The following is a 130,698-nucleotide window of genomic DNA, read 5'->3' as shown; positions in this document are numbered from 1 at the left end:
TCGGAGCCAACTCACCACCAGGTGGTGATCAGTTGACAGCTCCGCCTGTCTCTTCACCCGAGTGTCCAAGACATGTGGCCGCAAGTCCGACGACACGACCACAAAGTCGATCATCAAACTGAGGCCTAGGGTGTCCTGGTGCCAAGTGCACATATGAACACCCCTATGCTTGAACATGGTGTTCGTTATGGACAATCTGTGACGACCACAGAAGTCCAATAACAAAACACCGCTCGGGTTCAGATCGGGGGGGCCATTCCTCCCAATCACGCCCTTCCAGGTCTCACTGTCATTGCCCACGTGAGCATTGAAGTCTCCCAGCAGTACGAGGGAATCCCCAGAAGGTATGCCCTCCTGCACCCCCTCCAGGGACTCCAAAAAGGTGGGTACTCCGAACTACTGTTCGGTGCATACGCACAAACAAACAGTTAGGACCTGTCCCCCACCCAAGGTGGGGAGGCTACCCTCTCGTCCACGGGGTAAACCCCAATGTACAGGCTCCAAGTCGGGGGGCAATAAGTATGCCCACACCCGCCCGGCGCCTCTCACCGGGGGCAACTCCAGAGTGGTAGAGAGTCCAGCCCCTCTCAAGGAGATTGGTTCCAGAGTCCAAGCTGTGCGTCGAGGTGAGCCCGACTATATCTAACCGGAACCTCTCGACCTCGCGCACTAGCTCAGGCTCCTTCCCCTTCAGAGAGGTGACATTCCACGTCCCAAGACCCAGCTTCTGTAGCCGAGGATCGGACCGCCAAGGTCCCTGCCTTCGGCACCACCCAACTCACACTGCACCCGACCTCCTTGGCCCCTCCCATAGGTGGTGAGCCCATGGGAAAGGGGACCCACGTTGCCTCTTCGGGCTGTGCACGGCCGAGCCCCATGGGTGCAAGCCCAGCCACCAGGCACTCGCCATCGAGCCCCACCTCTAGGCCTGGCTCCAGAGGAGGGCCCCGGTGACCGCATCGGGGCGAGGGAAAACGCTAGTAGGGAAAAATGGAAGAAACCTCCGGAAAGGCAGTTCAAAGAGAGACCCCTTTCCAGGTAGGTTGGGTGTGCAGTGGGTGTCAAAAGAAGGGGGTCAATACAATACAATACACAAAACAGAACAAATCCTCAATACAGTATAAAAATAAAAAAATTTAGAATTACGGAGCAGAATTTAACAGTAGACGATATCCCATAATATGATTTGGATATGTTTACAGTCCTGGAGACCTCATCCATCAAGCTGCTCCCCGATTTGGCCATTCCACGGCTGAGTCAGTGTTGGGCCAGCCAATCTGATGAAAGGACCCCTCTTTTCCACGATTCCTGCGATCCTTCATCAGGGATGACTTTACCTTAGGCAGGCAAAACAACTTGGCAGGTGGGCAGTGGCACCAAGTGCCACATTTGAGTACCGAAAAGAGAAACAGAATAGGTGAGGGTTAGTAACAAATGATAACTATCATGTTACTTATGTTTTAGTGCTAATGACTACAACAGAGATGCAGTCTGTACACTGAGCACTAGATCAGCAGCTCAAGTCAGGGTGTGCTAAACTGAAGTTGTGAGTCTTCAGCGGGATTTAAAAGCTGAGACCGAAGGGGCATCTCTTATAGTAGCAGGCAGACCATTCCACAGTTTAGGGGCCCTGTAACTAAAAGCTCGACCTCCCACTGTTATTTTATTAATTCTTGGAACCATAAACAGACCGGCATCTTGAGATCTTAATGTGCGCTCAGGTTTGTAAGTCATGATAAGTTCAGACAAGTAAGCCGGACCTCGGCCATTTAATGCTTTATATGTTAAAAGGAGGATTTTGAAATCTGCCCTAAACTTAACCGGGAGCCAGTGTAAGAATTTAAGAACTGGAGTTATGTGTTTATTTTCTTCTGTAATAATTCTTGCAGCAGCTTTTTGTATTAACTGGAGGCTGTATAAAGAACAGTTTGAACACCCACTGAACACTGCATTGCAGTAGTCAATCCTACTAGAGATAAATGCATGAATTCATTTCTCAATCCTGTTTATTTAGAAAGCACCTTAATTTCCTAACATTTTTAAGATGGAAGAAACATGTTTTGGACAACTTTGTAATATGCGCTTTAAATGACATGCTAGACTCAAAAATAACTCCTAGATTGCGGGCTGATTCAGTAAAATTAATTGGCATTCCAACTGAGTTAAATGATGACAAAATATTGTTGTGATCAGCATCATTCCCTCCAACAATTAACATCTCTGTTTTATTGGTGTTTAACGACAAGTAGTTCTCATCCATCCACTCCTTTTATTTACTAACACAACTAATTAAAGACAACATCGGAGAAACTTCATTTGATCTAAAAGAAAAGCATAACTGGGTGTCATCTGCATACGAGTGAAAATTAACAAGATGTCTTCTAATGATAGAGGCAGAGGCAGGACCCGTTAAAGCCCATTGCAACACTTCCTGTGTGATTTTGGGCTACACAAAAAATAAACTGTATTGTATTGTATTGTAAATAAGAACTAAACCAAGTGAGAACGGCGCCTGTAAGCCCAACATCATTTTCTAGCCTGTGCAGTAAAATCGAATGGTCGATGATGTCAAATGAATGCACTTAAGTCCAACAACATAATTACAGTGGACTTTCCTTCATCGGAGGATATCAGAATGTCGTTTACAACCGGCGTTAGTGCCGTTTCTGTACTATGACTAGTGCGGAAACCAGACTGGAATTTCTCAAATAAATTTTAATGCGTAAGGTGTGTTTGAAACTGACTGGCGACTACTTTTTCTAGTATTTTAGAGAGAAACGGTAAATTTGAAATAGGCCTATAATTATTTACTACTCAGTTTACTTTGAATTTATATTTAGCCCAGAATTTAAAAGGCAAATTTATGATTTATATTTGTATTAATACTTCTGTCCATTCCTTTATGTGTAGATACAACACTGGCCTGTCCTAAATTCCCTGTCCTAATACTGGAGTGAGCTACTCATACACTGGGGACCCTCAGATTATAACCTGTTAAGGAAGTACATATCTATTCTGTTCCAGAAGGAGACACAATGTCTTCTAAATATATGCCTCTTCTGCTTCTTCTCTTCTTCTTCTCCTCAGCTTGGCACCCAACTCTTTAAATTTGGATTGCAGAACTGATGTCCAGCATGTCCTTATGCATGTCATGTGTGCACATATATAATTCATATGCACACATATTAGTTATAACGCTGACGAAAATAAAACCCAGTGTAGGCCACGTGGAATGAAGCTCACAGGAAAGAACACCACAAACCTGAAGAAGCATCTATAGAGTCACCCATCCCGAGATTCATACCAAGGCTTTTGACCTTATCTAGGAGGCAACCTGCCTGACGCCAATACCATTACCGGTGTCTCTCATTCACCCTGCTAATACTAATGTGACAAGTGCAACTGCAGTAAATGTGCTTATTGATGGGAGTAAAAAGCCAACACACAGACACACTCAGGATGGTGTTACGTTCCAGATTTATCCCTTTATGAGATACTTAAGAAACACACTTGTGCAGCTTTGAGAGAGCAATCAGATGCATTTAGCCTCAGATGTGAGTTGTAACTGTTTAGCTTGTAGTGTCACACATTTGTTACAGCAGATGAAATGATGGGAGGATTAATCGCTTTGAATACAGTGTCACACACACTCCTGATAAAGGAACGGAAGCTCTGTGTTTGAACTTTGACTGGAATAAGCAGGACATCGGCGCACATTCATCCAACGCATCCATCCATTTTGTAACTGGTGGATACCGTAATGTTTATGAGCATAACCTCCAAAATGTGAAGAATGCAGTAAAAGCACTCCGGTCGTATATTACAATGGTACATCAGTGAATGTCCTGTGGTCTCTCAGTTACGATTAATCGAATACAGGGAGCTCAATCTCAGCAAAAACAAAGTCTCATCACTCATTGGAGACACTTTGGAAATGGAGCAGCAAAGGCTTTTACAAGAGTTCAGAAATATTAATGTAAAAAACTGTACAAGCTAATAATGTAAATATAAATCTTATAAGAGCAAATGTTGCAAACCTAACAGACTGATTCTCTGACAAACCAGATTTTAAAATACAGTACATGACTGTGAAAAGCCATCACTTGTGTATAAAGTGCACCCTGTGACACGAACGTGTTATTGCTCAGGTCTTCAGTTCTGATGTAAGTAACTGAATGTACAAACACACATTTAATCCACTAAATCTCAGTTTGTATTAGTCCATGTTCAGAATATTCCAAATATAAATGTATTAACCTCAGAATGTGCTGGTTGTCCTGTAAGAGATGTGGATTTATCAGACACATTGAGTTTAATGGGTTAAAGAGCAACAGATATAAGGACTCTTTTATTCCTAGAGGTATGCACATTTTGAATTGTGTGACTTGTAGGGATGCTGTTAAATGCTGAATTCGGAATTATGATTTTATGTACTTTAAAAGGTAATTATTTTCCTTTGTACAGATATTTGTGTTAATACTGGTTGTCAGTTGTTGTGTCGCTTATTTTAATTTATTGTGTTTACAGTTCTTTATGCTGTTGTACATTTCTTGCTACAAACAAAATTCCCTCTGTGTGCCTGCCTACATACCCCAAGGGAGCAGGCCCGTGTTGTCCAAGGCTGATGGATGAATGACTGTTAGTGTCCTCTGTGACCACTGATGGCATAACCGCAGTATGAAACTGAAAACAACACTCATGCTCTTGACTTTTGAGTTTTTGCCAAAATATATTATCTTAAAAGTAATTAATATAGAAAGTACTGTAAGGTAATACAAGTAATGTTGACTACAAACAGCTAGTAGGAATATTCTGAGCACCTCTAGTCAATAAATTACAATAGTTATTGGCTGAGAATGTAATTTGTGTATTGCATTTCTTATATAGATATACTATGTGTCCCATGAGGACATTTGGCTTTATATGTTACATTAAACTTTATGTTGTAAATTTAAAAGGACAGACAGATAAAAGTTTGGTGCTCTGTCCGGGTGTGCACCGTTTAATGAGAGAAGCAACAAGAAAACTACTAAATCACAGAACATATATAATAATAATAATTCATTACATTTATATAGCACTTTTCTCAGTACTCAAAGCGCTATCCACACAGGGAGGAACCGGGAAGCGGACATAAATCGACAGCACTTTTTGCTCCATTAAAGTCTAGAGAAATGGTGCCCCCTTATGGGAATGTTAAAGAAAAGTTTATCTTTTTGGTCTGTCAGACTCTTCTGGTCAGATGATGACCTGCTTACGGGCCTATTTGTTTTTAGCCTTGTCAAGAGGAAGAGGAGGGGCTTGAGGATGAGGAATCTTCTGTCTGCTCTTGTGAGGAAAATTGCTGACCCATCTGGTAGACCCCCGTGTTACCCTGATAAAGGTCTGCATAGGAAGCTCCTGATACCTGTGTGGGAGACAATTTATATTTTTTAAAAGTGATTCTGTATTTGTTTTCTGCTAGTTATGTTCTTTGTTCAACATTACATTATTCCTCCTTTAATGCGTTTTTGAAGTAAATCACTTCATTGTCTTCCTTCTCATTAAAAATACTCTTGTGTCCTGCTTGTTATTCTTCCATTAGTTAATAACAAATTATATAGATAGATAGATAGATAGATGATAGATAGAAAGATAGATAGATAGATAGATGATAGATAGATAGATAGATAGATAGATAGATAGATAGATAGATAGATAGATAGATAGATAGATAGATAGATAGATAGATAGATAGATAGATAGATAGATAGATACTGGAGTATGTGAATTTCCCCTTGGGATTAATAAAGAAAATATTAAATTAAAGAGTCATAACAAAGCAGGTATAACAGACAATAACTTTGTATAATGTTAACGTTTACCCCCCCCGGGTGGAATTGAAGAGTCGCATAGTGTGGTGGAGGAAAGTTCTCCTCAGTCTGTCAGTGGAGCAGGACTGGGACAGCAGTCTGTCGCTGAAGCTGCTCCTCTGTCTGGTGATGATCCTGTTCAGTGGATGCAATGGATTCTCCATGATTGACAGGAGTGCTGCTCAGCGCCCGTCGCTCCGCCACAGATGTCAAACTGTCCAGCTCCATGCCAACAATAGAGCTGCCTTCCTCATCAGTTTGTCCAGGTTTGAGGCGTCCTCTTCTTAATGCTGCCTCCCCAGCACACCACTGCGTAGAAGAGGTGCGCTCGCCACAACCGTCTGATAGAACATCTGCAGCATCTTTATTGCAGATGTTGAAGGACGCCAGCCCTTTTAAGGAAGTATAACCGGCTCTGTCCTTTCTTACACAGAGCATCAGTATTGCAGTTCCCAGTCCCAACTTTATCATCAGCTACACTCCCAGGTATTTATAGGTCTGCACCATCTGCACACAGTCACTCTGATGATCACGGGGTCCATGAGGGGCCTGGTCCTCCTAAAATCCACCACCAGCTCCTTGGTTTTGCTGGTGTTCAGGTGTAGGTGGTTTGAGTCACACCATTTAACAAAGTCCTATGTATATATCCATCTGTCTCAAGCAAGCAATTCCCTGGATTTTGAGTAATTTTCAGAATTCACAGTAAGTTGTTGGAGTTCATTTATATCAAGTCAGTCTCTTATAGTGTCACATATATCAGAGCGGCGTTAGCGTTAGTGCTGCTGATACATCGATGCTGATCTCAAATGTCTGACTCCTCTTTCTGTTTTCAATGTGTCTGCAGAGTTCAGTCCATCCCATCTTTTACGTTTGTCACAAACCTTAGCTTGCAGATTATCAGTTTGGAAAAGGAGCCTGTGCAGACCCTCGACCTAAGAAAAGAATAGAAATTATAATAATAAAAGTAATGCAGTTTATTTATACAGTACCTTGCCATCTTGCCTTTGAATGCTGGGGTGAGTGTTGCTGACACAGTAATTTGTGTTGTTTATGTCTGCACCCTTTTTCTGTTACCTTTTTGGTATGTTGTACGTAATCACATTTTCAGTCTTTGATATTTTTAATTTGATAATTGCACAATCATTAATCAGTATTGAATTAGTGTGGTAGAGTCGCTGATTTTTATATTGGTATTACTGAAAAAACTCAAAGGAAACCTCAAGTTTTGGTTGTCTTCCCATAATGTCTCTGTTTTCTGTGCAGTTCTATTTATTTTTTCATTTCTCTAACAATCAATTGCATTTACCGTTGAAAATAAAAAAAAAACCTACAGAAACCCCCAACAGTATCTGAGATGTTGATCTTTGAGTATGTTTAAGTCTATCCAGGTGGTAGTGTAGGCTTAACTGGGTCTTTCATTTTGACACATTTTGTTACTTTAATGGCTACAGGACTTCATTTTGAGAATCAGAATAATCAGAATATCTTTATTGTGATTGAACAAATACAACGAAATTAGGTGGCAGGTCCCTGCGGGTGTCAAAATATAAATAAATATCTTTAAAAAAGGATAAGAAAGGATTAGAAGAAATAAGGTAGAACAGTTCATCAGATATTAATTGCACATGAAACACTATTGCACAAGAGAAGGTGAGATAAATAGGAATAACTGAACTGTGGAAGATGAACTGGCCCGCTTTTGTTAAAACTTTTTCTGTTTGTTTATTGCCCTATGAAATACTTGGTGAAGAGTGAGATATGAGAAAGCGCAATATAGATGTAATGAATTATTAATCCTGATATTCCTGCGCAAGGCTTAAAACACATGAATACAGCGAAAATCCTCGACACCCAGTGCTAAAGATCATAAAAACAATTGTCAGCCCTGTGTGTTGAGCTGCGGTCTCTCCAGCTCTGTGTAATTTGTGGCAGTGGAGTGTACAGCTGAAGCAGCAGCTAACAAACATGTCTCAGGACAGGTTTGCTAATTTTAAATGTGTTTCTGTCTCTTCAGGTCATAACTCTGTGCCAGTTGTTTATGGACCACCTTCAGGGTCCAAAGACCGAGAAGCAAATTCACCTGCAATCCGTTTTGGGGGGGTGCGGGCCCGCCCTGAGCCAAATGTCTGCTGGTCAGTGAATGATGAGCCACTTCAAGAATGAACAGAGACAACGTGAGCAGCGTCCTGACGTGAAGGTGACAGAAGAATGAGAGGCTGAGGGAGAACACGACAGCAGCTGACAATGAGAGGAAGTCCACCTTGTATGTAAGTACAGAAGCAGACAGTCAGAAATCTGCAGAGACGCAGAGCTGTAGCACACACATGAAGGATGTCCGTTTTTATTGTGAGGTCCTTCAAGTGCAGTCAAAAGTAGACATCTGTGAGTTCAAAATGACACAAACATGCATTTGTTTTGGAAGCTTACATTTACAGGTGGAAAACGAAGGCTGAACAAACTTCTTCTGTGTAGAGCAGCACGTGTTTGGTTATAATCAATGTTAACAAAGGGGATCTTCTAGAAGCAGGAATATCAAATTACAAATCTGCCTTTTTCACAAATTCTAGTTACCTGTGACACAGCCATGTCTGCATGCCACTTTTGGCCATAGAAAAAATAATAAACATTGCTCCTTATCAGAACTGAATAAATATAAAGTACAAATTAAAGTCCATGGAGTGAAGAGCAATGGGGAAAAATAACAAAATGAAAACAGAAAACACAACCCCCTAAAAGTCATGTAGGTGTCACTCCAGTGCAGTTGTAGTTCTTGTTTGCTGTGTTTTGGCCATCCCCAGTACTAAACGCTGCGCCTAAAGCACCAAATGTCTCTGCTGCTTTTGTCCCAAACTCTCACATTCTTCATTCTTTTTCATGGAAATCCACAAAAATAAATCATTTGCAGAGTCAGGTGTACATCACATAAAGTTCTCAGGTCTGTCCCACCTGAGCTCCCTCTGGATATCCCAAGTCCCTTCTGCACTCTTTGGTAAACCTGGTGCTCCAGGTGCTTGATGACATTATTCTCCAGCAGCACTTCTGGGTGTGGCAGAAAGAGTGCTCTGTTAGGGGTTTAGCAGCAGATACAGCACCACCTGGCTGCGCTGATAGATCTCAGAGGGCTGCACCAAACTCCCATCAAGCCTTGCGGGAGTCCTAGGCACCGCTGCATCCTAGGGGGCTGCCATCTAGCGCTCCGTTTGCCACATGTATTACATGTTTGTGGTACAAATGTCAAGGAGGGTCTTTTAGTCTGCCTAGTACTGTATTTGTAGGTGACCTGCAGGTGTAGGTTTTTGTTTAAGCAGACAAACATGGGAGATGTTAAACTGTTGTAAAGATTCTTGGTTATTAGCTTTGTTGCTCCATCTTTTGTTTCAGTTTGTTCTTCATGTAGAAGCGCATTAGCTGTTGTGTTGAAGTCATCCAATTTAGTCCAACTTGTCCTGTGCTCTTTATTCCTGCCACAGCTAACTGTGTTTACTTTATAATGACTGACTGAATGCATTATGGGGCATGAGTGCAATTCTGCATTGTCAAATTATTCTATAGATTTGTGTTTTATTTATTTATTCTTTTATGTGGTACGGCACGCCATTATTCACTCTTGCTGTATGTAATGTGGTAATGGAGATGATTTCCACATCTGTTTCCTTAAGAGGCACTAGCTCTTTGGAAATATGTTCTTTTTAAATTGCGGTGTTTTAAGTAACCAGAAACTATATAGATATAATACAAAAGGTGATATCCCTCCCATAGTGTTATGTTGGAAACAGAATCACATAAGAGACAAAGAATATACCTTAGCTTTCTTTACTGACGGTTTTATGCGGCATTACAGATGAAAGGAAGCCATGACAACATTTTATGTATAGTTTGTCATTTTCGTTACTGCACTGAAAGGATTTTTCCGGACGGATGACATATTCTTCCGTCCATTAGCTTCAAAGTGTATTGGCAACAGTTCCAAGCGTTATATACTGGTTTCTCCATGTGAAGGCTCTCTTTCTGGTCTCCAAACAAGGACAGGAAAGGACTCAACCCCACCTCCAAAAATACAAGAATAGCACAATGCCTACATGCAGTTGTCTCATTCTCCAAACTGCTAGGCTAACAGTTTCTAAATGCAGCCTAGCCCCTGTGTACCATACTTGGTCTGCCTGAATGAATGGATCCATAACGGTGTGCACAGAGACAGTGACATTAAACTTAATATTATAAACAAACCTATTATAACAACATCCAAGTAAGAATTTCACTGACCTCTGCACGCATGATAACAAGGACCCTATAAATCTATATTGTGCTGTTACATGTATTTTCTTTTTGTTATGTCTATGAATGTTAGTTACAAGTACACACACCCTTCTTCTTTAAGTACCCAAGGCTCCAGGCCACACTACTTTACTCACAATTCAAACTGAAATAAATGACATCTTTCAAAGTTTGCTGCTTTACAGTATTAAACTGCATTGCCAGCTCATATTCTACATAAAAAATGACTGAACTAAAGGCTGCCAGGGCACTTCATTGATTTCAGGTTTACAGTTTTATAGGGTCCTTATTGTCACATCACAGAGTGCAGAGAAATTCTTGTCCCTATTCTCCAGGGCCATAATCGGTGACTAGAACGTCTTCCTTCACCTTGAAACTTCTGTCTCCCTTAGCCGTATCTGGGTCACAGGCCACACAGTTTCTTTAAACAGAATACACAAAGATTTCCACTGCCACAGAAGGGTGACAAGTGGGCCGAGTCTGGAAGTGGACCCCATCACTGCCACTATCAGTTAAAGCGCAGAAGGCCTGACCTTATTTCCTTATTTGTTCATTTATCCGACTGTGGCTGTTGAGCTGTCAGTGATCACTCGGCTCTCACATGTGAACACACACGAGAGAAAATAAAACTGTTTTTTTTTGTTTTCTTAATCTAAGCTACTCTACATACATACGTACTGTGAAAAGAATACACAAAACAGGATAAGGGTTGGGGTTTTCAGCCTTTCTAAGGAAGTAAGGAGACAAGGATTAGTACACTGCCGTAGCACCCTCGTGGGACGTTTTACGCAACAAACCAGGTCGATCAACTGCTTCCCAAGCCCTCGTGCGTGACAGTACACATTTGCTTTACATACTTGTTTGTGTGTCACTCGTTTAAACTAGACAAATATTTTGCAAATATACAAACCCAAAAATTAACTGAACCATCAAAGATTTGCAGCACATATTAGAATATTGTAGTTGTATTAATAAACTGACCTGTATTTTCTGTAGTGTTTTTCTTAATCATTATTAGGCCAGTGTGCCAAAACAAAACAAGAGGTCATCACCCTAGAAATCCCCATCCTTCTCTGCTGCTTGTAATTGCTTAGCCAAAGAACTCAGAGTTACCTGGATGAGGTCCCCACGCAGTCTCAGTGTTACCTGGATAAGGTCCTCACGAGTCCCCTCTGCTCAGACTAAACAGTTTAATTCTCAGAGTCTTCCACAGTTTGACATCTCCTGAAGTCCCATGATGCACCTGGTTGTTCTCCTCTGCTCAGCTTCAAGTGATGTTATGTCTTTTATGTGGTGTGGTGACACAATACTCCAGATATGGTCTTACTGGTGTATTATGACATCCCTTGATGATTTATATTCAGCAGGTTTTTATTATTTAATTTTTTATTTTCCTTTTCAATTGCTTCTGCACTGATGGAAATGCTATGTGTCACCATAAACCACTAAGTACTGCTCAGAGGTTGCTTCCTGTAGGACTGTGTCTCCCCTCTTGTGTTTGTAGCTGATGTTGCCCATTTGTAGCACTTTAATACTTTAAATTGGGTGAAATTTGTGAAGGTTTTGAAGATTGTTTTACATATTCTTTAACTATTTTTGCTGTCTCCTCAGTATCTGCTATTCTTTAAATTTTAGTATCATCTGAGAGTTTCACACATTTACTAACTACACAAGAATCTGCAGTATTGTACAAAAGTGTTAATAAGTTGTGTAAAGCAGAAATTCCTTCCAAACGAATGCCATGAATAGTTTTTGTTAATTAAATATAAAATGTATTAAACAGGAAAAGAAATCCATGAAATCCAAGTTTGTTGTGACCACCTTTATATTTAAAACAGCAGGTCCGCTTGCAGGCCGTTTCTGAGGGTCCTCGTGTGGTTGGTTGCTCACATGCCACAGTTCCATTGCAGACTTTAGGTGTCTTCAGTGTGGAGAAGTTAAAATGCAAATAAACATTTTGTTAAAAGATTCAGAAATGTGTAACTGCTTATATGGACATGTCAACTTATTAAAGTCAAATGACAGTAACTGAACGTAGGCAGACTGCATGTTCCCTTATGTTTGACTAATTCAGCTAAGCACTGCAATATCGTACTTGGCTAGCATGACCCCAACGTCCTGCACTATAAAGCATGTTTTACACGGCTGTAGGTGGTCGATGCTCGTATGTTGGGTCCTGGGGTTTCAGTTGTGCATGCAGCATCTGTTCTCCTGTCCTTGCCCTCTCACTGTGTCTTCTCTCTCTCACACTGTGCCATAGCAGACACAGCTTGTCATAGGCAGTTGATCCTGCCTTTTTATGTTTGCTTTTAGCCTTCAGTGAGTGAAAAGGGAAATAAAAAGGTGAATTTGAACAGTGGGCAGGGTAACTTTGTTCAGCTAGATAAGACCTGATTACCCAACACATAATACAGCAGTTCTTAGTATGTATTCATGTCTGCTCACCTTCCATACAGCAACTGGCAAAAAGTGAGCCATGTAAAGAAGGACTACACTTGCAAATCTTGATCATTCCTGTGCTGAGGGATTCTATGTCCTCTGAATTGAAAGGGCACTCCTGCGCTCTACTAAAACACATTTAAAACAGCAGTGACTGCAGTCACATTAAGTCACTAGAATATAAAAGTGAACATTCAAATTACTCTACGAAAGAAAACCAAAATACTGGAACAACATGAGAAGCACTTGTGGCTTTGGGTGATTACAGTTGGAAAGCCACAACCCAATAGGAACAAAGACAGAGAGAATTGTTTTCTTTTACAAGAATTCAAATATTGAACAACATGCCGCTGTGCACACCACCAGCCTACCAACATGTCTGTAAGCAGAAAAGGATGCATATTGTGAGTCTCAAAACATGACAAATAGGTGTGAGGCCTCCAACAGAATCTAAGTGAGCAGGCCAGGACCTTTACTGACAAGCCCAGGGGAGGCTCACCCAGGTTAGCTTACTGCCAGCTACCAACAGCAGCCTTCAGCATGACTTGGCTCAAAAGTGTTGTGACCAAAAGACAGACGATGATCCTTCAGTGTGTGATAGAAGAGACGAGTGAGGGTGTAATAAGAATATAAGTTTAATGTCACTGTGCTCTGTACAATAATTATTTTATAAATCCACTCAAATGTACAGGCCAGGCCAAAGTTAACACACAGGGGCTCTCAGCATTGAGAACTGCTAGGCAAGCATTTGAAGAGAGAAGGTACAGCTACGAAAATGGGCATTGTACTATTTCTGTATGTTAGAGATGAAATGGAATCCTCTCCTATCCTTGTTTGGAACCTAAGTAAGGGCCTGCACATGGACAAGACAGTATAAAAAGACTTGGACAGCAGAAAAGATATGGTGGACGCCTCATATAATAACATAAAAACATAGTAGTAGTGGATCATATCCAAATTTAATTGTATTAGTATCTAAAAATTCTATAGCAAGTAAAATCAAAAGAGATCATAAGAATAAAAGAATTGGTATTGGTAATGCATCCTGTGCCTAGTCGGTGAGCCTGGAACGTCTTTGAAGTCTACAAACAGATGTAGTGTTAAATAAAACTGACCTATGACCTTGCAAGACAGAAGGACAGCCTGTAGCGTGGTCAATTAAAGAGTTAAGAATTTAAAAATCTGAATTTCAATACAAGCATTATAAGCATAAAAGATATGTAACTTCAAAACTATAGATGTTCTTTTTCTCCAGATTCAGCAAACACTGGGACCAATGGATGAAACACACAAACTATTTTTCTATACAAAGCTGCAAGAAATAGTTTAACAGCAAGTTTGGGCAGAGAAATTAGATATAATCTGATCAAGGGGTGGTGACTGTTTGCTTATAAATCATAGATTAATGAACAGCAATTATTAGAATTATTTCCTTGCATGCTGATTAATTGTGCAAGTTTAAGGGTATAACATCCTGTATAATACAAATGTTTAAATGATAATAATAATTGTAAAATACAAGCAGGCTAAATGTAGTGCTACATTAAACTAGACTAATGTCTTTCTCTAGTCTTCATATCAAATACAGTGAAGAGGATTTACATATTTCGATGTATGGCAAATGATTATTGTTATCACTTCAGTAATTATGAAATGTATTAGAACTGAATACATGAATTCATTTGTATCTGTTAGTGATTAATTTTATGAAGATTTATTATTGCATCAATGTATTAAGGTTAGTGCTCAGTGATAATGCACATAGCTGAATGGATTGTTAAGTCAGTTATACATTAAGACACCTGTGTTTATTTTGTTTAGCGTATTATCCTACTGAAGAAACATTTTCACTAGTCTGGTTTAAGTGTATTAATTTATCTCTAACTGTTATTTTTGATATGAGACTGAGAACTGAGAGTCTAGGATTGTCATTAATAGTGCTGTATTGTATTATACATATATGATTGATAAAGCATTGTTTTATGTGATGTATTTTTTCTGCCCTTCACCCTTCTTTATTTAGCCTAGCAAGTATTTTAGTTTGGCCACTCAATTTCGTGGCTGTTGAGGCCTCTCCAACTCAGTGGTGGTGCTTTATCAATGAAGAAAAGGTGGTGATCTACAAACGAAGATTTAAAGTGACTGTACTGCACTAATGACTCTTGGTCTGCTGCACATACCTGATAATAGCTGGAGAAGAAAAAAATCACTTTTCCAAAGTGGAAGGAGTGCAGAATCAAAGAAAGATTGTAAGTCCAGCTAAGTAAATCTGAAGCCATGATATGGTTGTGCAGACATTTGCTGCAGAAACAAAGTTTAATGGACTTTAATAGAAACAGGCTGTGAAATGCCACTGAAGTGAGATGACAGCTGTTGAATGCGAAGGGTTCCCTTGATTGACTGCTGTATCCAGTGCAGGACAAGTGAAGTGTTCCTCTGCTAAAAAGGACAGTCATCAAGTGTGCATCTCATGAGCTCTCTAATGGCAATCAGACTGTTTAGTTTCTGTTCCAGAACTGGCAAAGACTAAGTCCTGTACCAGCCACCCGTTTGTTCTGAGGGATCTGCAAAGCCACCAAGCAAAAGACTTTGTCTACAAACCACTGGGTCGGACAAGGCATGTAAGTAGAAAGCTTAGGAATATACTTGAAAAATGTTATAAGAGGGGCTCAAAGGTATGAGGATCTGCATAATTTACCACCAATGATGTTAACTTGTAAACTGAAAGTGAATAGAACATTCCATAGTGAAGTTGGGGAGGATACAAATAACGTACAATTATGCAATAATACTATTTAAAAACAATTATTAATCATAGCAATAGATCTAGAATAGCATCTGATTTATGTTACAACTATTGTAACTCATATTAAGGGATCAGACACCAAAGGGTGGGGCACATATATCAACATACTGTAGCTAGAAATGTTATGAGTGCCAAAGAATAGTGAAGTCTATCAAGATGCTATATAGATTTATAATGTAATCTGATAGTTACAACACTGACTATGTAAGACATAACAGGAGATCTCCACCTACACCACTGGTGGGATACAATGATCACTACTTAGTAACACCATGTTAAATGTAACTGTTCGTCCGAGTGTACTGTAAATTATCATTGTTAATATTTATTTACTCTGGTATATTAGATGAAGGAAACAGGAGCCATAGTGGCACTACACTTCACCTTTCCAGAAATGTTCCTGAGGAACTGTCTACACTGTGAAGAGGGATCGAGTACCTTTTGCTTTGTGGATAAGACCTTCAAGTATTATTTTTGTCACAGATCCAGTGACAAAGGGTGGTTTGTAATAAGAATGTAAGTTTAATGTCACTGTGCTCTGTACAATAATTATTTTATGAATCCATTCACATGTACAGGCCAGGCCAAAGTTAGCACACAGGGGCTGTCAGCATTTAGAACTGCTAGGCAAGCATTTGAAGAGAGAAGGTACAACTACGAAAATAGGCATTGTACTATTTCTGTATATTAGAGATGAAATGGAATCCTCTCCTATCCTTGTTTGGAACCTAAGTAAGGGCCTGCACGTGGAGAAACCAGTATATAAGACTTGGACAGCAGCCAAATACTTTGAAGCCGATGAACGGATGGGTGATATCATCATCTGTCCGGAAAAGCCTTCCAGCGCAGCAACAAAAAATGGAAGACTGTATAGATCAAGATCCCACCTTGGTATTTGCCTTGCTATGGCTTCCCGTCTGTAATGCCGTGTAGATCGTTAGTAAAGAAAGTTATTTTCTCTTATGTGATTTTTACGTCCGTATCACTATGGGAGGGATATCGCCTTTTAATATCATATCTATACAGTTTTCGGTTACTTCAAATGCCACAGTTACAAAAGAACTTATTCCAACTAGGGAGCTATCGCCTCCTAAAAGGAACAGAGGGGGAGATGGCCTGAAGGATATGTGATTGGACAGGGTCAAGTGGAGAGATAGTGGGTTGATTGGAGAGGACGTCAGAAACATCAGTGGCAGAGAGTGGAGAGAAAGTGGAGAATGGTGGGTGATGCTTGAAAGAAAGCATAATGGCTGGCAGCGAGGGAGAGAACTGACTGCTGATGGCAGCCACCCTGTCCTGAACAAAGGTGGCAAAGTCATCAGCAGATAAGGAGTTTGGGGGGAGAACAGAGAGCGTGTGTTGGTGGTGCTGTTAACTCTAGTCTGATAGAACTTTATCTTAGCGTTGATGGTGGATTGATACTTAGCCAGGTCCGTCTGAGCCTTTGACTTCCTCCATTTCCTCTCAACTGTTCTGAACCCAGTCCATTGGTTGGTGAGTGCTTTGGAAATCCTGGGGCATGAGGGTCTTTCGCCATGCAGGCCTGAAAGAGAAAAGACAAACATTGTCAAGGCAGGAGGACCAAGTCAAACATTGGCTGTCTGTGGCTGTGTTGGTGTCGAGAGGGAAGTGGTCAGGAGACCAAATGAGACAATGGAAGAGAAATGGAAGGGGCAGAAAGAGTGGAGGTGTTGGTGGAACGGTACAGTGGGGGGGAGAGGAGAAGAGAGAGGCAGAGGAGAAAACTGAAAGAAATAACAGTCAGATGTGTGTAGAGGAGTGACAGTTGCATTTGTGGGAGTGCAATCTCATGAGAGAATGAGGTCAAGCAGATTGGCAGCCTTGTGAGTGAATGGGGAGTAGAGACAAGTGATGCTGAAGGAGGAAAGAAGAGCGAGGAAGTGAGCAGCAGGAGAGCCGTCCAGGTAGATATGCAGGTCCCTGAGAATTAGAAGAGGGCTGCCGTCATCTGGGAGGGAATGGAGCGGCCCACCCAGCTCATCAAGAAAGATCCTGAGCAAACCTGGAGGGCGATAAACAACAATGATGGTCATGTTAATTGGAAAGGAGACAGTAATAGCTTGGTATTCAGCAGTAGTAAAGTTGCATACATTACGCAGAGGGGTGAATTTCCAGCTCTTAGATGTAAGAATACCTGAGCACCAGTGGAGCGGCAGGACTGGGAGAAGTTGAAAGCAGAGGAAAGTGCTGTCGGCGTCACTGTGTTTCTGGCTGAATCCAAATCCCTGTCAGAGCCACCGCCATGGAGACCCCTTTGGATGGTGAAAGCTGTAATAAAGTCTGCTTTGTTGATGGCAGACTGGCAGGTCCACAACCCAAAGGAGAAGAGAGGATCAGAAGTGGTGGCTCGTCGCAGCAGACGAAGGTGGTCTGGATTTCTAACCCTCCTGCTAAAGGGGCGAGAGCAGCGTCTTGAGTTAATAACAGGAGTGAATTGTTGGCACATGATGAAGATGGGATTGACTAGAAACAGAAGAACAGTACCTTGGTCAAGTAGTGTGTGAGACCACAGTGTGTCTGTGTGTTTAATTAATCTCATACAACAAACATGAAAAAACTTTGCACACAATGCGGCCGTAAATGGTAACAGGAAAACGGAGATCAAATATAGTTATGTAAAAGATTAAGTCCACCTAATGTTTTTTCTCTTTTACAATATTGAATTATTAATATTATCATGAATTTAACTTGACATCTGTCAAAACGGAACAAGCTAATGTTCAATATAAAGAGACAGGTTACCTGAAACTGTTAGCATTCTGGCATAAGATAGTTAACAGACTTAGCTTAGGGATTAGAAGAGAATTCCTCCACTGAAGGTTTACCATCTTGATCCAGTGTTGATGCTTTTGTCATGTCGTGCCTTTCAGTGATATTTCTGACATTGAAGAAATCGATTATTAGGAAGACTGCATCGCTTGTGAATCTTGTGAAAGCAGCTAATCCTTCCTGATAACACAAGCTGTTCAAACTGTTTCATAGATTGCTAATGTTTTCATTCAGTCATGGCAGTTCATTTTTTATAGTTAAGATTTCTCCTTTCTGAGAATGTAACCAACATGATTTATTAACAGATTAGTAATTCTCAGGACTTCTTGGACATTTCTTGACAGAACACACCACAGATGTAAATGGGACCAAGTTAGGTGCTGAACGAACTGTCTTTTGTAATTGGTAACTACTTACGAAAACAAGAAGCAATTTTAAAAAACTGTGAAAGGACGTTTAAGAATAAAACAGCTTAAAATTGCTCTTTGCGCAATACTGGGCCTCTCTGGCAGTAACTGGCTTCTAATTAAAAGCATTGATTTTGACCAAAAACCAGCGGCTATTCTGGCCTAGCAGGACTTGAGCTTCAGCACCTCTGAATTGTGATGTTAACACAATATTCCCCAGAAAAATGAACTTTTAGAACGTGTTGCTCATCCTGTGTTGTTTGTAGATATGGGTGAGAAAAATCTCTTGTTTTCATGGGGAATGGAGAGGACAGCATTTTTGATACAACGACCTAGAATGGGGGTCCATTGGGGTCTGACTAAAGAACGGCAAATACCATTGAGTCATCCATGACAAGAAAAACTCTCAAGTTTCTTTTGCCTGTCACACACTCCACATGTCCTGCCGCTGAGAGTCACCCTGTTTAGCCAGTAACCTAAACTGACTGGATGGTGGGCTCACTTTCTTAGTTACTTAACTCATTATGAAGCTGATTTGTTCTCTGAAACAACCCAATGCTTTCACTGACCATCATGTAATGATAAGAACGAACTGAAACCGATAGCATCGTCTGCAAACATGGGCAAAAGAAAACACCTTAAATTATATTTGTATAAGGGCCAATAATGTTGCACAATTAAAGTTGAAAACAATGTGGCCCTGCTGCTGAAGCTGGTTAAGATCTCAATGAAACTATCCAGTGGCAATAATGTAACGTGAAATAACTGTGACTTTCTAAAACATTAGTGGTCAGTTGTGTTTGTGGCAAAGCACTCCAACTGAAATTGGGTTATTAATATTGGTTACTGGCATTGTAATTATTATTATTAAACATAAACCTTTTCTATTCTTTTTTCTTGTTTAACAGATCCTTACACTTACGACACACCAGAAGAAGTAGTCTGTGTTTCCATTATGCATATTAATTTTATTATCTTAAAGTAGCCTGTCAAAGATAATTATTACAAAACATTTAGAAGTTTTTGATATCACTTGCCTCACTGTCAGTATGTATCGTAGGCCTTTCCTCAGTATGCTCAGGTGTCTCAACAACAACAACAACATTTATTTGTAGAGCACATTTTCATACAAATAATGTAGCTCAAAGTGCTTTACATGATGAAGAAAGAGAAAAAAGACAAAGTAAATAATTAAAATTAGGGAACACTAATTAACATAGAATAATAGCAAGGTCCGATGGCCAGAGAGGACAGAAGAAACAAAACAAAACTCCAGGCGGCTGGAGAAAAAAATAAAATCTGCAGGGGGTCTGAGGCCACGAGACCACCCAGCCCCCTCTAGGCATTCTACCTAACATCAATGACCCCTATCAGTCCTCATTGTATTCAGGGTTCTCATGGAAGAATTTAGAGGATGACAGTCATGGGGACTTTTGGCCTTTAATCCATCAATGTACGGACATCACGGTGCTTTGATTAGGTGGTGGTGGAGCAGATGGCCACCACAGAAAACCGGAAAAAGAACATAAGAGAAAGTAGGGGTTAGTACGGATTTTGGAGCCACCATGAATAATAATGATAATTAATTGAATATACAGAGCATTAGGATTTAACTAAGATGAAGCTATGAGAAAGCCATGTTAAAGTAATGTGTCTCGGCCGGTGTTTGCTCTCTTGAGTGTGTCCCCGTAAAGCCTGCTTCTCAGACTCTGCCATTTGCTTGCCTCCTGCTGCTTTTTGACTGCCACCAGTGGTAGAGCCACCCGCTGTGAAAACATCATTTGTATTCTTGCTAATACTTCTCTTGTCTGAAGGTGACTCTCAGCGCTCCTCCTACTCCTCTCCATGGTATCCTCATGTGTGTCAACCTCTCTTGCTCAGTACTTCCTATCTTGATAGTGTTTTATTGAGCAACCAAAGGGAAACTGACCTATCAGACCAAAGCCAAACTGATTACTTGGAGGGGCCATACACACACCCACACACACACACACACACACTGTAGCGTTTCATTATAAGGTGGATAGATAGATTTCAACATTTTCACAGAATCAGATTTGGTAAATCTCTGTCCTTCCAGATGCAGTCTCTCAGGTGTTTTTTATTTTTTATGTTATGTGATCTTTCAATCAGTGGACACCTCGCCTCAGCTACACTACCCACCTGTCTGTTTTAAACCTGCATTGGCTGTTTGGCAATGACTCTAACACCGAGTGTGACAATGTTTAGTTTCACTTTGGAAATGTTAATGTTTCGTTATATTTCTTATTGGAGTGGTGCAATGGTATCATCACTGCCTCATAACAAGCAGGTCTCGGGTGCTAACTGTGTGCAGTTTGCATATTCTCCCCACGTCAATACGAGTCTCCCCCGGGTGCCCCCCTTTCCTCAAACAGTCCAAAGATATGCAGGTTAGATGGATTGCTGTTTGTAAAGTGGCCCAAGTTTGCATTTGTGTGTGTTCAGCTTATGATGGACTGGTAACCTACCCAGGTGTTGTTCCCGCACAGGGTGTTTAGGACTTGGTGCTGGATTTCTTCTCAATTAACCCCCTCCAGCAGGATTTTCTTTGGTTCCCTTCGCATCCAGCATCTGATCTTCTGCATACTCCCCTGCCTTCTGGTCAGAATAATGAGGTTAATGGGTGATCTTAAATTGGCTTAGTGTCGTGTGTGAGTTTGTGTGTGACTTGCCCTGACAATTGACCGTTACCTTTGTGAAATAAACAGACTCGACACACTCAAAAAAGTTTAGGGAAGCCTCCCGTATAATATCCCTGGCTGTGAAAGGGTATGTTGTTGGACTTAAGTGCAGCATTTGACACCATTGACCATTCTATTTTACTACACGGGCTAGAAAATGATGTTGGGCTTACAGGCACCGTGCTCGCTTGGTTTAGTTCTTATTTATCAAATCGATTCTAATATGTACAGAAATGTGCTGACAGGACTCCATCATTATACACAGAAGTTCAATATGGTGTCCCGCAGGGCTCAGTACTGGGACCTTTACTGTTTTCACTTTACATGCTTCCACTGGGATCTCTCATTAGGAAACATCATGTTCATTTTCACTCGTATGCAGATGACACCCAGTTATACCTGTCATTTAAATCAAATGAAGTTTCTCCGATGTTGTCTTTAATTAGTTGTGTTAGTGAATTAAAGGAGTGGATGGATGAGAACTACTTGTCTTTAAATACAGATAAAACAGAGATGTTAATTGTTAGAGGGAATGACGCTGATCACAACAATATTTTGTCATCATTTAACTCTTTTGGAATTTCCATTAATTTCAGCGAATCAGCCTGCAATCTTGGAGTTCTCTTTGTCTCTAGCATGTCATTCAAAGCACACCTTACAAAGTTGTCCAAATCAGGTTTCTTCCATCTTAAAATTGTTAGGAAATTAAGGTGCTTTCTAAATAAACAGGATTCTGAGAAAATAATTCATGCATTTATCTCTAGTAGGATTGACTACTGCAATGTGGTGTTCACTGGATGTTCAAACTGTTCTCTATACAGCCTCCAGTTAATCCAAAATGCGGCTGCAAGAATTATTACAAGAACAAGAAAATACGAACACATAACTCCAGTTCTTAAATCTTTACAGTGGTTCCCGGTTAAGTTTAGGGCAGATTTCAAAATCCTCCTTTTAACATATAAACCATTAAATGGCCGAGGTCCGGCTTACTTGTCTGAACTTATCATGACTTACAAACCAGAGCGCACATTAAGATCTCAAGATGCCGGTCTGCTTATGATTCCAAGAATTAATAAAATAACAGTGGGAGGTTGAGCTTTTAGTTACAGGACCTCTAAACTGTGGAATGGTCTTCCTGCTACTATAAGAGATGCCCCTTTGGTCTCAGCTTTTAAATCCTGGCTGATGACTCACTACTTCAGTTTAGCACACCCTGACTAGAGCTGCTGATTAACTGTACAGACTGCATCTCTGTTGTTAGTCATTAGAACTAAAGCGTAAGTAACATGATAGTTAGAACTGGATACTAACCCTCACCTATTCTGTTTCTGTTCTCGGTACTCTAATAGATAGATAGATAGATAGATAGATGTGCCACTTGGTGCCACAGCCCATCTGCCAAGTTGTTTTACCTGCCTAAGGTAAAGTCATCCCTGATGGAGGATTGCAGGAATCGTCTGGAAGAGGGGTTATTTCATCTGATTGGCTGGCCCAGCACTGTTTCAGCCGTGGAATGGCCAAATGGGGGAGGAAGCTTGATGGCTGAGGTCTCCAGGACTTTAAACATATCCAAATCATATTATGGGATATCGTCTACTGTTAAATTCTGCTACGTACTTGTAAAATTTTTATTTTTATACTGTATTGAGGATTTGTTCTGTTCTGTGTATTGTTTTGTATTGTATTGATGCCCTTCTTTTTGACACCCACTGCATGTCCAACCTACCTGGAAAGGGGTCTGTCTTTGAACTGCCTTTCCTGAGGTTTCTTCCATTTTTTTCCTACAAGGTTTTTTTTTTTTTTGGGGAGTTTTTCCTTGTCTTCTTAGAGAGTCAAGGCTGGGGGGCTGTCAAGAGGCAGGGCCTGTTAAAGCCCATTGCGGCACTTTCTGTGTGATTTTGGGCTATACAAAAAATAAATTGTATTGTATTGTATTGTATTGTATGAAAATGGCACTGATGACTATAGGTTGGAGTCCACAACTAAATTAATGTCTTAGTGAAAATATGGCGGTTTTAAAGGCCAGAACCGGAGGTGATGTCATCAAGGGTGACTCAGGCAGGTTTTCCCATGTTTGGAACTGCAGAGGCAACAGAAGAAGGTTTAGTGCACCCCGCCACCCCCTGGCCTGGCATGGAATTACCTTTGCTTGGTCCATACAGCTCCTTCCTACTCACAAGTGTGTGACACCTTGTTCGGGATCCTTCCCCTGCTTCCCTGACACTACTGTATACCAGTCCAGAAGCTTCAGTTTGTATTAACAACTTGAATTCATACTTCTTTAAACTAGAACTTGGTACCAGACAAGGATGCCCCCTGTCACCACTGCTTTTTGCAATCTCCATTGAGCCACTGGCAGTTCACTGCCGAAATGCTTATGAGATAAAGAGGATTATCAGAGAAGGACTTGAACAGACCATTTCTCTATATGCAGATGATATGGTACAGTATATGTCACACCCACAGAATACTGTGCCTGCAGTCCTAACAGCGCTTACAGAATTTCAAGAGATTTCTGGTCTCAGAATTAATTTGAATAAAAGTGTGCTCTTTTCAGTGAATTCTCAAGCACACAATATTAGATTGGACACCTTCCCTTTTATCATTGCAGATCAGTTTAAACACCTTGGGGTAAACATCACAAGTAAACATATCTCCAGTTTAAACACCTTGGGGTAAACATCACAAGTAAACATATCTCTTTATGAAAAAAATGTTGCCGTCTATGGAAAAAATTAAGCAAGTCTTGCATAGATGGTTTCACCGTTTCACTTGCATCTCACTTTAGCTGGAAGAATTAACATTGTCAAGATGAATATCCTTCCTAAGCTTCTTTTTCTATTTTAGAGTATTTCAATATACATCAATGATTTTTAAGAAGTTAGATTCAACCTTAACCTCATTTATTTGGCATTCAAAACATCCACGTATCCAAAGAGCGACCCTAAGACCTAAGGCAGAAGGTGGCATGGCACTACCTAACTTTCAGTTTTATTACTGGGCGGCAAACATACAAACTATTAAAACCTGAACCTGGACACAAATAGATGAACATACACAGGCTTGGTCCACAATAGAAATAAAATCCTGCAGTACTTCTCTATATTCTTTGGTTTGTACCCCAATAAGTACAAGTCATCGCCAATATACTAACAACCCAATTGTGCTTCACTCACTCAGAATATGAAACCAATGTTGGAAGTATTTTAAGACAGAGAAGCTTTTATCTGTGGCACCTCTGCTCCTTTTTCCACCTTCTCAAACGTATGCAGTTTTCAATGTCTGGAAAACATTTGGGATTAAATCGCTTAGAGATCTGTACATCGACAACGTCTTTGCATCCTACGAACAATTACATAACAAATTTAACTCTCCAGCAACACATTTCTTTCACTACCTTCAAATCAGAAACAGAATCTGCCCGATTTCCCTCATCTCCCACCTACCTCTACGCCGGAAAAAATATTGATCAGTCTTGAGGACTCAGACAGCATTTCTGCAATATATAAAACCATTTTACAGTCCCTCCCTTTCAAAGATCCAAGAGGACAGTGGGAAAAGGATCTCTCAATCAACATCTCAGAAAAGGAGTGGAAGGTGCAGAGAATTCACTCAAGCTCCATATGTGCAAAGCATACAATTATTCAACTCAAAATCATCTACCGAGCACATCTGTCTCATTTAAAATTGTCCAAAATGTTTGCAGTGTAAATCCAAACCTGTAAATGCTGCAAACAAGTTCCAACCTCACTAGGTCACATGTTTTGGGCCTGCGCCACATTAACATCATTCTGGACCAAAATCTTTAAATGCCTCTCAGACAGCCTTGGGGTCCCAATCCCACCTAATCCACTAAACAGCTGTGTTTGGTGGGCTCACAGAGGGGCTTAAAGTGGAGAAGGACAAACAAACTGTGATTGCCTTTACTTCACTATTGACATGCAGACGTATCTCGCTCAACTGCAAGAATCCTAACTCTTTTAAGTCAGTGGGTAACTGATGTTTTATACCCTTTGAAACTGGAAAAAATCAAATTCTCACTTAGAGGATCTGCGCAAAAAACTTTTTCCAAACCTGGCAGGATCTAATCAAGAACAATTTAGAATAAACATTTAAACTGAGGAAGCAAATTCTCTTCCCTTATTTATTTAAATTATTTATTTTCACTTATTTATGTATCCATTTGCTTATTTTTACTAGCTTAAAGTTTTACTCCGGTCACCTGGCTCTCTGGGGGTTGATTTGTTTTAAACCAATTTTTGTAAAACTTGGTTTATTTGTATGGAATGTTATTTGATTTTAATAAAATCAATAAAATAAAATAAAATTTTATGTCATGCTATTTTTACTTTCTATATAAAAAATAAAATTGATTATGTACTTTTGCCTAAAAAGCACAAAAATCCCGTTTTGAATCATGGTCCAAACCAATCAAATTATTTGTGCACATTTCGTAGGATAAACTACCGAACCAGATTAGTTGGTTGCAGTGTGCTGTTTGTATACATCACTGAAGCAAATTCAAACTGGGCTGTGGCTGAAAAGAGATGCAGGCAGCACTAGGGATGAGTAAAAAAACTGTATAAGCTTTTCATGAAACAAAGATTTGACAGGCTTAAATACTAGGGTGGTGAGTTCAGACATTCTGAGTTGTTCTTCTTCATGAGGATCACAGCTGCAACCCAATCTGCAGCTCCAGTGGAATTGTGTGACCAAAGTCCCAAAGTCATGTAGGGCTGACACAGTGACCTGATGGAAAACATGAACAGAATGATGGCTGCTCTGTAAGACCTGCGTCTGAGCCTTCAGTGACAGCACAATGAAAACATGACAAGTATTATCAGGAAAGCCCATCTAAGAATGTTTTTTTCTGCACCAGCTGAGGACATGCGACCTCCCCAAAGCAGCATTGGTCTTGTTTTACGCGGCCATCATTGGATCCATTGTGACCTCACCTGTAACTGTCTGCTTTGGCGCTGCTTCTGTTCAGGCTCAAGACAAATTCCTAGGACACATTACTGTACGTGGCCAGTAAAGGGAATTCTGATTCTGACTCTCGTTTAATGTCCAAGTTCAAATTCATTCTGCCAAGTTAAAACAGAAATAAAACTATAAGCAGTGCTAGAATGAGCGAATGTATTGGTTCTTGTTAAAAATACCGAGACTCTGTGCTGTAATGCACTTACTGCCAGAATAGTTTTGTGTAAGTAATTGCAGAAGTCTTCAAGAAGCTGATACATGGTTTGTCCTCATGACGTGAAAGGGATATACTGAAAGTGTAAAAATCCAACCGCTTAGCCTCCCATTCTTCAGCAGCTTATTACATGAAGGGTCTCCTGGCAATGCTGTGTATTAGCAGAGAACTTCCACTGGATGGGGCGACAGTCCATTGCAGGGCAGGCCCTACATACACACCCAGACTCAGACATACAGGACCAGTTTAGAAGTCATGAAGTATAAAGTTTATAGGATTGTTAGTGTCACGTGTACAAAGTACAATGAACATCTTCTTTGCATGTCCTCATCAACATGCAATACTTTGGCACTCTCTGGCGCCATGATTAGTGAGTATAACAACCTTACTCAGACAACCTGGCTCAAAAGTAATAATACAACAAGAATTGTGTGTTTGCTGTGACCCTGAGCTGGATTAACAGGGTTTGATAAGAAATGGATGACTAGACTAATAAAGTCATGTAGTAATTGACGCTTAGACGCAGAGAGCAGAAGGGACTTTTCCTATTACAGCGGGCTTCTCCAAATCAACTCGAGTTTATCCCACAGAGAAAGTGACACAACAAGGAAGTTGAAACCACAATAAAAATATTCATGTTAACACCAAATCCCTCAGTACTGAAATAAAGAAAGTGAAGTATTCTTTTTTTTATTTGGGTTCATATCACTTCAGGCTGAAGCATCAATAAATGATATAAAAGTGTAATTGAATTAAAACGGGCTGGTCATCATAACTGTGTTTTTGACCATGGCAACTTTTAATATATATAGATTTACCAATGTTTATCGCTGCTGGGATAAGCTCGGGCTCCCCACCACAACAAACTGACTGAGTTTAACTTCTTTTTGTTTGTTTTTATTCCTCGTGGAGGATCACAGAATAACGGTCATTGTAAAGCAGAACAGTACACTCCACATCTACATTGTGTTAGACACATCGGGCCGTGTTCAAGACGAGTCTGAAAAATCCAAAGAGAGTGTCATGGATTTGATGGACAAGGTAATCGGCTGCTTGAACTTCTGCATAGCTTTTCTGTGAAGCAGAGGCAAACAACTCCTCAGCTCACTCAGTCGTTTCTATGTTTCTAAAGAGATCAGGGCTTGTGACGTTTCCCCAAGATATACGATTTCATCCTTTGCCTCAGATACAATCAATAACTGTCGTTGACGTTGCGGACAAACGTATGGGTCCTGCTCAAGCCAGAGAAAAGTTGGAAGAGTTGAAATCATCAGGTAATTTTCTGTTTCTGATTCTGCTGTTGGTGACATTATAACCACAATCAGTATGCTATGGCTTATCCACTGGTCAAAAGGATTTATTTTCAGACTTTAAATATTCTTCTCTGCACTTGTACAAAAATAAAAACTGTACTCGGTAGTAAACAAGACGAAACTCCTATGTCTGCTGCTACTGCATCCTTTTATTTTATGAAGCTGTTTTATGTCGTGAAGGCCCCGAGGCCCACATAAACACAGGTGTTGGGATTTACTTCAGTGGGAATTACAACACCACAAACATTACAACTAAAAACAGATTGCCAATAAATATTTAGATGTTTACTGAGTGATACTTAATTCAACAAATACCGCAGAATAATTCAGCAAGATGAGCAAGGAACAGTGGCATATCACTTGAGCCACTTTCATTTGTTCTTTTTCCTTCAGATAATTTTCTGTGTTGTGGGCTCTTGGACGTTTGGACACATCAGATAATGTGAATTTGTAAATGTTTTGTGTTAATATTTTAACAATAAGTAGAGAAACAGAATTATTTTTTGTGTTTGCCTTGACACTGTTTTGTAAGTTTCACAATTTTGTGGATGTGCCATCAAGATGAATTGTGCTGTTGCTGGATGTCTTGGGGTCTTGATGCCCCACATCACTGATGCTATTCTTTATATTTCCACGTCACCCGCTGTACCAGAAATTTATTATGAGTAAGTACGTTTAAATAATAATAATAACAAAAAAACAGATCAAAAACCCCCAACTCTGACCCAAAATCAAATTGAAAGTACAGAGCAAAAGTCTTAATGCCAAAGTTACACAAAAAAATAAAAAATTGTTCAATAAATTCAATCTCGGATGAACTAGAGCTGCTAGAGGTGACCTTTATATAGTCCCACTAAGGATGACATCCTTACACCGTCTCACTGTATTGTGGGATGTGTTACCATGGTGATGAGCCTCGCAAAACTCTCTAAATGGTGGCGCCCATTGGAAAAGAAAAATGGAATTGAAAAATAACCTTAAAAAATGATAAACTTTTAAAGTTTTCCCCAATTGAAAAGCAGATGTCTGACACAGATTCTCTGGGCCTGGAAACCCCTTAAAGATCGATCATTTGATATTAAAGCTTCAGGAAAGCCCCCAAAAATCAAACGTACATGTGAATTCCAACACATACAGTGCAACATCCAGACTGAAACACAAAGCAAGTTCAGTGTGAGTTCTTAGCGGAGAATACATTTCGACTAGCAATACCCCTGTGAACCGTCTGGCATCTCGTTTTTGGTGACGTTACGCCTTTGAATGTTGACATGAGGTGCTACACCTTACGACTTTGGTGGTGGTTTAATGTTTAGTTTTCTGGAGACGGTAACATCTTCTGTTGACAGAGATTTGGACTTCCTCGGTGGTTTGGCATCAGGGTTTTGTCATAACAAGTCTTTTGGTAGTCGAATTCTGGTTTGTTCACCTTTCGGCCTATGATCAATGGTGCTACAGGTCCTCTGACTCTTCATATCAATGCTCAATACAGTTTCCTGAAAAAGGCACATCTCCCACTGCCTAAGGAGTGGCCACTTTCCCTCTCTTAAACAAGCAGGTGGGCAAAGCTCATGCTGTGATAAAGCAGATTGCCCTGCGTAAAGTGACTGGCATAACACAAGGAAGCATAAAAATCCAAAGAGGTGAAACCAAGAAGGAACCCCAAAAATCTCCCCAACTTGACAGCAGGTAAAAACAAAATACAGGAAACTCTCAATTAACTTAATCCAAACAATGGAGATAAAGGCCAAAGCCAAAAACAAATCACTTGGCACAAAACTCAGCAATATCTAAATCCTATTGTCATAAAAGCTGGAGCACAAATAGAAAAGAGCAATAATAACATAACTCTTTAAACGAGCCAGAATGAAACACCAAGAAGTCCAAACGAGAGAAAGCTACAGGTAAGTCGATAAGAAACGCCTCTAAAGTGAAAAGGGGCTGAAGGCAATGCACCCTAAAGATCTCTGGCAAAGGGGCCCTTAGGTGACTGCACTAGTAATTGGCTCAGCACCTGAGGGAAACTAAAGGATGTGGGCACTCGAGGGTTCAGGGCAGCACCAGGATCCAAACCGCCGCGCCTTTCCAGCTCACCTGACTGAAGGTTAGACGTTTCCTTCACCTGCCCTCTAAAATGCTGCTGGAACTTTGCATGCCTTTTGTCCTTTTGAGGCGCCCAATGCAAGTGCAAAGCAATAAATTTGTTATTTTTCTATTTGTGAACTCACAAGGAAATAGCAAATCAATATTGCAAGTGATTTAATGTCATTGTAAATGTTTTTGTTACAAACATGAGATTTACAGGATTTTACAGTTTTAACTAGGTTGATTTATAGTCCTTAAGAGGGATCAAAGTACACCAGGATGCTCCTTCATTTTTATGTTCTGAACCATATGTTTCCTAAGTTTGCCATAACAATACAACAATGACTATACCAAAAATATAACATTTTGTCTTAAAGGTTATATAAAATAAAGAAATGCATTTATCGTAGTAATAAATAATAAAATAACAGCATCAGCTTTTAAGCACTAAGCTCAGAAGGATATGAGACTCAAACAAACGCAGGTTCACATTGGACCAGGATTCAAATTCAACTCTTACAAGGAGCAGAAACATGCAGTTATAACAAAGTGTGTTGTTTTATTGTGAAAAAGTGTTCACAAAAGGCAGTTTAACCCGTGAGGTTCTTTTTACATTGGTGGACAAGTTAATACTGGAAATGTCTAAATTGTTAACTTCATCGGCCCAGACAGCCTCAAATACCAAGCAAAAATACCAGGGGCTAGAAGTGGCTCGCTCACAAGGCCTCTCCACCAGGATTCACAGACATGTTGATCCACATACTAAATAGTCATGTCAGGTAATTTGAGCAAACGCTAAAATGGAAATCGGGAACAGCAGTAAAAATGAGCAAAAACACATAAAACCCATGAGGCTGTCATGTTTGCAATATGTACATTTGACGAGAGTGTTTTCTTGTTGGCAGTAAAGTGTTTGAGGTTAGAGGGTGAGCGTCTAGTGGGATTGGTGGTTCGGAAATAAACGCCTTTCTGAGACAAACTGCACCTGTACGCTCTCGCATTATATGCAACATTTTGGGGACGAGGATGGCTGAATTTTCACTTCCACCACCTTCTCCCTTTCTTTCCCTGCCAGGAGAGCCTCCAGTGCCTTGGTACCGCTGGCTGGAGTCTTTTGAAACTTACCTCCTGGCTCTTGATTTGCAAAATGTAAGTGATGCGCGCAAAAGACATTTGCTCCTACACTGTCTGGGAACGGAGGGACAGCGCGTGTTTAAGACTTTGGGCAACGCAGCCACATACTCCGCTGCTGTGACTCTCCTGTAGACGCACTTCTCCTGCTCGCAAAGTGCTATCCTCTGCCGAATCCTATGTCGTAAACGGCGACAGCAGGCAGGCGAATCGGTTCACCAATACGTGGCCAACTTAAGGGGTTTAAGGGGTTTAGCCAGTTTATGCACGTTCAGAGACATGCAAGATGAATTTATTAGGGATCAATTGGCTGAGCACACTAACAATCCAAAAGTCCTTGAAAAGCTCTTGCTAGAATCAAATGATTTAAGTCTATCACGGGCAATCCACATTGCATTTCAGATCGAGTCTGCCGCGGAGTTCCCCGTCAAACTCGATACATCTCCTGCTTCCTCAGCAGTGACAGGAGACGCGGCTCAAGCGCTGCAGTGCACAGAAGACTCGGACAACGGCAACGAGAATCCCAGCATGCAGCTTACACGACAGCTTCCTCCAAGACACCAACGTTTTTGCGGAAATTGTGGCTCTAAATCTGTACGAGAGTGCAGAGCTGCCCTGCCAGGGGTCAGATATGGCAGCTCTTCAATAAGCCAATCACTTCACAAAAGTTTGCCGTTCCGCTCCGGCATCGTCAAAGCCTGTGACAATTCATAATGTGACATCTATGCAGACATCTTTTAAAACCTGCACAGTAGAACTAGACCATGTATATCTTCCGCCTTTGCTAGATACTGGGGCGACAGTGTCTCTGTTAAATCTAAAGACTAAGAAGCCGTTTTTCCCAGATCTCCAGCTATCTGCTCCAGTCGCCACTCTCTGTGGCTATGCCAGCTCTAAGAGTGGCATTGTGGGATCAGTTGAGCTGTCAGTACGCTATAGTTCTAAGTGTCTTCCTCAATTCACATTCCATGTCTCCTGCCATGGTACCAACCTCTTAGGCCTGGATCTTTTTAACAGCCTTGGTTTTACCCGTGTTGACACTACTGGATCTGCAATTCTTAATGTCTGCTCCCCTTGGCAACAGAAGTGGCCATCACTTTTTGATGGACTTGGTTGTCTCTCTGCCTTTCATCACCAGCCTTTGCTAGATCCCACTGTGCCTCCTGTCTTCCAGCCACCACGCCGCATCCCACTGGCTTTCCGTGAAGAGGTATCTGCTGAACTGCAACGCCTCCTAGAGGCTGGAATTATAGAACCTATAAATGCTGCCCCATGGATTTCCAATTTGGTTCTTGCAAAAAAAAAGTCAGGGGAACTACGAATCTGTGTCGCTCTAAGGGCAGTAAACAAGGCAGTCATTCCAGACAAATACCCTCTGCCAACATCAGAGGAGCTAACTACACAATTTGATGGATCTCGTTTCTTTACAAAGTTAGATCTCCGTCAAGGATATCTGCAGGTGCCACTCCACGCCAGCAGTCGAGACCTGACTGCATTTGTCACTCACATTGGGGTTTTCCGATATACTAGATTGCCATTTGGACTCAGTTCAGGCCCGAGCTGCTTTCAGAAGATAATGTCAACCATCTTGGCAGGGATTCCAGGGGTCGCCATTTATCTTGATGATATAGTTGTGCATAGTGTCACAACCTCTACCCATGATGAGCGTCTCAAAAGAGTGTTTTCAGCACTGGCCAGGCATAATCTCACTCTTAACGGTGATAAATGTGTGTTTTCTGCACCTTCAATTGAATTTGTGGGTTTCCGACTGTCTGCAGATGGTTTAACCCCACTCCAGTCTAACACGGAGGCAATTCAGAGAATTCCAGAGCCCACATCAGTAGCATAGGTTGCTTCATTTTGGGGTATGACTGCATACTATCTACGTTTTCTGCCACAATACTCCTTCACTACTGCACCCTTACGTCAACTTTTGAAGAAAGATGTTCCCTGGGCATGGACTTCAGCCTGCACAGAGATGTTTCACTTACTAAAGGCTCAGCTTGTTTCACCGCCTCTGCTGGCACACATTGACCTCAATAGTCCCACCTTAGTCACTTGTGATGCATCTGGAGCTGCTCTTGGGGAAATTCACATACTCCAGCAGCAGCATACTGATACAAAAAACAATATTAAATTAAAGAGTAATTAAAATGCAGGTAAAAACAGACAATAACTTTGAATAATGTTAACGTTTACCCCCCTGGGTGGAATTGAAGAGTTGCATAGTTTGGAGGAGGAACTATCTCCTCAGTCTGTCAGTGAGCAGGACGATGACAGCAGTCTGTCGCTGAAGTTGCTCCTCTGTCTGGAGATGATCCTGTTCAGTGGATGCAGTGGATTCTCCATAATTGACAGGAGTCTGCTGAATGCCCTTCGCTCTGCCACAGATGTCAGACTGTCCAGCTCCATGCCAACAATAGAGCCTGCCTTCCTCACCAGTTTGTCCAGGCGTGAGGCATCCTTTTTCTTTATGCTGCCTCCCCAGCACACCACCGCGTAGTAGAGGGCACTCACCACAACCGTCCGATAGAACATCTGCAGCATCTTATTGCAGATGTTGAAGGACGCCAGTCTTCAAAGGAAGTATAACCGGCTCTGTCCTTTCTTGCACAGAGAATCAGTATTGGCAGTCCAGTCCAGTTTATCATCCTGCTGCACTTCCAGGTATTTATAGGTCTGTACCCTCTGCACACAGTCACCTCTGATAATCACAGGGTCCAGGAGGGGCGATTAGCACAAGCGCCTCAGTGTGCTGCGTTTGTAATTTAACAACAGCAGAATGGATGATGTCACCCGCTATCTCCATGTCTGCCCAAGGAGGGATGTATACAATAACAACAATGATGTGTCCAAACTCTCTGGGCAAATAATAGGGACGCAGACTTACAGCCAACAGTTTGATGTCCCTGCAGCAAGTGGAGGTTTTGACGTTTACATGTCCAGAGTTGCACCATCTTGTATTAACATAGAGAGCGAGTCCGCCACCTTTTAGCGTCCCGCAGGTACTTGCGTCTCTGTCCACTCTAACTGTGCCAAACCCGGGTAGCTCCACGTTAGCATCTGGGATAGTGGTAGTTAGCCACGTTTCGCAAAAACACAACAAAGTGCATTCTCTGTAGGTCCTGACATTTTTCACCAGCTCGGCCAGTTCATCGATCTTATTTGATATTGAGTTTACATTTCCCAGGATCACAGAAGGCACCGAAGGCTTAAAATGCCACTTTCTCGCAAGCAGCTTCATTTTTAGCTTAGCGCCGGCTCTGCTGCCACGATACTGCCTTCTTACGTCGTCAGGTAAATAGGGAACCACACCGGTGCGGGCATTTGTTCTCAGCACTTGAAGTTGAGTACCTGAATAGACGAGTCTCGGCATGTAAATATCCATGTCCAAGTAGTAAAAGTGTCCAGGGAACGAATCCACATAAAAGAAAGTGATAGGAGTGATCAATAAAAAAGAGAAAAAATAGATAAAAAGGGTAGAAAAATAAGTCGTATACGGAGCTGCTGGAAAGGCTGCCTCTCTCAGTGGCACCTGAGTCACAGAATCACTGAATGCTATGTAATGTTATGTAACTCGGGCTAGGTTTAAATTTAAATTTAAATTTAAATTTAAATCTATCTCAGGGGCACCCAAATTGAATAGGGAGAGTGTCGAGGGGACACACAGACGTGGGCTGGTCTCTATGGGGGAAACGATGGGGACTTATTATGCTCTCTCGGAGGAGAGCGCTGTCCTTTCCACGGGGGCTAAGGCCCCACAGGAAAGTGGACTTTCCCCGGGCCAGCAGGTGAAGAAAATACAAACCTGGAGTTTTGACCCTGAACGGGCTACTAGAGAACAACTAGACGTTCTCTGGGAAGAGGTGGCCCGCTGATTGCTCCACCTATCAGATAGTGAAGAAAGTGGCATGTTTGCTATTTATAAATGGCCTGCCAGAGCATTTCACCCAGCCGGCCTGGGGAGAATTTTCAAATATAAACGAGCTCATAGAGCTCATTGAAACAACCAGGGCAGACTCACAATCTGAGAGGGCTGAACGGTCCTTAAGTGGACGCCGTAGAGATTACGTCCTCCTTAAACTGCTCTCTCAACATAAACCGGAGTTTGCACCGGAGTCCCTGATCCCGCGGGCACGATCCTCACTCGGGGGCAAGGCGGAATGTGAATGGAGAGAGGGGGTGGGATTGTGTGCACTTTCAAACCCCCTGGCTTTGGCTCATAAGGGAGATATCATTGTAAACGGCCACAAGGTGGAGGCCCTATTTGACTCCGGCAGCAACCTTTCTATGGTTGATTGCCGTTATGTACTACCGCGACAATGGTTAAAAACAAAGACCAGCATTACCTGTGTACACAGAGATGTCTGCGCCTATGAATCCGCCCGGTGTTTCATCTGCCACGGAGGAATACTCAAAAAACTTGTTGTTGCGGTACTTCCGAATCCTCCGTGTGCGGTGATTCTCGGGCGAGACTGGTCTGACAATAAAAGCGGTGCTGTACTGATCTTGCCTTTTGCGTAATTGGGCCTAGTAACAGATGGGAATCCACCGTCTCAAGTTGTCTCCACACCGTGTACACAGCCGGTGGAGAGAGATATGGGCGATCGCGAGGAGGATGGAGAGCTTCCTGGTACGTCGCAGACTTATACGTCATCAGTCCGCTCCTCACCAGAGCGGGAGGTTTCTCCGCCCCTTGAGGTCAGCCCAGACCCTCTCTCAGATTTGAGCTTTCAATTCAGACAAACACCGGCATCCTTTAAAAGGGAACAGTGGAATGACGATTCCCTTAAATTTGCTAAGAATGTAGTAGTCCTCGTCAACGGCCAACGCACTAGTCAGCCCATGCCACAAGGACCCCACTTTGTGTTAGAAAATGACTTATTATATCGGGTCAATGAACACGAGGGGGGGGTGCGGAAGTTGTTGCTGATTCCACGAGCTTTCCGGCGGCAAGTTTGTGAGTTAGCGCACGCCCATCTCCTAGGAGGCCACTTGGGCACCGAAAAAACTCTAGAGCGCATTAAGCTCCATTTTTATTGGCCGGGAATTAACGAGGAGGTTCGCCGCTTTATAAGAACGGCCAGTCCTCTGTCCATGACCTGGAGCCAAGGTGTAGTTGAATGACACAGCAGGTCAATGGTCCACAACACAAAAGAAAACCTACAGCTGAATGGCTGAGGACACCGAGAGTTTCAGAGCCTCGTCAGACTGCTAACTTCTACTAACAGAAGTGCTGAAGTGAAGAGTTTAGGCTCGTAAACTCTGAATGTGTCTGAATGAAAGCAAAGGCTATCACTCCTCAACAGTAACGTGAACGTCTGATCTCAGATTATAAATCACAGAGTGTTTAGTTCTGATTACTGCTGTTAAAGTTGTACCAACCAAGCACTGAAACTCTGGGGACAATGACACCTTCACATCGGTCACTGAGGTGTTGGATTAATAACTTTGTTCATTAAATAATTCAGTGATTTATAAACGGTATTGCGTCTTTCTTCAGGTTTCCTTTTTCTAATATTACATTTTTATAAAGGTCAGAGGCCATGCATTATTTAAAATATACAAAAACAGAAAATACTAGGAAGGGGGTAAATACTTTAAATACTAGGAAGGGGGTACATACTTTATCACATCACTCAAGACAGACACAAGTTAGTGACGTATCTTCATTTTACTAAATGCTGAAAGGACTTGAATGTGTTGCTTGTTAAACAAATCTAAAATTGTTATATATATAAAAATCATATGTTCTTTATCATTTCATCCGTTATCCATAACCACCTTGTGCAGTTCAGGGTCCAGGGGTCTATTCAGTCAGACCAACACTGAGATTACAATAAGATGTCAGCTTTCATTTCCCCCCAGTCCTGTATGTACAGTATGTTGTCACTCACTACCCCTGTCACCTACATGACAACGTGAGGTGACCGTCAGACTAGCAGCTCTGTGATTTACTGATGAAGTGATCCTTACGATTCCTGAAGACAGCGGCTCTGGCAGGTGGCTGGAACTCTTGATAGAAGTTTAAATATGAAGGGGAAACGCAGCGAACTCACAGATCCATAAATAAGGTAATTTACACTGTGTGGTAAACATCATTTTCAAGTCCATCCGTATCACTGGACACTTTTCTATGTCGTCATCGCTGGCTCTGAAACACAAGAGGAGCTGTGAGGCCTTCTCCTGACCTGACTGACCTCATAGGCTCACACACATCACCTGACTTCAGACATTAAACAGATGAAAGGCCACCAGGCTGTGCAGCACAGAGGATTGAAAGTCAGCAGTGTGGCTAATAAACTGAAATTCAATCCTCACTGGACACAGGCAGGCTGGGCCTGACTTAGCCATGGTGGGTGAATTAAACTAAATTATAAAGGACACTCATAATAGAAACCATACTGAATGATGACCCACCCCACCCTGAGTCAGGGTCGTCATTGTTGAAGATCTCAGCTGACAAACTCTTCATTCGTGTATTCTGATTCAAATGACACTTTTAAAGATATATATATAAGGTACTGTATATTAGAACAGAGGTCTATGAACATTAGCAGACACACTTTTGATGGTTTCTTAGATATTCCACTACATTAAATTAGTAATGCTGGGTTCAAAAACCACTTGATCTTTGTAAAATGAATGAATACGTCAAAGCCTTCATTGTGATTTGTGTAACTTGACCATTTTTTTCCGTGTTGATTGACGTGACTTTGAGGCTGACGTCTAGAAATGCTGCCATTACTTCCTGCTTTCTGCCTGATGTCAGAAAAACGACCAAAAGACATCGAGAAGGTTTGGGGCAGCCACCCATTTAATCGATTACAGCTGCAAAAGGTATCGAAAAACAAGAGACATGCTCATTCAACCGAGTCCAAAACAGAACTGATCTCCAGGTAGCAAGACGGCAGCTTTAAAGGCCAGTAGCAGAAGTGATGTCATCCCGACTGGAACCAGAAGTGACATCAGTGGCTGCCCCAGAGCCGGGTGGGATTTCCCTAGAATGGTCTACAAAAGATCGAGAGGGAAAATTAGTGCACTCTGCCACACCCTGGTCTGGCATGGAACTACCTGTATTTAAGCCCTTTAGCTGTCTCCTAAACACACGTGTGTGACACTGAATACACTTCTGCTAATCTGCCGTAGCCATCCTCAGACACACGACTGACTAGTTCACTTTATCAGGCCTCTGATGATTCTGAAGACTTGGCCTTTTCTATTCTACTAAAGCCTTTATTACAGAGTGGCAACTGCTCTTCTGTGTGCGGCCATCAGTGCTGCGGTGTCTCTTGTGACCCTTAACTATGCTGATATGCTGATGACCTAATTTAAGAGCTCATTAGACACTACGGCTCAACATCTGACCTAAACTAATACATACAAATACCATTTAACAATTTAACATTTGCTGACAATTCAGTTTATAAATGAAGACATTTGAACACATCACCTAAAAGAGCCAGTGGTCCCTCAATTATCTAAACCCACTTCATCCTGAACAGGCGCCCAAGGCAGGAACAATCCCTGAACAGGGAGCCAGTCCATCGCAGGCAGAGAGACACACACTCCAGGGCCAATTTAGCATCGCCAATCCACTGAATGTGTGTGTTTGTGGAGCACCAGGAGGAAACCGCGCAGGCATGGAGAGAACATGTGAACTCAAACGCAGGGAGGACCGGGGTACCCTTGTCATCTTACAGCGGTGTGGCAGTGCTACCACTGTGCCACCCAAAAGAAAGAACCAAACCTGCGTAACTACATCTATGAGGAAATGAGAGTGAAGCCTTCTGTTACTAGCAGATGAAACACCATCACTACACGTGACAGACACATGCTGATGACAGCCCACCCTGTGTCTGTTATTGTTCATCTGCTGTCACATTTCATGTGTTGTGTTGGACTCCTCGTCTCTTCTTGGTATTGAACTGTTCTCACTGCTCTATGGGATATGTGAATTGTAAAGAGTGCACATGATAAAAACATGAACTAAAACTTGACAAGTCATCATATTGTACTTACACCATTAATAAGACATGAAGATGAATTTGGGGCAGCGTGATGAAGCTCTGCCCAAGCATATGGTACTCGGCTCATTTCAGACTTTAGCTACCCTGTGCCAGCCTGGCTTTTGGGCAGATTGTGGGCTCTTTCCTGTCTGGATGGTGTGCAGCTCCCTCAGTTGGATAGATAGATAGATACTGCAGGTAGGAGTAGAGTTGTATTGATGAGTGGACTCTTTATGGCCAACAACATCCCACAATCTGCCTATTAAATGTCAGCTATCACACCTGCAGTAATCCACTTTGTGTCCATTCACACTTCTACCTTTGCCACTTTGGCTCATCACTGTATCTGTGGCACCCTGTGGCCTCGTGGCACCTCAGCCGGGTGTTTAAGTTCAGAAATGACATTCTCACTTATTTACAAAATCTGATCTGTGTCTTCTCACCGAAACCTGGCTTAGTAAATGTGACACTGTCCCCCTAGCTGAGGCGTCACCAGATGGCTACTCGTTCCTTCATAAGTCTAGAGATTCAGGTCGAGGAGGAGGCCTTGGAATAATTCATTTTAACAAAATGCAAATCACTTCTAAAAATTTAGGCAACTTTACATCCTTTGAAGCATTCATTTTAAATATTAAAACAGATTCCAACACAATTATACTGCTAGTCTACAGACCACCCGGCCCATATTCATTGTTCATGTCTGAATGTAGCAACCTTTTATCTGATTTGGCTATAAATTATGATCACGTAGTACTGATGGGGGATTTTAATGTACACATTGATGTGGAAACTGACACTTTTAGCAAATGTTTTACTTATTTGTTAAATTCAGTAGGATTTTGTCAGAATGTCAAAGGTCCAACTCATAATCATAACCACACATTAGATTTAATTATAACTTACAAAGTTGAAATTCAAAATTTAATTATTACTCCATTAAATGAAGTTATTTCCGATCACTACTTAATTACATTTGATTTAGTCCTGCCCTTGCCAACACACTCCCAGATTAAAACAAAGACAGTGCGACATCTAGATTGTAATTCTGCTTCAAAATTTATAGATACTTTGAGTAAGTCGAGTGTAATTGTGGAAAACCATTTAGATCAGTTAACATCAAATGTAAACACGAATCCTCCTTTAACCGTCACCTCCCCTCCTTTAACTGTCACCTCCCCTCCTTTAACCGTCACCTTATCGTGGTGGAGGGGTTTGCGTGTCCCAATGATCCTAGGAGCTCTGTTGTCCGGGGCTTTATGCCCCTGGTAGGGCCACCCAAGGCAAACTGGTCCTAGGTGAGGGATGAGACAAAGAGCGGTTAAACAAACCTCCTATGAAGAAAAACCATTTTGGACGGCGTTTTCCCTTGCCCGGACGCGGGTCACCGGGGCCCCACTCTGGAGCCAGGCCTGGAGGTGGGGCTCGATGGCGAGCGCCTGGTGGCCGGGCCTGCACCCATGGGGCTCGGCCGGGCACAGCCCGAAGAGGCAACGTGGGTCCCCCTTCCCATGGGCTCACCACCTATGGGAGGGGCCAAGGAGGTCGGGTGCAGTGTGAGTTGGGTGGTGGCCGAAGGCGGGGACCTTGGCGGTCCGATCCTCGGCTACAGAAACTGGCTCTTGGGACGTGGAATGTCACCTCTCTGAAGGGGAAGGAGCCTGAGCTAGTGCGCGAAGTTGAGAGGTTCCGGCTAGATATAGTCGGGCTCACCTCGACGCACAGCTTGGACTCTGGAACCAATCTCCTTGAGAGGGGCTGGACTCTCTACCACTCTGGAGTTGCCCCCGGTGAGAGGCGCCGAGCAGGTGTGGGTATACTTATTGCCCCCCAACTTGGAGCCTGTACATTGGGGTTTACCCCAGTGGACGAGAGGGTAGCCTCCCTTCGCCTTCGGGTGGGGGGACGGGTCCTAACTGTTGTTTGTGCGTATGCACCGAACAGCAGTTCGGAGTACCCACCCTTTTTGGAGTCCCTGGAGGGGGTGCTAGAGGGCATACCTTCTGGGGACTCCCTCGTTCTGCTGGGAGACTTCAATGCTCACGTGGGCACTGACAGTGAGACCTGGAAGGGCGTGATTGGGAGGAATGGCCCCCCTGATCTGAACCCGAGCGGTGTTTTGTTATTGGACTTCTGTGCTCGTCACGGATTGTCCATAACGAACACCATGTTCAAGCATAGGGGTGTTCATATGTGCACTTGGCACCAGGACACCCTAGGCCTCAGTTCGATGATCGACTTTGTGGTCGTGTCGTCGGACTTGCGGCCACATGTCTTGGACACTCGGGTGAAGAGAGGGGCGGAGCTGTCAACTGATCACCACCTGGTGGTGAGTTGGCTTCGATGGTGGGGGAGGATGCCGGTCAGGCGTGGTAGGCCCAAACGTGTTGTGAGGGTCTGCTGGGAACGTCTGGCAGAGCCCCCTATCAGAAGTAGCTTCAACTCCCACCTCCGGCAGAACTTCGACCACATCCCGAGGGAGGTGGGGGACATTGAGTCCGAATGGGCCATGTTCCGTGCCTCTATTGTTGAGGCAGCTGACCGGAGCTGTGGCCGTAAGGTGGTCGGTGCCTGTCGTGGCGGCAATCCCCGAACCCGCTGGTGGACACCGGCGGTGAAGGATGCCGTCAAGCTGAAGAAGGAGTCCTACAGGACCCTTTTGTCCTGTGGGACCCAGGAGGCAGCTGATAGGTACCGGCAGGCCAAGCGGAATGCGGCTTTGGTGGTTGCTGAGGCAAAAACTCGGGCGTGGGAGGAGTTTGGGGAGGCCATGGAGAATGACTTTCGGACGGCTTCGAGGAGATTCTGGTCCACCATCCGGCGTCTCAGGAAGGGGAAGCAGTGCAGTGTCAACACTGTATATGGTGGGGATGGTGCGCTGCTGACCTCGACTCGGGACGTTGTGGGTCGGTGGGGGGAATACTTCGAAGACCTCCTCAATCCCATTAACATGCCTTCCAATGAGGAAGCAGAGCCTGGGGACTCAGAGGTGGGCTCCCCCATCTCTGGGACTGAGGTCACCGAGGTGGTCAAAAAACTCCTTGGTGGCAGGGCCCCGGGGGTGGATGAGATACGCCCGGAGTTCCTCAAGGCTCTGGATGTTGTAGGACTGTCTTGGCTGACACGCCTCTGCAACATCGCATGGACATCAGGGACAGTGCCTCTGGATTGGCAGACTGGGGTGGTGGTCCCCCTCTTTAAGAAGGGGGATCGGAGGGTGTGTTCCAACTACAGAGGGATCACACTCCTCAGCCTCCCTGGAAAAGTCTATTCAGGGGTCCTGGAGAGGAGGGTCCGTCGGATAGTCGAGCCTCGGATTCAGGAGGAACAGTGTGGTTTTCGTCCTGGTCGCGGAACAGTGAACCAGCTCTATACCCTTAGCAGGGTCCTGGAGGGTGCATGGGAGTTTGCCCAACCCGTCTACATGTGTTTTGTGGACTTAGAAAAGGCATTCGACCGTGTCCCTCGGGGAATCCTGTGGGGGGTACTCCGAGAGTATGGGGTACCGGCCCCCCTGATAAGGGCTGTTCAGTCCCTGTACGATCAGTGCCAGAGCTTGGTCCGCATTGCCGGCAGTAAGTCGAACCCGTTTCCAGTGAGAGTTGGACTCCGCCAGGGCTGCCCTTTGTCACCGATTCTGTTCATAACTTTTATGGACAGAATTTCTAGGCGCAGCCAGGGTGTTGAGGGGGTCCGGTTTGGTGGACTCAGGATTGGGTCACTGCTTTTTGCAGATGATGTTGTCCTGTTTGCTTCATCAGGCCGTGATCTTCAGCTCTCTCTGGATCGGTTCGCAGCCGAGTGTGAAGCGGCGGGGATGAGAATCAGCACCTCCAAATCCGAGACCATGGTCCTCAACCGGAAAAGGGTGGAGTGCCCTCTCAGGGTTGGTAGCGAGATCCTGCCCCAAGTGGAGGAGTTCAAGTATCTCGGGGTCTTGTTCACGAGTGAGGGAAGAATGGAGCGTGAGATCGACAGGCGGATCGGTGCGGCATCCGCAGTAATGCGGGCGTTGCATCGGTCTGTCGTGGTGAAAAAGGAGCTGAGCCGCAAGGCGAAGCTCTCAATTTACCAGTCGATCTATGTTCCTACCCTCACCTATGGTCATGAGCTATGGGTAGTGACCGAAAGAACGAGATCGCGAATACAAGCGGCTGAAATGAGTTTCCTCCGCAGGGTGTCTGGGCTTTCCCTTAAAGATAGGGTGAGAAGCTCAGTCATCCGGGAGGGGCTCAGAGTAGAGCCGCTGCTCCTCCGCATCGAGAGGAGTCAGATGAGGTGGCTCGGGCATCTGATCAGGATGCCTCCTGGACGCCTCCCTGGTGAGGTGTTCCAGGCACGTCCAACCGGGAGGAGGCCCCGGGGAAGACCCAGGACACGCTGGAGGGACTATGTCTCTCGACTGGCCTGGGAACGCCTTGGGATTCTCCCGGAAGAGCTAGAAGAAGTGGCCAGGGAGAGGGAAGTCTGGGCATCTCTGCTCAAGCTGCTGCCCCCGCGACCCGACCTCGGATAAGCGGGAGACAATGGATGGATGGATGGATGGATGTAAACACTAAAACAATTTAGATGAGCTAACATCACATTATAATGTGACCTTGAGAGATGCTCTGGACACAGTGGCTCCCCTTAAAACAAAAGTGATCAAAACACATAGAAACTCTCCCTGGTTTAATGAAAGCACTCGAGCTCTTAAATTAGAGTGTCGAAAACTGGGGCACAGATGGAGAACAACAAAGGTACATGTCTATAATATTGCATGGACAGAGAGTGTTAATAAATATAAAAAAGCCCTCTTCAAAGCTCGGTCAGAATACTATTCTACATTAATAGATAGCAATAATAAAAATCCTCGTGTACTGTTTAGAACAGTGGCTAAATTAACAAATGGAAATTCAGATCAACAGTGCAAAATACCAACAGACATTAGCAGTACAGACTTTATGAACTTCTTCAATGAGAAAATTAAAAATATAAGATCCCAGATCTCAGCATCACAGTACAAACCAAATACTAGCTTAGCAGACCCTGTCTCACATTGCACTCAGCACTTTAGTAATTTTAATCCTGTAACTGAGCAGGAAGTCTTAAGTTTAATTTCTAAAATGAAGCCCACTACTTGTTCACTAGATCCAGTGCCAACAAAACTAGTAAAAAGTGCAATGGATGTTCTTGCAGCGCCTATCCTAAACATTATCAATAGTTCATTATTGCATGGCACAGTACCAGATACACTAAAAGTGTCAGTCATTAAACCATTACTTAAAAAGTCAGACCTTGATCCACACATACTAAATAATTATAGGCCTATTTCAAATTTACCGTTTCTCTCTAAAATACTAGAAAAAGTAGTCGCCAGTCAGCTTCAGACACACCTTACGCATTACAATTTATTTGAGAAATTCCAGTCTGGTTTTCGCACTGGTCATAGTACAGAAACGGCACTAACGCGGGTTGTAAATGACATTCTGATATCCTCTGATCAAGGAAACTCCACTGTAATGATGTTGTTGGACTTAAGTGCAGCATTTGACACCATCGACCATTCTATTTTACTGCACAGGCTAGAAAATGATGTTGGGCTTACAGGCACCGTGCTCGCTTGGTTTAGTTCTTACTTATCAAATCGATTCCAATATGTACAGAAATGTGCTGACAGTACTCCATCATTATACACAGAAGTTCAATATGGTGTCCCTCAGGGCTCAGTACTGGGACCTTTACTGTTTTCACTTTACATGCTTCCACTGGGATCTCTCATTAGGAAACATAATGTTAATTTTCACTCATATGCCGATGACACCCAGTTATACCTTTCATTTAAATCAAATGAAGTTTCCCCAATATTGTCTTTAATTAGTTGTGTTAGTGAATTAAAGAAGTGGATGAATGAGAACTACTTGTCTTTAAATACAGATAAAACAGAGATGTTAATTGTTGGAGGGAATGATGCTGATCACAACAATTTTTTGTCATCATTTAACTCAGTTGGAATCCCAGTCAATTTTACTGAATCAGCCCGCAATCTAGGAGTTACCTTTGACTCTAGCATGTCATTTAAAGCGCATATTACAAAGTTGTCCAAAACATGTTTCTTCCATCTTAAAAATGTTAGGAAATTAAGGCGCTTTTTAAATAAACAGGATTCTGAGAAACTAATTCATGCATTTATCTCTAGTAGGATTGACTACTGCAATGCGGTGTTCACTGGATGTTCAAACTATTCTTTATACAGCCTCCAGTTAATCCAAAATGCGGCTGCAAGAATTATTACAAGAACAAGAAAATACGAACACATAACTCCAGTTCTTAAATCCTTACACTGGCTCCCGGTTAAGTTTAGGGCAGATTTCAAAATCCTTCTTTTAACATATAAAGCATTAAATGGCCAAGGTCCGGCTTACTTGTCTGAACTTATCATGACTTACAAACCTGAGCGCACATTAAGATCTCAAGATTCTGATCTGCTTATAGTTCCAAGGATTAATAAAATAACAGTGGGAGGTTGAGCTTTTAGTTACAGGACCCCTAAACTGTGGAATGGTCTGCCTGCTACTATAAGAGATGCCCCTTGGGTCTCAGTTTTTAAATCCCAGCTGAAGACTCACTACTTCAGTTTAGCACACCCTGACTAGAGCTGCTGATTAACTGTACAGACTGCATCTCTGTTGTTAGTCATTAAACATAAGTAACATGATAGTTAGAATTGGATACTAACCCTCACCTGTTTTTCTTCTCTGTACTCAAATGTGGCACTTGGTGCCATGGCCCACCTGCCAAGTTGTTTTGCCTGCCTAAGGAAAAGTCATCCTAGATGGATGATCGCAGGAATCGTGGGAAAGAGGGGTCCTTTCGATCGGATTGGCTGGCCCAGCACTGTTTCAGCCGTGGAATGGCCAAATGGGGGAGGCAGCTTGAAGGATGAGGTCTCCAGGACTCTACACAAATCCAAATCTTATTATGGGATATATCATCTACTGTTAAATTCTGCTCTGTACTTCTAAAATTTATATTTTTTATTTCTTACTATATTGAGGAATTGTTCTGTTCTGTTCTGTGTACTGCATTGTATTGTATTGACCCCGGAAAGGGGTCTCTCTTTGAACTGCCTTTCCAAAGGTTTCTTCCATTTTTTCCCTACAAGGTTTTTTTTTGGGAGTTTTTCCTTGTCTTCTTAGAGAGTCAAGGCTGGGGGGCTGTCAAGAGGCAGGGCCTGTTAAAGCCCATTGAGGAACTTCCTGTGTGATTTTGGGCTATACAAAAATAAACTGTATTGTATTGTATTGTACTTGTAGTTTGGTTTACTGCACTGCAGAGCATTTGTCATTTGTAACATATTTCATTATTGTCTTCAGAGCTCTGAGAAACGACATTCATGACTACATGTATAAGGCCAGCAGTACTGGCAGGATTAGGGAAAGGAGTCGGTAAACGTGAAGTCAGCAGTCACTGGCCATATTTATGTGATATTTATATAAAAATGGTGTGTCATTCAATAATGTCAGAAAGGCACAAATTATTGTGATGTCTGTTCATCTGTTTTATGTTACCAAATAAGACGGCAGACAGTGTGTTTGTCTCCTCTAATGACAGTAAAGTGTCATCTGTAGGTAACCCCCTTTCTGCTCCTGCCTAATACGGTTTTGGAGCTCATTCAGTCAAAGTGAGACGTCTCAACTGAAAGGAGTCTTCTTACCTCTTGGATTTCACAGGTCCGCCGTCCATCCTGATAGATTTGTTTTCTATACTGATGTCATATCCGCCAATCCAGTAATTAATCTGTTTAGCTTTTCTTATTAAAAAGTCCTGATAGTAAAACATGAAATGAAGAAGTTGATGTACAGCTGAACTTGCATGTGTCTTTATTGTATTGAATTGTCTTCTCTTAGTCACAATCAATAAAACACATTTTACGTCCTTTTTTCTTTAATATATACTGGCCTGAGTCTCCACTTATGAATACAACAAACAGACAAAACTCTCAGTGCGTCACCTGCTTTATAATAAATTGAACTATTGTGTCACTTCTTGTGTCACATACGCAGATGGCAGTGATGTCCAACACTAATAATGTGTCAGTGTGCTAACAGATATACTGGATACTAAATATGACATCCCTGGGGGAAATCTCACAAAAACCCCAGCGCCTCAATGGAAATCAACCAATGATAGAATTTACAGACATTTGTACTGATTTGGGTCTTAACAGAGGCCTATCACCTCAGAAGGGCAGTTCAGTGGCATTCTGGGTTTTATCTGGAGTGATGCAATGGTCACTTGGTGATAGTCATGAAAAAATGATGAGCAAAACTTAAATTGCTTTATATACTAATTGACTAACTCATCACCTGTGACCCTTTTGTCCATTACGTATCTCCCAGATATCCAACCAAAAACTAGCAATGCATGTAAACGTAATGTAGAAATGGCAACTCTAGGAGCTCCTGCAGCCAAGAAAAAGAAACAGCAATCTAGGATTCACAGCATGTCTGATGACGTCAGTTATAGAAAATGAAGAAAGACGTAAAGAGTCCTCTGACAGAAACTTTACTTTCTCACACAGTCAGCACTAAACAAAGGGTCACTGAGACTTTGATTAAAATGGCAGTCGCTCTGAGCCTTTGAAATGCGTTGACAGACTCTCCAGATCCATTGGAGGAATCTGCTAAAGAAAGACATTCCTGCTGTAATAACATACTGAGCTGACTCAACTTCACCTTAGGTCTTCTGGGATTGTTCTTGAAATGCACTTTCAAAGAGTTTTGTTTTTAATGCTCTTGTCCTGACAGTTTAACTTACAGTATACAGTTTGAAGACAGTCATATTAAATTCATCTGCGTAAATGACATACCTGCTCCTCCAAGCTTTGTATATTCACTAGTCGTGCACCACTTGTCTTGCACCTATCACGGCTCCCATTCCAAATCATTTTTTCAATGGAGAAGAAGTAACACTTGGAACTGAAGGCGATCCAGCCCACTTTACATAGAGAGCAAGTCTTATCTGTGGAAAACGAAACAAAAGAGCAAATGAAAAATGAGGATTAGATGAGCAAGGAACCCACAGTCTACTAACCCTGCAGCAAAGCACTCACTGGGAAACGTGTTTGTAGCATCACAGTAGTATTCCTTCAGATCACTGAACACTTTGGACACTTCATTCAGAGTTGCAATCGCATTTCTTAACTCCTCCAGCTCTTGCTCATTGTGATTTAATTTTATGAAATCTGAGTAAAACAAATCATATCGTACAATCAGTATCAGTAATATAAAATAATATATCTTTTACACTTGAGTGAAGAGTGCTCTCAGTTTTGCAGTGATAAAGAATCCCCTGCCATATTTTCTGCTCATTTTACTCCATCACAGTTTGTAATAACAGATGAAGATTGTGCCTGACTAGTTTTCAGTTTGTAACAGCAGTTCTGTTTTTCAGTTTTTATTTTAATCAACGTCAAGTGGGTATGAACAAGCTGAGATAGACTTTAATCTTTATTTGCTATTTGTGTCAAGTCTCAACATCCGGGGCCTTCACTTGTCCTCAAACAGTCCACATGACCCCCTAGTGGCACAGTGGCAAGTGAAAGACAACAACTGGTTTTGAAAGTCAAACTGCAAAAACAAAATAATAAAGTGTGTCACGCATGTGTGTCCTTGGGTCAACTTCTGGTCTCATCTCAGGTAAGCCTATCGTTTTCATTTTTTTATTTCAAGTAAACAGGGTGGCCCGGTTGGCACCCCAATATTTAGTCTGAGGACTGTCCTTCCCTAGTCTGACCACAAGTGGCATACGATGGCAGAAATTGGCCAACCTGGCAGAATCAGTCCAACAACCGGCAGACCAGTTAAACCAGTTACAAATTCACCACAGGCAGACCTGGCAGAAGCCAAAGCTTGAGTTCAGGCACCAGAAGCCCAACTCCTTGGATGAGGACAGGGACTGGCCTAATTGACGTCCATAGGCGCCCACGGGATGACGTTGAGTTGTACCTGCTGATTTCTGAGTGCACTGCTGCCCGACAATGGGCACATCTACTCAATCCCTTCCTAACAGGGGAAGTGCAACAAACGTATTATGATTTGGAGGAAGAAGATGGGCATGACAGCGCAAGGTTAACAAATCCTACAGTTTTAGCCATTGGTTTCACCATGATAGGCTCTAGAGTGCAGTCTTTCAACAGGATCAGCGCTCCATAAGGCAGTGCACTTATCACCTCAAGAAGATGCCACCTTTTGGGAGTGCCTCGCATTTACAGGTCAAGGACTCCAAGGGGCATGGCCAGTTACTCTCAGTGGGCATCCTCTCTGACCTCTGGGTGATAAGAGAGATACAAGTGTTAGCAATGGCACCCCCTGGTGTCCCAGAGTGTTAGTGCTTACCTCAGATGAGCCCAGAAGGTGACCCTTGTGAAATAATAAAAATTTGAATCAATATATTAAATAGTTGAACAAAGAATCTTGGGCTGAGGGCCTTTTCACCTAGTCAAAGGGAGGGGAAGAAGATCTCGTGACTACACCTTATTGCAACAGATATTTTTGTACTTAGATATCTATGTGCGTTTGGGTGGATGGAAAATATGTTATGCAAACCAGCTGATTGCTAAGAAAATGATGGAAAATAAGTTATGCAAACCAGCTGACTGCTAAGAAAATGTAAGTGTAAGAGTTCTTTGTGTTAACCATATGAATGCATTAAGATTGTTAAGGAATGTGATGTGGGAAAATTAGGGTTATTAAGCATTAAAGCCTAGGTGTAGAAAGTAGATAAAACAAGAACAGCATATCTCAAAAATAAAGGGAAGTAGGCCTAACCACAAAAGATTACCAGTAACTGTGAATTAGGCCTAACCACAAAGATTACTAGTAATTGTATTTCAGGTGAACTTTATATGCAAAAAAGTAATCTTTAAAATGCACGCTTCAAGGGAGAAGTCTTATCGCTCAATAATAATCAGAAATGCTTGCGTAAACGTTAAGCTAGAAGTGATGATTTTATCTAAGTCATGTGTCTGTTACTCAGAAGTTGGCATGATGCGTACGTGATTAAAAGAATATAAAAAACCTGCTGTGAAAATTGTTAAGGCACGCTGTGACGTGATACTGTTAGTGACTAGCTGACAGGCTCTGCATAGCCGCTCCACCACACTACGACACACCGAGCTAACCAGACTGTTTTAGTTTTTTTATTAATTTGCACCACCGTGGTCCTCACCTTGTGACAATCTGGGTAACTTTTATGTTCAGGTTGTCACTCCGATGCTGAGAGTTGCTAAGACGTTGTTAGCGCACACCGCTAGCTGATTATATAAGTGCATCCAGCAGCTCTTACTCACTGGAGAGAAGCCGTCAGTCTTGAATGAGCTCAGGGCACACCAAGGCTACAGGGCCTATGTAATATGAAGGGGGAAATGAAGAAGAACGACTGACACCTTATGTTCCTTTAATTATTATGGAAATTATTGAGTCAAGAGTAGAGAAGATGAAGTATGAGGAGTCTTACTGAGAAGATAAAGGACTTTAAAGTTATTGAGTGAAGTCTACATTATGACAAGCCTGGGGTCCTACAATGTACTACGACGACTATTTCTAGTTTTGTGTGAGAGGAAGATAAGAGCAGAAAGCTCCACATGAAGCAAAATCAACACTGGAGTCTTTTGGGGGTCTGTCCTTGGACCCTCATTACTTTATCTGATTGATTCTGTTATAAAAATGGAGGGACAGCAACACTGAGAAGGCAGAGAAAAAAAAAGACCTGGACAACCTTCAGAACTGGGAGAACACTTGGAACATGCAGTTTAATGTAAAAAAGTGCAAAGTGCTACACGTGAACCACAGGAACATCAGGTATGAATACAAGATGGGAGACAGTGAGCTACAGGAAGAGACCTCTGAATAGGATTTAGGGGTTTATGCTGACAACATTTTCAGCGACTAACCAATGTGCAGCAGCAATTATAACGACAAATAACCGTTAATGTCAATGGACAGTATGCTCAAACTTTATAATACACTAGTAAGACTTCATCTGGAGTACTGTGTGCAGTTCTGGTCACCACAGTACAAGAAAGACATAGCAGCACTTGAAGCTGTGCAGAGGAGAGCAGCCAGGTGCATCATGCGACTGAAGGACATGTCCTACTGTGACAGACTCAGAATTAAACCTGTTTAGTATCGAGCAGAGGACATCATGTGGGGACCTCATCTGGGTGTTTAAAATCCTCAAAGTCATAATAAAGTAGAGCCAGCAGAATTCTCTCAGCTTAATGGTGGATCACCAACTCGAGGATATCAAGGGAAATTAAGAGGAAGTGCCTTTAAAAATGAAGACAGGAAGTTCTTCATACACAAAGAGTTGTGGGACTCTGAACCAAACAGTGAGACATGAAATTGGAGAAGAAACCTCAACAACCGTAAAGAAGAATCAGGATGAGATGTTAGGACAGCTTAGTTATTAGCTAAACACACGGGCCTGATGGACTGAAGGGTCTCCTCTCGTTTGTCACATTTCTTATGTTTCTGTTCCTGAAGTTTCTCTTTATTGTTTTCATCTTTGACATTAGTGACGTCTACTGAGATGACAGTTGAGTATTTTGTGTAACGCTTATTGTTGTTATTGTTTCTTCTAAACAGTAAATGATAATTTAGTGCACATTACATGATAAATACATAAAACGAGGCAACAAATGCACTCGTCTCCTAAACTCCACAGGTCTGTAAAAGTAAAACATAACTTAGGCTGGAGGAGGCGGTGATGCTGACACTGGACAACAGCAGTTTAAAGAGAGGGAATGGAGTCAGGAGATGACACAGACAGATAACCGCGAGACAAATATGTAATTAAGCAAAGGGGGTGTCGTTAATTGGTTTTATTTTTATATTTAAAATTTTTCTTGAACTTCAGTAAAAATGTTAATTTTCCCTTTTAGACAAATAAAGTATAACCTATTATTATAAAAGCACTCTCACGTTAACTAATGTTAAATATACTGAGATTTCTTATACAAGGTGATGAGGCCACAGTGTAACGCAGGACCACAGCTTAGCGTCATACAAGTAAACCCAGTATATCTCATATGAGAGTACTTTCAGATATTAAATTGTGATTATCTCACAGACGTAATACAGCATTGTAGCAGCTAACTCATCACCTGAAGATGGGAGGGGCTGGATGTCTGATTGACAAGTGACCTGTCACTATCAGGAGGGTCTGCACTTCATCTATCAAGCCTGGGAAGATTCAAGAAGGCAGAGGACCAAACAAACTGCACTCCCATGAAGAAGAGGATAATTCCTTTCTGGTTGATTGCTGGGAGAGAGCACATCAGTAGGAATGTCAGGGGAGAACATTTTTTGTACATTGGGTGTTTTCTTTTTTTGCTCTTAGGCAAAGAAACCTGTAAATATTTTATTTAAAAGTCAGTAGATGAAGAGGTAATATGCACCCATTGTTGGGACTGGGGTGATAAACTGAAATGCAAATTTCCTGGCTAATTCCTGTTATTGATTATTGTGATGGATGTCTACTGGCCATAGATAATTGCTGTCTTGTTTAAACATACAAATAATTCAATATTGTGATAACAGGACTGCCTCCTTCCTCAGAACATGTTTGTATCTACTTGGCTTGAAAATGAACACGTCTGGGGACATTGGGTTCTAATCAGCAGTTCTAATCAGGTATTCCTTGATAGCTGGCAGCAATACTTTTGTTTAACCTGCATTGACATTATTTGTCCAGCTCAGGAAATGGATATGTGCCATTGTTTAACACATCATCATGGTGATCTAGGCAGGGACTGAAGATTTATACTTCTGAGCAGTAGAAGGCATGCCGTGAGGGATGGTCCACTGAGAACACTGCCAAGACCACTCACACAGAGCACAGGGGCTTGCAGGCAGATAAGTGAACGTGGCTGGCAAGACCAGGGAGGAAGAGAGTGTTCCACCAGAGAGACACCAGTTGTGGGCCCAGCGAGAGAGAGAAGACTCATGAAAGGGCCGAGTAAAGCTGGCGGACGTGAAGTGAGGTGGGCGGAGGTCAACACAGGGAGCCCAGAGTGGAACAAAAGAGAACACTCACTCCACGAGGAAGAGACACTGACAGGAATATGACAATTTGGCAAAACTTCTGTTGGGAAACAAGCATCCGGTGATCAGAGTGCATCCGTGTACAGTTGGACAATTCATTGTTGGGGTAACACGGCACACAAATTGGACTCTGCACCACTACAGGTTGAATCCTCCATTTTATGTTTTTAACGTTTTAACGGACTTTTAGAGTGTGGACTCTGTGTTTTTCTTTTAAAAAAAGGTTTTCATTTCTGATATTGTTAGATTCTTATGTTCTTTGGTGTACTTTATATTGTCTTGTGTAATACACGTTACTGTTGTTTTCCTGAAATTGATGCCATGTCTTTCATCGTGTGCTTACTCACCGCCCAATTTAAAGAAACCCGTATGCTACTGTCTGTAAATCTCAAGACTTCCCAGTGTCTTAATAAAAACTGAGCGATGTAGTCGGATATTTAAACAGTGTCTAAGGTTAGATTACCTGTGAGTGTGACCTGACACCTGTCATAGGAAGGACCATCAGCAATCCTGGCTGTGCTACACGATGGGGATGGCACAAGAGTAGCACCTGGTAAGAGTAGCACAGTGCAATTAGAAAGGTTAGGCTTCCTGAGATTTGTCATTATTACTTGAACACAGCTGTTATGGGGGGGCTTAATTGCTGTTTATTAGGTGTGTTAGCCTCTACATCTTAGTATTTATAACAGCATCTTTAACATGACAGTGGTTTGAAATATTAGCTGGTCATACGCACTTGTTGTATAACTAGCTTATGAAGGGTTATGCTTTAATAAAAATGTGGAAATAGTAAAATATCTTTAGTCATTGAAGTCATTCCCCCAAGTTAATTTATGATATTAGGTGTCATGCAGAGGATCACCTTGTAGCAGTGCTGTTAAATAAGAACTGCATCTCCCAGTAGTCCTTGTTGGGGCTGCTGGGGTCAAAGGTGGTCAAAGGAGGTTTAAAGGAGGGCAGAGGGCAAATGGGAAAAAAAGTTTGTTTTGTTTGGTGCGTTGTGTGTTGCGTTGATCTGTCGTGCTGCCTGCTGTTATTGGAACTTTAATTAATCATTGTGTCCTGGACTGTATTCGTTTGTTGGGGTCTGGATCATCTGTCTACCTGTCCACTGAGGACTGTGTTGGATTCATTGTTTTTCCGGAAGAGTGGAGCACTCCTGAATCATCCATTCGATTTCATCCTTTCAGTAACTACCGGTAGGACTGTGTTTTCTTTCACCCTTTCAACATACAGATCATTGGACTTAACTTCTTCACCTCTCATTTTCATCCGGTTTGGTTTTCATGGACTTTGTGTTGTAACAGTAGGGGGTGCTATTGCTCCCTTAAACCCTCAGGTACCACGCCAAACACCAGGTAAAAGTCCAAGACTTTTTATTTTTATAATAATAATAATAATGTGCACCAAGCACCCTCCACTCCACACTATTCATATAATCAATAAACAATCAATAATCAACAATAATCACAATCCTCCACTGCCAGACGCGTTGCCACCCTTCCTCTCAGCTCACTCATCTGGGGTTTCCCACAATCCTTTATACTCCCTGACCCGGAAGTGGTTCCAACCCTACAGTCCATGATTCCTCATCACTTCCGGGTCAGATTAAAAGTCCTTTTATTCAACCCGGAAGCACATCGTTCCTTCTGGTCATGTGATCAGGACGTACTTCCGGGTTATAGGGCATGTATAAGTCCTTGAGCCTCCCTGCAGCGTTCTCTGGTGCACCCCATGGTGTCCAGCAGGGTCGGGAATAAAAACTCCATTGTCCATGATTCCCTGCTGGTCTTCGGGGCACTCCCATGCTACAAGGAGGGCTCCATCTAGCGGCCTGGGGGTATTGGCCGGGATGAACAGCTGGCCATCTCCCACAGTGTATATATGTTAAATGTAATATCGCCGAAAGGGTCAGTGGTTTTATTGTTTGTCATTCAGTTAATTTTGAGTCATTATATTCTTAATTGTTTGCCTTTCCCAGTGTGCTTTATTGGTCTCTGTTGTGAGTGTGTGTGGGTCGATCCAAGGCTGGGGACGTTCCTGGGATTTCCTTTATTAAAATAAATAAATCACCGTAACCTTTGACAGTGTGAATCTTAGCAGCCCCTGACCGCTACAACCTTCCAGGTTTATCAGAGGTAAGCGATGCCACCACAGGGCAAGAGGGGGCACAGTCACTAATAGTATTGTCTGTTTGTCACCCACTGCAATGAGAAGATGCCCCCTGAGGGTAATTGATGTGCCCCTAATGGCCAGAGGACTATAAAAGAGTGGACACCCCAGAGAATGGTGTCTCATAGCAGATCTGAACAATGAGCAGCACGGAGCTCCCAAAGACGACCCACACTACCGAGCTGATGTTCATTATAGAAGTCAAGAAAACTCCTCTGTCTTTTTTTTGCATTATTTGTATATGTCACCGAATGTTCATCTTGTTTAGGATTATTTACATTTGGATTAAAAGGGGTAACCTAACTGGCACCCCAACACTTCCTCGCTATTTCAAATGCCCTTCCAATCATCCATATATAGTGAAGTGCAGCTAAACTTATTTAGTTATACTTTACTTATATCTGCCTTTACATGAACACACACTTTTATCCACGACATCAGTGTTTTAGTCCTGTGGATCCCCTGAACAGCACATTTTCATAATGTCTCTGCCAGCGCACTCTGCTTTGCACCTCCAGCCTCAGACCCATAATGACATCACAGGGTCCTCTGACGAGAGCAGCCAGAGAGAGACCTGCCACTGGAGGTCTGCAGCAAGAACTTTCTGCTTGAAACCCCAAGGTTATTGTCAGGAACTGTGCGGAGCTTCAAGCCTTCCTTTAATTGGCAAGGAATGGACTGGGAGCCAACCAACCAACCTACAGCCAGTCCCACCTTTTAGATGTCATTTATGTTTGGCATCAGGACGGTAAATCAGTAGACCATAAAGGCAAACGAAAACAAAAAGATCAAGATATGAAATATTAAAAATAAAGAGTAACTAAGTAACAAGGTCTTGTCATCTTTGATAAACACAAAAGTGTGATGGCAGCTTAAATGTCATTGTGGCGATTGTGTCACAGACTGTGACTTTCAGTGTGCACTGCTCATCCAACAGAATGATGCGTTTAGGCAACAAAACCACAACATTCTGGAACCCGTTGAGAAACAACATGGCATCACGGCCAAATGAAATCAGCACATTAAACTATCATAACAAGCCACAGAACAAAAATGTGAAACATTTCAAACAAGCAGACATCACAATGTTCCTCCAGACGCAGTGGTCACTTGATGGGTGGGCAGGGAGAAGAAACGAAGAAGCTCAAAGGAGACCTGTGTTTTAAGTAGGTCATTCAGATTTGTATTCCCCTTCAGCTTTACATAAGGTCACAATTGCTATTGTCACGCATGCTTGTCATAGGCTCACCATCCAAGTTTTTCCCATGTATGTGGTACCACCCTGGGCCAGGAGGGAGTGCTGTGGCTAACTGTCTTGTCTTTTTATACCACCAAAGTACACAGGAATGCCCACTGGGGCCAACTGACTCCGGCTCTTCCAGTCCCTGGGCTATAAGAACTTGACATCCCAGAAGGACGTGTCACGTCTATCCAGAGTGACCAGAGTTAAGGAGCTCCATGACTGTCAGATGGCAGACAAGAAAGCTGATTAATGCCAGTCACTTTATTACTGTGACAATAGTTTTGTTTCCTTTTACGCCATCGAGCGTTTGTTTCTGATTAGACTTGGAAGTAAACAGGGATGGCCGGGTTGGCACCCCAAAAATTCATCTTCATTTGAGCCTGTAATTCCTTCAGATGACCCCACTATGCACACTGAATGACAGGCACATGATTAGCTGTTTTGAGGTAACGAGCAAGTCCTCCTAATAAAGGGCCAATGACTGCGTATATAAGAAATACACAAAGCATTCACATTACCTTCACTTTTCAGTGCCACGTCAGTACAGAGGATACTTACGGTAAACAGAAAGGGATACGAGGCCGGCCACTAGGAGAACACCGAAGATCTTCATCATCTTCACAAGGTTGACTCTCCTTTCTGCTCTAATTTGAGGAACTGGAGCTTTAAGAAAAGCAAGATGGAGTGAGACGAGAGACTGAGGAGCACATGCACTACCTGATGAAGGACAAAGTAGGCATTGGCCATTCTTCTAGGCTTTAGCGGCCCACCAGGCCTGTGAAGGTAGCAGATTTAGCAGATGTCCAGCTGTGCCTTCTCTCACTAACAGTCCAAACTAAGTGAGTGAACTCCACCAGAATCTGCCTGTAGTTCATTTGATGATAAAGATGGAAATCAGACATCTGACCTGAGGCCACTCAGCAAACGTCTTCAGTCAATCAGTCAGTCATTTTCCAACCTGCTATATCCCAGTGATACTTTCATAAAAAAAAACGAAAACTAGAACTAAAAATATTGTTTTTCGTTTTACAAGAATGAGAACTGAAGTTAAAGCAAACAGAGAAACTAAAACTAAATAAAAATAGAAATTAGTGATATGTGAATGAACTAAAATGAGAATGAAAATAGAGTAAAATAAAAAAAACAGCAATCGCATTTTCGTTCAGTCATGCAGAGAGGTTGTTTGTAGGTCGCCCTGAGTCTTTAGTTATATTACGCTGTTTAGATAGATAGATAGATAGATCCTGTAACTTAGGTTTATTATAGTTATGTGGCGCAAAATCTGTAAAAGACCGTTGTTTATTTGTTTGTTGCGCATATTTGGTTTGTCGGCTTGAAGCAGTAAGTACGTGTCGGTGATGATGGCAAGTTTTGTACAAGTGTTTGTGGGTAGAAAGCGAAAAAGTAACGTGTGGAAATACTTTAATTTACAGCGTAGATGATGATAAAAGCAAATGTAGCGTGCCAGAAGAAGAAAAGAGTCTCGGCGTTTCAGTGCAGGGCCAGCTGGCTCAGTGCTTAGTGGAAGTCTGGCACTTCTCTGGTACCAGAACTGCACTTCATACAGGGACATGTGATCACACCTGTCATCATGAAAAGTAAAAAAAAATTAATGATGATTTTTGTGTTTGTAGTATAGCGGGTCCCCAGGTCCCATCAAAGGCCTGTTTTTAAAATAAATAATCACCGTGCTCACGGCTTAGTGAGGGGGCGTGGTGGTTGTGTGGCTGAAGAGGTCCTCAGGGCGATTCGCGATGTGGCCGTTTCTCACCTAAGTGCACAGGTGAGAGACCGCCCGCATACGTGATTGTTCCTGGGGCTGCTAATTTGCTACAGCTGCCATGCCCTCTTGATAAAATAGAAGCGCGAGTCGGCTAGGGAAAAAAAAAAAGAAAGAACGAGAATGAACTGAGGTTCAGGAGAAAGCAGGAAGTGGAGAGAGAAAGCCGGTGTGGGAGAGCGAGCGAGCGAGTGCAGGCTCGCGCATGCAGCTGTACAGGAACCCTGGGTGTTGGGCCAACACCCAGGAGTGGTAGTAGTGGTCGCTCTCGCTGAGTGATCATGTAGCGGGAGTGACCAGTGGTGAAGGGCGGATGACTCTCCACGTAAGGCCGTGGAAGGCAGCAGGAGTTGGGACTTGGGAAGTGGATTTCTCCAGCATGAGAGCGCCCTGGTCGTTGGGGAATCCTAAGTTACTGTTCAGCAGGGCCTACCGTAGCCAGGGATCAGTAAGGCGGACAGTGGACAGTGGAGAGAAGGCCAGCTGCTGAGAGGGCGACTCTCCTGTTGCAAGGCCCAGAAGGGTGAAGCAGGGGAGCCATCACAGGAAAGGAGACACCGGGCTTATTGTTGTTGTTTTATTAAAAAAGGAATGCTTCCTGCGTTATTTTAGCCTCGTTGTTTTTAAGAAGACTTTTTTTTCTACTGTTTTATTTTTTTACCTCCATGTTTCACAATTGTTTTTAGGGATTATTTATTTGAAGAATTTGAAGCACTGCACTTTTTAATTTGGACATTGTTTTGTTGTTGTTTTTAAATAAAAGCACCTGGCACTTTTGTACAACATCTCCTTGCTATGTTGTTGCCTCACTGCTTAACTCATCGGTAACATTACTGACGTTGTTGGGTTTAAGGGCTCCTGGACAGCAGATGGGAGCATGCTGCAATCCCGCACCTTCACAGCGTTCAGTTGGAGTTTCTGCCAGAACGCTAGGGGGAGTTTTTAAAAAATGTGTTACCTGTGGAAAGAATAGCAAAGGAGTCTTGAATTAAAAGAATGTTTCTCTTGATTGGAGATCAGTGCATGACTGTCGTAAAATAAAGAAGTTAACGTTCTGAGTTATCCCTGGCTGGCTAATTATTTTCCCCTGCTCTGGTCACAACAAAACTGGCGACGAGATTCTCCTCCTTATATTGTGGATGCAGGCAGTGAAAATGGCTGTTGCTAATGTTCCTTTTCCAAGTTTTTTTCTTCCGATTCCAGGCGAGCCTGCAGTGCCTTTTACACGGTGGCTTCAGATGTTCAGTAACTACCTGCTTGTAATGGACGCCACTGGGGATGCTTGGCCTGACGCTAGGAAGAGAGCTGTGTTACTTGATTGTCTCGGGACTGAAGGTCAGCGAATTTTTTACACCTTGCCTAACACAGGTACAACGTTCGATACCACCGTAGAAGCTTTGAAAGTATACTTTATACCTAAAGCTAACGTGGTCGTTGAGTGCCATACATTTCGTAAGAGGACCCAGGGACCACAAGAGACTGTTTTACAGTACGTGGCGGCACTAAGTGAGCTCACTGGACCTGATTGTCGACACTGGGTCATCAGTCTCAATATTACCTCACTGCATTTACATCCGTCACTTCAGCAACATTCCTCTGACAAAACCTACAGTGAGACTTGCAACGTATTCAAAATCAAATATCCCCGTACTTGGCTGCCTATCTGTAACTGTGTGTTTACATGGCCTTACGACTGTGGCTACATTTTTCATTGTGGAAAATGGAACCCCACTAATGGGTAGATGACTTAATGTCACTTTTCCATGTGCACATTATGAACAATAAAGCTATGCCTTCTGATGCTGCAGCTTCAACTTTTACCTGTGCCAGTCTTACAGTGCGCTGCTGTGCCCCTGTCCATTGGCTGTGTTAAAAACTTCATCCACCGCATAAAGATCAATGAGACAGTACCTCCTGTGCAACAGAAGCTGCGCCGCTTACCTCTGTCAGTTAGAGATGCTGTGTCTGAAGAACTTGATCGCCTGCTCACAGCTGGTGTCATAGACTCTTCTGCTTGGGTCTCACTTATTGTAGTCACTCAGCGCAAATCTGGTAACATTCGCATGTGTACTGATCTGCGTGAGCCCAATAAAGCAGTTGTTGTAGACTCTTTTCCTTTGCCACATATGGATGAACTCCTTTCTACACTCAGAGGGGCTACGGTATTTTCTACCATTGACTTAGCCGGTGCCTACTACCAAGTGCCACTGCATGAGGACAGTCGAGACCTGACTGCTTTCATTACACATGAGGGCCTCTGCAGGTTTTGTCGGGTTCCTTATGGGTTGGCATCTGCACCCTCCGTCTTCCAGACGTTCGTTCTTAGTCAGATATGTGCCTTACCTGTGTGTGTGTGTAAAGAATGAGATTTGAAACATAACCAGTAGTCAGTACGCATGCTGCCAATTGAATACTGAATAAGCTACTCTTTTGGATTCATATATTTGTAAATCTGACTCTGAAGGAGTCACCAGCCATCAATATCACCGCACGTTAGTGTTTCAGTACCGTCAGCAGATATCGTCATCATACAGTCTGCTAGCGCCAGTGGACAGGACTTTGCCTGTGTACATATTACAGGCGCTCATCAAGCGAATATTTTCACTGTGTGGCTATCTGTGCAATGGATGTCGTTGCAACATGAACAGTATCTCTCGAAATGCGTGCTTATTTAAAGCTTAACATTAACGTGCTGCACAGACTGGTGTCTTGGGTTGAAACATTTGATCTTTCTGACTGCACTCATTAGGCCACTTCATCTGTCTGATCATTGATAGTCAGGCTGTGTTTAACGGTATTATGAACTGGGATTGTGTTTTGTTGACTGAAACATAACTGGAATTGAAATTTGTGTAGGCCAGCATTTGTGGTCTTGCAAAAGGAAAAAAAAACTAAAATTGTACTAATATTATTATATAAGAAAAGCCAGAACTAAATAAAATAAAAACAAAAAATTTAAACACAGAACTAAATAAAAATAAAAATTGTTGACTCCACTGAAAACTAGAATGAAATTTTATAAAATAAAGTAAAAACTAAAACTAATTAATATCAGAACTGAAATATCACTGCTATATCCTAACACAGAGTCACGGGGGTCTGCTGGAGCCAATTCCAGCCAACACAGGGCAGGAACAAATCCCGGGCAGGGTGCCAGTCCACTGCAAGGCACACACACACGGGACAATTTAGGATCGCCAGTGCACCTAACCTGCATGTCTTTGGACTGTGGGAGGAAACCCACGCAGACACGGGGAGAACATGTAAATTCCACGCAGGGAGGACCCGGGAAGTGAACCCAGGTATCCTAACTGCGAGACAGCAGCGCTACACACTGCACCACCGTGCCGCCCTTTCTTCAGTCACGAGACACGAAAAAGAATGAGCATTGAGATAGACAGAATAACTTGACTGTGAGCAGGTCCTGATTTTGTGACTAGAAGTGACTTTAAACAAATCATGAGGTGTTAGAATTCCTTTTAAAAACGAGCTGCACCCTCGTATTCTGTCAGAGAGAGGCGCACACACTCACTGATCTCTAAGGATCCTTCTGAGGGGACCCAGGACCCCCACTCTCTAAAATGACTAAAAATCTCTACAATGGCTCGCTTAAAGTTAAAAGCTGAGAACTCACAACCACTCTTTGTGGACCTGAAACCACAGCACCTGCCCTTCAGAAGAGGCCACCCACCTGAAACTAAGGATCTTCAGGCCCAGTGAGGATTTGGATGGGAGACCACCTGGGAAGAGCTTGGATTACTGTTGATGGAAGAGGTATTGGTGAAGCCAGCAGGGGCCGCTTACCCTGTGGTCTGTGTGTGGAACCCAATGCCCGAGTGCAGTGATGGGGACACTGCAGTAAAAATGGTGCCATCCTTCAGATAAGACGTAAAACTGAGGTCCTAACTCTCTGTGGTCATCAAAGACCCTGAGCATCCTTCATAAAGAGTGGGGTGTATCCCGATGTCCAGGCTAAACTGCCATCCATGGCCTAGTCACTCTGACCCCTCATCATCCTCTGTCTCTCAGCACTTCACCACCTAACAGCTAATGTGTGGTAAGCATAGTGGCGTAATAATGGCTGCCATCAAATCATCCAGGAGGATGCTGCACATTAGTGGTGGTGTAGGTGGCTCTCCACTCACTTTGTAAAGCACTTTGAGGAGTGAGAAGAGCACAATATAAATGTAAAGGATTTTAATTATTATTATTATTAATATTAATGTCTCCGCCAAGCCAAACTGTAGGCCAGTGGGCTATAAAGGTTAACAAGTAACCATTACTTCAAGAGGGGAATTTCAGCAGCTAAACTCTTGTGTCACAAACAGTAACGCTCACCTCCATGAAGCTGCACACAACACAACAAACAACAACTGCACACAACACCAGACATCATCCATAAAGACTTGGCATCATTAAACTAGTTCTGTGTGCCAAGATAAATTAAACTCTAAAGAGCAGTAAACTGCCAGCCTCTCTCTGTCTTATATGATCGTCTGTCTAGTGTGGCAGAGTCCTGTTGTACAGATCACCATACTTTATATACACAGTTATCATATTTCTATAATCCTTGTGTTTATTAATACTTTGTGTTATTCTGTTTCTTTAACAAGTGGCCTTCATTTAAACTGATCTAACAGTCAGAGACCCTCATCCTACGATAGAGGAAGGTGAGGTAAATAAAGAAGGAGCCTTCCTAAATGATTTGATCAATGGCCGAGTTAAATCTCTCCTCCTTCCCACATTATTCTGATTGTCCCTGGTGGTCAGTTAAAGTTCATTTTCCTTTCCTGCACTGGTGCCCCACCATTAATGGGGCCATTAACTGGTCTCCCCTTCACTCCCACTTGCTGTTGTCACATCGACATTTCTGTTCCGTGTCCTCATTACGTGTTTTCTTGTCGGTGACCACGTCCTGACCTCAGCACAGGCTCACCTGATTATTATTTCACAACATCAGCTGTTGTCAGCTTACTTGTCACGTTGTTGTGTTTCTTTAAGACTAACTTACCTGTCACTTGGCACAGTGAAGGGAAAATTTATCACTACCTTGAGAAAATGGACTCCAGTCTACAAACTGGTGACAAACTTAACGAGCGAATGTGTTTTCATTTTATGTAATCTTTATATCATTCATTTTTAGGATTTATTTTTAAATATTCCCTTAACAGCTGAAACTGCCTGATAGTGTGACACTGGCAGAATAATGTCAATGTCGATGTCAACTTTATTTATATAGCACATTTAAAACAACATCGGAATGCTGTGGCCAAAGTGCTTTACAATAATAGAATTAAAGAAAAACGTACAATTAACATGAATAACATATGAATAAATGAACATAAATACAATAAATAATAAATAGAAGTAATGTTACTGTACATAATCACAATGAGGAAACCATCAGTATCCATATTACTAAACGAGAATGGTAAACCGGATATGGACGCAGGGACCTGCCCGTGGACGCAAAAGACATAGTGCACAGGCGCCACACAAAGCCCCCCTCCAACCAATGGAAATCGCACGAGACATGGTGCGCCCACTAACAGAAATAAGAAATGAGGCAACGCGCCCATAGCATACAAAAAAAAAAGGAGTCAGACGCGGGCGCCATACAAAGCCCATAGCACACAAAAAAGAGGATTCAGACCCACGCCCCACAGTGAAACGGGACGGACTACGGAGTCCATACACTAACATAAAATAGGAAATGAGACACAAAGCACCCCTCCACTAACAGAAATAAGAAATGAGGCAACGCGCCCATAGCACACAAAAAAGAGGAGTCACACGCATGCGCCACACAAAAAAGAGGAGTCAGACACACGCCCCAAAGTGAAACGGGACAGACTACAGACTCCACACAGGGTCACCCATCGCGCCCGAGATTACAGCTCAAAAACTAAAGATCGACCGCAACCAAACACTCGACATCATACAGAGACCCCACAAATACGGACAAAACAACATATTTGAATCACATTATCCCCGCCTAACAGTGAAACGGGACATACTACGGAGGCCACAAAGGTTCACAAATCAAGCCCGAGATTGTACGGACAAAGAGTAGTCACCCCCCCCGCACCACAGTAAAACGGGACAGACTACGGAGTCCACAAAGGGTCACACATCAAGCCCGAGATATTACGGAAAGCGAATTGTGTTACGGAAAACGGCACATACTACGATAGGAGCATTCGCCTACAACGCGCATCTGAAATCAACGTACACACTACACAGCAGAATCCACGCACTTCTACAAAACCGCACGCGGACACCCGCCGTCATACATAAACAACAAGAAACCGGACCAAAATACATATTACAATCACATTACAGTGATACAATATTAACAGGACACCCACAGATAACACAGGCGCAACACCTGATGGCTAATAATAAGAAGAAACGAGCGCTCCATATTAAACATACGTCATCTGAACACGTACAAACTTTACATCATAGGTGAATCTCATTACAGTGATGCACTAGTAACCGTACAACCACAGAAAACGCTCCATATTAACAGTGAGTGTGATCATCCTTATTACTTATCCATATTACTAACGACAAAGAACAGACCAGTCATGAATTCACGCTCACGGGTGCAAAACGATACGGCTCGAGTAACGGAACCACACAGACGAGCCCGCATGAATAAAAACAATAAACGTAGGCGCCTACAACGCGCTTCTGAAACCTCAGAAGAAAAACTGTCTTGGTTCCAAAAACGAAAAGCTCGACTAACACAGGTACAGAAACGAACCCAAATGGACAGATACAATGAACGTAGACGCATGCAGCGCACATCTCAAACTGCGGAAGCGAAGCAGGCACGGGTTCAAAAGGAAAGAGCTTGACAGATACAAAAATGGGAGCGACAGGAAAAAATCAATGAACACAGACGTCTACAACGCGCGTCTGAAATGCCGGAAAACAAGCAGGCGCGGCTCCAAAAAAGAGAGAGCTCGACTGACCGGGATCCAAAAACGGGTCCGGCTCAATAAAAACAATGAACGCCGGTGACTACAACGCACTTCTCACACAACACAAGCGAAGCAATTACAGATCTGAAACAACACATCCCAAATACTGGACATACAACGACGCGAGAGAAAGAGAGGCCAATACAAAAGCAACAGCAGAAGGTGTAGCACCAACTACAATTGCTTTAGTCTTAATAAAGGACAAAGAACAAGATCCAAGACGATACAATCTTCCCGTCGTTAATGAAGTGGCAATTGTCTTTCAAAGTAAAGATGGGGAGCCTCCATTTGACTGTGATATTGTTCTGCATTTACGTCCTGATGCAACCAACAAACCAAGATTCCAACGCATCGACATTTGCTTTCCACAACTTGATACTTTGACATGTCACTCCTTATTCAAAATACCGGTCCCAATCACAGAAACATCGGTATCCACTATGAAAATGAACAGCAACAATGCACGTGACATCCGTCTTGCAAAACTATTAATTATAGATGAATGTACAATAGCATTCAGTCACTTACTCAACACCATTGATAAACTTCTACAAACGTTGATGAATAATAATATTCCCTTTGGAGGAAAGGTACTTTTATTAGGAGAAGATTTTAGACAGTGCTTAGCTATTGTTCCACATGCCATGTGCTCAGCTATTGTTCAGTCCAGTTTAAAATACGCGGACAATTGGCATTGCTTTCAAAAGATACAGTTGGTACAAAACATGCAATGTCCAGATCCAGAATATAACAATTGGTTATTACAACTGGGAGATGGGACCCTCACCAATACAAATGGACTTCACCCACATATTATTACAATTCCTCAAGCCTTTCTCTGCAACGACTTAGTGACGGAGATATTTGGAACAGCTATCTCATTACACCAATTACCCCTTTTAACACAACGGACTATATTATGTCCAAAAAATATTAATGTTGATCACATAAATAACCAAGTCATTGCATTACTTCCTGGAGAGGCACGGCTCTTTCTAAGTTCTGACAAAGTTGACTCTGATGACAACAATGACCATCTTAATTTACCCTTGGAATATTTAAACACTCTGCGGTGGGTTGGCACCCTGCCAAGGATTGTTTCCTGCCTTGTGCCCTGTGTTGGCTGGGATTGGCTCCAGCAGACCCCCGTGACCCTGTGTTCGGATTCAGCGGGTTGAAAAATGGATGGATGGATATTTGAACACTATTAACCCAGCCGGATTACCACAACACAATCTTAACCTTAAAATCGGAACAATAATCATGCTATTAAGAAACCTTAACACTAAACAAGGTTTATGCAATGGTACACGTTTAGTCATCACCACCATGACACACAATATTATGGAAGCAAAGGTACTTACAGGGTCACATGCTAACAATACTGTTCTGATTCCTAGAATTGACCTTACAAGTTCTGACCTGGAATTACCTTTTACACTTAAACGGCGGCAGTTCCCCATTAAACCTACATTTGCCATGACCATCTACAAATCACAAGGACAAACCATGGACAAGGTTGGCATCTACATCTCTGAGCCCGTATTTGGACATGGACAACTTTATGTGGCCTTCTCACGAGTTCGACGTTCATCTGACGTTAAGGTTAAGGTTATAAATGATCCATGCCAAGGAAAACTCAAGACACCATCTTCACTACTAATGTTGTGTACAAGGAAATATTCCAATAAATCTTTACAATGTGCCATGCTGTACATTCTTTACTTCCTATATGCAACATCTACCTTCACACTATGTTATATCTCATACATACATCACACTATTTTGCATTACCCAACACCAGGGGTTGGCGAGCGAAGCGAGCAGGGGACGGAGCCCCCTAGTTATTGAAGGTCACAGAATGCAAGTGAATAGAAATGAGTCTTTAATCTCATTTTAAACAGTTCAATTGTAGACGACTCATTTATGTGATGAGGTAAAGAGTTCCACAGACGAGAAGCAGCAGCTGCCAAAGCCCTGTCTGTCCCCCTTGGTTGTACACTTGGTATGAGGGACAACCAGAGACAACTGACCAGAAGATCTAAGCACTCTGGGTGGCTGGTGTAAAACACACAATTCAGATAAATAGGCAGGTGCAAGCCCATGTAAAGATTTAAAACTAGCAACAAGAAAATATGAATTTTGAAGTATGTTTCCCTTCATGTCCCTTTCTCTTTTCTCTCCCTCAGAGTTTGACGATCCGACATGGCATACTGTGCTCTGATGGCCGTCCAGTAGAATTCAAAGCACTGACAATACATACTCTGTCCCTCTTCCTGTGTCACTCAGAGCCACAGATGATGTTTCTGTGGTTTTTGCTGCTCTCCACTTTCGGTGCCAAGGTGAATGGACAGGCATTACCTTATGGCCTACCTGGACCTGGACCCTACCAAGATTACATAGAGGGGATGTGATTTATAGCAGATTGCATTCCCTTACTTCCTTAGAAGGCTGGCGTCCTTCAACATCTGCAATAAGATGCTGCAGATGTTCTATCTGATAGTTGTGGCGAGCGCCCTCTTCTACGCGGTGGTGTGCTGGGGAGGCAGCATAAAGAGGAAAGACGCCTCACGCCTGGACAAACTGGTGAGGAAGGCAGACTATATTGTTGGCATGGAGCTGGACAGTTTAACATCTGTGGCAGAGCGAAGGGCGCTCAGCAGGCTCCTATCAACTATGGAGAATCCACTGCATCCACTAAATAGTATCATCTCCAGACAGAAGAGCAGCTTCAGTGACAAGACTGCTGTCACCGTCCTGCTCCACTGACAGATTGAGGAGATCGTTCCTCCCCCAAACTATGCGACTCTTCAATTCCACTCGGGGGGTAAACGTTAACATTTAACATTATACAAAGTTATTGTCTGTTTTTCACCTGCATTATTATCATTCTTTAATTTAATATTATTTATTGTATCAGTATGCTGCTGCTGGAGAATGTGAATTTCCCATTGGGATTAATAAAGTATCTATCTATCTATCTATCTATCTATCTATCTATCTATCTATCTATCTATCTATCTATCTATCTATCTATCTATCTATCTATCTATCTATCTATCTTCACTGCTGGCTAGAAACCTGGTGTGCAAATAAAAGCATAGCGTTTGTGAACAATTGGGGATGATTTTTGGGAAAGGCCTGGATTTTTCAGAAGAGATGGTCTTCATCCTAACTGGAGGGGATCTTATGTATTATCCCAAAATATAGCAGCAAAACTGCCAGGTTGACTGATTAGAGCACCATCCAGGCCACAGTCATGTGATCTTAAATCACAGGCTGTTGTTTATCCCACCTGTTACTTTCCTGAAGCTGTTACCCATAATCCTTGTCATGGGGCATCCAGTAAATTTAGTCTTGATACAAACCTTAAATTAATTGATAAGCATTAAATAAGGTGTATAATTAGACCAAGGGATAAAACCAGACCCTCCACCAGGGGCATCTAATAGAAATTTACTTCAAATTAAAACAAAAAATATATCAGCAGTTCAGAAAGAAGCCTGCAGTTTTAAATGCTGCTTATTGAACATTCGCTCTCTTGGCACTAAAGCTGTTTTAGTAAATGATATTATATTAAGTACAAAATCTGATCTGTGACGTCTCACTGAAACCTGGCTTAGTAAATGTGACACTGTCCCCCTAGTTGAGGTGTCACCAGATGGCTACTCGTTCCTTCATAAGTCTAGAGATTCTGGTCGAGGAGGGGGCCTTGGAATAATTCACTGTAACAAAATGCAAATCACTTCAAAAAATTTAGGCAACTTTACATCCTTTGAGGTGTTCATTTTAAATATTAAAACAGATTCCAACACAATTATAGTGCTAGTCTATAGACCACCAGGGCCGTATTCATTGTTCATGTCTGAATTTAGTAACCTTCTATCTGATTTGGCTATAAATTATGATCACGTAGTACTGATGGGGGATTTTAATGTACACATTGATGTGGAAACTGACACTTTTAGCAAATGTTTTACTTATTTGTTAAAATTCAGTAGGATTTTGTCAGAATGTCAAAGGTCCAATCATAATCATAACCACACATTAGATTTAATTATAACTCATAAAGTTGAAATTCAAAATTTAAATATTACTCCATTAAATGAAGTTATTTCCGATCACTACTTAATTAGTTATTTCCGATCACTACTTAATTACATTTGATTTAGTCCTGCCCTTGCAAACACACTCCCAGATTAAAACAAAGACAGTGCGACATCTAGATTGTAATTCTGCTTCAAAATTTATAGATACTTTGAGAAAGTCGAGTGATTGTGGAAAACCATTTAGATCAGCTAACATCACATTATAATGTGACCTTGAGAGATGCTCTAGACACAGTGGCTCCCCTTAAAACAAAAGTGATTAAAGCATATAGAAACTCTCCCTGGTTTAATGAAACACTCGAGCTCTTAAATTAGAGTGTTGAAAACTGGAGCGCAGATGGAGAACAACAAAGCTACATGTCTTTCAAATTGCATGGACAGAGAGTGTTAATAAATATAAAAAAGCCCTCTTTAAAGCTCGTTCAGAATACTATTCTACATTAATAGATAACAATAATAAAAATCCTCAGGTACTGTTTACAACAGTGGCTAAATTAACAAATGGGAATTCAGATCAACAGTGCAAAATACCAACAGATATTAGCAGGACAGATTTTATGAACTTCTTCAATGAGAAAATTAAAAATATAAGATCCCAGATCTCAGCATCACACTACAAACCAAATACTAGCTTAGCAGACCCTGTCTCACATTGCATTCAGCACTTTAGTAATTTTAATCCTGTAACTGAGCAGGAAGTCTTAACTTTAATTTCTAAAATGAAGCCCACTACTTGTTCCCTTATCTAGTGCCAACAAAACTAGTAAAAAGTGCAATAAATGTTTTTGCAGCGTCAGTTCTAAACATTATCAGTAGTTCATTATGGCATGGCACATGACCTAGACCCACACATACTAAATAATTATAGGCCTATTTCAAATCTACCGTTTCTCTCTAAAATACTCTTTAAAAATACTAGAAAAAGTAGTCGCCAGTCAGCTTCAGTCACACCTTATGCATTACAATTTACAGGTGCTGGTCATAAAATTAGAATATCATGACAAAGTTGATTTATTTCAGTAATTCCATTCAAAAAGTGAAACTTGTATATTAGATTCATTCATTACACACAAACTGAGGTATTTCAAATGTTTATTTCTTTTAATGTTGATGATTATAAATGACAACTAATGAAAGTCCCAAATTCAGTATCTCGGAAAATTAGAATATCAATTAAGACCAATGCAAAAAAAGGATTTTTAGAAATGTCGGCCAACTGAAATGTATGAACATGAAAAGTATGAGCATGTACAGCACTCAATATTTAGTTGGGGCTACTTTGGCCTGGATTACTGCAGCTAAGCGGCGTGGCATGGAGTCGATCAGTCTGTAGCATTGCTCAGGTGTTATGAGAGCCCATGTTACTCTGATAGTGGCCTTCAGCTCTTCTGAATTGTTGGGTCTGGAGTATTGCATCTTCCTCTTCACAATACCCCATAGATTTTCTATGGGGTTAAGGTCAGGCGAGTTTGCTGGCCAATCAAGAACAGGGATAGCATGGTCCCAGGTATTGGTAGCTTTGGCACTGTGTGCAGGTGCCAGGTCCTGTTGGAAAATGAAATCTGCATCTCCATAAAGTTCGTCAGCAGCAGGAAGCATGAAGTGCTCTAAAACTTCCTGGTAGACGGCTGCGTTGACCTTGGACCTCAGAAAACACAATGAAGCAACACCAGCAGATGACATGGCACCCCAAACCATCACTGACTGTGGAAACTTTACACTGGACCTCACGCAACATGGATTCTGTGCCTCTCCTCTCTTCCTCCAGACTCTGGGACCTTGATTTCCAAAGGAAATGCAAAATTCACTCAGCAGCAGTCCAGTCCTTTTTGTCTTTAGCCCAGACGAGACACTTCTGATGCTGTCTCTTGTTCAAGAGTGGCTTGACACAAGGAATGCGACAGCTGAAACCCATGTCTTGCATACGTCTGTGCATGGTGGTTCTTGAAGCACTGACTCCAGCTGTAGTCCACTCTTTGTGAATCTCCCCCACATTTTTGAATGGGTTTTGTTTCACAATCCTCTCCAGGGTGCGGTTATCCCTATTGCTTGTACATTTTTTTCTACCCCATCTTGTCCTTCCCTTCGCCTCTCTATTAATGTGCTTGGACACAGAGCTCTGTGAACAGCCAGCCTCTTTAGCAATGACCTTTTGTGTCTTGCCCTCCTTGTGCAAGGTGTCAATGGTCATCTTTTGGACAACCGTCAAGTCAGCAGTCTTCCCCATGATTGTGTAGCCTACAGAACTAGACTGAGAGACCATTTAAAGGCTTTTGAGTTAATTAGCTGATTAGAGTGTGGCACCAGGTGTCTTCAATATTGAACCTTTTCACAATATTCTAATTTTCCGAGATACTGAATTTGGGACTTTCATTAGTTGTCAGTTATAATCATCAAAATTAAAAGAAATAAACATTTGAAATACATCAGTCTGTGTGTAATGAATGAATCTAATATACAAGTTTCACTTTTTGAATGGAATTACTGAAATAAATCAACTTTACAATACAATACAATACAGTTTATTTTTGTTTAGCCCAAAATCACACAGGAAGTGCCGCAATGGGCTTTAACAGGCCCTGCCTCTTGACAGTCCCCCAGCCTTGACTCTCTAAGAAGACAAGGAAAAACTCCCAAAAAAACCTTGTAGGGAAAAATAGAAGAAACCTTGGGAAAGGCAGTTCAAAGAGAGACCCCTTTCCAGGTAGGCTGGGCGTGCAGTGGGCGTCAAAAGAAGGGGGTCAATACAATACAATGCAGTACACAGAACAGAACAATTCCTCAATATAGTAAGAAATAAAAAATATAAATTTTAGAAGTACGGAGCAGAATTTAACAGTAGATGATATATCCCATAATAAGATTTGGATTTGTGTAGAGTCCTGGAGACCTCATCCTTCAAGCTGCCTCCCCCATTTGGCCATTCCACAGCTGAAACAGTGCTGGGCCAGCCAATCCGATGAAAGGACCCCTCTTTCCCACGATTCCTGCGATCCTCCATCTGGGATGACTTTTCCTTAGGCAGGCAAAACAACTTGGCAGGTGGGCCGTGGCACCAAGTGCCACATTTGAGTACCGAGAAGATAAACAGAATAAGTGAGGGTTAGTATCCAATTATAACTGTCATGTTACTTATGTTTAAGTGCTAATGACTAACAACAGAGATGCAGTCTGTACAGTTAATCAGCAGCTCTAGTCAGGATATGCTAAACTAAAGTAGTGAGTCTTCAGCCGGGATTTAAAAGCTGAGACCGAAGGGGCATCTCTTATAGTAGCAGGCAGACCATTCCACAGTTTAGGGGCCCTGTAACTAAAAGCTTGACCTCCCATTGTTTTTTTATTAATCCTTGGAATCATAAGCAGACCGGCATCTTGAGATCTTAATGTGCGCTCTGGTTTGTAAGTCATGATAAGTTCAGACAAGTAAGCTGGACCTCGGCCATTTAATGCTTTATATGTTAAAAGGAGGATTTTGAAATCTGCCCTAAACTTAACCGGGAGCCAGTGTAAGGATTTAAGAACTGGAGTTATGTGTTCGTATTTTCTTGTTCTTGTAATAATTCTCGCAGCTGCATTTTGGATTAACTGGAGGCTGTATAAAGAACAGTTTGAGCATCCAGTGAACACCGCATTGCAGTAGTCAATCCTACTAGAGATAAATGCATGAATTAGTTTCTCAGAATCCTGTTTATTTAAAAAGTGCCTTAATTTCCTAACATTTTTAAGATGGAAGAAACATGTTTTGGACAACTTTGTAATATGCGCTTTAAATGACATGCTAGACTTTGTCATGATATTCTAATTTTATGACCAGCACCTGTATTTGAGAAATTCCAGTCTGGTTTTCACACTGGTCATAGTACAGAACCGGCACTAAAGCGGGTTGTAAATGATATTCTGATATCCTCTGATGAAGGAAACTCCACTGTAATTATGTTGTTGGACTTAAGTGCAGCATTTGACACCATCGACCATTCTATTTTACTACACGGGCTAGAAAATGATGTTGGGCTTACAGGCACTGTGCTCGCTTGGTTTAGTTCTTATTTATCAAATCGATTCCAATATGTACAGAAATGTGCTGACAGTACTCCATCATTATACACAGAAGTTCAATATGGTGTCCCGCAGGGCTCAGTACTGGGACCTTTACTGTTTTCACTTTACATGCTTCCACTGGGATCTCTCATTAGGACACATCATGTTAATTTTCACTCATATGCAGATGACACCTTTCATTTAAATCAAATGAAGTTTCTCCAATGTTGTCTTTAATTAGTTGTGTTAGCAAATTAAAGGAGTGGATGAATGAGAACTACTTGTCTTTAAATACAGATAAAACAGAGATGTTAATTGTTGGAGGGAATGACGCTGATCATAACAATTTTTTGTCATCATTTAACTCAGTTGGAATTCCAATTAATTTTACTGAATCAGCCCGCAATCTAGGAGTTATCTTTGACTCTAGCAGGTCATTTAAAGCACACATTACAAAGTTGTCCAAATCATGTTTCTTCCATCTTAAAAATGTTAGGAAATTAAGGTGATTTCTAAATAAACAGGATTCTGAGAAATTAATTCATGCATTTATCTCCAGTAGGATTGACTACTGTAATGCGGTGTCCACTGGATGTTCAAACTGTTCTTTATACAGCCTCCAGTTAATACAAAATGCAGCTACAAGAATTATTACAAGAACAAGAAAATACGAACACATAACTCCAGTTCTTAAATCCTTACACTGGCTCCCGGTTAAGTTTAGGGAAGATTTCAAAATCCTCCTTTTAACATATAAAGCATTAAATGGCCGAGGTCCAGCTTACTTGTCTGAACTTATCATGACTTACAAACCTGAGCGCACATTAAGATCTCAAGATGCAGGTCTGCTTATGGTTCCAAGGATTAATAAAATAACAGTGGGAGGTCGAGCTTTTAGTTACAGGACCCCTAAACTGTGGAATGGTCTGCCTGCTACTATAAGAGATGCACCTTCGGTCTCAGGCTGAAGACTCACTACTTCAGTTTAGCACACCCTGACTAGAGCTGCTGATTAACTGTACAGACTGCATCTCTGTTCTTAGTCATTAGCACTAAAACATAAGTAAAATGATAGTTATAATTTGTTACTAACCCTCACCTATTCTGTTTCTCTTCTCGGTACTCAAATGTGGCACTTGGTGCCACGGCCCACCTGCCAAGTTGTTTTGCCTGCCTAAGATAAAGTCATCCCTGATGGAGGATTGCAGGAATTGTGGGAAAGAGGGATCCTTTCATCGGATTGGCTGGCCCAGCGCTGTCTCAGCCGTGGAATGGCCAAATGGGGGAGGTAGCTTGACGGATGAGGTCTCCAGGACTCTAAATATATCCAAATCTTATTATATGATATCATCTACTGTTAAATTCTGCTCCATACTTCTAAAATTTTTATTTTTTTTTTACTTCTAAAAAATTTTTTTATTTTTTATTGAGGATTTGTTCTGTTCTGTGTATTGTATTGTATTGACCCCCTTCTTTTGACACCCACTGCACGCCCAACCTACCTGGAAAGGGGTCTCTCTTTGAACTGCCTTTCCCGAGGTTTCTTCCATTTTTTCCCTACAAGGTTTTTTTTGGGAGTTTTTCCTTGTCTTCTTAGAGAGTCAAGGCTGGGGGGCTGTCAAGAGGCAGGGCCTGTTAAAGCCCATTGCGGCACTTCCCGTGTGATATTGGGCTATACAAAAATAAACTGTATTGTATTGGATGGACAGGCGCCCCCCGGCTGGGTTGGCTGCAGGTGCCTTTCCTGGCCAGGAAGATGTAATGGAGGGATAAGGAAAGACTCTCTTTTGGGACCATCTATTCCCCCAGGACTCCAGGTAGCAGCATCACTCGGGTACAGCTGCCACCTCTACACCCACAGGGCACCTTGGGAATTGTAGTCATGATGGTCAGCCCTGTCAGGGTATGTGGGTACCACCAGAGAGGGACCTGAGAGGAGTAGGATTCACACTCTGTAAGGAGGTTCCACCTGAGCCAGACACCTCTCCTTGAAAACATCTCTCACGCTCTCTTTGTGTATTTGAAGGTCTTGGGTCTGGACACGTTCTAAAATTCCCCCTGAAAATGTAGGAGGACCACTAGCTCTAACCTCCGCTCTTCACTTCTCGTCCTGTGTGCATGTGACTGAACACACTCTGAACAGGATTATCTCTTCAAATAAATCTCTTGTGGACGTATCTATCACATCAGAGTCACACTTTTCTTTTGAAATTATAGAGGACACAGCAAAGAGGTGAAGATCAGAGTGAACTGAGGCAGAGCACACCAAACACTGACCACCGGCGAGTAAAGACACGGCATCAGTAAATGAATCTACCTGAGGTGGAGTTACTCACTTGAACCTGGCGTGACAGTAACACCTACCACACAATATGGGGCACCTCCGGAAATGCCTGATTATCACTCAAACTACTTCTTCTCTGCCATGTTAAATTAGCACTCTGAACAGACGACCAAAACTTGGCTTTCTCAGATTTAGTCACCAGTGTGTGACACGAGCAGGGAGAGCTGTGACGAGTTCACTCTTAGCTTTTAAAAGCGTTTGCCTAAATTACAAACAAGAGCACAACTGCAAGCACAACTTACAGCAAGATAGAGTGAGCAGACTGTTCAACAACTTGAAGGTTCAAAATTCAGTGAGAGGGGACCAATAAACTGGGAAACTCACTGAAATGGCTCATCGTGAGAAGGTGAAGCTGACAATTCATTCATTAACATCACCCATCCATTCCTCTTCCTTACACTTCAAAACACCACAATACATCAAAGTCCTGCTTTACCTGCCCTGACAGAATAATAATTGTATTTATTTTAAGTTTATAAAGTAGGTGTACAGCACCTACCTGTGTGGCCTTCGTCTCCACTGCCATGTGATAATTCTTCAATGGTACAGTAGTCCTCAGGGACTTTCACTGATACTCTGAACTTGTCAGCCATCTTTATGAACGCTGCAGAGGGATTGAAAGAGAAAGAAGTTCCAGTTACTTCAAATCCAGGAATCAGTTGTTCTTCTGATATCTTCAGGCAGGTCAGCTAAGCAGAGATCACCAAATACAAACAAGTAGGAGCTCAAAGTTATATTGTGAAAAGCCTTGTGCCTTTCCCACAAAAGGGGGGCACGTGATTTTGTGTTTTATCAAATCAGTGAACTGTTACCAAGGTGCCAGTAAGATGAACCATGCTGTCATTCCTACCACACTCTTCACTGCAGACTAACTGTCCATGAAGACATCTCTCACCACTTGGAATTACTTTACTGCTACTCTGGAATTCGTCATACAATTGTGTTTCTCTTGGAGTCTTGTCAAACGCTTTCTATAATTAATTAAATTAAGTCTATTAAAACGCTTTCTATAATTAATTAAATTAAGTCTATTAATAAAGTAGTGCATCCATCCATCCATCCATCCATCCATCCATCCACAGTGAGTATATTAAAGAACCCTGACTGAAAATCTGTGGAGTGACTTGAGGACTGCAGTCCACCAGCAATCACCGTCCAGTCTGACTGAGTGTGGACACTAAAGACGAATATCACACAGTCCAGATGGGCACAGTTGGTACAGAAGGATCACAACAGACTCAGGGCTGGCATCAAAGAGATAAGGGGGTTTGACAAAGTCCTGACACATGGGCGGGGGGGTCCTTTAACCAGCTCAGGGATTCTGTTTTTTATTATTTTTCTGATCTGTTGCTATTATCTCTTTCACTTGGCTGTTATGAGTTACATTCAGTAAATCCAGCTGGTGAAAGATTTTATTTTGTGTGTCGCAATTTTCTGCCACATAATGGGCATATTTTAAAGGGGGTTCTTTGCTATACACACTGTATCTATAAACAGTGACAGAATAGTATAATAATGAAGGAGATGCAAGTGAAGGCAACAGCGTATAAGCCTGTATGAACACACTCACACTCACACTCACACACCCCTTCATCCAGTAGATGAGACACACACGGTAAACTCCCAGTTCATGATGGTTTAGGTGTCTTGTCAGTTTAACTCTGAATTGACCAAAAGCTTCACCAGCAGGGGGTCTTTGCTGAGATGCGTCACTGTAAGTGGTCCCTTTGATGTGGTTTTTGTCACCACATGCAGGCAGCACCTCTGTAATTGAAGAGCACAGGCCAGTTGTGTTCTCAGCAGACCTTTTTGGAGTTGACTACAAAGCACAACGAAATGGCGCTTACAATTATGGCTCAATTGTCTCCTTTCTTGTGGATAGGCAATATGAGAGCTTTCTTTCTTCCATTCCGATAGCACGTGGGTCATACCAGTTGGAAGAGAGCATGGAGTTGATGGGAGTAGGATGTCTCCCCAATTTTGATCGTCTTTGAGGTGAGCTGGTCTATGGGCCATTCAGTGTAGATTATGGGCAGAAATGACAAAAGTGTCAACGTCAAATGAAATCTACAACAAAAAGTGCAAAGAAAGTGAAGGGGTCTCAATACATTCCAAATCCAATCTAACTTCACCTGATGGCTGATGTTTTCTGACAATGCGGAGGATGCATAAAAACACGTTCAACCTGAGGAGATGCTCCAGTCTTGTGGCCTTGATGGGAACTCCTGCTTTGTTCACTGAATGTCTCATTATGTAATCTCCCTAACTGGCTTCTGGTCATTTCTGATGCATTGCAGAATGGACAGACAACTGGCTGGCTAAGGTCTTTGCCTTGCTGTGATCTACATGGTGGTCTGGTCTGACCACCAGCAACTCATTTTATAAACCAAGCTGCCCTGTGTTTGCTATGCTGCAATACCTCACTGCATATAAGGGCTGACTATTTTTCTTAGGCACTATATACACACTATATGGCCACAAGTAAGCAGGCCCCCATCCAAATGACTTTCAGGTGTTTCATTGTTCACAGGTGCATTAAATTAAGAACATTGCCGTGCAATCTCCATTGGCAGTAGGAGTCGTCATACTGAAGAACTCAGTGGCTTTAAACATGGCACTGCCATAGGATGCCACCTTTCCCACAAATCAGTACACGACTGTTAGTGTTATTAGGGTGAAGCAGAAACACTGAGGAGCAACAGCAGGTCATCCACAAAGTGGTGGACCAGTTAAACTCACAGAGAAGGGGCCACGGAGTGCTGAGGCACATAAAATGGCCAATCTTCTGTGGCATCACTCAGAACAGAGTTGCAAACTGCCTCTGGAAGGACTATGCATCTGGAACTTAAAAAACAATAGTGGTGTGAAACACACACCTGCCACTGGACTGCCACTGGACTCTGGAGCAGTAGAGACAAGAACTGGTGAATCACACTTCACTATCTGGCAGTCTGATGGACCAGCCTGGGTTTGGTGGATGCCAGGAGAATGCTACTTTCTGGACTGCAGAAAGCCTACTGTAAAATGTGGTGGAGGAGGGATGATGACAGAGTTTTTGCTTGGCCCCTTGGTTCCCACAAAAGGTCCTGTCAATGCTACAGTTTCTAGTCTGTGGAAGACCCTTTTGGGTCACAACATGGCTGTGCTCCTGTGCACAAAGCGAACTCGATGAGGACATTGGTGAACTTGAGTGGCAAAACACAGATTTCTGACCTTAGGGCTTAATTGGAATGCTAATGCCAGCCAGGCCTTTTCATTCAACATCAGTACTTGACCTCACAAATGCACGCAAATTCCCACAGACACACTCCAAAATCTTGTAGAAAGAAAAGTGGATGTTGTTATGGCCCCTCCATTTTAATGCCTATGGGTTAAGATTAGGGTTTGGTTAGGGGAATTAAAGCCTTTCAGATGAGCACTGGCACTCTAGTCCCGTATTTAAAAAGATTAAATAATGAATTAGTTTAAAAGATAAGATCTGATGAGATAAGGTAAGATCAGATCAGATTCCTTTATTGTCATTAAATAACATATACAATGAAAGTCAGGTACACTACCTGAACCAAAGCTCAAAATTATATTTTCAAAAACCACGTCTAATATTCTCACATAGACAGCTCACACATTTCACAATTGTCAGCATAAAAATAATTTTTCTAAGAAATGTGAACAAATGAATAATAAATAAATAATAATGATGAATATGATATTTCACAATTATGTCAATAAGCTGTGTTTGTTCATTACAGAATTTAGTGTAGGAATCGCTTTGAGGTAGAAACTGTTCATCAGTCTCTAATGGACCCGTATGTCTTCCCTAAGGGGGGAAGTTCAAACAGTTTTTGTGCTGGGTGACACAAGTCCTTTGTGATGCTGGAGGTTTTCAATCAGAGACTACAAGGGAAGCTCTGCTTCCTCCACTATGTCAGAAAATAAATGCTCATATTTGCACTGTCGTATTTATATTGGTTTTAATAAAAGTGCGCTAGAACGCGTTCAACTTCATGACTAGCTCGTTCAGAATCAGATATTTATTGTAGATTGTTTGACGCGATTTTCTTGTCATACATTTCCGTGCAGCACAGCGCATTAAACCCTCCTGAAGCCCAGCTTCACTGGAGCTCTATGGGCAAGCACAGAGGAGCTTTTTCACTGCAGAAAAGCTGGACGGTAATTGGATAAATGCACCAAAATCGTCACTTCCAGGGAAGCTCAGCTTCTCTGGGAGTGAATGGAGCAGTGGGCGGGCCAGGACGCTGGGCTGCTGCATGATGATTGGAGGAGTTGTTTAAAGGGCGGAACCCCTTTTTTGATTGACAGCATTTGAAAGTGTGCTGAAAAGTTATGGCCATTTCTTTGACTCAGGGAGACTGAGATCTGAACTTCAAGTACTATATTCAGATCATGACTCACAGGGGAGCAGGGGTAAGCTGTGTGATTTCTTGGTGTTTTTTAAAGACATGGAGTTGGATAATGCAATGCCTCAGCTATACAAGCTGTTGTCGTTAGTGGCAACAATTGGCGGTACATCAGCAGGTGTAGAGAGGAGCTTCTCCTGTTTAAAACAGGTCAAATCATACACCCGCAACACAATGGGCCAAGATCGTTTGAGCAACCTTGCTGTCCTGGCCATTGAGAGGAAACTGGTTAAGTCCCTGGAAAAGACGGCCAATTGGTACGACAGGGTCACAGGCCATTTTCTGCAAAACGAACGGAGGGCAGAATTTACATACAAATAATATAATGAATTTTATGATGAAAGCCTAATATGAGCTTCCCCTGTTTCAAAAGCTAGCAGCCGCCACTGTTTTCAACACAAGGCAGACTGGTCTCCATTATCCCGAAACCATTGAAAAAGCAATTAAAAAAGAGGGAGGATCGAAAATTCAAAAATTACAGTCAATAAATAAAGAGAGTTAAATAAGTAAATAAAAACAGACCCTACTAAAATGATCCTCTCTCATTTAAGGCCTTGGGAGCAAACATATCTAGTGCCTCAGCACAATGCCGTTCCCATTCAAGTCATTCTTTCTTTGTCTGAAATTGTTGTGACTGAAGACCCAACGTGATCCATTTGTGACTTTGTTGTTCAAAATGCTGCCCAAGTGTCTCATTTGCTGGTCCTGTTTTTCAATTTTTCTAAGGTATTGAATAAAACAGAGCTTGAAGGAATTTTTCTTTTCACCGATGTAAATTAATAAAGTATCTATCTATCTATCTATCTATCTATCTATCTATCTATCTATCTATCTATCTATCTATCTATCTATCTATCTATCTATCTAAAATAATCGTCGTAGCGCTTGTACTGCCTGCCTAAGGAAAAGTCATCCCAGATGGAGGATCGCAGGAATCGTGGGAGAGAGGGGTCCTTTCATCGGATTGGCTGGCCCAGCACTGTCTCAGCTGTGGAATTGCCAAAATGGGGGAGGCAGCTTGAAGGATGAGGTCTCCAGGACTCTATAAAAATACAAATCTTATTATGGGATATATCATCTACTGTTAAATTCTACTCTGTACTTCTAAAATTTATTTATTTATTTATTTATTTTTTTTATTTCTTACTATATTGAGAAATTGTTTTGTGTACTGTACTGTATTGTATTGTATTGACCCCCTTCTTTTGACACCCACTGCACGCCCAATCTACCTGGAAAGGGGTCTCTCTTTGAACTGCCTTTCCCAAGGTTTCTTCCATTTTTCCCTACTAGGTTTTTTTTTTTGGGAGTGTTTCCTTGTCTTCTTAGAGAGTCAGGGCTGGGGGTCTGTCAAGAGGCAGGGCCTGTTAAAGCCCATTGCGGCACTTCCTGTGTGATTTTGGGCTATACAAAAATAAACTGTATTGTATTGTATTGTACTGTGCGCGCAGCACCCCCGCCACCACTGTGTGTATATAAGCTGCAGCAGGACAGCGCCGGCTGCTTCGTTATAAACCCGACATTTCTCTGTGCAGGGAAGACGTTTGTGCGCTCGATATGACTTTCGATCGGGTCTACCTTCTACATCGTAAAAACTGTACTTTTCACGTACTGTATTAAATCGGTATCTCTATCTTATATAGATGTCATAAATAGATCTCCCTATTCATTTATCCATCCATCATCCAACCTGCTATATCCTACTACACACACACACACACACACACACACACACTAGGGACCATTTAGAATCACCAATGCACCTAACCTGCATGTCTTTGTACTATTGGAGGAAACCCACGCAGACACGGGGAGAACATGCAAACTGCAGGCAGGGAGGACCCGGGAAGCGACCCCGAGTCTCCTAACTGCGAGGCAGCAGCGCTACTCACTGCGGCACTGCACCCCCTATTCGCTTATTCTATTCGATATCCTCAGAAATACAATATTTTTAGTATTTCAACCTCCTTTCTCTCAGATCACACACGCTTTTAAAAATATCTTATTACAGCTCCTATTCTGTCCCACAAATGTTATTTATTTCACTATAACAGAATGACAGACGAAATTTGGAATATTAATGGGGAAATGATACCCCATGTTGTCTTTCCATGTAGGAGACGGAGCTTGCTTATTTCGGAGTTTGTCTATTTTAATGTACACTTTAAAAAAAATTATGTTAAATTTACGGTAAAATACTGGCAGCTGGGTTGCCAAAATTTTTCTGTAAAAAAGGTGACTATTTTTAGGTCTACAGTATAATTTTGTAGTAAACTGTTTTTTTTTTTCTTTGCAACATATTCCAACAGAAGAGAATATTTAACCATAGCCAGAAATTCATGTAGTATAATATGCCAATCAATAAACCATCAGAAAGTATTGTCAGGATCAATCCTAAGCACACAGTTTGCAATAGCAAACATGTACCATTTAATTTTGCACATTGAAAACAATTCAATGTTTAAAGAAGTAATGGCACATTGTCTGGTGGGGAAGTAAAGTTTGCTTTTGTGGTGTATGGTGTCCTACAGGTGTGCCAGCTTATCGAATACAACCCACCATAAATCCACTTCCATAACCTCAAAAAACCTTCAGCACGCTGAGAAAAATAAATCTGCTAACTTAGTTTAAGTTTCTTTCCCGACTATTCAAAGGTGTGCGGTTCACCAGGAACAATATGGTAAAGGGGGGGCGTGTCCTTATGCAAATAGCGTAACCGGTTTTACTGAAACAGCGATTTACTGTTTTACATTTTACGGTTGTTTACCTTCGCTATTTAACAGTTTTACACTGTAAAAGTAATATTTTTTTCAGCGTAATTGTAATGCATCAGTAAACAGTATTTAGCATATTTTGAAGGTAGAAAAATATCGATTTTACAAAACGTGGCTGTAAAAAATAATGTATTGTTTAAGATATACAGGTAATTTTCAGTAGAACACAAGGTAACTTTCCTTTTTTTCAGAAAATGTCTTTTACTTTCACCATTTACAGTATTTTTACCATTAAATTTACTGACATTTTTTACAGTGTACCGTACCCAGGAAATGGCAATGGAAGTAGGTGAGCAAATCGTTAGGTACGTAGTTGACACTTGGACGGAATTTTCAATTATGTCTCATGACAGTAATGGTGACAACTACCCCACATCAACTGAATATTTCGCTGATATGTTGCAGCCTTCGACTTTTGGTGGTCTGTGTAAGTTAGTAGCTGCAGGGCGGAGATTTCATTTTTCTTTTGAGGTTTATCATAATGGCGTTCTTTATACAAAATCAGGTATTGAAGGTCGTCCTGTGAGATGATTAAGGTTTACACACAACCTCTCAAGCATTGCAGGCGAAATATATATATACATATATAAAATAGATAAATACAAAATATCAAATAAAATAAATATATACATCAAATAATATAATTATATATTAATATATGTCTACTTGCATATCTATATATAAAAATGTAAGGCGGGTGACACATCTGACAGAGATGAGATTAGATTCATACCTAGTGGCATGGATCGTGGACTATCTTAATCCCAATGGGAAATTCACATTCTTCAGCAGCAGCATACTGATACAATAAAAAATATTAAATTAAAGAATGATAATAATGCAGGTGAAAAACAGACAATAACTTTGTATAATGTTAAATGTTAACGTTTACCCCCCCGGATGGAATTAAAGAGTCGCATAGTTTGGGGGAGGAACGATCTCCTCAATCTGTCAGTGGAGCAGGACGGTGACAGCAGTCTGTCGCTGAAGCTGCTCTTCTGTCTGGAGATGATACTATTAAGTGGATGCAGTGGATTCTCCATAATTGATAGGAGCCTGCTTAGCGCCCGTCGCTCTGCCACAGATGTTAAACTGTCCAGCTCCATGCCAACAATAGAGCCTGCCTTCCTCACCAGTTTGTCCAGACGTGAGGCGTCTTTCCTCTTAATGCTGCCTCCCCAGCACACCACTGCGTAGAAGAGGGCGCTCACCACTACTGTCTGATAGAACATCTGCAGCATCTTATTGCAGATGTTGAAGGACGCCAGCCTTCTAAGGTAGTATAACCGGCTCTGTCCTTTCTTGCACAGACCATCAGTATTGGCAGTCCAGTCTAATTTATCATCCAGCTGCACTCCCAGATATTTATAGGTCTGCACCATCTGCACACGGTCACCTTTGATGATCACTGGGTCTATGAGGGGCCTGGGCCTCCTAAAATCCACCACCAGCTCTTTGGTTTTGTTGGTGTTCAGGTGGTTTGAGTCGCACCATTAACAAAGTCATTGATTAGGTCCCTATACTCCTCCTCCAGCCCATTCCTGATGCAGCCCACGATAGCAGTGTCATCAGCGAACTTTTGCACATGGCAGGACTCCTAGTTGTATTGGAAGTTCGATGTATATAGGCTGAACAGGACTGGAGAAAGTTCAGTCCCCTGTGGCGCTCCTGTGTTGCTGACCACAATGTCAGACGTGCAGTTCCCAAGACGCACATATTGAGGTCTGCCTTTAAGATAGTCCACGATCCATGCCACTAGGTATGAATCTAATCCCATCTCTGTCAGCTTGTCCTTAAGGAGCTGACGTTGGATTGTGTTGAAGGCGCTAGAGAAGTCTAGAAACATAATTCTTACAGCACCACTGTCTCTGTCCAAGTGAGAGAGGGATCGGTGTATAATATAGATGATGGCATCCTTTGCTCCCACCTTCTCCTGATATGCAAACTGCAGAGGGTCAAGGGCGTGTTGAACCTGTGGCCTAAGGTGGTGAAGCAGCAGCCTCTCCATGGTCTTCATCACATGTGATGTCAGAGCAACAGGCCGAAAGTCATTCAGCTCACTAGGACGTGATACCTTTGGCACTGGGGTGATACAAGATGTTTTCCAAAGCCTCGGGACTCTCCCCTGTTCCAGGCTCAGGTTGAAGATGCGCTGTTGAGGACTCCCCAGCTCCGATGCACAGACCTTCAGCAGTCGTCGCGATACTCCATCTGGACCCGCTGCTTTGCTGGCACGAAGTCTCCTCAGCTCTCTGCTCACTTGCGCTGTTGTAATTATGTGTGGGGATGTCTTTCCTATGCTGGTATCATAAGAAGGATGTGTGGAGGGTGCAATACTCTGAGGTGAGTGTGAGAGTGGGTTAGGGTGGTCAAACCTGTTAAAGAAGTTGTTCATTTGGTTTGCTCTCTTCACGTCTCTCTCGATGGTGGTACCCGCTTCGAGCTGCAGCCAGTGATGATTTTCATTCCATCCCACACTTCCTTCATGCTGTTATTCTGCAACTTCTGCTCCAGCTTTCTCCTGTTCTGCTCCTTCGCCGCCCTGAGCTGGACTCGGAGTTCCTTCTGCACGCGCTTGAGCTCATGCTGATCACCATCTTTAAAAGCCCTTTTCTTCTGGTTCAAAAGGCCCTTGATGTCACTTGTAATCCATGGCTTGTTGTTAGCATAGCAGCATACTGTTCTTACTGGAACTACAATGTCCATACAGAAGTTGATGTAGTCAGTAGTGCAGTCAACAACTTCCTCAATGTTCTCACTAATAATTACACAATTGGTGTGCATGTTTAAAAAAACAAATTAAAATGTTTTTAATGTAGAAGCACGTATTTATTTAAGTATATTAAAATATGTGTTTATTTTTATGTATTGAATAGTTTGTGCACTAATTCTGCCGTATCTCAATCAAGTAGTATCTGATATGCAGGTGTTAAGTTTAAAATTGTTTAATCCCCTTTACACCCCCTCAGGGGTTACAGTTTGAAAAACACAGAAGTTCATGTTTATTTCTTTTGTAGACAATATTTATTAAGTATGAAGAGCAAAGTCTTATTTTCATTTTTTCCCAGACGAATCTGCACCCCAGTATCATCCCTGTGGGGATTAAATTTGGAAAAATTCAAAAATACGTGCTTATAAGTGTCTGTATACCAATTTTTGTGTTTCTCAGTTAAGTAGTTTCTGATATATGGGTGTCACTTTAGAAAAGTTTACCCCCGCCCCCCTTCACCACCTTAGGGGTTGAATTTCGAAAAATCTCTTCTTAGCAGATGCCTACGTCACAAAAGGAATCCACTGTCCATATTTCACATTTCCATCTCCAGCGGTTTAAGCTCTGCGTTGATCTATTAGTCAGTCACTGTACAGTTTTATGTATATTTATAGCTTCACCCACATAGTAATAAAACAGGACAAACTTTAAAAATCAATAGACGTTGGCACTGTATCTGATTGTGTTCAGCTCTGACAGGAAAGCGTCCCGCGTGTGGGAACAAAAGCAAATGGCTGTGATATCTCTACCAATCAGCAGCTACCCTCTAAATCACATGGAGCTGTGAGCTCTCTCAAAAACGTCAAACGTTACTCCTTCACAATCTGTAGAGGGTAATGTCTGCTGAACAAACAGGTATCGTTAGCTCAGCATAGGCAGGGTGCACTCCAACACATGGCGACAGGTAGAGAGACTCGAACAGAGGCTGGCACGTGACTGAGGAAGAAAGGCCCCGCCCCCTGCGCTCGGCCCACAGCCACTCTGTTGGATTTGTGTAAATACATCGGCACTGCAAGCGAACTCTGGGAAAAGTCACAAAATCAACCAGAAAGATGAAGCAAATTCTAGAAAACAAGCAGATGTAAATCCGTTAAGTAATTCTCTCGTGAAAATCTGACAGACATACAGACAGAATGCGCTTGGACCACGACATTTTAAAACCGTTTCTTAGCGAGCACCTATGGGCCAAGGGTGACCTACATTCCAAATTTCAAGTCCCAAGTCCTCATGGTTCGGGAGATTTCGTGATGAGTGAGTCAGTGGTACTTGGCTTATACACACACACGAGAGATTCAGACATTGAGCTACAAGTTCACAGAGGTGTAGCTAGGGTTTTGAGCGCCCGGGAACAATTGAAGATCTCTCGCCCCCTCCTGTTTGCCAAAAATCAATGGGGAAGGGAAATTTGGCACCCCCTGGATGCTGCGACCAGGGACAGGTGTCCCTATTGTAGTGACATACTGGGGAAGGGGGGGGGGGGGAGAGAATTTAAGTTCAAGAGACATCACTGAACTTGAACGGGAGGCCAGGAGATGTCACCAGAGAGCCGAGTGTCAAATGCTTCGACACGATTTTTGACACAACCGATTGAAATGTTTCGATTCTTCTTCACTCCGCGCATGAGTAGCTCGAAACACCGCTTAACCCTTTGGCAGCAGCCATCCACTGTGCTTGTGGCGGCAGCAGAGAAATGGGGGGGTTGGCGATCTGTGCGGTGTAACATTAATTAGTGCCCACACTACAACATACGATCGGTAGGTTACTAACCATTTAAAAGAACAACTGATTTGGGGGAAATTCATACCTAAAACTAAAAACAATGACAAAAGACAGATTACGCCTTGTTACAATTGCACATAAAACCGGGCAAACGGCCAGCACCATTTTACAAACAGAGCAGCAGACGCAAAGCTCTTTGCACGTCCGTCCCAACAGATTGCTTTCACCCTGTGATGGCCTGGCACCACGTCCAGATGTTGTCCTGCCTTGTGCCCGATGCTTGCTTCATCTGCCCTGCAGCTCTGCTCAGGCTTAGAAAATAGATGATTCTGCCTGTGAAATGACCATGGAGGCTTCAGTGATTTATAGCAAACTACAACACATCATGACTTTTGCGCTTGACTGTGCGCCACACAACGTAACGACATGCGCTTCCTTTCATACCCGCCCCGCCACCCCCAGTCCATCCGTTAATCACTTCCCCCAAGTTGCCGTAAAACACAGAGTGAATACACAGCGTTCCTTTTAACTACTGTATGACACTACCACGAAGAGTTAACCTCTTAAATAATGCAGAAATTATTACCTACAAAATTAAAAATAGTGTCCAGTACCAAGTAAAATAGAGTAAATATATTGTAATTCAGTAGTCTATCTACAATATTAGGTCGACTTTACCGGATTTATAAGAAATTGTATAGTTAATACGCTAAATTGGGGCTTTTTTTACTTAGTAAAACTTGGAGCTTAATTTCCCCAAATAAAGTGGGTTTAAAGTGATTACTGAATGTTTTGGAGTATATATATAATATATAATTTTATTTTTATTTTACATTGCGTGGGCACTGAAGCATTAAAAAGAAAAAAGTGTACCCATGCTGATGTCATTTATTTCTCTTGGCTATGTTAATTTGTAATTGTTTCATCAACCCGTAGTAACAAGCAAAAGTTTAAAAAAAAAATAAAAAAAATTGGCCTATCAGTGCATTCAGAACGTTATTCTCAAAGCCAAAGTCTATCTCGGGAGCCACCTCGCTGCCTGCGCTTGGGAAAGCAGATCATAACCTGGTTCTGCTTCAGCATCACTATAAACCAAAAGTGAGAGTCCTACCTGTAACCACACGATCATTCAGGAAGTGGACTCCGGAGGCTGAGAATGCTCTGAGAGAATGTTTTGGAACTACAGACTGGGATATCCTGCAGGGATCTCATAGTGAGAACATTGATGAAGTTGTTGACTGCACTACTGACTACATTAACTTCTGTATGGACATTGTAGTTCCAGTAAGAACAGTACGCTGCTATGCTAACAACAAGCCATGGATTACAAGTGACATCAAGGGCCTTTTGAACCAGAAGAAAAGGGCTTTTAAAGACGATGATCAGCATGAGCTCAAGCGCGTGCAGAAGGAACTCCGAGTCCAGCTCAGGGCGGCGAAGGAGCAGTACAGGAGAAAGCTGGAGCAGAAGTTGCAGAATAACAGCATGAAGGAAGTGTGGGATGGGATGAAGATCATCACTGGCTGCAGCTCGAAGCGGGGTGCCACCATCAAGAGAGACGTGAAGAGAGCAAACCAAATGAACAACTTCTTTAACAGGTTTGACCACCCTAACCCACTCTCACACTCACCTCGGAGTATTGCACCCTCCACACGTCCTTCTTCTGATACCAGCATAGGAAAGACATCCCCACCCATAATTACAACAGCGCAAGTGAGCAGAGAGCTGAGGAGACTTCGTGCCAGCAAAGCAGTGGGTCCAGATGGAGTATCGCCACGACTGCTGAAGGTCTGTGCATCGGAGCTGGAGGGTCCTCTACAGCGCATCTTCAACCTGAGCCTGGAACAGGGGAGAGTCCCGAGGCTTTGGAAAACATCTTGTATCACCCCAGTCCCAAAGGTATCACGTCCTAGTGAGCTGAATGACTTTTGGCCTGTTGCTCTGACATCACATGTGATGAAGACCATTGAGAGGCTGCTGCTTCACCACCTTAGGCCACAGGTTCAACACGCCCTTGACCCTCTGCAGTTTGCATATCAGGAGAAGGTGGGAGCAGAGGATGCCATCATCTATATGCTACACCGATCCCTCTCTCACTTGGACAGAGGCAGTGGTGCAGTAAGAATTATGTTTCTAGACTTCTCTAGCGCCTTCAACACAATCCAACCTCTGCTCCTTAGGGACAAGCTGACAGAGATGGGAATAGATTCATACCTAGTGGCATGGATCGTGGACTATCTTAAAGACAGATCTCAGTATGTGCGTCTTGGGAACTGCACGTCTGACATTGTGGTCAGCAACACAGGAGCGCCACAGGGGACTGTACTTTCTCCGGTCCTGTTCAGCCTATATACATCGAACTTCCAATACAACTAGGAGTCCTGCCATGTGCAAAAGTTCGCTGATGACACTGCTATCGTGGACTGCATCAGGAATGGGCTGGAGGAGGAGTATAGGGACCTAATCAATGACTTTGTTAAATGGTGCGACTCAAACCACCTACACCTGAACACCAGCAAAACCAAAGAGCTGGTGGTGGATTTTAGGAGGCCCAGACCCCTCATGGACCCTGTGATCATCAAAGGTGACTGTGTGCAGATGGTGCAGACCTATAAATACCTGGGAGTGCAACTAGATGATAAATTAGACTGGACTGCCAATACTGATGGTCTGTGCAAGAAAGGACAGAGCCGGTTATACTACCTTAGAAGGCTGGCATCCTTCAACATCTGCAATAAGATGCTGCAGATGTTCTATCAGACAGTTGTGGCGAGCGCCCTCTTCTACGTAGTGGTGTGCTGGGGAGGCAGCATTAAGAGGAAAGACGCCTCACGTCTGGACAAACTGGTGAGGAAGGCAGGCTCTATTGTTGGACAGCTCTCTCTCTCTCTCTCTCTCTCTCTCTCTCTGAGGAGATGTCCCTTTATGACATTATGGCACTCACTAACAATCGATTTCTCCAAATTCTTCCCCTGAGGGGGTGATAAGGGAAAAGTATATTTTTTATAAATTTCATCATCATACATAATAAAGTAATTACATTTTTTTTGAGAATATAAGAAGCAACTTTAGTAAACAATTATTGATGAAATTTGAGATATGAAAAATTTGTTATGACCTTGCTTTCATTATGATAATGCAGAGATAGATGGTAAGAGCACAGTACCTCGGGATGACTCTGTTCTTTTTCTTTCGTTGATGAGTTCAGGAGCAGAAGGGTCCTCTGTCCTCAGATGGTAGATTCCAGTTTCAAGGCCTTAAGATGGCAAGTTTTCTGATGAAAATGTAGCTGCGTTTTTCCCAAAGTTTCCAAAATTCAGCAGCTCCAACTCAAAAAATGGGATTCAACAAAAGCCTGACGTGCAGAAATGATTCCACAGACAAAATATCTTCGTTTTTAAAAGTTTAGTTAAGTTTCAAATTAACAGTTCACACAAAAAAGAAAATTAAAATAGCAAAAAAAGGAAAAATTATAATTAAAAATTCATTCTAAGCTTAATCTTGTTACATCTTAAATCATAACTAACCACTTATAATTTCTGAACCATTTCAAAACGGTCAGAAAACTGTATGCTTATCCCATTTCTAACTTAAAAATGGATCTTTCAAGTCCCTGTTTACTGGGACCTGCTCTAAACACAACTAGAGCTTATTAACTCACTGTTTCTCAGTTATAGCAAGAAGGTTCTATCTCTTACTAACTTATAGGGGGAAAAGACTATACCATTGTCTGACTATGGAAGAAATTATATTCTATTCAAATTAAGCAAACATTAACCCTTTAACCGCCAACTCCCTAAATATTCCCCACGCCAGGCGAAATCTGAACAATTTTCGTTTTTTTACTTTTTTACATTTTTTTTACATTTTTTACATTTATTCAAGCAGTATTGACCACTAAATGTTGTGCAAGTTGCCAGTGTATACACGAAATCTATAAATGTAACCTGAATTCTCAGCTAAGCAAAACATCTTGATACCAAACCGTGCCCTTTTCAATGGTAGATACTGTCGAAACTCTAAGCGGCCCTTCCACGACAATAAACTTTCATCAACTGCAACTGACGGTCCTGGCATGTAGGGCAACTGAAATGCTTCAAATAAATGATCAATCAAAGGACGTAGCTTGAACAAGTGGTCGCGGTTTGGATCTTTCTTATCTGGCTCATTTCTGTTGTCATTCAAATGAAAGAATTTCAGCAGCAAAGAGAATCGGTTACGTGTCATGACAGCTGCAAAAATAGGTGTTGCATACATAGGATCTGTAGACCAGTACATCTCAATATCTGGTTTTCTGATTATTCCCATCAACATCAAAATCCCAATGAATTTTTTTCATTTCGTTTTCATCAGTGTCAAACCAAGCACGAACACGGGAATGTGGAGGTAAATTGGGATTTTTCTCAATAAACTGTGCTGCATACAGATTTGTCTGATGAACAAAATGTCTGATCAAATCAGGTGACACAAACAGCTCATAAAAGTGCTCAGCAGTGTAATTGTTTACATCAACAATAAAGCCACACGTTCCCTCAAACGAATGCAGAAAAGGTAGTTCACCTCGGGCAGCAGTCCAGTTGAGATGCTGGGGATACACCCACTCAGCGCCGTCATCCGATGCGTCTTCATTCACAGTATCATGCAGCGCACGTTGCTGCTCATCACTGTCGCTAAAATCTTCTTCAGAACTGCTACAATCATGATCAGAACTGTCCAAAATCGCCTGCAAAGCCTCACTTGAAGTCAGTTTACGTTTCGCCATATTCACAGCTGTTACATGCGAATCACGTCACATGACCGGCCAAAACAACCACAGACTTGTCGAAATACAACGTAGTAATAATACCCACGCCAAACCATCAGTTATACTACTTGCCAGGCATTCATATAACCACAGGCAAATGTGCCGGATAATTCCGGCAGTATGGCGTTAGCAATAAAACAACAGTGCCGGATATATCCGGCAGAGGGCGGTTAAGGGGTTAATATGAGTTTAACTCAAAACTTTAATTTTCTATGATTGGCTCTTACAGGAAGTACAATACATGGAATGAAGCGATAAGGAATAAGGGACACCCTGTGCTCGGGGGCAGGAATGACAGGTCGCTGAAGGATTAAAGTTAAGCAGGTCGCCCCATTTAATCAAACCACAGTCCAACAAAAGAAATTCCTCTTGGCATTGTAGTGCCAGTCCTTAGATGAAATATAACAAAAGACATCTGGCTCTTAACTGCAGAAATGAGGGTTGTCTCACAGGAGCTCCCTCAGGCTGGTTGCTCTGATCATAAAAAACACGTTCTTGTCTTTTACGGGGCAGGGTCTCGGAGCTAAGAAGAGAATGTTCGCAACAGTGCCCCTCTTGCCTTGGCGGATCCTCGCATACCTCAATCGAACGCATAAGGAGATCCTTCCACATGCATGCATGACATGTGGTTTGAACCTCACAAACAGAAAAGAAGCTCGTCTGACTGATGCCTCATATTTTACATGCCATAACAAAATGGGAAAAAAAGAATTAAAGAGCAGAGATTGTTGCTGAACTCACTGCAGCCTTTAACCTTTTGTGCATCACTGGAGACGGTCAGGCAACACACTATTGGCTGTCAGAAAAAGGAGCAAACATGACTGCACTGGAAGATTAGTGCTCAGTCACAGAGACCGTCTCTGTAGAAACGTTCATGAACAGAAATATAAAGAACGGCCAGATTAGTTTGTGAAAAAAGGACATCAGAGGGCCTACAGAATTCTGGAAAAAGGTCTTGTGGACAAACGAGACAAAGGTGAACCTGCATCAGAGTGATGACAAGGGCAAAGTGCAGAGATGAAAAGGAGCTGCCCAAGGTCCAAAGCAGACCACCTAATTTATTCCATGTGTCTATGGGTCTCTAATGTTTGTGTGAAATTTACTCCTAACAAGTTCCCAACTGTGTCTCCATGTTCTTCTTGAACTTATTACAGCCTCGACACACTTGACTGATTTTCTTCAGTTTTGTACAGTTATTTTTAAGAGTTTGCTCAATCTGTGTTCATGTCTGGTAATGGACTTCACGTTTGCTTCTCCCTTTGTGCTTCTACTGTTTAAAGAAAGTATTTTTTACAAGAAAATAGTCAAACTTTACGGTATTTTCATGTTTCTCCAAGTAACTGATACTAAGAGTGTGCGATATATATCATCTACGATAATATCTCAGTTGTGTTTTAATGATGTGCAAGCAGAAATTTATCAAGTATGCCACTGCCAGAAAAATAAAACCAAGCACAGGAATCTCTTCAGTCTACTTGTGACTTTACACTGTAGGAAGATAAGTAAATAAATCGAGGTAAATAACATTCAATCTGGCTTTTATATAAGTGACATCTAAATGTTTCCTATGTAAACAACAACATTTATTTGTAGAGCACATTTTCATATAAATAATGTATTTCTTCATCATGTAAAGCACTTTGAAAGACAGAAAAAAGCCAAAATAAATAAGAAAATAGAATTAGGGAACACTAACATAAAATAAGAGTATGGTCCGATGGCCAGGGAGAACAGAAAAAACAAAATAAAACTCCAGACGGCTGGAGAAAAAATAAAATCTGCAGGGATCCAGAGGCCGCGAGACCACCCGACTCCCCCCTAAACATTCTACCTAACATAACATAAATGACCTCAATCAGTCCTCATTGTATTCAGGGTTCTCATGGAAGAATTTGATGATGACTTGATGATGACTTTTGGCCTTTAATACATCAATGAAGGGACATCACGGTGCTTTTGATTAAGTGGTGGTGGTGCAGATCAACACCACAGAAAACCGGAAAAAGAACAGAAGATAAAGTAGGGGTTAGTAAGGAGTGCAGATCCACCATGAATAATAATAATTACAGTTAGGTCCATAAATATTTGGACAGAGACAACTTTTTTTCTCATTTTGGTTCTGTGCATTACCACAATGAATTTTAAATGAAACAACTCGGATGCAGTTGAAGTTCAGACTTTCAGCTTTAATTCAGTGGGGTGAACAAAACGATTGCATAAAAATGTGAGGCAACTAAAGCATTTTTTTTAACACAATCCCTTCATTTCAGGGGCTCAAAAGTAATTGGACAAATTAAATAAGTGGAAATCAAATGTTCATTTCTAATAAAGGTGACCACTTTTGGCTGCTATCCATTACAGCAATCGCCCACACCCAGTGCTGATGGCACTGAACCTTGGCCTTATCAAACAATATAAACTTGTTATTGCAATTAAGCAAAATGAATAAAACACAACAAAACCAGCACTTCTGAAATGTAGGAGAAGTGTGTTAATGAAAGATGTGAATATAAGGATACAGGTGATGATGGCGAGCACAACAGAGCACTTCAAATGTGAGCTCTTCACAGGCATACAGCCCAGTGCTTGATTAAGCAAACCAACCAAACGGGTGCTGATGATCCGAGTCCCATCAGGCCTGAGTGCGCAGCTGCTTCAAAGATTCTTCAGTCTGCAAAGGCCTTCTAACTGCCGTTTCGGTGGAAATGTCGACATCTTTCTGGGTGGGAGTGCAGATCTTCTCTTCTTGTTCTTGTGATTTAATATCGGGAGCTGCAAGTATCCCAAAGTTAAAGGCCTCTCTCCACGTGGCATTAACAAAGATTACATACATTTATACTCTTAAAAGCACTGTCATGTTTGCATGACAACATTGTGGGCTGATGCCTATAATACTTTTAACTGCCTCAGGCTATAACAAGGTTGTACTTTTGGACTCCTCTCAGTACTAAGTTCAGATCAGCACAGTGTTTAAATTTGCTCCTGGTAGTTTGTAGTTGTAGGTGTTTTTACCTGCTCTGGAGTGTTGGCAGATGGCAAGTTTCAACTCCGCTGTTTTCACTACAGCCTTGCGTCTCCTAACCAATAACGGAATAGGACTTGGTGTAATTTAAATACTGAGGACTTGTTAGTTCGCTCTGTGCTTACAGAGCAACACTTCACATAACTTCCTTTGAATGTAAGAAGAAAGAAATTAACAGAGAAAATATCTATAAAAGTAAAAACATTTCCCCTCCTTTAACCGTCACCTTATCGTGGTGGAGGGGTTTGCGTGTCCCAATGATCCTAGGAGCTCTGTTGTCCGGGGCTTTATGCCCCTGGTAGGGCCACCCAAGGCAAACTGGTCCTAGGTGAGGGATGAGACAAAGAGCAGTTAAACAAACCTCCTATGAAGAAAAACAATTTTGGACGGCGTTTTCCCTCGCCCGGACGGGGGTCACCGGGGCCCCACTCTGGAGCCAGGCCTGGAGGTGGGGCTCGATGGCGAGCGCCTGGTGGCCGGGCCTGCACCCATGGGGCTCGGCCGGGCACAGCCCGAAGAGGCAACGTGGGTCCCCCTTCCCATGGGCTCACCACCTATGGGAGGGGCCAAGGAGGTCGGGTGCAGTGTGAGTTGGGTGGTGGCCGAAGGCGGGGACCTTGGTGGTCCGATCCTCGGCTACAGAAACTGGCTCTTGGGACGTGGAATGTCACCTCTCTGAAGGGGAAGGAGCCTGAGCTAGTGCGCGAGGTTGAGAGGTTCCGGCTAGATATAGTCGGACTCACCTCGACGCACAGCTTGGACTCTGGAACCAATCTCCTTGAGAGGGGCTGGACTCTCTACCACTCTGGAGTTGCCCCCGGTGAGAGGCGCCGAGCAGGTGTGGGTATACTTATTGCCCCCCAACTTGGAGCCTGTACATTGGGGTTTACCCCGGTGGACGAGAGGGTAGCCTCCCTTCGCCTTCGGGTGGGTGTCCGGGTCCTAACTGTTGTTTGTGCGTATGCACCGAACAGCAGTTCGGAGTACCCACCCTTTTTGGAGTCCCTGGAGGGGGTGCTAGAGGGCATACCTTCTGGGGACTCCCTCGTTCTGCTGGAAGACTTCAATGCTCATGTGGGCAATGACAGTGAGACCTGGAAGGGTGTGATTGGGAGGAATGGCCCCCCCGATCTGAACCCGAGTGGTGTTTTGTTATTGGACTTCTGTGCTCGTCACGGATTGTCCATAACGAACACCATGTTCAAGCATAGGGGTGTTCATATGTGCACTTGGCACCAGGACACCCTAGGCCTCACTTCGATGATCGACTTTGTGGTCGTGTCGTCGGACTTGCGGCCACATGTCTTGGACACTCGGGTGTAGAGAGGGGCGGAGCTGTCAACTGATCACCACCTGGTGGTGAGTTGGCTTCGATGGTGGGGGAGGATGCCGGTCAGGCGTGGTAGGCCCAAACGTGTTGTGAGGGTCTGCTGGGAACGTCTGGCAGAGCCCCCTGTCAGAAGTAGCTTCAACTCCCACCTCCGGCAGAACTTCGACCACATCCCGAGGGAGGTGGGGGACATTGAGTCCGAATGGGCCATGTTCCGTGCCTCTATTGTTGAGGCAGCTGACCGGAGCTGTGGCCGTAAGGTGGTCGGTGCCTGTCGTGGTGGCAATCCCCGAACCCGCTGGTGGACACTGGCGGTGAAGGATGCCGTCAAGCTGAAGAAGGAGTCCTACAGGACCCTTTTGTCCTGTGGGACCCTGGAGGCAGCTGATAGGTACCGGCAGGCCAAGCGGAATGCGGCTTTGGTGGTTGCTGAGGCAAAAACTCGGGCGTGGGAGGAGTTTGGGGAGGCCATGGAGAATGACTTTCGGACGGCTTCGAGGAGATTCTGGTCCACCATCCGGCGTCTCAGGAAGGGGAAGCAGTGCAGTGTCAACACTGTGTATGGTGGGGATGGTGCGCTGCTGACCTCGACTCGGGACGTTGTGGGTCGGTGGGGGGGAATACTTCGAAGACCTCCTCAATCCCATTAACATGCCTTCCAATGAGGAAGCAGAGCCTGGGGACTCAGAAGTGGGCTCCCCCATCTCTGGGACTGAGGTCACCGAGGTGGTCAAAAAACTCCTTGGTGGCAGGGCCCCGGGGGTGGATGAGATACGCCCGGAGTTCCTCAAGGCTCTGGATGTTTTAGGACTGTCTTGGCTGACACGCCTCTGCAACATCGCATGGACATCAGGGACAGTGCCTCTGGATTGGCAGACCGGGGTTGTGGTCCCCCTCTTTAAGAAGGGGGATCGGAGGGTGTGTTCCAACTACAGAGGGATCACACTCCTCAGCCTCCCTGGAAAAGTCTATTCAGGGGTCCTGGAGAGGAGGGTCCGTCGGATAGTCGAGCCTCGGATTCAGGAGGAACAGTGTGGTTTTCGTCCTGGTCGCGGAACAGTGGACCAGCTCTATACCCTTAGCAGGGTCCTGGAGGGTGCATGGGAGTTTGCCCAACCAGTCTACATGTGTTTTGTGGACTTAGAAAAAGCATTCGACTGTGTCCCTCGGGGAATCCTGTGGGGGGGTACTCCGAGAGTATGGGGTACCGGCCCCCCCTGATAAGGGCTGTTCAGTCCCTGTACGATCGGTGCCAGAGCTTGGTCCGCATTGCCGGCAGTAAGTCGAACCCGTTTCCAGTGAGAGTTGGACTCCGCCAGGGCTGCCCTTTGTCACCGATTTTATGGACAGAATTTCTAGGCGCAGCCAGGGTGTTGAGGGGGTCCGGTTTGGTGGGCTCAGGATTGGGTCACTGCTTTTTGCAGATGATGTTGTCCTGTTTGCTTCATCAGGCCGTGATCTTCAGCTCTCTCTGGATCGGTTCGCAGCCGAGTGTGAAGCGGCTGGGATGAGAATCAGCACCTCCAAATCCGAGACCATGGTCCTCAGCCGGAAAAAGGTGGAGTGCCCTCTCAGGGTTGGTAGCGAGATCCTGCCCCAAGTGGAGGAGTTCAAGTATCTCGGGGTCTTGTTCACGAGTGAGGGAAGAATGGAGCGTGAGATCGACAGGCGGATCGGTGCGGCATCCGCAGTAATGCGGGCGTTGCATCGGTCTGTCGTGGTGAAAAAGGAGCTGAGCCGCAAGGCGAAGCTCTCAATTTACCAGTCGATCTATGTTCCTACCCTCACCTATGGTCATGAGCTATGGGTAGTGACCGAAAGAACGAGATCGCGAATACAAGCGGCTGAAATGAGTTTTCTCCGCAGGGTGTCTGAGAAGCTCAGTCATCCGGGAGGGGCTCAGAGTAGAGCCCCTGCTCCTCCGCATCGAGAGGAGTCAGATGAGGTGGCTCAGGCATCTGATCAGGATGCCTCCTGGACGCCTCTCTGGTGAGGTGTTCCGGGCACGTCCAACCGGGAGGAGGCCCCGGGGAAGACCCAGGACACGCTGGAGGGACTATGTCTCTCGACTGGCCTGGGAACGCCTTGGAATTCTCCCGGAAGAGCTAGAAGAAGTGGCCGGGGAGAGGGAAGTCTGGGCATCTCTGCTCAAGCTGCTGCCCCCGCGACCCGACCTCAGATAAGCGGGAGGCAATGGATGGATGGATGGTAAAAACATTTTTACAATTAAATTCCCTCAGCTGATTTGAGGTATGGCTCACAAACTTCTCCTGATGTTTGGCCATCTGCTATCGAGAATGTTTTCCCTTCGGTTGAGCAAAAAAGGAAAATTCGCAAAATATAAAAGTTGAAATGACCTTTCTAAGGGTAAAGTTGAAACTGTAAACTAATCCGTAATTGGAAGCACACCGAATGTTTCTGTAATTTAAGAGAGATGAATTTTCAAATTTGCCAATGCTTTTGCAGTTGTAGATTCTGAAGTTTCAAAACGCTATACAATGCCCTCTATTCCTGATTCTCTTTACTTTTCAAGACACACTCTCTTTAATCCGAACCCAAATCTCAACAGCACAGCTTATCCACGACTCATTAAAACATTCCTACCTTGCATCGCCCCCAAGGGAAGGTGAGTGCTTACATATTACAGATGTGCCAGTTGGCCAATAAGATGAGTATCTCTGCAGGTGCTTTACATTTTATATTGTCAATGCGGCTAAAAAAAAAAACACAGCGCAGTCCACGAGTCTGTGGTCAATTCAAGGAGTGCAGAGGTGCTGAGCTGACTGATAGCTGACGCTTACCTTGTCAATGACCACACCTCGAGTCCACACTTTCAAATGTGGATCAGGTCTCATTCATATCATCTTTCGCACTGTAATAATCCACAAGATGCTCCACACATTCAGGTCACCTACTCTGCTGAAATTCTCCTGTACTGATGATTGTTATGATTTAATGGCACAGTTAAGCTTACAAAGTATGAACATTTGTTCAAATCCAGATCTCTTGACTTGAGTATTCCAAAAATTACTTTATGCTCCCCACATTAGATTATTCATCCATTCTTCTTCCCAAACCCACTTATCCTGAGCAGGGTTTCTGGTGTCCCAAAATTCCATAATCTTTAAATTAGAAAATACACTCACTATTAAGGTTCTCTTGATTATCTTCTGAATAATGATAATAAAATAATGTCCTTAAATATTGTTGTTTTCTTATTTATCTCCAATCCTCCAAAGCCCTTCTCCAATCTTCCTCCTTTCTGGTGTTACACAACACAATGTCATCAGCAAAAAGCCTTCACTGGAGGATTGATGAGCTCTTCCATAGCCAGATAAAAGAGATAAGGACTTCAAGAAGTTCAAACCTCCTCTTACTGGGATGTTGTCTATTACCAAACACTGCTTTTAACCCGAGTCCTCACACCCTCATACATATCCTGTGCTATCTCCACATACTTTTATGATCCTCCTTTCACTCTCATGCATCTTCAGAACTCTCGATGTGGCACTCTATCGTAATCCTTCTCCAAATCAGTAAACTCCATATGCAGTCCTTTCAGTTTTTCTTGATGCTTCTCAATGAGCTGTCTCAATACAAAGACTACATCAGTTGTTCCTCTTCCTGACATATAAAACCAAACTTCTACTCCGCTGTGGTGGTCATCACCCTAAGCCAGGGGTGGCGAACTCCAGGCCTCGAGTTCCGCAGTGGCTGCAGGTTTTCATTTTTACCATCTTCTTAATAAGTGACCAGTTTTTGCTGCTGATTACTTCTTTTAATTTACTTGACTCAGGTCCCATAGTTGTTTCTTTTTCTTTAATTAGCAGTGAAAACTGATCACTGATTAGGAAAAGGGTTAGAATGAAAACCTGTAGCCACTGTGGCACTCCAGGCCTGGAGTTCGCCATCCCTGCCCTAAGCCTTCTCTTTCTAACCCATTCCCAAATTTTCATTGTGTGTGACATCATCTTTATCCCTTAATACTTTCCACAATCCTGAATGTCACCCTTCTCCTTATAAATGAGTACACTCACACTGTTCCTCCTCTCCTCTGGTATTCTCTCCTGTTCATAGATCTGAATTAGATCCCACAACACATCTACTCCCTCGTCTTCTAAACTTTGCCACACTTCTGCTGGTACTTCATCTGCTCCTCATTCTTGGTACTCGCCCTTCATTTGAAGCTCCATCTCCAAGTGCTACCCTCGGATTTTCTTCATTAAACAGCTTTTCAAAGTACTTCTTCCATGTATTCATGATCCTGTTATGCTCACTCAAGACCACACCTTGCTCATCTTTTATCTGCTTTATCTTACTAAAATCTTAAATCTTAGATTCTAGCTGAGCCTCTCTCTTCTTAGTTTTCAGGTGAAGGGACCATTATAGGGACAATCGGAAAAGCAGCCATACTGCCATGTGACCCTAATTTTAAAAATCCAGCGGCCATCAAAGACATCAATCTTGAATGGCAGGCTGAAGGTGAATTTTTTATTTATTTTTTTTTTTTTAAACATTTTACTGATTTTATTAAAAGCAAATAAGTTTTCATACAAGCAAGTCAAATTTTATAGAACTAAGTTCAAGTCAAATCAGCCCCACACATGAGAAAGAGAGCTAGGCCAACAGAGTAAAACTTAGAATAGAAAATAGAATACAGTAATCCCTCCTCCATCGCGGGGGTTGCATTCCAGAGCCACCCGCGAAATAAGAAAATCCGCAAAGTAGAAACCATATGTTTATATGGTTATTTTTATATATTTTAAGCCCTTATAAACTCTCCCACACTATTATAAACATTTCACGCACAATTATACAGCATAAACCCTTTGTATTCTCTTAGATATTAGGTAAGATTCGTTGAAATTATGTATGTGTTTTGTCTTGGTAGAGTAATATATATTGCTCTACTTTCCCCTATTGTAATATTAATATGTAGCCTTAGAATGCCTAATCTCACAGACTTTCCACTGTTTATAAGGTATTATTGTATATAACTTATCCCCACCTTCCATTCTATATCTATAACCTCAGGCAATTAGATGCAGTAAAAGACAAGCAGAAGTTAAGTTACAGTTTAAACAATGTATTAGTATTATTGATAATATTCATAAATAATAACAAAATGCAAAGTACATTTGAATATTGGCAACCATACAACCTGATTAAATGGTGATGTGTAGTTCAGGTGTTACAGACTTGTAGTTACTTAAATGTCTCTAGTTAAGGCATCATTGGTGCTCAGCTTTCAGCCACATGTCTGTTCAAAATGGCTGCTGAGCTGTGCTGTTCATTGTGTTCTCTTCAGGTTAGCCAGAGAGATGCTTCTTCATCATATGTTGGTTGGTAAGAGAGACAGTGTGAGGTTAAACACATACATTTATAGATGTTCTGTCCAAAACCCTCGAGCCAATAGGACATCATGGTACTTAATGGCCTCTAAGACAAGCCAGTTCCAAACAGCCATACTTCAGACCAATGGGGGAAATAGAACATCTTAACACCTGCCCCCAAACCATATGTTAAAGTACACCTTAGCCCATTTGCGGGGGTAGAAATGACTTTAGCAAAGAAACACTTGCCAAACTGGTTTAAAACACACATCCCCCAAATCCTGTCGTAAAATTCAAAGAGGCTCAGCCGTAAATGGGGGGGCAAACACGAATGCCTCTCACCAAAGTAACACTAAATTACATTGCTTTGCCTAAAAATCAAATAAAGACATACAAAAATATTCATCAAATTATATGTAAAATCTCACATCACAACAGTATGTAAACACAGTTTACATACAGTAAAACCTAAATATTATTTTAAAGATATCGAGCGTCTCCGATATCACATATCGTCACAGCCATTACGACAGACAGGCCACCATCAATAAATACGTACAATGCAAGAAAAATTGTATGCAGTAAAATGTGTGTACAGTGACACTAAACTATGTACATGTAATAAGTACTGTACGTAAATAATTAATTATAGTTACTCACCAACAATGACACGACGACTTGTCCGATAACGATGAGTTTAATTTTACTGCACAACAAAGGATAGCGTTACAGCTCTTCTAAAGGAGCCTCTTCAGGCGACTGTTTAGCACCGCCGTTGTTCTTCTTCCATCACTCTTCAATCCAAATCCCTAAAGCAGATTCCATCCAGGCTACTACCTTACAACGTCCACTTGCAACTCATTTTGCGCCCTGGTTAAATGACACTGCGGCCTTAGATCTTATATGCTTTTCCTCCTTTTTAAATAAAAAGAATCGTGGACTCATTTATGCTGTAATGGTGTCCTGCAGCGGTGTAGCTGTTTCCTTCCTTCAACATATCCAAAACTTTTACCTTTTCTGCAATCATTTGCATCTTCTGTTGGCGCTTGTGCACGTTAATGTTGAATGAGTGAGATTAGACTTCCTGGTTAATGCAGCACTCCATCGCTGATCCAATCAGCAGCACACAGGAACTTAACCGCGTGTTCTGATTGAGTAGCTTCTCAGCCATCCGCCAATAGTGTCCCTTGTTTCAATTCAAATGCGTCCCTTGTTTCAATTCAAATGGGCAAATCGACTGAGGAAGCACACGTACTGTAGACCGCAGACATCCGCGAAGCAGTGAAAAATCCGCGATATATATTCACATATGCTTACATTTAAAATCGGCGATGGAGTGAAGCCGCGAAAGACGAAGCGCGATATAGCGAGGGATCACTGTAGTAGGAAAAATGAAAAAAAATTTAAACTAAAAAAATTAAAATAAGGGAAGAGAATACTTTTCCTCAATTTAAATGCTTATTCTAAAATGTTACTGATTATAAATTGTTTTGCACAGACCCTCTAAGTGAGAATTTGATTTTTTGCAATTTCAGATAATATATTACATCAGTTACCCACTGACTTGGCAGAGGAGAGTTTGGATTCTTCCAGTTGACCAAGATAAGTCTACGTGCCAATAGTGTAGTAAAGGCCATTACAGTGTGTTTGTCCTTCTCCACTTTAAGCCCCTCTGTAAGCCCACCAAGCACATCTTAGTGGATTAGGTGGGATTGGGACACCAAGGCTGTCTGAGAGGCATTTAAAAATCTTGGTCCAGAATGATGTTAATGTGCTGCAGGCCCAAAACATGTGGCCCAGTAAGGCTGGAACTTGTTTGCAACGTTCACTGTTTGGATCCTGCCCTGGAAACATTTTGGACAGTTTTAAAGGAGGCAGATGTGCTCAATAGATGATTTGAAGTTGAATAGTTGTGTTCTTTGTGCATATGGAGCCCGAGTGAATTCTGTGCATTGCTGCCTTCCACTCCTCTTCTGAGATGTTGAGTGAGAGATCCTCATCCACTGTACTCTGGGCTCTTGGAAAGGAAGGGATTTTAAAATGTTTTTACACACTACAGAAATGCTGTCTGAGTCCTCAAGACTGATCGATATTTTGTCCAGAACAGAAGTAGGTGGGAGGTGAGGAAAACTGGGCAGGTTTTGTTCAACAAAGTTTCTAAATTGGAGGTAGTGAAAGAAATGTGTTGCTGGAAAGTTACATTTGGACTGTAATTATTTGTAGGATGTGAAGACGTTGTCGATATAGAGATCTCTAAGTGATTTAATCCCGAACGTTATCCAAACATTAAAAACTGTACGTTTGAGAGGGAGGAAAGAGGTGGTTATCATGCAGAGTTGCCACAGATCACAGCTTCTCTGTCTTGAGGTACTTCCTATATTGGTTCCACATTCTGAGTGACTTTAGCCGCAGGTGGAAGCTCCTGTCTCACCTTACGCAACTGTGTTTGATCTTATTCAGGCATAGATCCCAGTCGCCTCACAGGAGAAAAACTTTACGAGACTAAGGTCATAAAGCTTATGAAACCGTTTCTGGACAAAGGCAGAACTGTAATATTATAACTTCCACTACATGTAGTACTTGCACCCGAATATATTGATACATTTTGTGCTTCTCTTGCCATTTTAAGCATTGAGTGGCACCACAACAACAGGCTCTTTTATTTCTAGCGCCATCATTGTTAGATTTCATATTGAAATAAATGTTGGTTAAAGGTCATTGATTTGTTTGTTACAGTGATTTATGAAAAAGTTGTTAAAGACATTCTGATACAGAGTTGCGCATAAAAATCAATTGAAATGTATCTGTTCAAAATGTGGTAAGTTCTAACTGCATTGCACGCGCCTCATGCTATTGGTAAGCGCACACACGACCCAGGTCGTTTCTGTTAGAGATAACTTTAAAGAAAAAACTTTACAATTTTACAGGTCAGTATTTTAAAATTACTATTGATTTTTGAAGTATCCACAATTGTAAGCTCATTGATTTGATCGAATATAAAAAAATCACGGCACTTGACACAGCAAGAGGGCGCCCATCCCCCTTGACTTCGATTTTAATATCATATGCGAGCGCGTCAGAGGCACAAATTGGGGACCTCCAAGAGTCCCCCACTCACTCTTAAATTTTCTGTAAAAAAATCGAAGGTTTGGGCGTGACTTGTACAGCTTCACTGATATTCTCGAGCCAGCCCGAGTGCTCTTTATTACTTTAATGGCACAGGAGAAGGCCCCAGTCTGAGTGAAATGTTAATGGCCAGCTAATTTTATATACTCACAAATTAAATTAAGAATGTGCATGTATCATGTCTTTGATCAGTCAACACAGGACATACACCCCTATAGGATATCGCTACTTACTTGAAATATCAATATGATACACTTGTTCAGGAAAGAAAATGTTTACATTTGAAACAGAAAATGTAATACTTTTAAAAAGGTATCATGATTTGCACTGTACCACCTTTTAGAAACTCTAAACTTGTCAAAATACTAACACTAACAAAACTAAATTCTTTCAAAATGTATTTTGTGATTAAGTTTTTATTATTTTAGATGATTTCACATAATATTTAGATTTCATAATCAAACATTTTCATAGCAAATAATTTGTAAATTTAGCACTTAAAGCCTAAAATGGAGTTGGAAATGACTGCCAGTAATTGTACAGATGACGTCCGAATGAGTTACTTGTCTTCTCTGTTGCTTTTAAGCTGCATATGCTACAGAAAATCTTCTAGGGACTCTTCACGTGAAGACCTGAACATTTCCTTCAAAGAAAAACCTCATGGCAAGCAGTACATCGAGAGGTCAGCGTTATTTATTTTTATTGTAGAAATATTGTTGAGAAAACTGTGTAGTTATTATCACTTTTGCTGTGTTCTTTTTGTTGAGCTTAAAGACTCCTGTAGCAACTTTTATGTCCTGATGAGATATGAGATCAAGCAGGGGAGAAACAGAAATGAGAATAGAGAAAAGGAGGACATTTCTGACATGAAGGTGATGACAACACAAATATATATTTATAGATGTGGAGGTCTGAAGAGTAGAAACTTGGGTTTGGTCCTTCTCAATTCAAATTTTCCAAGATTCGATAAAAGCAGTTTGAAATGTCACACTTGGGCACAGGACAGCTCATTCATCCATCAAGGCCGTTGTCCCAACATGTCCACCCTTACCTTGTGAATCTTTGTCTGCACATGTATTTATGTTCGTTTGTCATTTTATACAAAGTCTGTATTCATTTGCACATAGTTTGATAAACTTCTTTATCATATCGCCAGAGAATGATAGCATGTTACGTGTTAATCAGCACACACAAGTAAGAATTTCACAGTACTCTGTACATGTAGCACTTCTTTAGTTCAGTACAACACAGAGTGACTGCACTCTATAACAGTGAGAGCGTTTGTGTGTTTTATCAGGAAGTCTACTATCTTGTTTTTAGTTACCTAAAAATTGAACACTGACAATATAAGCGGTCTGACTTTGATTACTCACTTCATTTATGTTAAAAAAAAAAAAGTAAACCTTTCCATTTGTGTCAGGCCATTCTCATGTAAGTCCACAATTCCTAACCAGTTTATTGATAACTGCTGACTATTTCATTCTCCTTTCCCTGTATTGTATTTATTTTAACAGGAGCTGCAGTTTCCTGTGCAGCAAGTTATGTCTTTGCAGCTGTTGACGGCCACCAAACACAGGCCAGGCACTACAAAACACCACAGGACCTTTACAAGAAGCCAAAGCCTGATAGACGAGCAGTTACCCAGCATCTTGATCATGAATTTAATACACGGAGGTCATTTATAGATTCTGGTGCAATCAAGGACTTGGACAGACCTGTCAAGATACTGGAGGCTTTAAAGAACTGGATCATGTAAGTACAGAAAACACAGACATCAGACTGAAATACGGTATCTTAATAAACTGGAATAATCTAAACGTGTTCACAGGGGTTAAGAGCAGATGGGCCAGTTTCTATGGAGAAGCAGAGTTTGATGGTGTGATGAAGAAGATCCTGAGATGTGGGACGAGGGTAACAATTGTCATTCATATTTGATTCAAACTCATTTTATAGGTCGCTGTAGTTGTGTTTTAGCACTTTACTCAGTCAGGCAGCAGAATAGACCTAAATGAAGGACAGTGAAGCTGTTTAACACTAGAATTACCAGAGTCTACGAAAAAACTCGTAGATCCGGCCCACCTTAAAACCGTTCTCACCTCTCTTTTGTCTTCTAAATGTGCCGATTAAGAGGAGCAGCGAGCAGCCGGCAATTCCATCCCCCACCGTCGCAGAACGTTCACTAAGTTTTCCCAGCTCATGCCTTGTTTGATTATCTGGGAGTGACTGAACTGCTGGAGTTTTAGAATGGAAATAATAGATCACTGTTTGGAATACATGCATTTCATGCGTGTTCCGTTTCTACAGTAATCTGTGTAAACACATTGCTAAAACAAACTTTTTCATATTTTAGTAATAAATGTTACAAAATGTAGGCATAAACTATAGAATCTGTGAAGCCTGAAGTCCAAACATCAAATAAACACTTTCACAAAAAGTTCAAGGGTGATACAACAGCTTCCGTGGCTTAACGCTACGGTTTGCTGACTTGGAGCACAGCTTCCCTACCGTGCTACAGAGACGTGAGTTCAATTCACAGCTTTGAAGAAAGTGTTTTTTTTTCCCTCAAACGGACATTGAATTTATAAATTGGTATGCACTGTAAATCTTTAACTTTAAAATGTCAATCGCGGTTATTTCTGTTGATTAATTCATGCTTTTTTACTTAGAGTCGGAACAGGAGCTTTTTCAGCTTATTCAGCTTCTGATCTGACTCAAACAGCGCCAGTATAACTTCACACCCGATCTGTTTGTTTTCAAATAATATTGCATATCTTCGACGATGTTTTCTGATTGGTACTATTCGCGTCATAAAATGATTTCTTCAAAACATCACATATATTTGTCTCTTTTTTTTTTAAATGTGCATTGTAGCACGCAGCAACTGGCCACCTGCATGTTCTTGCGCACACTGAATAAGACAGCGCTATATGCAATCATCAGATTCAAATGTTAACAGTTATATAGCACGGAATGGAAATCAGCAGTTCTTAGCATTGCACCACGCAAGCTGTCATATCAACCTCCTACTGTAACTTGCTTTCTTTTTTCTTCGGTTATAGTCTTGAATAAAAGTGCACTTGTTTTGTTATACTTTTACATCAACATATGTTCCTGTGTTTGAGTTACATGGGCATGCTCAAAAAATACACGTATAATGCCACGAAAAGTGCATGCAGACACTTCAGTTCGCAAGCATTGGTACGACAATGCAGTCACAAGAGCTTTAGCGCATCTTTATGTGAAAACAGCATCAGATGGGGAGTGTCTGATGATTGCATATAGCGCTGAAGTTACTGCTCTTTACTATGCTTTCCTCTGCATGTCCTGGAGTACTAAAGAAACAGCATACAGCAACACGTGGGGACTGGCAATATTGGGGGAAAAAAACACACGGTCGTATGTATCGTGATACACTGCAGAACTATAGCGCGTCTTTATGTGAAAACAGCAGTGTCAGGTGGGGGGCGGTAGGGAAGGATCCTGAACGCGACTGAGACAATGAAAAGTGAATTTAAAAAAAAATAAAGCTAACCTTTACAAATATCATAAATTACACCGGCTGTTACAGACTGAAATCAAATGTATCTTTTTATTCTAAAATAGTGAAAATAAGAACACTTCTCAAAAGTGAGTTGTGCAGGATCAAACTCATGACCATCTGCATCCCAGTCAGCTACTGATACTGTTGCGCCACAGAAGCAGTGATAACTAATGCGTGTCAATGTCGCACACTAAGGCGGCTTTTTATGGCGGTGGCTTTTTTTTTGTACCTTTTGTGAAAGTGTTTCTTTGATATTTGGACTTCAGGCTTCATACATTATATAGTTTATGCCTACATTTTGTCATTTGCTACTAGAATATATAAAACGTTTCTGTTTTAACATTGTGTTTACACAGATTACTGTAGAAATGCAACACATATGAAATGCGTGTGTTCCAAATAACAATCTATTATTTCTACTCTAAAACTCCACTTCACTCCCAGATAATCAATCAAGGCATGAGCTGGGAAAAGCTCGTTTACGTTCTAAGTCGTTGGGGGGATGGAATAGCCGGCTGCTGGCAGCTTGTCTTTATCAGTACATTTAGATGACAAAAGACGCTGGCGGAGAGGTGAGAACGGTTTTAAGAAGCGATTTAAGGTGGGCCGGATCTACGAGTTTTTTCGTAGGCTCTGGTAATTCTAGTGTTAAAGCTCTGATACTTTTTAACTGATGCTCACAGGGTTGCACCTTTTTAGGCCTTTTATCAATAAAGACTTACTCTCTGTATATTATAGTAAGACAAACGTTCATGCAGAATATTACTGCTGCTCTCTATGTCCGTAACTACTGATTTGTGAATTCCAGGTTCTCTTTTCTTCATTGTCGAGGTCAGCAGCGCACCATCCCCACAATATACAGTGTTGACACTGCACGGCTTCCCTCTCCTGAGACCCCGGATGGTGGACCAGAATCTCCTAGAAGCCGTCTGAAAGTTGTTCTCCATGACCTCCCCAAACTCCTCCCATGCCCGAGATTTTGCTTCAGCAACCACCGAAGCCACATTCCGCTTGGCCTGAAGGTACCTATTAGCTGCCTCCAGAGTCTCCCAGTGGATTGCTGCCACAACAGGCACCGACCACCTTACGGCCACAGCTCCGGTCAGCCGCCTCAACAACAGAGGCACGGAACGGCCCATTCAGACTCAATGTCCCCCACCTCCCTCGGGACGTGGTCAAAGTTCTGCCGAAGGTGGGAGTTGAAGCTACTTCTGACAGGTGACTCTGCCAGACATTCCCAGCAGACCCTCACAAAACGTTTGGGCCTACCAGGCCTGACCGGCATCCTTCCCTACCATTGAAACCCACTCACCACCAGGTGGTGATCAGTTGACAGCTCCGCCTCTCTCTTCACCCGAGTGTCCAAGACATGTGGCCGCAAGTCACATGTGGCCGCAAGACACAACCACAAAGTCGATCATCGAACTGAGGCCTAGGGTGTCCTGGTGCCAAGTGCACATATGAACACCCCTGTGCTTGAACATGGTATTCGTTATGGACAATCCGTGATGAGCACAGAAGTCCAATAACAAAACAGCACTCTGGTTCAGATCGGGGGGGCCAAACCTCCTAATCACGCCCTTCCAGGTCTCACTGTCATTGGTCATTGAAGTCTCCCAGCAGAACAAGGGAGTTCCCAGAAGGTATGCCATCTAGCACCCCCTGCAGTGACTCCAAAAAGGGTGGGTACTCTGAACTGCTGTTCGGCCCATACGCACAAACAACAGTTAGGACCCATCCCCCCACCCGAAGGCAGAGGGAGGCTACCCTCTCGTCCACCAGGGTAAACCCCAATGAACAGGCTCCAAGTCGGGGGGCAATAAGTATACCCACACCCGCTCTGCACCTCTCACTGGGGGCAACTCCAGAGTGGTAGAGAGTCTAGCCACTCTCCAGGAGACTGGTTCCAGAGTCCAAGCTGTGTGTTGTGGTGAGCCCGACTATATCTAGCCGGAACCTCTCGACCTCGCGCACTAGCTCAAGCTCCTTTCCCTTCAGAGAAGGGGACATTCAGGGTCCCTAGAGCCAGTTTCTTTAACCGAGGATGGGACCGCCAAGGTCCCCGCCTTCGGCCACCACCCAACTCACACTGCACCCGACCTCCTTGGCCCCTCCCATAGGGGGACCCATGTTACCTCTTCGGGCTGTGCCAGGCCGAGCCCCATGGGTTCAGGCCCAGCCACTAGGCACTCGCCATCGAGCCCCACCTCCGGGCCTGGCTCCAGAGGGGGGCCTCGGTGACCCATGTCTGGGCGAGAGAAAACGCTGTCCAAATTGTTTATTCTTCATAGGAGGTTTGCTGAACCACTCCATCTCATCCCTCACCTAGGACCAGTTTGCTTTGGGTGGCCCTACCAGGGGCATAAAGCCCCGGACAACAGAGCTCCTAGGATCACTGGGACACGCAAACCCCTCCACCACGATGAGGTGGCGGTTCGAGGACGGGTATCGTAATTCCAGAATTGTATTTTTAATTTGCACAAATTCTGTCCAGTAAGATGAACTGTTTACTGTTGTCAGTGCATCTCCTGATTGGTTCATGTTACTTCTGTTATGCCCCACCCCCAGTCCATTACCTGATTGGTTGCTCCTGATTGGTTCATGTTAGTTCTGTGTTATGCCCCACCCCCAGTCCTCATTACACACTCACAGATTTCCTCACTCATTTGCTTTGCTCTCCTTTCAGACGTCTGTCCATTCACACTGGACATCAGCACGACACACAGAGACCTCTATCTGTCTGAAGAGAACAAGAAGGTGATGTGTAAAAGGACAAAAATTGAATATCCTGATCAACCCAACAGATTTGACCTCTGTGCCTAAGTTCTGTGCAGAGATGCTCTGTCTGGGACTCGCTGTTACTGGGAGGTGGAGTACCATGGACGCTGGATGGACATCGGAGTCGCATATAAAGGACGGGGCCAGAAAGGAAAGGGCGAGGAGTGCCACCTAGGAAATAACGACAAGTCCTGGAGTTTGCGGTGGTCCAATTCCCAGTACTGTGTACATCATAATAACATAAAGACTGTCATCAGCGCCCCCTGCAGCCTCAAATTAGGTGTGTATCTGGATTGGTCTGCTGGCTCTCTGTCGTTGTACAGCGTCTCACTCACAATGACACTACTGCACACATTCAGCACCTCCTTCACTGAGCCGTGCTCTGCAGGGTTTGGGCTTAATTATGGCTCCAGCGTAACAATCAGCCATCTGACACCACGTGACCATTGACCAGTACCCTGCACCGGTCATTAGATGCCCCCCACAAGTGCACATTCTCTGTGTGTTTGATTTGTGGTCAAATTGTATTTTACAGGATCGGTGGGTGGGGGGTCAGCACTGCAGAGCGAGGGCTACTGTCAGGGTCTCCATTGTAATTGTTATCTGTCTGTGTGTGTGTGTGTGTCACAGTGTAATGCTGTTGGAAAGCTGAGCTTTTACAATAGGCTGAATAAGACTTGTAACATACATTTCAGTTTGCTTTTATTTTAGAATTATTTAGACAATACCTCAAGTTGTGGCTTCAGAGCTCTTGTTCTGTAACTGAAAGGGTTACAAATACCTCATTAGCTCATTAATATTCATGAGGTAGTTCCCCAAGACTGTCAGATTGTGGATTTAGAGAAAATTGTGATGTGTATGCAAAGTAGACAGACAGGCATTCTGGGCAAATAAGTATAAATTGTTAGAGAGTGTCCTTATTTATCAGAATGTACTATTTTTGTTTAAAGCTTAGATAAAGTGACCACTGTGTGTGTGCTTTGTAAGAATATGTAAAATGGGGGCTTGGGACTTTAAGATGAGCATTTTCTTGTCTAGCCAAAAGTAACTTAATTAACAATCAACCAGACCATGGGAACTTATTGTTGTTGTCCCATAATATCTTGCATAAGGCAGGTTTTGATTGATCCCATAATTTCAAAGGATTTTAAAAGGCACTGCCAGAGAGACATCATAACTGCCGAGACCAGGAGGGGAGAGGGAGAGAAACAACAACTGCCAAAGAGAAGACCACTCAGTCGGACTTCACCATCTAAAGACTGTCTCTTCATTCCCAAGTATCATGCCTGATTTATGAAACCAAAGCTACAGCCACCCCTTGACGAAGCTTGCTGTGTGACCCTGATCTGAATTGTTCACATTGTACGTTTTCATCTCTGACATTTACACCTGGTGTCTCCTTCAAATAAACGCAAGTACTCCTTGAAATGGTTCGAGTGTTGCTTTACTTAAGTTGTTCTGTCACTTGCTGACATGTAGCAATGACTGATGATTGTTAATAAAATCACCGGTGTTGATTTATGTATTGTACGGTCAGAGGTAGCGATTAGCCCTTGGCTTCTGTTAGACTGTGCAGCAAAGGCAGCCATGGGGAGACACACGCCCGACAGGAGTAGGCAGATTCTGAAGTGAAGAAGCAATCTGAAGACGGATCAACACGAATCCCAAGTGGGACGACTCGTGAGCCCCTGGCAAGGCGTCGAAGCTGAGGGAGCTCTCTGTATTTGAGCGTTGTCTGGGCAGAGAGAATGCTGAATAAGGAGTTTTGCAGGAAAAACTGTAATTGTGAACAAATCCTCACAGATTAGGCATTTCCATTATTAAGTTGGCCACTAATACAAAGAGAACCTTCGAGATTAAAGTGCCTTTCCTGGACACTTTTAGATCATTAAACACTTGGAATAGTCTGTAGGATGAATTTTGGGGTCCCTCTGATTTCTGGGTTACCCTGTGATGAGGAGAGAAAGAAAATGTTCAGTACTGCTCTTATATAAGAAGATATCAGTTATTTAAAATAATGCTGTAAACTCTGACAGTTTTATCTGTAAAAATACATTTTTTTACAGTGTATACATTTACAAAGTGTCCACTTCTGAGACACATCAAAAGTATCAAATTTCAGTACCAAGAACAACATAAAAGTAAACCGCACTTTCAAACAAACCAAACGTCACTCCTGTCTCCAGTGGGAATCTTGTTTACTGCTGCTGCTGTTTCCTGCTATGAACCAAGGATTTCCTAAAATATCCATTCATCTGTTTACTAAAATATCCTCTTCCAAGGTGCAAACTGAAAATGGCGCGCTGTGCACTTGTTTAGCACAAACCTTCAGCAGTCACCGCTGCAGTCAAATGTCTCACGTCACCCAAAATAAAGCTGGCTTACCAGAAGTGCTGGCTCCGCAGATCCAAATTCCATCCTAACCGAGGATCCTCATTTATTCACAAAACATAAAAGGAAGTAAAAGTGTTGCTTATTGCCATGTCTGCGCTACAACATACTGGAGGACATGCGTGACGAGGAGCTGTCTGGACGTCACACTTCATGAATGTTCTTTTGCATTTTCCAAAACTGGCAGTGAACAACCTTGTTTTAGGAGATGACCCCCCATCAAGTGAATCAAGTTAAACAATAGAAATAAAAATGACTTTCATTAAACAATGACTTTTTTATTTCAGTGGAATAAGTACATCAAAAAGACTGTTTAAATAAAATAAGAATGTATTTGAGTTAGGCCTCAAAGGAAAAACTTTACAAAAGCTCTGCTATAAAACTACATAAATAAATCTATCTCCAGATCAATACAAATACATGAATATCTGTTAATATAAATTAGATGTTAAAAGTACTGAATACCTTGTAAGTTGCCCATCTTGGCTTTTGCAGAGGAAAGCAAACAGACTTCACCGTGCCTCACGTCTCCTAACTCTGGTCATTCTGGTGAGTGAGTGTCCAGGGGTGAAGATGAAGACACGAAACATCATGTCAGCTGTGCCCACGGCATGCAGTACTGACCTTTAGTCCAGTGGGGAGGACAGGCGCTATAAAGACTCACACAAACAGCTCCAGGGATTCCTTTACTTTACGCAGTCTACAGCTATGTAACATAACATCAGAGGTGCTGAAGTGTTATGGTACAGAGAGTATGGTGGAGTAAGAGTGGTGGACACATCCAGATGAGGCCTTTGAGAACTTAAGTTACCAAAGGACTGAGCTTGAATGACATCAATGTGTCCAACTTTTGGGAAATTCTATCCCATGTCTCAGTATATGCTTTGTCGTGTCTGTGGGGACCAAAGTGAGAAGACAAATCTCATGTTTTCTGCTGTAGACGAGAGTTAATAAAAACTGCAAACCCTCACCTTGCAGTACCTCAGTGATGTTTCAGCCCATGGCACGTGTGTCCATTACAAATGGCCGTCATCGTGCTTGAACTCACCCCTCTATTTCCCTTTCCTCGATCCTTATCCTCAATCCTCCTGACTTTCTCTTCTGTCTGTCAACACTCAAGTCCCATTCCAGATATGCATTGTTGCTCTTTGTGCTCCTTCAGCCATTTCTTAATTTGAAACTTTCATGGTGTTTCCATTCCCACATTTACATTTGAAATGGTGACTTCTGCCCTCCTTCTCCTCCTCATTCTCTATATTTTGTGATGCTCCACTCTGCCCTATCATCTTATTGATCTTCTTCTTGACATTTGTCACTGCCCTCTGCTGTCAGTTAAAGGAAGATTTAATGAAATTGTTTTATATATTGCCTTTCACAGAGAGTGAAATTGTAAGAAAGTTTAATAAACCAAATAAAAACAGTCATGAAAGTAGCTCCAGATCACAATAGAGAGTTAACAATAAGTGCTTGTTTCATATAGCACCTTTCATTGACCTATGGAAGTGTCATGGTAAAAGGGCTCAGAATGCTCTAGAAGAGCAAACTTACAGAAAATAGTAAAGTCAACCTGCCAGCTCATCCGATAATCAAATGAATATTTATTTTATAAAGTCTCTTTTACAGCAGACACCAAGTGCCAGTGCAGGCATACTTATACAAATAACATCCATCCATTATCCAACCCACTAGATCCTAACTACAGGGTCACGGGGGTCTGCTGGAGCCAATCCCAACCAACACAGGGCGCAAGGCAGGAAACAAACCCTGGGCAGGGCGCCAGCCCACCGCAGTACAAATAATATAGAAAGATAAAATAAAGTTAAAGTGCCATTCACAGAGAGTCACAGTGACCACACGTTACAGTATCCACAAGATTAAAGAATGAAATACAGTATTCATGTGTATTGCTATAAGAAGCTGTCTCCATTAAAATTCAGTTTATAGGCAGCAGAGTGACATTTGTCATGAGATGAGTGGCACATAGCATGTAGATGGCTTACCAGTTGAATCCGCATGTCAAAAACAACAGAGAGGTGACAGAAGTGAAACATGAAGACCACTGTGCTCATGTGGAGAGGGGGAGAAGAGAAAAACAGAAGAAAAGCAGACAAGTGATTGTGTGCAGTGTGATGCTGCCCTCTTGTGGAATTCATTCAAATTGAAGGAACTGCAGAATGAAATCTATCTATATATACTGTATATAAAGGAGAGTTGGGATCCGAGAGAATGTGTTTGTGTACTTGTGGAGGGATGGAGAGTTAAGGCGGGTGTTGGAGTCACGTGATCATCTCCCCTCCCATTCACCTCATTTCATTCACTTCATTTCGCTCTGAGCTGAGCTCCGCAGCTTACGCGGTCTTGCTATACGTTGCATGCTCAAGAGTAAGCTCAGCGCACAGCTTCGTCATATTACAACAGGAGGGGCGAACTGACAACATGGTATACAAAGAGATCCTTAACAAATAATTATTGGTACATTTTCCCTCAGTTTATTATTTCAAATTTTAAAGCAGTACTTCGCCGCTGCGAAGCGCGGGTATTTTGCTAGTAAAAAATAAAACTCAAAGTGAAGTTGAAAAATGGCATCCTGACCAGGGTGGGTCCCTGCACTGTCCCAGTGTTACTCTGATAGGCCTGCTCTTTAGACTGAGTTACAGTCCGAGTCAGAAAATGGATGGACAACACAAACTCAGTCTCTTGATGTTGTAAAGTGACCTATCTGAAGATTCTCAGTGCCACTTAAATGTGACCAAGGCTGGCATGTTATTCCCCTAGCGACTACATGCCATCCTTGTGAAGTCACTTTGCCCACCTGAGCTAATGTAATTCAAACATGGAGACTCACATAAGATAGTCAATAGCACCCGGTGAATAAACCTTTGAAGCGCTGATCTGAATCACACACCATGAACACCTCACCTCTCAAACTGACCACCTTCACCGGCCTCCTGTCCACTTCTGGATCCTCAATGGATGACTTACACATCTGTCAAATCAGCTCCTCTCAATGCCTGCTGTATATAGCAGGTCGCGTACGGAGATGTTGCTCATCCAGCTGTCCCAAGGTGCCTACAGCTCTGTCTCTCTGTCTTAGGACTCCATTGATTTTCTTATTAAACAGCACAATTAATTCAAATCAACATGAAGAAGAGCGCCTATCAAAATGAACAGCACATCAGAGGAGAAGACGACAACAATGGTCACTGACAAGACTGGTCACCCATAGGGTGTTTTACTTGATTTATTGTGATGGAGTTCATTTGGAAGGCCGTTGGATTAAATGACATTGTATTGATTAGCAATTTCAGGATCACTTCAGTTCATTGCTCTTCGTGTTGTAGAATAATTTTGATACAGCTCGATAAAAGTTGCGATAAAGAGTTAGCGGAGTTCTCTAAATGGAACTCAAAAAGTTAACATTTGTCTTCTGTTCTTATTGTTTGTTCTTTCTGAGGCACCTTGTGATGGAGCAATTTTATAAAAGTTCAAGATTGACGATTTGCAATTTAAAGTGACCCCAGTGAGCGTGACTGCCAGCAGATAAGCTCAGGATCAGGAGGATGCCAGCTGAAGAGATGAGAGCAGAACACATCGGACTGTCAGGGGATATGGAATAATGATGCTTGTTATCCGAGTCCAATGAGTGGCGCCACTGAACTCCTTCACACCTGACAGCCTGTTGTCTTCTTTCTCATCTCTCACAGGTTGCACTGTGGCTCTGGTTTTTGATGTCACCTGTGCTCAGCTCTGTTCTTCTGATTACGTTACAGAAAGCTGAAGGTGGGCCATTGATTTCCACAAATTCTCAGACTCATCATGTGTGGTTTTTATTTTTTTATTGCTTAATTTGTGTTTATTGTATAATTGCCAGAAAGGAACTGGGCTGGGATCATTGCATTCTGCATATTTATTATTGTTTGTTACATTCTTCAATTTCTGTTTTATTACCGGTTGTTTTTTCGTCACTGTGAGGGAGTGTGTGTGATTTGGGCCAAGGCCGGGTACGTTCCTGGGATCCCCACTGAAAAAATAAATAAATCATCGTTTTATTGATGGTGTGACTCTTGGCTGGGTGATTACAAGTGTCTGGGCTCTTTGAAGGGGGGGGGCTAAGGTCGGGTTTATACTTCACGCAATGCGACATGTGCTTCAGCGGACGCTACTGCTACACAACTGTTTTACTGTTCATACTTGTGTGTGCACTTTACCTAAATCTGGAGTATTCTACCAGTTGGCAGTGCGAGATATCATCACGGTGAGATAACGTTCGGCTTCTCTGTGTTGTCTTTTCAGTCCCAGAGAACACCTTGCCACAAAACCTCTGAAACCTCTCAGCACCTCTAACCCTAACCCTGAGCCTAATTTCTGAAAAGGATGAATGTTTAATAATTACATTCATCAATCCAGGGATGTGGCCATTTCAGCAAGCAAGACAGAAACAGTTACTGAACGGGGCATCAGCTCATCATAAGGAGAATACAAACACACACACTAACGTCACTGTAAAATCACCAAATCTCCAAACCTTCATGTCTTTGGAAGGAGAGCAGAGCTCACTGTGGAAAGCCACCAGGAAAACATGCAAACTCCAGGCAGGGAACACCAGGGATGTGACTTATAACATGTAACATACATATTGTGGTCGGGCGGTGGACTGACACACAAGAATCAGTCAAAAGTCTGGGATGCCAACCGGGCCGTCCCTTTTATTCAAAATATTTTTAATGTTTTCCTCCTTCTTTGGAATTTATTTTAATCGTGTGCTCCACCGTGTGGCTTATTCAGGTCTTCGGGCAAAAGACGTCACTCTTTTAGTTTGCACATCTTTTATGGTGAAACTCCTGGAATAGCTGGGGCTAAGTGCCCTTACTGGGCCGTTTCTCAGAGCCGTGAAGGAAGAAGAAAAACAGGACAAAGTCAACGGTACTCCCCTCCGCCACCTGGTCTAGGTGGGTTATTACATTCCTAACCCTCGGAGGAGTCCTCTGACGCCCATGTGTGACAATACAGAAAAAAATAAATAAATAAATAAATAACGTATTTCTTTGAAAAGAGCTGCTAAAGTTTTGTCAGATAAAAGTATTCCAAGCGCCATGTTGACCGGTTCAATTCTTACAGTAAACACACAGCTTGTCAATTTTAGAAAGGCCCGAAGGTGATTAATTACTCTGCCATGTTTAACTCCTTGCCTTAATCTGAACTTATTTACACAATGGGAATTAATGAGAGATTTTTTAGTTTTTCCTCTGTCTTTCTAAATTAAATTCTCTGCTTTCTTCAACAGAAAATCAAACATCAAACTCCTTTTCCTTTGAGAATGTCACCTGTGCCAGCTGGCACCAAGATTAGTCACTGGAGCCAAGTAAACTTGTTGCCCTGTCGTGTGAAGGCATTTTCAGAGACATACGATTATTCCTTATTATAAAGTCAGTCCAGTATTGAATGCCTCCATTTTAATTTAACCTTACAGTTTTATTTTTGGCAGACAGTTTCCTCTTTCAGTTTGTCTCACTGTGAATCAAATCAGACATGTGTGATGACTGAAAAGGAGGCGCAGGTGGAGAGAAGTAAATCTGACAAACTAGCAGGATTACCTGGTGCTCTCCGCTCTGGGGTACTCACTACATTAAACACAAAAGGAGGGCTCTGAAATATTTAAGAGGGATTCAACAATGTCGACTTGTACACCAGACACACATAGACATACTCAGCTGGATTATTACATGGCTGACATATTAATCCAAAGTGACTTACCACCTCTGAGGTACAAGTGGTGGCATTTCTTCAAAGGCAACATTTAAAGTGGGTACACATTTTATAGCTCTTGTCGCTCTGATGGCTGTCATGCTCAGGGAGTAGCAGTTGCTGTGGTGGATCGGCTCCTTCAGATGGTGTCCAGTGTCACTCCTATTAACAAGCATACTTTGGGACTCAGAATAAGGAACTCTCTTTGTGCCTCGTCTGTTGTCTCGGCGTATACTCCAAAGGCGGCCAGTGAGGTCTCGTTGAGGGAGACGTTTTATATGCAACTTCTCTCTGTGCTTGATGGGTGCCCATGAGGTGACACTCGTCTGGTCTTGGGTGACTTCAAGGCAGCCACTGGCACTGACAGGGCTGCCTATGAGAATTGTCACAGTCACCGTGGGTCTGGGGACCATAGTGAAAGTAGCTCCATGTTCCGTGACTTAACAAAAGGTCAAGAGCTGTGGATTGATGGATCCTGGTTCTACTGCCCTGTGCTGCAGTGTTGGACTTGGTACTCCAATACTGTTGGTGCGGTGAAGGAGATCAATCACATCCTCATGGGCAGACGCTGGAGGATCTTACAAAACTGCACGGTCTACAAAAGTGCCTAGTTCGTGAATTCTGGCCACAGACTTGTTGTTGTTACTCTGAAGATCCAGCTTAGGTCCAATAGGCTGTCACCCACTAGGAAAATGAGGCTGGACCTGACCGGACTCCAAGATCAAGCTGTTTCTGATGAGTTTACACACAGTCTGTGTAAGGAACTTACAGACTTGGGTGTGACTGCCAATCCAAATGTGATGTGGGAGACTCCATGACAAGAACCTGAAGGTCGCTGTGGATTGTGTTGATATTACTGGTGTTCCCAGAAGGAGGTGTTTCATCTCGCAGAGCACCCTTGATATCATCGAGGGGGGAGGTCACAGAGCATGGCTTAATGGTAAGTCCAGTCTGTACCACGAACAGAGAAGGACAGCTGTGAGGGCTCTGTGGGCGGATAAGGAAGCGATTATTAGAGAAACCTAAGAACAAGAGACATACCATCTATGGTCTAGTGACCCACATCTGGCTTATAGAGGAATCAAACCACGACACATATCCAAATCCAAATGACTTGCCCAGAGAGTTTCGACACGTCATTCTTGTTATTGTTTACATCCATCCTTGGGTGGACGTGGAGACAGCGAGTGACATCATCCACTCCGCTGTTGCTAAGTTATAAACACAGCACCCTGAGGCACTTGTGCTAATCGCTGGAGACTTTAACCGTGTGACGCTGGACAAAACATTACCTGCCTTCACCCAGTATGTGGATTATAACACCTGGGCAAATAGGACTATTGACTTACTGTATGCAAACGTTAAAGACGCATACAGCGCCACCCTGCTGCCTGCGCTTGGGAAAGCAGATCATAACCTGGTTCTGCTTCAGCCTCACTACACACCAAGAGTGAGAGTCCTACCTACAACCACATGCTCATTCAGGAAGTGGTCCCATGAGGCAGAGCAGGCTCTGAGAGACTGGAACTATGGACTGGGATATCCTGCAGGGATCAAACAGTGAGAACATTGAGGAGGTTGTTGACTGCATTACTGACTACATCAACTTCTGTATGGACATTGTAGTTACAGTAAAAACAGTACGCTGCTATGCTAACAACAAGCCATGGATTACAAGTGACATCAAGGGCCTTTTGAACCAGAAGAAAAGGGCCTTTAAAAGCAGTGATCAGCATGAGCTCAAGCGCATGCAGAAGGAACTCAGAGTCCAGCTCAGGGCGGCAAAGGAGCAGTACAGGAGAAAGCTGGAGCAGAAGTTGCACAATAACAGCATGAAGGAAGTGTGGGATGGGATGAAGATCATCACTGGCTGCAGCTCGAAGTGGGATGCCACCATCGAGAGAGACATGAAGAGAGCAAACCAAATGAACAACTTCTTTAACAGGTTTGACCACCCTAATCCACTCTCACCACAGAGTACTGCACCCTCCACCCATCCTTCTGCTGATACCAGCATAGGAGAGACATCCCCACCCACAATTATAACAGCGCAGGTGAGCAGAGAGCTGAAGAGACTTTGTGCCAGCAAAGCAGCGGGTCCAGATGGAGTATCGCCACGATTGCTGAAGGTCTGTGCATTGGAGCTGGAGAGTCCTCTACAACACATCTTCAACCTGAGCCTGGAACAGGGGAGAGTCCCGAAGCTTTAGAAAAAATCTTGTATCACCCCAGTCCCAAAGGTATCACGTCCTAGTGAGCTGAACGACTTCCAGCCTGTCACTCCGGCGTCACATGTGATGAAGGCCAGGGAGCGGCTGCTGCTTCACCACCTGTGGCCACAGGTACACCACACCCTCGACCCTCTGAAGTTCACATACCAGGAGAAGGTGGGAGCGGAGGATGCCATCATCTATATGCTACAGCGATCCCTCTCCCACTTGGACAGAGGCAGTGGTGCTGTAAGAATTATGTTTCTACACTTCTCTAGCGCCTTCAACATCATCCAACTTCTGCTCCTTAGGGACAAGCTGACAGATGGGAGTAGATTCATACTTGGTAGCATAGATCGTGGACTATCTTACAGACAGACCTCAATATGTGCATCTCGTGAACTGCAGGTCTGACATTGTGGTCAGCAACACAGGAGCACCACAGGGGACTGTACTTTCTCCAGTCCTGTTAAGCCTTTATACATCAGACTTCCAATACAATTTGGAGCCCTGCCACGAGCAAAAGTTCACTGACGACACTGCTATCGTGGGCTGCATCAGGAGTGGGCAGGAGGAGGAGTATAGGAACCTCATCAAGGACTTTGTTAAATGGTGCAACTCAAACTACCTACACCTGGACACCAGCAAAACCAAGGAGCTGGTGGTGGATTTTAGGAGGCTCAGAGCCCTCATGGACCATGTGATCATCAGAGGTGACTGTGTGCAGAGGGTACAGACCTATAAATACCTGGGAGTGCAGCTGGATGATAAATTAGACTGGACTGCCAATACTGATGCTCTGTGTAAGAAAGGACAGAGCCGACTATACTTCCTTAGAAGGCTGGCGTCCTTCAACATCTGCAATAAGATGCTACAGATGTTCTATCAGACAGTTGTGGCGAGCACCCTGTTCTACGCAGTGGTGTGCTGGGGAGGCAGCCTAAAGAAGAGGGACGCCTCACGCCTGGACAAACTGGTGAGGAAGGCAGGCTCTGTTGTAGGCATGGAGCTGGACAGTTTAACATCTGTGGCAGAGCGACGGGCGCTGAGCAGACTCCTGTCAATCATGGAGAATCCACTGCATCCACTAAACAGTGTCATCTCCAGACAGAAGAGCAGCTTCAGCGACAGACTGCTGTCACCGTCCTGCTCCACTGACAGACTGAGAAGATCGTTCCTCCCCCACACTATGCGACTCTTCAATTCCACTTGGGGGGGTAAACGTTAACATTTAACATTATACAAAGTTATTGTCTGTTTTTACCTGCATTGTTATCACTCTTTAATTTAATATTGTTTTGTATCAGTATGCTGCTGCTGGAGTATGGGAATTTCCCCTTGGGATTAATAAAGTATCTATCTATCTATCTATCTATCTATCTATCTATCTATCTATCTATCAGAGAGTTGCAGTCAGGGTGGATTAATGGAACGATCTTCAGGTGACACTGCAGTTGTGACCCACTGGGCTGGCTACTTTGAGCAGCTATTTAAAGTGAATCCGTCAGCTAGAATATTGGATATCTCTAAGTCTGTGGTTCTTTAGGTTGATCCTCTAATAAACTATGAAACACCCACTGAAAGAGTAGAGGTGATAAACCATCTAAGCGTAAAGAATGATGCAACGGACCTGTGGTATCTAGGGTGAATTTCTCCAAGCTGGTAGTAAGGTTGTCATTCTGACAAGGCAAGTAAAGTTTGTTACAATTTATGGGATATTTATCATTTATTATAAAGACCTAAAAAGTGCAAAATTCAAATACGGGTAACCCAGGGTATGCCACACTCTTAGATATTCAAAAAAAATAGCTTTTTATCTAGGGTTAACTAATTTAAAATTTAGTGCCTTAGGGTTTTAAAGAAAGGTGCAATCCCCAATAGCACTTTTATTACAATTAATCACAAAACCTATATATAATATTACCCTAGGAATCTAAAATATTACCCAGTGACTATATCTGTAGTAAATTGCCATTACAACAAATATAACTATAAGCTAGGTGAGTGAACCCACCCCTCTGTATAGCTCTTAAACTGATATGTATATCTTTGGGATAGCCACCGTTTTCTGATATTGTGTTCCAATAAAGCTACCGCAAGAGGACGCTGACACAAGGTTAGGATAAGGGTTACAGAGATTTTTTTTTTTTCCACGAAGGACGGGTGTATGGGTACACTTCCTGCATCTGTCTACTTCAAACTGTTTTACTCCATTAGAACCCCTATTCCTAGATAATCTGCTTCTTCTCACCCTTTTCCAATAAGCCATATATTCAAGAATGCTATCTGGTCGTCAAGACCAATTAAATTCTTATAGGAATTGTCAAAAATGCCTTAATACACTTAAAGTTTTAAAGTGCATCTGACAATTTCACTATTAAATTTACCTATAAATTCTTATAATGACCTAAAAAGTGCAAAATTCAAATACGGCTAACCCAAGGTATGCCACACTCGTAGATATTCAAAATATATAGCTTTTTATCTAGGTTTACAATTTATCGCTCAGTGGGTGGTGGAAACTTAAAGCCGATGGTCGCTTAGTGATTCAGCTGAAGTGGAAAGCACTTAAGTAACTGCAGAAAATGGAGAAGATGACATCAACACTAAACGTAAGTTCTATCTGCTCTCTGCCTGTTGAGGGCACGTTTATATGTTGTATGTCCTGCAGCATGTAGAGTTCAGGTTTTCCAGCCAACAGTGTAGACAGCTTCACCTGCCAAAAGTGTTTAGTTAATTTAGAGTTGGTAGAAAAAATACAGGAATTGAAGGACCGCGTTAGGAATCTGATAGCAATTAGGCAAACTGAAAATTAGATCGACTCGGTTTGTTTAGACAATTTGGCTACTTCTGATTCGGCTTCAATCTCTCTGTAGTCAGTGCACAGCCGAAGTCAGCAGCAACAATTCAGCCACAAGGCAAGTGGGTAACAATTAGACGGGGGGGTCTAAGAATCCAAAATGTAGTCCCCCGGCACCCAGGTCACCAATTCGGACCCAGAACAGATTCTCAGAAATCCACAGCGCGCCTGTGGAAACTGAGAATAAGAAAGTGCTCATAATTGGCGATTCCATAGTGCAGAATGTTAGAATTCAAAAATGTGGTAAAAATGCAGTTAATGTTAACCCCTTAACCACCCTCTGCCGGATATATCCGGCACCGTTGTTTTATTGCTAACGCCATACTGCCGGAATTATCCGGCACATTTGCCTGTGGTTATATGAATGCCTGGCAAGTAGTATAACTGACGGTTTGGCGTGGGTATTATTACTACGTTGTATTTCGACAAGTCTGTGGTTGTTTTGGCCGGTCATGTGACGTGATTCGCATGTAACAGCTGTGAATATGGCGAAACGTAAACTGACTTCAAGTGAGGCTTTGCAGGCGATTTTGGACAGTTCTGATCATGATTGTAGCAGTTCTGAAGAAGATTTTAGCGACAGTGATGAGCAGCAACGTGCGCTGCATGATACTGTGAATGAAGACGCATCGGATGACGGCGCTGAGTGGGTGTATCCCCAGCATCTCAGCTGGGCTGCTGCCCGTGGTGAACTACCTTTTCTGCATTCGTTTGAGGCAACGTGTGGCTTTATTGTTGATGTAAACAATTACACTGCTGAGCAGTTTTATGAGCTGTTTGTGTCACCTGATTTGATCAGACATTTTGTTCATCAGACAAATCTGTATGCAGCACAGTTTATTGAGAAAAATCCCAATTTACCTCCACATTCCCGTGTTCGTGCTTGGTTTGACACTGATGAAAACGAAATGAAAAAATTCATTGGGATTTTGATGTTGATGGGCATAATCAGAAAACCAGATATTGAGATGTACTGGTCTACAGATCCTATGTATGCAACACCTATTTTTGCAGCTGTCATGACACATAACCGATTCTCTTTGCTGCTGAAATTCTTTCATTTGAATGACAACAGAAACGAGCCAGATAAGAAAGATCCAAACCGCGACCACTTGTTCAAGCTACGTCCTTTGATTGATCATTTATTTGAAGCATTTCAGTTGCCCTACATGCCAGGACCGTCAGTTGCTGTTGATGAAAGTTTATTGTCGTGGAAGGGCCGCTTACAGTTTCGACAGTATCTACCATTGAAAAGGGCACGGTTTGGTATCAAGATGTTTGCTTAGCTGAGAATTCAGGTTACATTTATAGATTTCGTGTATACACTGGCAACTTGCACAACATTTAGTAGTCAATACTGCTTGAATAAATGTAAAAAATGTAAAAAAAATGTAAAAAAGTAAAAAAACGAAAATTGTTCAGATTTCGCCTGGCGTGGGGAATATTTAGGGAGTTGGCGGTTAAAGGGTTAAGTGCCTCGCAGGGGCCAAGATTTCTGGCATAGAGGCCGCATTGGACCACGTCGCCAACAACGAAGTATTTACCTTATTGCTGCATATCGGCACTAATGATATTTATTTAAAGCAATCTTAGGTAATAAAGAGGAAAATCATCTCTGTATACATCAAAGCTAAAAGAAAATGTCAGAATTTAGATGTATCTCACCTCTTACCAAGATTATTTAGAGAAGAAGTGATTTATAGCCGATTGCATTCCATTCAATGCTGGCTAGACTTCTTTTTCAAATGATTTTTGCTGTCTTGAAGAAACACTTTGTTTTAACTCGATTTTTGCTGTCTTCAATTAACCCATCGTTATCACCCGATTTTTGTTCTCCTGAATAACCCTTCTTTTTCAACATTGATCTTTGCTCTCCTGAATTAACCCTTCTTTTTCAACATTGATCTTTGCTCTCCTGAATTAACAATTCTTTTTCACATGATTTTTGCTGTCTTGAATTAACCCTTTCTATCTCACCCGATTTTTGTTCAACTGAATTAATCCTTCTTTTTCAACATTGATTTTTGTTCTCCTGAATTAACCCTTCTTTTTCACCCGATTTTTGCTGTTTTGAATTAACCCTTCATTTGCACCTGATTTTTGTTCTCCTGAATTAACCCTTCATTTTCACCCGATTTTTGCTGTTTTGAATTAACCCTTCATTTGCACCTAATTTTTGTTCTCCTGAATTAACCCTTCTTTTTCACCCGATTATTGCTGTTTTGAATTAACCCTTCATTTCCCCAATTTTTGATGTCTTGAATTAACCCTTCGTTTTCACCCGATTTTTGTTCTCCTGAATAACCCTTCTTTTTCAACATTGATCTTTGCTCTCCTGAATTAACAATTCTTTTCACATGATTTTTGCTGTCTTGAAGAAACACTTCGTTTTAACACGATTTTTGCGGTCTTGAATTAACCCTTCGTTCTCACCAGATTTTTGCTCAACTGAATTAATCCTTCTTTTTCAACATTGATTTTTGCTCTCCTGAATTAACCCTTCATTTTAACCCGATTTTTGCTGTTTTGAATTAAACCTTCATTTGCACCTGATTTTTGTTCTAGTGAATTAACCCTTCTTTTTCACCCGATTCTTGCTGTTTTGAATTAACCCTTCATTTGCACCTGATTTTTGTTCTCCTGAATTAACCCTTCTTTTTCAACCGATTTTTGCGGTCCTGAATTAACCCTTCTTTTTCACCGGATTTGTACTGTCCTGAATTAACCCTTCCTTTTCAACCGATTTTTGCTGTCCTGAATTAACCCTTCTTTTTCACCGGATTTTTACTGTCCTGAATTAACCCTTCCTTTTCACCGGAGATTTACTGTCCTGAATTAACCCTTCTTTTTCACCGGATTTTTACTACCCTGAATTAACCCTTCATTTTCACCAGATTTTTACTGTCCTGAATTAACTCTTCTTTTTCACCGGATTTTTACTACCCTGAATTAACCCTTCTTTTTCACCAGATTTTTACTGTCCTGAATTAACCCTTCCTTTTCAACCGATTTTTACTATCCTGAATTAACCCTTCCTTTTCAACCGATTTTTACTATCCTGAATTAACCCTTCCTTTTCAACCGATTTTTGCTATCCTGAATTAACCCTTCCTTTTCAACCGATTTTTGCTTTCCTGAATTAACCCTTCCTTTTCAACCGATTTTTACTATCCTGAATTAACCCTTCCTTTTCAACCGATTTTTGCTGTCCTGAATTAACCCTTCTTTTTCACCGGATTTTTGTTGTCCTGAATTAACCCTTCCTTTTCAACCGATTTTTGCTGTCCTGAATTAACCCTTCTTTTTCAACCGATTTTTACTACCATGAATTAACCCTTCTTTTTCAACCGATTTTTACTGTCCTGAAATAACCCTTCTTTTGCAAACGATTTTTGCTATCCTGAATTAACCCTTCCTTTTCAACCGATTTTTGCTGTCCTGAATTAACCCTTCTTTTTCACCGGATTTTTACTACCCTGAATTAACCCTTCTTTTTCACCAGATTTTTACTACCCTGAATTAACCCTTCTTTTTCACCGGATTTTTGCTGTCCTGAAATAACCCTTCCTTTGCACCTGATTTTTGTTCTCCTGAATTAACCCTTCCTTTGCACCCGATTTTTGCTGTCCTGAATTAACCCTTCTTTTTCACCGGATTTTTACTGTCTTGAATTAACCCTTCCTTTTCAACCGATTTTTGCTCTCCTGAATTAACCCTTCCTTTTCAACCGATTTTTGCTTTCCTGAATTAACCCTTCTTTTTCACCGGATTTTTGTTGTCCTGAATTAACCCTTCTTTTTCACCCGATTTTTGTTCCCTGAATTAATCCTTCTTTTTCACCGGATTTTTGTTGTCCTGAATTAACCCTTCTTTTTCACCGGATTTTTACTGTCCTGAATTAACCCTTCCTTTGCAACCGATATTTACTATCCTGAATTAACCCTTCCTTTGCAACCGATTTTTGCTGTCCTGAATTAACCCTTCCTTTGCAAATAATTTTTGCTAATATGAATTAACCCTTCCTTTGCAACCGATTTTTGCTGTCCTGAATTAACCCTTCTTTTTCACCGGATTTTTACTGTCCTGAATTAACCCTTCCTTTGCAATCGATTGTTGCTATCCTGAATTAATCCTTCCTTTGCAACCGATTTTTGCTTTCCTGAATTAACCCTTCTTTTTCACCGGATTTTTGTTGTCCTGAATTAACCCTTCTTTTTCAACCGAATTTTACTACCCTGAATTATCCCTTCTTTTTCACCGGATTTTTACTGTCACGAATTAATACTTCTTTTTCACCGGATTTTTACTGTCCTGAATTAACCCTTCCTTTGCAACCGATATTTACTATCCTGAATTAACCCTTCCTTTGCAACCGATTTTTGCTGTCCTGAATTAACCCTTCTTTTCACCGGATTTTTACTATCCTGAATTAACTCTTCTTTTTCACCGGATTTTTACTGTCCTGAATTAACCCTTCCATTGCAACCGATTTTTACTTTCCTGAATTAACCCTTCCTTTGCAACCGATATTTGCTGTCCTGAATTAACCCTCTTTTTCAACCGAATTTTACTACCCTGAATTAACCCTTCTTTTTCACCGGATTATTACTATCCTCAATTAACTCTTCTTTTTCACCGGATTTTTACTGTCCTGAATTAACCCTTCCTTTGCAACCGATTTTTGCTGTCCTGAATTAACCCTTCTTTTTCACCGGATTTTTGTTCTCCTGAATTAACCCTTCTTTTTCAACCGATTTTTACTACCCTGAATTAAACCTTCTTTTTCACCAGATTTTTACTGTCCTGAATTAACCCTTCTTTTTAACCGGATTTTTACTACTCTGAATTAACTCTTCTTTGTCACCAGATTTTTACTACCCTGAATTAACCCTTCCTTTGAAACCGATTCTTACTACCCTGAATTAACCCTTCTTTTTCACTGGATTTTTACTGTCCTGAATTAACTCTTCTTTTTCACCGGATTTTTACTGTCCTGAATTAACCCTTCCTTTGCAACCGATTTTTACTATCCTGAATTAACCCTTCCTTTGCAACCGATTTTTGCTGTCCTGAATTAACCCTTCTTTTTCAGAGGATTTTTGTTGTCCTGAATTAACCCTTCCTTTGCAACCGATTTTTGCTGTCCTGAATTAACCCTTCTTTTTCACCGGATTTTTGTTGTCCTGAATTAACCCTTCTTTTTCAACCGATTTTTACTACCATGAATTAAACCTTCTTTTTCACCAGATTTTTACTGTCCTGAATTAACCCTTCTTTTTCACCGGATTTTTACTACTCTGAATTAACTCTTCTTTGTCACCAGATTTTTACTACCCTGAATTAACCCTTCCTTTGCAACCGATTTTTGTTGTCCTGAATTAACCCTTCTTTTCAACCGAATTTTACTACCCTGAATTAACCCTTCTTTTTCACTGGATTTTTACTGTCCTGAATTAACTCTTCTTTTTCACCGGATTTTTACTGTCCTGAATTAACCCTTCCTTTGCAACCGATTTTTGCTGTCCTGAATTAACCCTTCTTTTTCCAGAGGATTTTTGCTGTCCTGAATTAACCCTTCTTTTTCAGAGGATTTTTGTTGTCCTGAATTAACCCTTCCTTTGCAACCGATTTTTACTATTCTGAATTAAGCCTTCCTTTGCAACCGATTTTTGCTGTCCTGAATTAACCCTTCTTTTTCACCGGATTTTTGTTGTCATGAATTAACCCTTCTTTTTCAACCGATTCTTACTACCCTGAATTAACCCTTCTTTTTCACCAGAATTTTACTGTCCTGAATTAACCCTTCTTTTTCAACCGATTCTAACTACCCTGAATTAACCCTTCTTTTTCACCAGATTTTTACTGTCATGAATTAACCCTTCTTTTTCAACCGATTTTTACTACCCTAAATTAACCCTTCTTTTTCCCCGGATTTTTACTGTCCTGAATTAACTGTTCATTTTCCCTGGAGATTTACTGTCCTGAATTAACCCTTCTTTTTCACCGGATTTTTACTTCCCTGAATTAACCCTTCTTTGTCACCAGATTTTTACTACCCTGAATTAACCCTTCTTTTCACCGGATTTTTACTGTCCTGAAATAACCCTTCCTTTGCAAA

At 42.4% G+C, this 130,698-nt stretch overlaps 1 protein-coding gene across 1 annotated transcript; it reads right to left on the bottom strand.

The window, feature by feature from the left end:
- Positions 1–47,393: 47,393 nt before the first annotated feature.
- On the bottom strand, positions 47,394–76,374 carry LOC114662947 (C-type lectin domain family 4 member G-like). The gene is made up of 5 exons (XM_051926737.1): positions 76,259–76,374; positions 57,058–57,162; positions 48,092–48,223; positions 47,849–48,000; positions 47,394–47,441 (listed from the first exon to the last, which is right to left on the bottom strand). The coding sequence occupies exons 1-5, from the start codon at positions 76,350–76,352 to the stop codon at positions 47,394–47,396; spliced, it is 531 nt and encodes a 176-aa protein (XP_051782697.1). The 5' UTR covers positions 76,353–76,374.
- Positions 76,375–130,698: the final 54,324 nt, after the last annotated feature.

Source organism: Erpetoichthys calabaricus, chromosome 4 (genome assembly GCF_900747795.2).
Source record: "Erpetoichthys calabaricus chromosome 4, fErpCal1.3, whole genome shotgun sequence".
NCBI classification, from domain to species: Eukaryota; Metazoa; Chordata; class Cladistia; order Polypteriformes; family Polypteridae; genus Erpetoichthys; species Erpetoichthys calabaricus.
This window is presented reverse-complemented; position numbering and strand designations above follow the sequence as displayed.

What these genes read in the sequence shown, in the direction of transcription:
- LOC114662947 (XM_051926737.1), bottom strand. Translation starts at nt 76,352, where the DNA reads ATGGCTGACAAGTTCAGAGTATCAGTGAAAGTCCCTGAGGACTACTGT. An exon ending in CGTATCCCTTTCTGTTTACC is followed by an intron (nt 48,224 to 57,057) that starts GTAAGTATCCTC and finishes TGTTTTACTCAG; the next exon opens with ATTTCATAAAATTAAATCAC. An exon ending in TGCTACAAACACGTTTCCCA is followed by an intron (nt 48,001 to 48,091) that starts GTGAGTGCTTTG and finishes CGTTTTCCACAG; the next exon opens with ATAAGACTTGCTCTCTATGT.